This window comes from Platichthys flesus, chromosome 16 (genome assembly GCF_949316205.1).
Source record: "Platichthys flesus chromosome 16, fPlaFle2.1, whole genome shotgun sequence".
NCBI lineage: Eukaryota > Metazoa > Chordata > Actinopteri > Pleuronectiformes > Pleuronectidae > Platichthys > Platichthys flesus.
Window position 1 is genome coordinate 1,008,029 of NC_084960.1, and position 142,230 is coordinate 1,150,258.

The following is a 142,230-nucleotide window of genomic DNA, read 5'->3' on the forward strand; positions in this document are numbered from 1 at the left end:
CAAATGGAAAAGAGTGATGAGCAGCTCACATGTGGAGCAGACTGGGACCAGTTCAGCCAGTTCTCCTGCCCTCGCCCTCAGGGCACAAAACAAAACACCTTACTCCTGATAAACCTTCTCTGCATTGATATGTGTGTGTGTGTGTGTGTGTGTGTGTGTGTGTGTGTGTGTGTGTAACGGACAGTGAAGCTGGAGACTCTGGAGGACGTGTGTTGAGGTTCAGTCTTTCAACGACCTCACGCTGATCAGATGTGACACTGAAATTACTCCTAACAGAACCGCTGCCCAGGCAGAGAGCTGGTAACGACACCACGGCTCTGATCTCAGGTTCAGTATTTTCTTTGCTCCCCTTGTCGAGCCCATCTCCTGTTTCACATAACCACACACACACACACACACACACACACACACAGGGGTCCACAGGCTCTTCACATGTGTTGTGTAGACCAGACAGCACAGACGTCTGTAAACGATACAACACGTCTCAGGAGGAGATACAATACAAACGCCATCTTTTAATGACAACTGTGAAAAATAGTTTTAAGAAATAGAACTTTATCAGATGTAATAACACCGATTCAGTGTTTGTTATAAGAGTTCTTCTGAGGGACAGCCATTAGAAATATGTACAAGTAATATACAAATAAAAACATGTAAATTAACATGTAAAAATTATCTTCCTTCTGATTCTCCTGATCCAAACATGAGAGCATCATCATCATCATGAGAACATCAGCCTCAGCAGCTCAGGGAACTTCCTGAAATCAGTCTGAAGTGTCTGAACCACACAGAACCGATCCCGGGTTCAGCTCCAGACCAGATCTGTGGGTCTGAGGAACCGGGAACTGAAGAGCCTGAGCACCAAACCAGGTCAGTTTGTGAGAGAGTGATCAGATCTCAGGTGACAGTTGAGCTGATGGATCCCCCCCCCCCCCTCCTCACCACACCCACCTTCTCACAAACCCTGGAGCTCAGCATTCTCCTCATCTGGTTTTCATTTGTTTTTTAATGTTTTTCCATTCGGACTTTCTCTACGTCATTTCCATGTGTTGTTGTATTTGTATTCTACGTTAAGCTCCAAGCAGCTCACGTTAACACGCATTAGATTAGATCTCTGCCGCGTGGCGAGCACGCCCTCAGTAAGTCGTCAGCTTACATGAGATAATTAATAGTTTCCAAGAGTACAAGCCGCACCTTCAGGTATTTCCAATGGTTGTCAACGTACATGAACCCGTGACAGATTCCACGTTGGCGTATACTCCATTGTTTACGTTGAACAGGACAGACATAACATGGCCTCAGTTCACCTGTGTCGTCTGACGGGCGTCTCAGAGGACATGTGTCCCGGGAACACGCCTGCGAACACGCCAAGCTAACGATCTCACAGCTAATTGTTCACGGTTAAACCCATCAAGGCCTTTGATGCACCAATACTAACTTCACCCGAGAACTGAGGCCTCGACATCCAGCAACTTTTAAAACAAATTCACACAGATTTCTGAATTCAACCTGATACCAGAGGTGAGAATGAACATTTTCAGCCGTGTCAGCACTTTACAAAGAGAATATCACTCTGGGCCTCAGGTCTAATGATCACTTAGTTCTTAATGACGAACAGTGACACTACAGAGCTGAAGGTGGTGACGTGATGACACAGCGAAAGGTCTTCTTCTTCTTCCTCTTCTTCTTCTTCTTCTTCTTCTTCTTCTTCTTCTTCTTCTTCTTCTTCTTCTTCTTCTTCTTCTTCTTCTTCTTCTTCTTCTTTTTCTTCTTCCTGATTCAGTTGGTAGCTGTCATATGTTGAAGTCATGAAATCCTGTGAAAACTCCAATGGGACGATTTAATGTGATTATTGGTTAATGTGAGCCACATACTCTGTAAATAATAATAATAATTAAATTAATTCTCAAACCTGTTAACACCTTATTTATCAATCTATTCAATATGTGTAATTTGGTTGAATTGTGTTAATAATCCATGATCTGGTCACGTTAGCGTTTCTGACTCTGTTCAGTTTGAAGCTTGTGTAGCTGCCGTGTGCAACTCAAACATAAATCCCTAAGTCTTATGTCTACTCAGGGTTTACTAGAGGAGTTAACTGCTGTCATAATGTTGATTTATGTAATCCAACAACACAATGTGGTTTTCACTGTTCACATCAGGACACAGAGGATTCCTGAGCACCTCATGTAACAGGATCTCGGTCACAGTGACACATGTTGTAAACAGTAATATGTTCTACGCTGTCGTCTTGAGATGTGTCCCAGTGTTTCCTCTCCACTCTCCTGCTTCCTCTTTCCTCTTTATCTAAAAACATATCTGTCCTCGCCACCTGCAGCCGCGCTCAGACATCTCATGAACTGATCTGTGGAGTTCACTGTTCTTTATCATCATCATTTCAGGGGTCACCTCGGGGGTCTGACTCCCCGGAGCGTCCAGACGAGTGGGTCAAGAGGCCCCCAGTGAGAGGACACACTGAAGTACAGATGTTTACACACACACACACACACACACACACACACACACACACACACACGCACACACACACACGGAGGAAGCTGGGGAGCTAAAGGAAGCTATGGTGACAAACCATTTCCCCTGTTCAGCAATTACCAACCATTCAACTCTGCACTGAGGCTCATTACATCCAGGCCTGGAATGACATTTGGAAACGGTTGAAGGGGCCCGCTCAGCGCTGCACTTTGTTGTTATTATTATTGTCTGTGCCGAGAGCAGCCCATTAGCACACCCTCCTCACCACCTGCAGCTGCTCGGCACCGGCTCCACCAGCTCCGCCAGGGACCCATTTACTGACTTTACAGCACAGACCTGCTATTCACAGAAAAATAAAGTATTAACAAGTGTGTTTTATTAGAAAGAACTATTCCATAAAGAATCACTTTATCTATCTTTATCCAGATGTACAGTACTGAACATGTGGAGAAGGGTTCGGAGGATTTAAACACGTTAGTTCTGGTTGATGTATATATTTGATTGTTAGATTGTTAGTTATTCATATTTATTATTGTCATAATTTACTGACATTTGGCTTTTTCCAAACATCGAACAACAACATTTTTAAGAACTTTAAAATTGTAAGAAATAAATCATGCTTTTAGTTTTTCTTATATTTTCCTCTTGTTTTGAAGGTTTGAAGATTTACAGCTCATCCGAGTCTTGTTGTCTTTTCAAGTTGACGTCTTCGTGTTCTACGTCCTCGTCTTTCTCCAGACACGTTCCTGCTGTTTCCTCACACGGACTCATAATGACACTTTACCAGGAGGCTGCAGGAAAAGCTCCAGAAAATGTCCAGAGCAACTCACACGGACGTTTGTTCTCACATCGAGAACCTCCCTCTGGAAAACTTCAGCTCTCGTCTATGAACAGTTGTATTACAGTGAGTGAGAACATGCGTGTGCACCCTGGACCTGTGTCACTAGTATTTGCACGTGCACTGGAGCCTTCATGCACATCGAGGATTTGATTTGATCGACTGCAGGAGAAGTCTCAGCATCGAGCCTCAGGAGGGAGGTAGAGGCTCCAGGATCCACAGCCTCTCGTGTGGAAGAGTTTCCCTCCTGCTCTTTCCATCGCTGACACACTGAGCCAACAGCAACAACACACACACGACCACACACACAACCACACACAGACACACACACACACAACCACACAGAGCTGGTGTGAGAGAACGATATCACAGACAACGGAAAATCAACAAAACTTGTTTGTGAAGACAGGACCAGCCATTATGTCTCACTTACTGCAGGCGTGCATACACACACACACACACAAACACACACACACACACACACACACACACACACACACAAACCTTATTAATACTTTAAATTGAATTCCATTCAGATCTGTATAGTAAGAACAGACTAACTATAACTTTATATCTAAACTTGACTATGAGGAGTTCAGAGTTTATACTGGAAAGGGTCTAACAAATGTACACACACACACACACCCACACACACCCACACACAAACACACATCTGATCTCAACTAGTTCTGGTCTGCTGATGCTATATGTCCAGGAGGGTTTTTGCATGTGTGTGTGTGTGTGTGTGTGTGTGTGTGTGTGTATGTCTGTGTGTGGGTTTGTGTGTGTGTATGTGTGTATGTCTGTGTGTGTGTGTGTGTGTGTGTGTGTGTGTGCACAGTCTGGGTGGTCAGCTAACACAGACATTAATGAGCCCAGATGTGTAACGAGGCCCAGTAGCAATGAACCTGATGCTGATCCTGTGATTGGCTGCAGAACCACATGATGGTTTTCAATACGTCAAAGACCTTTAATATTAAATCTGCTACGTCACAACAACAGAGCTGTGAATGGATCAGAATCATCTCTCATGATGGAGGCAGATGGAGAAAGGAAATGTGTGTGTGTCTGTCTCTGCACACTCGGCTGCATTAAGGGATCAGAGAGAGAGAGCTGAGATTACCGGAGCGACTCAGAGGATCAAGGTGTTTGAACACGACCGTCAGACGCGTCCCAAGCACCAGCGGACCAGTTCATGCAGAACCCTGCAGCCCGCTGGCCCCGGCGTTCAAGGCCGGGTTGAGAGTGGGATGTTGTGATTTACCTGAGGAGTGGCAGCCCCTCAGGGTCGTGTTCCTGGCTGAGGGGAACATGGATACTGTTCCTGAGGAGAAGCAGGAGCTGAGCCTCCTGGGCTGCTTCTCCTGGAGGTGGAGCAGCCACACCAGAGCAGAAGGAGATGCCGGGGACAGACCCAGAGCAGAGGACAGATCCAGAGCAGAGGACAGATCCAGAGCAGAGGACAGACCCAGAGCAGAGGACAGATCCAGAGCAGAGGACAGACCCAGAGCAGAGGACTCTGGATCCCCATGGAGGAGCTCCTTCTCCTGGAGGTGGAGCAGCCACACCAGACCAGAAGGAGACGCCGGGGACAGACCCAGAGCAGAGGACTCTGGACCCCCATGGAGGAGCTGGACAACCTGGCTCAGGGACGGTGACATCTGAGACACTCTACTTGACCGTCAATATCAGCAACCTGATCTCAGATCAGCTATAAGACAATGAATGGATGAATTAATAAGGATTTTGTTTATCAACCATAATATTTTAACCATCCAAGGTAGATTTGTGAAGTTCTCTTCTCCACTCGTCTGAATGATATGACCTCACTACGAGAAGGTTCAATTCCAGTGGTCGCAGCAGGAAGTGGTTGGTAAAAGGATCATTTGCAAGGGATTATGGGATGTGTGGTTCCATCACCTTTACAATAATCCTTTCACGTTTTTTAATATGTATTTGCTTCTGAATCACATGATGTATGTGGTTCAGAAGCTCGACCTGTTTCAGCCTCGGCCCGGTTCTCTGGTGAGGAACTGGAGTCGTTCTGAAAGTGGGCGACCGCCAGCAGCCGGAGGGACCACGCTGCTGATCGTCGGAATCGAACGCACTCGACTCAGACGTCTCCACCTGCCGGAGCCTCGGAGCCAACCGGGCTCGGGTTTGAACCCCTGTGTCACAATCGCACACTTTACCAAACATCCGCCCCCGAGCGCCTCCGCTCCACAACATTGTGAAAATACACTTGATTACACAGGAAATACCCCCCCCCCCCCCCCCTAAATATAATCCCACAGAAGAGGAGGTGTTAAAAGTTGCTCAGAGGTGAGAGGGTTTCATAAGGTCTGTTTGTATTATGTTATTATGAGTGGGTCTATCCCCATGACAGCAGAGGCATGACCAGCTTTTTATCACAGAAACTATAATTATACACACACGTGGATCTGGAGTGTTTCCATGATGAGGAGGTGTGTCTCCTTATGTGCGCGACATGTTGTACACACCTGCAACACACACATGCTACACACCTCTTGCTTTCCAGCCGGGGTGCTCCACCTACAGCTTCACATCCCTGGAATCAGCACATGACTTGTTTGATTGTTTGATTTTATGTCTTAACAATTATCTGTAACGACCAGTTCACGTGCCACACTCCTTCCTCGAGAGTCGCACCGGAAAACGAGTTTCGTCTCAGCACACGAACATGTTATCATATTTAAAATCAAATTCCTCTCGTGGTAAATTGATATTTTACGCTGTTATTTAAGTTGGATTAAATCAATGAACAGATTAAAACCTGAGGTTCACTTTTAAAAGTCACTAAAACTCGTCAAACTGAGACTTCAGGAATCGAACGTCTTGGGTTGATGCTCGTTTCCACACAGAGTTAAAGTAAAGGCTCAGATTCACTCTCTCTCTCTCTCTCACAGGCTTAGTTATTTTCTTTGTCGTCACATTAGTTAAACACAATCTCACTTATTTCTACATTTGTTGACAGTTTTGTCCTTATTAGTTGTGTAACTTCAGTTTTTCTTTGTGTTACCGTGTGTAGGCTGCTATGGTCTACTGAAAGGACCAATCAAACATGGGGGGGGGGAAGTTTTGTCTGATATCCGTTTTGTTCCCCCCCCCAATGGTTAACGAATGGTCTGATCAGACAGAGTGTCTCCTCTGTGTCTCACTCTCAGGTCTCGTGTTGATGAGCTGATGTCCTGTTGTTTTTTGTTGACCTAGTTATCGAGTTAATTTGTTTTTCAGTTTTCTGTTAGTGTAAACAATACAAATCATTTCTTCTTCAGTTTTATTGGTTATGTTTAACTGAAGAAATGGAGCTGATGCTGGAACTGGAGTCGAGCGTTGGAAGTGAAACTCTGTGGACTTTGAGTTCAGGGATCTTACTGCCTGATTGAAATAACTATTATTTGTTTCCAGCAACATTATCTAAAAAGCGTAAACTACAGGAAAGAAGAACTTGTGTCTCACTTGCTCTGCGTCCACAGGTTCTGATCTGAAGCCTCCGAGTTGGACAGACTGATGAATGACGGCAATTATAGCTTTGCTCATTAATGTTGTTTTTGATTCAGTCCATCCACACGAGCTATCCATCATCTCCCCTGCTGCTGCGTGTGCACGTGTTTGTGCATGTGTGTGAAGGAGAAGAACGAGAAGGACGAGAGAGAGAGAGAGAATCAAACACTGGCTGTTGCTCTTGGCTCCACGTCAGTTAGTCGATGGGGGGGGGGCCCAGCTGCTGGTGCTGAGTCCTGAGGTTCTGCTGCTGGTTCCTCACGTGGGCCCGGTCGGACTCAAACCAGAGTTTCCATGAATCAGCCGGCAGGAGAAACTCTGGAGAACATCTGGAGCTTCTCTCTCAGACCCGCTCTCACAGTACTGTGTGTCTGGAGATCATCTGACATTCAGAGCTGTTCAGAAGAATTGATTCTTTTTTATTTTTAGGAGCTAACGGTGTCTGCTGATATTAATGTTCCAGGAATATGTTGCTTCCAAAACTCAGTGAATCAGCTTGAGAGACTTTCTACTGAATGAAGAGAACATGAAATCACTTCTTGTCAGTTTGTTATAAACAAATACAGATTTCTAACAAGAAATCAAACACACACATTTGTTTAGATCTTATAATAACACCGATCACAGGTGACACCACATCTTACAAAGCCTCGTCATGTAAACATCACATTGTTCGACTTGCTGCAGTAAAACTAACATCAAACCTGCTTAACGAAATAATGTGTATTCATGAATCTAATTACACCTATTGTGTGACCTTTCAATATTTCAACACACAAGCCTGAGGAATGAATCTGCTCCTCCACATGGACACGCCCACCACACCCCTCAGCAGAGTTCAGAGGAAACACACACACACACACACACACAAACACACACACACACACACACACACACACACACACACACACACACACACATATACCCACACTGAACTATGAATTGAATCATCCTTATAAAAACAAATGTGTGTTCATTCACAATTAAACACTCACGCATGTCCATGCACACGCCTACGGACATCAAAGCCGACCCGCCCAGCACCACCTGCCTGTGTTCTCAGACCAGCCTCAGAAAGAGGGCGTAAGAATCAAAGGAACATCAAAGACATAAAACAATGATCAGGAAAAAAACAATCCAGCAGAACAACCTCTGCTGCTGCAAACTGTCACACTGCAGCCGGCCTCCAGGGATCAGTGTGTGTGTGTGTGTGTGAGTGCACGTGGGGGGGCAGGTGACATCAGCACCGAGCTCAGTGATATGCGTCCTCGTTCCCTCTTCACCCGGCCGCCCTGCTGAGACGCTGGTCTACCGGTTCCACAATCCGTTGTTCATTTGCATATTACTGTCCTCATCAGAGAGCAGGCCGCCTGGTCCAGGCACTGGAAACACCGGTTCTGACGAATGCATTGGAAAGGGGACATTGGATTTGACGTATGACATTTGCATATGCATTGTACAGGTGGCAGCGGCTTAGAGCAGCACGCCCTGGGGGGGGGGGGGTAAATCTGCACGCCATCTCAGCTCCGCCCCCAAAGAGAAGACAACTGTCACTGAGGACGCTTCACACCTGGAGGTTCAGACTGTCCGTCTCTCTGGACAGAGATCATCAATAAACCTACTTCATTTTCCATCTATTGATTATAATGTGTTGAGGGAGGCAGGGGGAGCTGGAGTCGGGGGGGGAGCTGGGACCATGGACTGGTTGACAGCTCATCAGACCCAGAACTGGTCTTCAGGTCCGGGGAACCTTTCACACCTGATCTTCAGGGTCAAACTGTCTCCAGAGTTAATCTCCGATGTTGTAACGTTAGCTTGTCAATCAAATGAATATTGATTGACAGTGAGTATGACGACGTCCTTGTTGCTCCGATGTTCCGACAGGTCCTGACGTGTTCTCAGTCCACTGACGCAGGACATGTGGTTTACATGTTGCCTGAGCTGGAGTTCAGACGACTGAGGATCCGAGGCTGAATCACGTGGATCCACGTTTGCACGACAGTGACGACAAACACTCAAAGTGTCCTTGAGCCAAACACTGAGCACCGAGCAGCTCCGGGCACCAGAGGCTTTGATTCTGGCCCAGTTCCCAGAACCACATCAAAACAAATTTGCCCACAGACGTAATAACGATAATTATGAAGCATTTCATTGTTTTGAAGTGGATCAGAGAGAGAGAGATCCACCACAGGTGACTTACAGGAACCTTCTCAAAGTAATCCTCAGATTAGCCGACTCCTACGTACACAGAAGAATGAGAAACTAACATGTTCACACTTGTTTTCACGAAAGATCAATGATGTAGTTGAAGTATTTTGTGCAGTATTAGTATAAGTGATATATTTATACTCTCGATAAGCCGAGGATTACAGAGTGATATGCACTGAATTTAGAAAGTGTTTAAGATTTATGCTCAAACTATAATTAAACCTTCAGTTTTCACTTATTATCTTACAATGACTCAGCAGAAACAGAAATGTTGAAATATTCACAGGAAACATGCTGTGACACTTGAGCTCAGGTTCCCCCCCTCTTCACCATCTTCCAAATGTCTCTGTATCATAGCTGGAGCCTGTGGACTGGACGTTAACTGAAGAGACACTTACTGATGATCTTATTTCACCAACAAACACATGTTTTCAGTGGTGACAGGCTAACAGCCCTACGTAGCTCTGGAGTCGCTCTGGAGTCGCTCTGTCAGCTGTGTGAGGGGACAGTTGAGACCTGCTGCACTTTCCCTCTTTAAACTGTTTCTTAAAGACCCCGGGTTCAACTGGAGGATGAAGGAAAGATCTGAGAACACAGCTGGTCTTTCATCTCGTTTCTTTGAGAGCAGCCTGTTGGTTCACGTCGTGGTCAGAGGGATCTGGAGAGCTGCGTCCTGAGGAGCACGCCGTCTGGAGGCCTCCTCTGCCTCCTTCACGGCCAAAACAAGTCTTCAGGTCAGTGTGAATGCTGCTCTGGTTCAACATGCGCACCTTTAGATGTCCTGTTGAGTTGAAGCCAGAGACTTCAGACCCCCCACCCCCCCTGCAGCCTTCTTTTCCACCCGATGGAAGAACCCAGCTGTCGGCCATATTTGAAGCAGCCTTCAAAAAGTGGCAGCCTACTGGCTCCTCTGGGTCACAGCAGCCTCAGAAGAAAATTAAGACTATTCAGATGATTCACATTAAAAAACCTGATTGTTTGAATTTCACTGAACTGTAGAATGAGATCGTTTGAGAGCCACCAGCCTCTCTACACACATCAGCTCTGCAGGGGGAGCCTGTGGATTCTGTTATTATGATGATCACCATGTTCCTTCTAATGGGAACAGATTATGATTGTTTCTGTCCATGTGGCTGAGGAGAGAAGTGCAGGCTGGACACTGATTGGCTGAGTGGCTTCCTTCCCCGCCAAATAAAAGAGATGTTTACTGGTCTGGTTGTAAACCCAGTCCGACAGTGGAACCTTCTCCTGAAGACATCTCATTAAAACCCGTCCTGTCCTCTTGTTGGACCCGTTAAGAAGCGTCTCCTCTGTGGTCAAGTTGCAGTTTGTCCACGAGAAGCTTCAGTTCACCTCAAACCATCGAATCCACTTTGTTTCACACCTGAATGAGAGAGACATTAGAAGTTGAGGACGTTATTTGTGGGAGTTGAGTTTGAATGAGAGGCGGTGGACTAGTGGCAGAAACGTGGACTATGGGCAGAGAAGGTCTCTGGTTCGACTCCAAGGAGAGCAAACAAAAGATGACCCTGGATTGATCTGTCCAAAAATCCAAGAGTCTCCCTACCCTGTCTAGTGCCCCTGAGCAAGGCACCTTACTCCCCCAACATCTGCTCCCCATGGTCGCTCACTGCTCTGTGTGTCCTGCACCAGATGGGTCAAAAGCAGAGGTTAAACTTCCCTACCTGCAGGAGTGTGTCTGTGCATGTGTAATAAATGCATCTTAATCTTAATCTAATGAAAAAACTATTAACTTCAGATCAACTGATGATTTCACAGACGAACCCGAGAGAGACGACTTCAGACCTGAACTCGTTCTGGAACTTTCTTGTTTCTCTTTATCTCACACACACCCTCTCCCTGCCTTCTGTGTCTCGCACACACACACACATACAAACACACACACACACGCGAGGACACACACGTGGGAGGATTGACGCCGCGCTGTCTGCAGAGCGTTCAGGAGTATTGTTATTAACTGCGGTGTGAATAGAGGCAGCAGTACATCCCCTGCTCGGCTGCTGCTGCAGGGCTCGCCTTTGTTCTGAGCTCCATAATGGCACGGCATAATTACAGCCTTAGAGGAGAAAGCACACAGGCTTCTTCTACCTCACCTCACCTCGCAGGCCGAGGAGGGAGCACACACAGGCTCAGGCCTCTTTCATGTTCACACTCATATTTATATGTCATTGAAACCAGTTCTCATGCATTTGTTGTTCCGGAGTAAAATCTACAAATTCAGGAGGCTCCTGGCGACCGGGGGGGAAATCACTGGACTGCTCCATGAGGACAAAAACAACTTCTCCTCCTCCGGGTCCCTCCATCACCACAGGGTCCGAAGACGCATCACAGGATTCAAGAAGCTGCAAACTGATGGTGGTGGGATTTGGTGAAAAGGGGAAAATCTGAATCAGAAGAAAGTATTTATTGCCAAGTAGGTTTACACCTACAAGGAGTTTGCTCTGGTTATTGGTGCAGACATTGAACATAGAAACATAGAAACATAAAAACATAATAAACACAACACACATAAGAAAAGCAATAAAAGGAAACAATATATATTTACTTCTTATTTACTTATTTACTCCCCCTCATCACAGAGACTCCATGAGTTGTTGAAATGGGATCAAGTCCCTTTCTGCAGGGAGCTCATGTGTTCACATGCTGCTGGGACACAAAGACTGATGCTCTGTCTCTTCATCTGTCTCACTGGAGCTTCTCCTCACTTATGATCATCTGCCTCTGCTTTGTGTCCCGGTTAGTGTTGTGTTACTGGTGTCGTTTTGTGTTGTTTCCTGACGTTGTGGTTTTATATGTTGTCTATTTGTTAATAAAATAAATAAAAGTGTGTCTCCTCAAAGGTCTTCATGGTGTGACACCGGTTTGGAAACAGAGAAATCAATCCATCAAATTCTGTTCAAATCAAATCCATATTTACAAATCACAGTTTGGGGAAACGTCCTCTGATCTCGACCCTCGACTCGTGTGAGGTCAAACGACCCAACACAACTTTATTAAGGTCAAACTCTGGAAGTGATGATGTGAGTCCTCATGTGACTCTGATCTGTCCCATGCACAGAGGAATATAAATGAGAACCTCAGCAGCTCCTGACGACGTGAGGACGACCTGGTGTAGGCAGCAGCTGACGGAGGAGGGAGGACGGAGCTTTACTCTGAAAAGGACCGGAGGACAGAGGAAGACAGACACTGTTCACACGGTTCAGTGATTGTTGGGTTCACTGCTGGTTTGTGTGTTTCTGTGGGATTTGTCTGACTGTATTTTCCTCCATGTGTCGCTCACCCTCTCCTCTTCCTCCCTGAAGCTGTGGACTGCCCCCCCCCCCCCCATGCACACTGACTGCTTCACCTTCAGTCTGAGTGATGGGGGGGGGGGGTTGAATCTGAAGACTTAGTGTGATTGTGTCACTGACGAGCAGCACTGACACCGGGAGGAGGGTGAAGCTGTGGACGGAGGAATGTTGGCTGCAGATGAAAGTTGTGGTGGAGCCGGGTTGTGTAGTCACTCTCCACACAAAGACCTGCTGGTGGAACAAGCTGGATCCTGGAGGCAGGCGAGGAGGAACCAGGGAGAGACAAGCCACAACATCTCTCACGCTGTGTGTGTCTGTGTGTGTGTCTGTCTTCCTCTCGTTGTCTACACGCTCCAATCCTCATCAAACGTTGCGTCGTCCAGTTTGTGTAACTGAACGTTGATGTGATCATCGACATGAGGCGTCAGGGTCGGAGGAGTCCTTCAAGTTTATCTCATTTTAATGTTTAATAAAGAAATGTCTCGTCTTATCTTCATGTTCACTGGATTTAATATATTTAATGTGTGTGTGTGTGTGTGTGTGTGTGTGTGTGTATGAGTGTGTGTGTGCGTGTGTGTGTGTGAGTATGAGTGTGTGTGTGTGTGTGCGTGTGTGTGAGTGTGAGTGTGTGTGTGCTTGTGTGTGTGTGAGTGTGTTTGTGAGTGTGTGTGTGTGTCTTAGTGTGTGTGTGAGTGTTTCTGTGTGTGAGTGTGTGTGTGTGTGTGTGTGTATGAGTGTGTGTGTGTGTGTGTGTGTGTGTGTGAGTGAGTGTGTGTGTGTGTGAGTGTGTGTGTGTGACAGCAGAGTTGTGTCACAGAGCAGATCAGGGGAGGAGCCTCGGGCCTCAGGACTCGATCTCTAAACGCGTCTGTGGTTCAGGGGGAAAAGCGTCAGATCGGTTTCACCTTCCAAAACAAATACTCCAATAAAAGTTGGAGTCTGACGTTTAAAACCTTCATCAAAGAGAAATATCATCGTGAATATGTATAAAGTTTCCATGATCGTATTATTCTGTCACTGGAGCGTGAACTCATATTTTACTTTAACTGCCCCTAATTAGAATTTATGATACAACCATTAAATCAATGGTTTTACTGGGACTGAGCTGCGGAGCCCGTTTTTTAAATTAAGTGTTTTTTTATTCATTTCAATTATAACGTCATTATTATCATTATTATTATTATAATTATATTACATTCGACACACTGTCATTTATGATCTGCTCGTTGGCCTGTGACTGACAGATGAATAGACGTATGTGTGCGTACAGATCATTGTGTTAACACCACACACACACTTTAGTCCTTTAACGGTTTAAACCTGGAGCATCCTCAGATCATCAAAGGAGGAAAAACCTCTTTGCGTCTTTTTTAAGACTTTTAACTTCTTTATGAAACGTGACTCAAAACTTTCATTTTATTTTTCGAAGGAGTCACAAATCAAGAAAGTTGTGAATTTATAGTTTAATCTGAATTAATGAATATTAGTTATTTTTCTCCACTGAAAACTACAGTGGAGTGAAAGGGAAAATACTTACAGTATCCTACATGTACATGTTCATGAAGTAATAGCTTTAGATATTTTCCAGATGTGAAAAAACATCAGTTTAATTCCAGGATTCCTCGTTAGACTTTAATTCATGTTTTATTTTGTATTTGATTTTATGTAGTGACGCTTCGCTGCGTTGATTCAGAAATCTACGTCACTAATTTGAACTCGTCATGTGAATAAAATGATTGACACCGAAGCTGAGCGGGAAATGAAAACTATAATTAATTGGTTGTTAGAGTTTAATACGAGAGAAGAAACTTTGATTTCTATGATCAAATATCAAGTATGGTTTTCTGTCAAGAGGCTGGTTGCTCAGTGCGCGCGTGCGCGTGAAACTCACGATCCTAATCTAACCTCTCTGATTCGTTCTGAGCCGAAAGAGAAAAAGACAAGTTGTGTGTTTGTGAATCAGATTATTGTGTTTATTAAATCTGATTCGTATGAGACGCTCTCAGTTGATCAAGTCAATGTGGTGACGCGTTTGTTTTATTCTATCTTCGCATGTGGCCTCATTTTTAAAGACCACGATTTTTTTTTTTTATATATATAAACGAAGCAGCAGATTATTCGAGATTTTCCTTTTTATTTAATTGAATTATTATACATTTTATATGATGCTGCAAATGTTTGATCAAATGGCCCCAATAGGTCACTTCCTCTCAGACGATGCTAAATGATTTTAATTGAAACAGAACTAATAACTTATCTGATATTATTTAATTTCAGTTCCTTACTTTGAACAAACCACACGAGTTCATTGATTTGAATTAACTGCTCCTGGAATCTTTTATTTTATTCTAACAGATGTTCTTAGTGAGGAGTCGCCGGTCCGGGTCCGGGTCCGTCCCGCTCGGACCCTCCACGAGCCGCTCCGTCCTGTGCACGTTGTGATTTGTGTGACACGGTGCGTGGCTGCAGCCAATGAGCGCGTCGTGCGTGACAAGAGGAGGCAGAGGATGGCTGGAGCCGCCAGGGGAGGACCGCGCACAAAGAGCCGCCGCGCGGGGAGGGAGCTGCTCGGGACTCACTGGCTTTAAAGGATAATTCTGATTATTGTCACAAGTGTTGTTGTGTGTTTCTTCCCGCGCACACTGAAGTGTCAGCTGCTCGTGCGTCCTGCTCCGTGCGTCCTGCTCGTGCGTCCTGCTCCGTGCGTCTCCGTGTGCCTCCTTGGTTTTGGTACCGCGCGCCCTGGAGCGTCCGGCCGGGATGTAGCGGAGAACCGACCCGCAGAGAGCAGCTCCTCGCCGGCCTCCTCGTCCCGCACGGCCCGGGGCCCACGGACCTCCCGCCTCGACACGCGTCACGCTGCGTGGAGACAGGAAGTGTGTGAAAGTTTTGTAGAAACCTCCCGAGCCGTTGATGGTGGGTCTGCTGGTGATGCGCCCTGCCCGGAGCTCCTAGCTGGCGGCTTCTTACTTCCCAGTGCCCCGCGGCCTCATGATGACCATGAGCTCCATGTCGGACTCCCTGGTGCCGCCCGACCCGTCCAAGTCCGCCTTCCTGGAGTTCGGCGGCCACGGCTTCCCCGGCCACCAGCAGCACTCCCCCGGCTTGTCCCACAACCACTACCCGGTGCACGGGCTGCACGCCGTGGGCCCGGCGCAGCACGACGGGCCCTTCTCCGCCGGGGCGTCCTCGTACGGCCGCCCGCTGGGGTACCCGCCGTACCACAGCCCCGTGAGCTCGCACCACCCGGGGGCCTACCTGCCCTACCAGCACGGGGGGCACGGCGGCGCGCTGGGCCACAGCAGGCTGGAGGATGGAGGTGGGTGTTACACGGCACATTGTAAAAGAAAGAACATAAGAATAACATGGGACAGTGTTTTTCTATTGCACTAATAATGTCTTTAATAACGTCTCTAATATATATAATATAAAATATAATATATGATATTTAACGGGTGAATCTCAGCCTAATAATCATGTTCATCCTGTGGCTGATTGGAGCAGATCTGATATAAAAGAAAAGAAACCAGAGAAAACTTAATAATCACGATCGCTGTGTTTAATGTGTTTATTATTATTATTATTGTTAATATTATTGAACGTGAGATCCACTGAAGACAGAACGAGGCTCTGCTCTGAGACGCGGGGCTCGAACCTCCATGAGGCTCAGTCCGCACGAAGCAGAGAACCTTCTCCAGATGATCCCACTAGTCTGAGCTCATGAGATCCACCACACTAACTGGATCCACACACAGGTTCGCCTCAGTAACTCTGGGGTTGAGATGAAGATGAGTTTAAGGCCTGAACCAGAACCCGAGTCCCCACAAGAAGCAGCCGGCCCCGGGCTGTGGTGTCCCGCAGGCCCGGGAGCTGCGGCCTGTCCCACCCTGAGTCCTCCGTCACCCCAGCCGCCAGGCTCGGGCCTGGAACCCTTATAATAATCATAATTACAATAAATGTCACTGTCACTTTCCACTAAATGATTCTTCACTGCACTGAACTGAAATCTTCACTCAGACGTTAATGTCCCAGGTTCCTTTCACACATGTCCAGAATCAGGACATGTGTGAAATAGATTCTATTTTATAATTTAATTATAATATACAGAAAATATAGATTCAATTAAAAACACAATAAATTAAAGCTTTGAGAAATGTTCTATTAAAAAAACTTTAAACTCCCATTAAACATGAAAAAACAAAACGTTGTGAACATATGAATAAAATAATAAATATTACATTTATTGGATCCACTAATATATTTAATATAAGAACCAACATGGCTCAGATATTTAGAATATTTACTTTAGAGCCTCTGATTATTTGAACGCATGAGGCTGAAGAGGCGGTTTGACAATTATCATAATGTTAATTAATTACTCAGATCAAATCCTAAAGCTCCTATTAGCCTCCATTCATACTAATAGTTACAGAAATACTTGACTCCAGCCAAGTTTGACACATATTATTTGGAACTGACTTCATCCACATGTTTTAGTTTGTCCTCAATCTTTTTGGACTTTTCTAGAAACTTTTATGTCTTGACTTTGTCAGATTAACTAAATTTAACCAAACCATAGAAACCACAGGAAGAAAGTCACTGGTTTCCACAGAAATACATATTATTTAAATACAGCAGAATAAAGAATATATATATATAATTAAGTAATTTCATCCCAACGTCGTTCTTTGTACGACAGTAAATCAGTTTTGTTCACAATGTTAAAAAGATTTTTTAATGACAAACATTAATTTCAGCAACAAATCTGCAGTTTCATCTCATTTTCTCGACCTGTCTCCACGTGAGATATTAAATTAAATCACTATAAATAAAACAGATGAACGACTCCAGCTCAACAAACACGTTAAATCATTTTGTCCCAATCCTTTGAATCGGATTTACACTCATATTGTATTTACCTGATATAATAACTTTATATCATATCATGAACTGAGTCTTAATGAGCTCAGAAACATGGAAGAAGAAGAAAAAGGTATTTTTCATTATTATCACACAAACATCAGTGAAGTTTGTGGAATTCCAACCAACGACTCAGTCAAATTAAATCATAACTGTTCCAATGGAGCATTCACACACACTGTGGTTCTATTTTCTGAAGTGAAGGTTCTTCTCTCGTTTTCTCGTGTCCTTGTTTCTCGGGGCTCGGGCGTCCGAGAGCCGGGGCTCAGTTACACAACGTGATCGTCTTGTGGGGCCTCCGCTCGTCCACAGCTGTTCTCTGCCGGCTATGAGCTCATGTCATAACAACCATCAGTGTGGGCCAACATGCTCAGTTGGTTTCCTGAAAGTGGAAAAAGGAAGAAGCCGATGAGAAGCCGTGTCGTCTGAGTCGCAGGTTCGATTCCAGACTGCAGAGGACAAAGAGCTTCTACCTTCTGACCTGGGCCTTTGTCCCACGTCCTCGTTTACAACAAGTCGGATCATTGTACTTCTCTGTGTGAACATTCCAGCTCGTGTGTAAACAGCATGTCTCTCCCTGAGCTGGTGACAGCTTGGATTCATAAAACATCCACATCACAAATCATCATCTCACTGAACTTCATTATTTATCGTCCACACCTTTTGGACGACAGAGTTTCATGAGAGACCCAGTGTAAGAACTCTGACTGCAGCTCGTCTGTGAAGTCAAACGTGTGTCCCCAGAGGAGTCCCCCCCGGTTGACCTTGTGTTGTCTCTCGTCTCCAGAGCAGGACAAGCCCACGACGGTGATCGAGAACGGGGAGGTGCGGCTGAACGGGAAGGGAAAGAAGATCCGGAAGCCTCGGACCATCTACTCCAGCCTCCAGCTCCAGGCGCTCAACCAGCGCTTCCAGCAAACCCAGTACCTCGCCCTGCCCGAGCGGGCCGACCTGGCGGCCAAGCTGGGCCTGACGCAGACCCAGGTACCATGGTGGAGCACACACAGACCCACACAGACCCACACAGACACACACAGACACACACAATAAGACCTCGAGGAGCACGTCTGCACGGTCACTTCACGTTTCTGACTTCTAGAAGCAAAGAAAGAGGGAAATCAGATTAAAGCCGGAAGAACAGTAATTATCTAAATACCAGTGATTTTATGTGAAGATAAAAAAACACCTGATGATGACAAACGGAAATATTTCTAATGTTAACAAAGGTTTGGCAAATTTGTCTAATTGAGGGTGTGATTGTTTCACCTCACCCTATTTCCAGAGCATAGATGAGACGTACCAGGGAGTTTCCGGATCGATTCTTTAACTTCATCATTTCATCATCTGACATACAGATCTGAGTTTGGTTCTTTGGATTGAAAATACACAAAAAGTTAATTTGAGTTGGATTTAATCCAAAATCCAAATAATAATTCAAAAAATCATTTGGACTGAAAGTTTCCTCTGCCGATGAAAAGGGACCAAATGATAAGAATAAGAATGAAAGTCCCGACAGGCGCTGGTGCATTCCTGCTCACAGGTGTCACTCATTGGCCTCCATGTGTAATTAGCCACTGGCATCTTCACTGAAAACCTGTTATTAAATATCTTGTGAAATGTCATCGCGTGTTAGTCATCCGATAAATCGTTAAAGAGAAAAGAAAAGAAACAGATGACAAAAAAAACCATGAATGCAAATCTCAAATTCAAAAGAACAGGAGTGTTTGTAAGTGTTAGGTGTGTGTAAGTGTGTGTGTTGGTTGTGTGTAAGAGTGTGTGTGTGTGTGTGTGTGTGCGTGTGTGTGCGTGTGTGTGTGTCAGGAAAATAAAAGGCTAATGCGGCCATTTTGTCCCACGTAGTTGAGTGGACGTTTGAAATGTAACAAGAATCCAAACTTCTGTAATTCACCACAAATCATCAGATTGACTCTGATGATTCATATTAAACTCATATTAAACTTTTATCTTTTTACTTTACTTTGATCCTAAAATGATTTTTTCCTCTTCTGTTCCATTCCATGAACAACGAAACTGTTTAGAACCGTTTAAACCTTAATATACTACTAATAATACTTCTTATAATAATACTACTAATACTGCTGCTACTAATAATATTACTACTACTAATAATAATAATAATAATTGTGATTGTATCATTCTAAACAAAAATGTCTTTCTGTTTTAACCAGTTAGTTTGGGAAAATAAACTTTATTCTTTAAATAGCATTTAAATAACCGTTCACCTAATATCACAGTAACATTATTCTTTAGCTTGAGATTAATTTAGAATATAAACGGCTGCAGCTTTGATTTAAATCAGGTTAATTTAAAGTAGCTTTGTCTAGTTATTAAATAAATATAAACATAATTAAAGTTTCCTCTTTAACTGAAGTTTACTGTGACTTTCAGTCGCCTGAGTTTGACTCAATGTTTTAGCTTTTTTCAACAAATTGATAAAAATACAAAAACACTTTGTAAAAATGATGCATTTCTAGTTTTGTACAGTTTAATACGACAATAACCAAAAAGGTTCAGTTTCCTCTGACTCATTATGAACAGAAACAGAAACATTAGAAACTGGGACCAGATCATATTTGAAAAATCACCAACCAGGTGTGAGCAGGTGTCCCACTGAGGAAACTTTATATCAGAGTGTTTGGGAAAACCACAAGTGAAATATGACCCGTGTGTGTGAGTGTGTGTGAGTGTGTGAGTGTGTGAGTGTGTGTGTGTGTGTACATAGGCAGCTGATGTCATCACATGAACTGTCCTAATCCAGAATGAATTAACCGCAGCAGCTCTGTTGACACTGGGACTAAGAGATGATCCGTTCATTTGTCTTTGCTTTAGTTGTGGAAAGTGGTTTTGAATGTGGTCTCCAACGTGCACGCTCCTCACGTGCACGCTGCTCACGTGCACGCTCCTCACGTGCACGCTCCTCACGTGCACGCTGCTCACGTGCACGCTCCTCACGGGCCTTTTTTATTCTTCAGCTTTAGTATTCAGTTTATTCTGAGGAGGTTTCTGGGGGAAAGTTGATTCTGATCTGGACGACAGACAGTGGACACAGTCGAGTGTGGAAGGAAACTTTAAATTAAATGAATAATTCTAAATTCATTTGAAGAATACAGACTCAGTTTGTGGATCAAATATCGTCGGTGATTCTTTTAAAAACACTTTTCAGACTCGAGGCAAAACGTTGTCGTCCAGATGAGACGTTTTTCCGAGCAGCTGAGAAATGTCCTGGTTTGTCATCAGGACGTAACTCAGGCGTGAGCTGGATTAGTTGACGCACTTCACAGAAAACAAACTGGTTCCTGGTGAAAGCTTCCTGGTGAAAAGGGTTTCACTCAAACGACCTGAATCCCAACATGTAGCTTGTGTTTCCTGCGGAGCGTTGAACGTGCACTTCTCTTTCCATCGTGCACACATCACATTTTACTCCGAGGGTCTCATCACAATGAAAAGTTTCCAGATGTGAGCAGATGAACCACTTCCTGCTCCTGTGGCTGTTGACGCTCTGAATGAAGTCTCATATTTATTATTTATGAGATACTGGCATCTTCACTGAGAGCCTGTAAATAAACATCTCGTGAAATGTCATCGCCTGTTTGTCATTCGATAAATTGTTAAAGAGAAAAGAAAAGAAACAGATGACAACAAATCCATAAATGCAAATCTCAAATTCAAAAGAATAGGAGTGTCTGTGTGTAAGTGTGTGTTAGGTGTGTGTGTGTTTGTCTGTGTGTGTTTAACCTTAAATTATTGGTTTGTAACAAGTCAGATTTTTATTTTTCTAGACTTCATAAACTGAGTGGATCAAACAAAGCCTCGTTTGAGACGCTCAGGAACAAAATGTGAGAAACCTTCTGTTTATTGTGCGATTTTCAGAATACACTTGATCTAAACTACACAAACACAAGATGGCTGCTCTGTGTCTCCTGCTTCTGTTTGATGCTCGGGTTGAGCACGTCCTCAGAAATTAATGCGACGTACGCAAGATGCAATACCCTGATAAACATCGGGGGCAGTAGCGAGGCACGTAATCAGCGACAGAAACGATGAAGAGTTGTGAAGAGGAGCTGAGGCACCACTTCTACATCACACACACACACACACACACACACACACACACACACACACACACACACACACACGTTTGCACATATTTGTCTGGAATCAGCCAAATGTTGATCTCCTGAAGATTCGCCATCTTACACGTAAAGTACCGAAGAGTCGGCACGCAGCTGGCTGCTTAGAAACACGGTGAAACAACAAGTACACAGGGGGAGTACACACACACAGACACACACACACACACCATAAGATCGTTATCATATACCACATCTCGATCCTGCCTCGGCGCCATTAGGCCGCCGGCCAACCACCAAGCACTTTCCCTCAAAATCACCAGTGTTCCCAGACGCAGCTGAGAAATGGCACGTAGCACATTTTCCCTGAAACTCACACACACACACAGACACACAGACACACACACGCAAATACACACACACACACACACACAAAGATTTTACTGCTGAATTAACCTCACAGGACACCACTGACCAAATTTTTTAAAAATATAAAAACACTCACTGCGAATCATGGGAAATACATTCCCTCACATAGACACACACATAGACCCACACACACATAGACAAACACACACACACACACACACACACACACACGCACACGCTCACACACAAAGATTTTACTGCTGAATTAACCTCACAGGACATGACTGGCCACATTTTTTGTTTTTGTGTTTTAAAAATATGACAACACAAACTGCGAATCATGGGAGAATACGTTCCCTCACACACACACACAGACCCACACACTCTCACAGACCCACGCACACACTCACTGGCACCTGGCCTGTGTCTCAGCCCCCCCCTCCTCCCTGATGTCCCTCCTCTCTAGAAGCTGTCAGCTCCGTGTTGCTGCTGGAACTTGAAACCAATACTTCCAGCAGGATCCTGGAGCTGGAGCTGCATTAGCTTAACGTGCTGTTGACGGACACGCGGGCTCATCAGCTCCACTCGCTCACTGGGAGCTTCCACGTGTTGTACTGGTGCACTGGTTACTGCACTGGGCTCTGTGGCTCGGCGGCCGTCACTCTTATGACTCTAGAGCGGAGATTAAACAAATAATTCTGTCGAAGGGTTTTTCTCTTTCAACTCTTGACAGAATCTGAAGTGCCGTTCACGCTCTGACAGCTTTCAAGTGGCCTCATTAAAATGAATTGTTGGTGAAGCGGTCGTTTCACTTGAGGTGAGGAGCCGTGATGACGTCAGCAGATTCACTGGAACAATGAGATGTCACATTTCTCTCTGCTTGACTTCATCTCAGCCCGGGTGTGAACCTGGTGTCGTTTGGTGATGACTTGGTGAAAGGGAATTTTCTTTCCACATATTTAGGCTCAATTAAACCGGTGTGGACGTTTGTTTTTATAGAACAATATAATCTTCAATAAAACACTTCAATCGTTTCCATGAATCCACATAAACTCTCAGGGTAATAACTCCCAGGACGGAGGAGAAAACAACTTTAGCGCCAGAAGAGTATGCTGGTATTTTTCTGGCTCTTTTCTCTTTCTCTCTTCTCCGTCGTCCTCCAGAGCTTCTCTCTCTTTCCAGAGCAGTTATTACAGAGCTTCTCTCTCTCTTTCCAGAGCAGTTATTACAGAGCTTCTCTCTCTCTTTCCAGAGCAGTTATTACAGAGCTTCTCTCTCTCTTTCAGAGAAGTTAAAACCTGTTTGAGACAAAGCCTTGTTCGCTGACTCGTGTTATTACTCATGATTCATTTGTTCCTGCTCGGCCGACAGCTTTGCCCTTGAGGCAGATTTGTGTAATTTGATGCTCAATTTGCAAACACGCTGGAAACGGAGAACATGCCAATCACACCGACAACAACAGACCTGAGATCTGTGACCACAGAGAGAGACGCTGCTGCGCTCAGCTCCATCGTTTTATATCTGATTGACACTATTTCAGCTTCATAGGTTTATGTCTCTGTAAAAGGTTTAGACTGGTTGACCATCTCAACCAGTCTAAACCAATCTCAACCAGTCTCAAACCATCTCAACCAGTCTCAAACCATCTCAAACCATCTCAACCAGTCTAAAACCATCTCAACTAGTCTCAAACCATATCAACCAGTCTCAGCCAGTCTCAGCCAGTCTCAAACCATCTCAACTAGTCTCAAACCATATCAACCAGTCTCAGCCAGTCTCAGCCAGTCTCAAACCATCTCAACCAGTCTCAGCCAGTCTCAGCCAATCTCAAACCATCTCAACTAGTCTCAAACCATATCAACCAGTCTCAGCCAGTCTCAGCCAGTCTCAAACCATCTCAACCAGTCTCAGCCAGTCTCAGCCAATCTCAAACCATCTCAACTAGTCTCAAACCATCTCAGCCAGTCCCAAACCAGTCTCAAACCATCTCAACTAGTCTCAAACCATCTCAACCAATCTCAACCAGTCTAAAACCATCTCAACTAGTCTCAAACCATCTCAACCAGTCTCAGCCAGTCTCAGCCAGTCTCAAACCATCTCAACCAGTCTCAAACCAGTCTCAAACCAGTCTCAAACCAGTCTCAAACCATCTCAAACCATCTCAACCAGTCTAAACCAATCTCAAACCATCTCAACTAGTCTCAAACCATCTCAGCCAGTCCCAAACCAGTCTCAAACCATCTCAACCAATCTCAACCAGTCTAAAACCATCTCAACTAGTCTCAAACCATCTCAACCAGTCTCAGCCAGTCTCAAACCATCTCAGCCAGTCTCAGCCAGTCTCAAACCAGTCTCAAACCATCTCAAACCATCTCAAACCATCTCAACCAGTCTCAAACAGTCTCAAACCATCTCAACCCAACAATCTACATTTCTGATTTCTTGATGGTTTGATTTCAGCCTGAGAAATCCTGATTTCCTCATATAAAGTTCATGTATACATACATGTACTTTATATCACACAGCATGCATTGTGTTAACACCAAGCATACATTGTGTTAGCATGCATTGTGTGTTGGAGCGCTGCAGACGTGTGCGGTGTCAGAGGCCGTGACGTCTTCAGCTTTATGGTTTTTCTGTGTGTAACCGTGAGGTCGTTATGTTGTAACATTTTATGATCCACAGTTTGTCTACAGCTCATTATTACCTGATTGTGGGTTATGTGGCTGCTCTGGTTTCTCCTGCTCCTGCTCTACAATCCAGAGCAGCCTGTTCATGACTCTTCATCCACCTTCTCATCAGTTCTGTTTCCTCTCCTCGTCCCTCAGGTGAAGATATGGTTCCAGAACAAACGATCTAAATACAAGAAGATCATGAAGAACGGACCCTGCGGACCTGAGGGAGACCACCTCGCCCCCCCACAGCCGTCCTCCTCCTCGCCCTGCTCCCTGTGGGACAACAGCATGGTGGCCAAAGGTGCCCCGGTGCACTCCGGGGGATATATGAACAATTTTGGACTCTGGTACCCTGCACACCAGCAGGACTCCATGCCAAGGACTCAGATGATGTGACAGACAGGAAGCAGCAGGGGACACTTCCAGGACACGTGATGGATTAACCCCCGACTGGAGCGGACCAGCACACGGACATGGTTCAGAGTGTGAGCCGCTCTAGAGGCATCGATCCACGGGTCGGTACCAGATACTGTGTGTGAGGGGGAAATGGATCAATCAGATAATATTCAAACATATAAACAACCTTTAAAGTAATAAGACTTACGTAATAAGTTGTAAAATATATCATTAAATTAAAAAATTCATGAAATATTTGGTGGCTATAAATACCTCAGGGGCTGAAAATGTCCTTTTCAAACTAAAACAACCTGTGTCCACAGAGCTGTCCATGTTAACAGTGATTAGAGCACATGTCACATGACCACTCAGGTACACTGGGCGTGCACGTGACAGTTTAAACAGTAAAGACACGAGAATCTGAATCTGTCAAACACAGAGTTTCACTGAGCAGCTGTTTGAGGAGAATCAGGCTCAGAACCTGCTTCTCCAGGACGGAGGTCATGTGATGATGATCAGTGAAGGTTCTGACCGGGTTCCTGCTCCTCCAGAACCAAACACAGATTCATCTTCTCTGTTTCAGCGTCTCTGAATCTCCGGAGTTTGAACTTCAGGTGAATCTGTTTCAGAGTCGATGTGTTTTCAGGTGAAAACATGTTCGTGATGATGAAGCTCAGTTCGTCTCGACTTGAGCTGAAGAACTAAAAACACACAACTGACAAATTCCATTCAACTGAAGAACCTTGATTTATTGATTCCATCTGTAGCTGCAGATCTTTTAAACACTCAGCTGGTTTGTTTCTGCCTCCAGAGCCGCTCCTCACGTTCCAGGTTTCATTTCCTCGGTGTTTTCTCCGGGTTCCAGTCGATCGGAGGGTTTTGGGTTTTCAGGGTTTTCTTCTTCACTGAACTTCACGGATCAAAGAACTCTGCGGTTTGCAAACGCTAAAACCAGATCAAATTAAATAAGGAATACAATTCACTTCTCACCATTGTGTGTGTTCTATAAATCTGACGGGGGTTTGTGTGGTACAATTATGGTTCAGGCCTGTAAAGATTTATTATGAGAGAAATGATTTTTATGATGAACACTTTTATGATTCTTATAAAACCCTTTTTAAGTTGGTATGGTAAAAACGCACTGAACGAACACAGCTACTTTAATGTATTATTGAGTCTTAATTGAGTCAAATTATATATAAATATAAAATGTATTTTGTCATTATAATAAAAAAAAATCTAAAATAAGATCAAACCAAAAAGAATATTCCAGACTTGTATTTGAAATCATTCATGTGCTGATGTTGCGGTTTTCAGAATTTAAATAATTTACTAAATTAAAATTCCGTGTGCGTCCAGCGCCATTTCATGTTCTGTCCCTGATACTGGTCTCTGAGCTGGAGACAGAAGACACTGGTCTCTGAGCTGGGGACAGAAGACACTGGTCTCTGAGCTGGAGACAGAAGACACATGGACAGGGTTCTGATGGACTTTTAATGATGGATCTGTCAATTTTAAATGTTATATTGTTAATTCTGCTCGTTTCCTGTCAGACCTGCGACAGGAGACTAAACTGTTTTATAATATATTGACTCTTGTCCGGCTGTGCTTATTTGAAATAAACCCAGTTATTATTGCCACTCTCTTTGATTTGGTTTATTCAAGTTAAATAACAACGTAGCTTTTAATTAGTTTTCACATCTTCATCCTCAAACAGATGGAAACCAGTTCATTCTTCTCTAGAACAACATCTTCCCTCAGTGTGAACCCAAGTGGCCTCGAGCCGCTTTCTCCAGAGTCGTAAATCAGAGGACACGGGTCACATCTGTCACCCCCCCCCCCCCCCCAACATCTGGAAAAGCATAAAAGGGTCGTCAGAAATCGTCAATGATTTTATAAAATGGCCGCGTCAATTAAAGGTAATTCAGGACACAGCTTGTTAAATAAAGCTTTCACTCTGACGCCGTAATTATCTGTAATTGTCAGTCAAGGGAATCAGCCTCTGCCCCGGGCCCGAGGAGAAGGATTGGATTACATCAAACTGGATTAGTGGAGGATAATCCTGACACCAGATTAATCTGCTCCACGGGTATTACAACAATAATGAATAATACTGAATGCATTGCTCTTTTAAAGTGTCTTTTCTTTTGATTTAGTGAATTTATCCAAAGTTTGATTTGAGAAGTTTGTAAAGTTTGTTGTGAGAGCGAGAGGAAACACAACGAGGCTGCGGAGGTGAACCGGTGACTTTCATCAATTTATCGACACATGTTTCTATGAAGACAATCAGGTGAAGGAGGAACAAATACAACAAAGAAATAATACATATGTGCGTATACAAATTTACACCACACACCCCTCCCACTGAAAAGTTGACTTTAGTCCATTTCATCAGGAAGTCGATTCGATTTGAAGTCGGAGGAGTTCAGAGCTGAATGAGACGGATCTGGATTCAAACGTTCACCTGGTTCATAATTTTTACTTCTTCATTAAACGTTCTCTTAGAAACTCTGTTAATTATTTGTGTTTGCAGATTTTCTTTTCTTTAGTCGTTTCTCTTCTGCTGGAGATCAAACCCGGGAACGTTCCGACGACCCAGAATCCTTCACTCTGCAGCAGCAGCCTCGGGCAAAGTTCACACAAGTTTTATGGAATATTCTCTTCACAGACGTGTTGTGAGAAACTAATGAAGTGATGGGAGCCTGGGGGGGGGGGGGGGGTCAGGCAACACAAACACAAACCGTCTGCACAAAGGAGACGAGGAGGAAACAAGCAACAACGACCAAGACCAAGACGAGGTTCTCACACAAAGAAGCTGTGAACAGACTGAATTATTTGACAATAGTTGTGTTATTGTTTGATCAAATGAATCTGCTCCAAACTGTGAGATGAAGGTTTTTTAACGGCCTGGGAGTCGCTGAGTTAAACAGGCTGAACGCACCTTATTTGTTTCACCAGTACAGACCAGTATATGAAGTACAGAACAGGGGATGAGCCCAGTAACAATACAAACTATAGAATCACTTTCATCAAAGACATAAAGAGTTTTCATGAACTTTGTGATATTAACAACATCCAGCTGAATTATAAAAAGACTCATGATCTGTGTGTCTGTGTTTCTGTGAGTTGATCACTGCTCATGAAAACTCACCAAATACAAGAGTGTGTGGAAAAAAACCATAAAACCAGAGACTTGCTACTGGGCAGATGACATCATGTGACGTCCTGCAGAGAGAGGGGGGGAAGAGAGAGAAAGAGAGAGAGAGGGGGAGACAGAGAGAGAGAGAGAGAGACAGAGAGAGAGAGAGAGAGAGAGAGAGAGAGAGAAAGAGAGACATTAATTAGAACAAGCCATGAGCAGCAGGGGTCATGTTAGATTTGCTTGTTAAACTTGACTCCTGCAGCGTGGAAACACACGCAACTGAGGTACTGCAGAGTGTGTGTGTGTGTGTGTGTGTGTGTGTGTGTGTGGGAACAACACTGCCTACGTGAGGGGCATCACAGTCGGACCGATATCTATCTCGTTATTCCACGATCAGCTCCAACTTTCAAGACCTTCAGTTGAGACTCGATGAAACTCAAACAAACGTCAAACACAGAATTCAGAATTCAGATTCTGATCCGGTTCTCCTCGGTATCGGCCTCTGGGAGCAGCTCGGTGTGGCTCGTGGCTGCAGGCGGGGAAAAGGAAGGTAACGTCAGATCAGAATCTTTCATGACTCGGTCGTAAACTTCTCCTCGGCGCTCAGCAGCTGATGTCATCGTCTCGCCCACTAGGCCCGGCGGCGGCGTGGCCCCGCCCCCTGAGCTCAGCTTCACGCCTCCTGGTGATAGAAAGGAGCGTTTGGTTTGTGCACATGCTCAGGTGGAGGGGGGGTAAGCTGCAGCGTGGTTAGTGTTTGTTCCCCCTCTGCTGTCTGGTGAGATCCTGGTGATCATGAGCTACCGGCAGAAAGCCACTGAGTGCAGGTGAACGCCCGCCCCCCCCCCGTTGAGCCAGTCACTACAAGCCCCCCGATGGCGTCCGTCTCCCGGGGACGTTCACACACATTCCTCTGTGACACCTGGAAGCTGAGGGCTCAGCGCAGGAAGCTCAGAGCCTGAACACACAGTGGAGGTGTCCTCCTGGATCTGTGGGCCACGCCCTCACGCCCAGAACACCATGTGGGTTCGATCCCAGGAGACACGAGGAGGAATCTGCAACTGTGTCCTACGACCTAACAAGCTCACTGTGGTTGTGTTTCCACAGTTGTGTCTTTACAGTTGTGTGTCATTGTGCAGTTACACAGTAGAAGAAGATTCCATCTGTGGTCTTTATCCTTCAAGGGTCCAGAGCTGGAGCAGAACTCAGCCCACAGACCTCCAGTGGATCCCGGGATGAACGTTCCTCTGGAGTTCTCTGGAGGAGATGTTCAGATGAGGTCCTCCAGTCGGTCCCGTGGTCTCAGGTCCGCAGAGCGTCCTCAGAACAGAGCGGCTCCACCTGAACGCTACAGACATGTCTGTTGTTACTGAGAACGAGTCAGATGTTCGTGTGTGAAGAGAAACTCTGGAGAACGTGAAGAGTTCAGGTCTGTGTTCAGATGTACTGAGAGAAAGTACAGAAAACACACAACATTCAACAAAACACACAACGTTCAACAAAACACACAACATTCAACAAAACACACAACATGCAGTCAGTGTGAGCTAACATGAGCTAACATGCTAAGAACAAACCCTGAGCAGGTGACGTTTGAGTCTTCTTCTTCGTTGGTCTCTGGAGTGAATGAGGCCTTGTGGTGGAGAGCTCCCCCTTCTGGACTCTGCAGGCATCACTAGTCGATCAGGATCAAAGGCTGAACAGGTCGATCACAGATCACAGGAAACAGCTGAGAGGCTTTCAGCATTTTAACATTTTTATCAGGACATTTCATATATATGTTCAATATTTACATACTTTATTAAAAATGTCATTTATGTTTTTTAAAGATTGTTTATTCTATTGTTTTGTAGACTGTATACTATATTAAATATTGTTTTACTCTAATCTGGAGCAAGATGGCAAAATACTTTCTTTCAGTATAAATCAACTCTATTTAAAGTCTATATTTATAGATACATCTTATCTTATCTTATCTTGTCTTACATGATATGATCTTATCTTTTATCTCAACCCTCACCTTAAATCTAATGATTTATGTTGGCACGTCAGAATGTGACTGTTTAAACAGACTTAGGTTCCCACAACATGAGCAGTAACTACACACAGACAGACACACACACCCTCGTCTCTGTGTGAGCCACATGAAAGCAGCACAGCCTCAGTGTGTGTGTCTGCAGTGTGTTATTATATCCAGAGACTCCAGAGTGTCTGCTGCTCCGTCACCTCCCACAACCTCCCAGACACGCACATACACGTGTGCATGTGCGTGTCTGTAAGTTGTGTATCACATATAGACGAGTGTGTGACTCACTGGGACAGACAGGAAAGCTCCATCAACTCCTCTGTGTGTGTCTGTGTGTGTGTGTGGGTTCACAGGTAAATACACACGTAGACAAACACGTTAGTCGAATAAAGACATTTTATTTTTTGACTCAATTTCTGAAACATGAACTGAACTGCGTAGATTTGCAGTTGACTCTATAAATAAAACACCTGAGTACAACATATGAATAACACAAAATATAAAAACTTATTTTTAAACGTTTAAACAACTCGTCATCCCTTTGTCTCTTATTTCTGGTCCTTGAACAGGAATTAAAGATCTTTAAAGATTGGATTATTTGTCGTGAAGAATATTTGGAAACAGTCGCACAAACAGTCGCACAACTTTACTGAGAAGTTTTGTTAGTTCTGATATTTGAGTTTAGAGGTTGAACATGTTTAACAGAGAACGAACTTTAAAGAGTAACTAAAACAAAGAGACTTTAAACATGTGTCTCTTATCTGGAGAGAGGGTCTAGTGAGCTACGCTGCCAAGCTGCATTGTGGGAGTTGTAGGATACAGTGTGTTGAAACGCTTATCCTGACCTTCAACTGTAAATAATACAAAAAGAAAAACAAGCAAACATGTGAAATATGATATCTCATGATTATTGTTATTTTTGGAAACTGTTGGTTTTTATAATCCATGAGACTGAGCTGCTGAGAAGTGAATTGTGACATTTTCATTTTCAAATATCTGAGGATTTAAATCCTGAATAACAGATTAATAAATACATCACATCTTATAAACTTTCACCCAAAAGTTCTTAATAAAACTTCATTCAATCACACAAGTTGTTTTTTATCGCTGAGTCATCGTTTGTTGCCAAACAGCCGCCGACACGTGATGTCATCACACACACGTCGTCAGACACACACGCAGCAGACGATAATATATCTGTTATATAATAAAACTTTTATTAAACTATGTATGGAACCATTGTTCAGTTGTGTAGCTCAGTCCACGATGATGGAGATTGTTGGCTTTACTGTCAGAGATTCGACTCATCGCAGGTGTTTGACATAAATACTGTCATAATTCAAATATTAAATATACAAAATGAAAGGTGAGCGTGAGCCTCCCTGTCACTCATCGGATGTAACGTGTGGTGAGCGTCTCGGACGAGGAGCTGACCTGAGGCCAGCACTTCCTTCTCTATCTCTGTTCACTGCAGACGAGCCTGTTAAACAACATGCGTGTCAGGTTCTACAGTCGTGACCCGTGTGTGATGACGTCAGAACCCCCCCCCCCCCCCCGTTCAGCGTCCGGGGGTCAGTACACGGCTCCCATGCTCTGTGAGGCGGCCGGCGCCGTGGAAGACGTGTGGTGCGTTGGCGCCAGCAGACCCAAGTGGGCCCCCTGCTGCTGGTACCAGTTCTGATGTGAGAACTCCCCCATGTAGGTGGGCGAGGACTCCACAGCAGGCGGGTAGGGAGCCTGCCCCCTGCTGGTCGGCTCCAGCAGTGCATTACTCTTGATGCCGCTGTTTGTGTTGCTGCTGCTGTTTGTGTTGTTGTTGCTGTTGTTGTTTGTGTTGCTGGTGCTCTCCCACACAGCGGGGGAGGGGGGGGAGTTGCAGGCCATGGAGTCGCTGGCTTCTGGACTGTGTTCCAGAGCAATTTCCCCGAGTGGAAACTCTCCGTTCTTGTAGAGCTTCTTGAATTTGGAGCGACGGTTCTGGAACCAGATCTTCACCTGAACGAGAGAACATGAGATGTGACGATTAGAAGAAGGAAGGAAGTTCCTCTGCAGCTGCTCCCAGGTCAACGTTTCTGAGCTAAAAGACTAATGAATAGAATTGTATTCTTCATATCCTCCCTCTCAGGTTAATGTTTGCTAAGTTTCTCTTTCCAGGACTCGGCCCAGCGTCCAGGTGACGGTGGAGCAGCGGGCGGTGGCACGTACGATTTAACTCCGGCTGTCTCCTCACCTGAGCTCGGTCAGGACATTATGTGGAGTGTTTACCAGGAGGCTGGTGGGAGGAGCTCCAGAGAACAGCCCCTCTGGAGCATCTCAGGAGATTATCAGGAGTTTTCAAACCTCTGATCACTTTCATCTCCACGTGCAAACTACTGTTGCTTCCTTATCAAATCAATTATTAAAATGTTTCCTCCTGAAAACCTTCTCTCTGCGGTTCAAGCAGGCAGCTGGTGACATCGATATCTTCAACGTGCACGTGCCTCCGTCTAACAAGTGGAAGAAACAGTTTACTGGCAGCTCCTTTGACTGTAATATGATTCTAAAGCTGTGATTTGTATAAACAACGCTGAAGCCACGAGCGCGTCGAGCTGAGTGACATGACAATCACATGTTTCACCACACGCCGTCGCGCTCCTGCTTTTGTTTTCTTAAGCACAAAGTGGAGCAATCATTTACAAGAGCAGCGATAGAGCAACCGGTGCAGCGAGCTCCTTCTTTATCACTTGAGCCAAGATAATTCATGTTGCGGTAAATCATAGAGGCCGGAAGCGCAACACTGTGTAAACCAGAGCAACCGAGGCAGAGCGACTGGCAGAGCGACTGGCAGCGCCGCCTCAGCTCCTCTGGCAGACGAGTTCAACTGGATTTCTAGTTGACTGCGTTCCATCTGGGTTTTAATTAAAGTTTTTCTTGTTGAATACATTTTTTATTTTTGTATTTAAGTTTAATCTGTTGTTCAGATATTTGATTTGTACAGTTTATAATAATTATAAAGTGTGTACCTGTAAATTGAGAGACTTTATTGCTCATAATGTAGAATTATGTCAGCTTCACTTCATCTCTTAATGAGTTATTAAATACTTCAGCCTGTTCACACCTCTCGAGGCTTCTCATTGGTCGCTGGTGAAGCTCAAAAGGGCCGACTCAAGTCATTAATCATCGAGTCACACTTCAACAATAGTTTTTAAATTTCCTCTGACAGCTGAAACACAGCGAGTGTCAGCGGAGCCGACGCCCCCTGTCACTCGTCTGCACTTTAATCCATCAGCCACTTATTTAAAATGGCTTTCATCTTTTCTGATTGAACCAATTAAAGTGCCGGTTCAACTCCCCGTGGTTCGACTGGAGGCTCCGAAGCTGCCAAACTGAAAACTGACGATTCAATGAGTGAAATAACAAGCAGGTGCATTCTGTGATTACGTCTCAGATCCTTTGATCTCGCTTTCATCTTGTTGAACTTCAGATCCTATCGGCGGCTCGATCTCGACTGACACCTCAACTCCATCAGGCCTCGACTGACACTGAAAACCTCGACTCCACGTCTCACTTGCTAAACAGTTTGATCCTTTAATGGTGACGTGGAGGCTTCCTGTGATCTCCTCTGTCTCTGAACCCCGTGCTCCTCACCTGCGTCTGGGTCAGGCCCATCTGTGCCGCCAGCTCGGCCCGTTCGGGCAGCGCCAGGTACTGAGCCGTCTGGAACCTCCTCTGCAGGACGGCCAGCTGGTAGCTGGAGTAGATGGTCCGGGGCTTGCGAACCTTCTTGGGCTTCCCGTTGACCATCCGCACCTCCATGTCCGGCTCTTCTTTCACTGCGGGGGGGGGGGGGGGGGAAGAGGGAAAACCATGAAGACCTTGAGCCGGGTCTCCACTCGGCTCCTTGGGCAGAGAAGTTGTAGAACTAAAATAACCTCGGCCGCTACAACCCTGAAGTTTCAAAGAAATTCCGCCAGCGCTCTGAACTTATAATTTTGGTCTGAGTGTCTCCCGCAGCCGGGGGGGGGGGGGGGGGGGGACAGAGATTTATAGGAGCTTTTCAAGTCGCCTGGAGGCTTCTCGCAGACTTCCTGCCTCTGAGGCTCCTCAGACACTTCTGTTCAAACTACTTCACTCTAATTCATTTACATTTGATCAACACATATATATTTATATATAAAAATATGTATTAATATGTATTTAAACGTAGAGTTTTCAAACAAAAGTACGATTGTGAGGATTTTTGTCAGTTATATTATTTAATTGCTACTTTTGCTACTAAAATAATCCTGATTTATGTATTTGAAGCTAAACAATTAGATCTTCGTGCTGGGAGAAGTTTTAATATATAAATTCTAAATGATTTATTTAATAAAAAGCCAGACCTTGTGTTTATTGTGAGTCTGTTGTGTGTTTGTGGACGTGCGGTCTTTAACAGACTCAGGATCGTGACCTTTCTTTACTTTTTGCTTTGGCCCTTTCACATCAGTCTCATTATTTATTCTCTTTGGCACATGTTTCTTTTCTTGCTGAATAAAATGTGTTTCCATGTTAAAAGGAAGCGAGAGCCCCTGAGATGTTTGTGTGTTTGTTTGCGTGTGTGTTTGTCAGGGTGTGGCCACCTTGCGTGATAAGGAGCCGTCTTCGCTGGATGATTCAAAGGCCAAGGCTGACTGACGTGTCATGACACCTGATGTGCGTGGCTGAGGGCCAAAGTCCCCTGAGGCCATTTCCAGGAGTCAACTCCCAACTGGAATGTCAAAACCAGCACACCAGTCTGTCGAGTTTGTTTTCCCTCTGCGGTTTGCAGAGAGACACCTTCCAAGCCCGAGAAGGAGCCAAGAGGAAAAAGCCTCTGAACACAGAGCGGCGGCGCTCAAAGGAAAAGACAAAGAGCCAAGAAGTTGACCTCCATGTTCTTATGATACAATTATAGCATCAGTGTGTTGGGTTTATAATGACTTTGTGTAATATTCCTCTGAAGTTCATTAAAGGGACATGAAGTCTCATCAGGTTTTATGTTATTGTTCTATTTATATTATCTGTAGAGCTCATGGACAAAATGTGTTTAATGAATCAGTTCTTCATCCTGAAGACAATCAGGAGAAGTTCAGACAATGTGATTCTAAGTTAAAGTTTCTTTCACACTGAGCTTCCTTTTCATGAGAAAATAGAAATGAGACAATAACCATCACATTTAAAGTTGAATGTTTTCTCTTGTTTCCTCGAAGCAAAGTCATTAAACTTTATGGAAACTCGGCTGCAGCGAGTGAGAAGAAAACCAGAACGCTTCATTTACTGGTTCGTCCTCCGACCAGCTCAGCTTCTCCCTGAATCTCTGACCTTTCAGACCTGGACCCCACAGATCCACCAGATCCCACTGACTTATTACAGCTCAGGGATAAAGATAAAGATAAAGTTAGTTAAGTTAGTTAAAGTAAGTTTCTTATTACAGCCTCATATCCCAAACACTCAAATCCTCCTGAGCATTTAACCTTTTATAATACTGAAGCAGGTGGAAGTTAGGGTGAACGTTATTCCAGGTATAGTTGTGGTTATTATAACAGAAATCATATTTTTTAAAAGGTCTGTTTGTGTTTATCCTCTGATGATGGTGAGTCAGCTGTTCGTGTTTAAAGGAGAATCAGTGGAACATATTAAATAAGTTGTTTTTTAAACATCATGCCTGGATTATTGTTGGTTTTTATTCCTGTTGAAACATGAACCTCTGCTCAGCCCTGCCTCGTTCTCTGACCTCGCTTCACGCAGCAGATGATGGACTCTTCATATAAACATGATCCATACTCAGCATGTTGTTCCCATGTGGAGGTAGTGGACTCACCTGCGTCGTGCATGGCGGACTGCACCTCGCGGCTGAACGCACCGGGCTCCCGGTACGCTGCGTGCGGGTACGGGTACTCGGCTTTGCCCACCGGGTACGCGCCGCCGGCCGCCATCCCGCTCAGGCTGTAGTGGTGGTACGCGTACGGGCTCATGTGCTGGGCCGCGTACTGCTGCTGCTGCGCCGGGTAGAAGTCCTGCGAGCCGCCGCTGTAGAAGCCCATGTCCGTGGAGGAGGACTCCGGCAGGGTCGGGGACGCCTTGGTGGCCGAGATGGAGCCGCCGGCCGCGGGGAGGGACGGCTTCTTGTCCTCGAACACGGGGGACGCTTGTCCGTTCATGTCTGTCTTCTTCTCTCGGGACCTGGAGCCTCTCGCAGTCTGGAGCTGCTGTTCCCAAAGTCCCTTGACGCGGCAGCAGCAGGATGTCCACGGTGGCGGCGCCCAACCCAGCCAGAGCTCCTAATTACAGGGTGCGCCGAGCCGAGCCGAGCCGGGCAAGACTGAGGGGAGTGGATGTCTGCTTCTCATTGGTCCGCCCGCTCGCTCCTGCCTCTGCCCCGAGGCCAAGTCAGAGCTGACTGTCGCCTGTCTGGCTCCCTCCTCTCCCCACAGAAACCTCCATGTGAAGCCGCTCCTCGGGCTCGGAGCGCGGAGACCGACACTTGGCAAACCAGGAAACTCCTCCGTCTCACATGCACTTTGACAAAGAGCCTCAGGAAGCTCGAAAACATCCCAGAATATCCACAGGCTGCAGATTTGCCCCGGACGAGCCGTGCGTAAAGGTGATAAGAGTGTTTACGCAGCAGCTTCACCGCGCGGCCTCCCATTCTAATGCAGATGTGGAGGTGGGGAGATGACCTCACCCTTGTTGGCAGTTATTTACTGTTAATTAAGGTTTATTTAAAAAAAGGCTTTGGCTTCTTTACATGTGTTGACACTGGGAAGAGGAGCAGCCCCTTGGGAAACCCCGCAGGCAGGTCCAGGGGTATAAATCACAGCAGAAACACAAGTGATGAAACACGAGCAGCAACTTTCTCACTGCGAAGTAAAGTTTCTTTATCCCAGAAAAGAAAGAGAAACTCGTCTCATTTAAAGTTTTGAATAGTTCACCTCAGTTAAATGATATCTGGCCACCAGGTGTCACTGCAGAGCCTCTCTGGCGTGGCGACTTCTTCAAGGAACTTGTTTTTATTTCTTGATATCCTATATTTGTTATTTTTGCTTGTGTAATATTGTGAGCATTGCTATAAGAGAATCTGTGACCCAAGCATTTCATGACCTGACTGGGCCAGAGATGTTAGAACCCCCCCCCCCCCCCCCCCCCCCCCCCAGGTGCGATCAGGCAGTGGGGAACCAGCCTTTGTGTTTAAAAGAACAAAACACACACTGATGCTCAACACAACTGATGACATGTCCCTGACACACACACACACGAGATGTTCACCATCTTCTCAGTTTAAAAGAAAGCACAGTTCAAGCGTTGCAGCGAAACTCAAGAGCACATTTTGTCTTTTTTAATCAAAGTGTTACTTCAGTTAAAATGACTGTACAATGATTTTACATGAAGCCTCAGCCGAACACCGAGCCCTGCCTGGTTGGTAAGCAGGTCTGGAGTCAGAGGCAGCCGAGGAACAAGAGACATGAAATAAAGTTCTCATCATTTCAGAGGACCACGTTAACAAGCAGATGAAACCTCATCTGCAGGATCCTCCAATCAAACCCGTTACAGTTTTCATTTCATTATTTTTATTAGCGTTTGTCTTTCTCGGTCATATACGGTAAACCCTCGAGTCTTTTTCAAAATGTTGTTCCCAGATATGTACAGCTTGATTTTTTTTCTTCAGCGAAACTCGGCCTCTTCTGCATCTCACATCAAAGAGTTCCATCTGCAGTCACGGCTCCAGCGTCAAAAAGCACTTTGTGACTCAGAGCTCCCGCTGGCGAGGTTCACTGTTCAGTAACGCATTACAAAAGAAACGGAAAAGACGGACTATGATCAGGCCTGGGATGTTGGCAACTGGTATATACAAACAGGAAGTGGGAGGGCAGGTGTGTGGAGAGCCCAGTGTGTCGATCATCCCCTCACTGTGGTCCCAGAGCGGGGGGGTAGAAGAGAAAGTTCCCTGTAGGGTCCATAAATCCCAGAATGCCTTGTGGCTGAGTCCGACCAGTCAGAGGGGAGTCAGGTGAGAGAGAGGAGGTGAGGGCGGGGGGGAATCTGAATTTCAACATTCACTCTCAGGGTCGGACAGAAAAGGTCGGATCCGGAGAGGGACAGACGGACCCCCCCCCGCCCTGACATGGTCCTGAGAGATCGATCACAGATGTTCAGTTGGTTTCATTTCCCTGATCTGAGTGAATGAATTCATAAATCTCTTCTGTTCCAGAACCGAATGATGCTGTTTGACCAGGTGTGACATCAAAGTGTGTGTTTGTGTGTGTGTGTGTTAGAAAGAGAAGTAGAAAGCAGATTGTTTACTCACTTACAGCAAAGACTCCGAACCAGAACCAGTTACATGATATGTTATGACGAGTCATGATTGAGAGAAGCTAATCACTAAGAGGGCGTGGTCTCACGTGGTCGGGGATCTGAACTCTGCGCTGACCAGGTGTGATCGGATCCCTCAGGTCGGATGTTCACAAACGAATCAGAGCAAGCAGGGCTTCTTTTTTTGTTTACAATATATGTAAGTTTAAGTACGTTATAAGTTTTTCTTTATTGTTATTTTACAAGATTCCCTGATGGCCAGTGCAGAGAGAAACAGGGGGGGGGGGTGGTCCAGTTTTACATACAGTACAAACCAGTGGTGGGAGAAGGGGGCGCAGTGCCTGGGTTTGTCCAGAGGGGGGAGCACTTGGTGCCAGATCAACCCCAATCAGATTGGAAGGAAGTGACAGTGACAGGGAGGAGGGGGGCGAGCAGAGGACTGGGGGGGGGGGGCTTTAGGGGGGGGGGGTCGGGGACTGTGTGCCCCCCCGACACGTTGTTGATCGGTTGGTTGGTCTTCAGGTGGTCAGCTGGTTTACTTGCTTGCTGGATTGTTGAGTGTTTGTTCTCTCCTCGTTCTCTTCCCCCCCCCCCCCTCCCGGGTTGAAGTGAGCGATCCACAGACTCCTGATTGGTCCACGTCACTCCGGACACCTCGCTCTCTCTGGGGGGGGGGGGGGGGGGGGGGCAAAGGACAGTGAACACAGATCTTACAGGAACAAGTTCATTTTCTTTTACCAAACTTTAACAAATTGTTTAAAAGGATAAAACAGTTATTTAATATCAGTAGTATGAATTTAGTAGCAGCGTTGAGTCGTGATATATTTTGGGGTATATCACGACATTATATATATTTCATATATATATAATGAACACACAGACCTTATGTGAGCTTCTTGGCTTTGTTGTAGAGCGAGTCCACCACTTTGCTCATGTTGTGAATGGTCTCCAGCGCCGCCTCGTACGTCTTGTCCACAACTGGCTCGGCGAAGACGATCAGGACGCCCTCGCCTTGGTCCAAAATACCTGTCAGGTCCAATGGAGCGGGACGGAGGGAGAAACGTGTTTAGAGGACAATCAGTGATCCACCTTCATTCAGTTTACCTTAGAGGTGATAAAGCATTTTGGACTTTAACTTTCATCTGAACACCAGTTATCTGTCAAACAGTGAAATACAGAAAAGCTTACCGTGAAACTTCTCATCTAGAATCATCTGTGACAGTTTCCTCTCCACGTCTCCCTGTAAGTCAGACACATCCAGACGGTTTCTCACTGTGGAAACCTCGCAATTTAAAGTGTCTCATGAAAACGTAAATATGAAAGAAAACACAAACATACCTCTGATAGTTTGATGAGGGAGGAAATGTGTGCGATCTGTTAGAGACAAACACAAGGTTCAAACTGCTCCTCCCATCCTGGAGAAGTTCTGCACCTGAGTGACCCGACTTACCTGGACCCTGGAGAACGGTTCAATGACCCTGATGAGATTCTTCTCCAGCAGGTTGTCGTACAGCGTGGTGAGGTGGTTGCTGATGATGGGGTCATCACTCAGCTCAGGTTTGTACTCTGTAAGAGCCTGAGGGAAGGGGGGGGGGAGGGTCAGATGTTAATCACAGGTGAGGGGAGAGCACTTTCCTTCTCAGTTCTGTTACACTACAACATGCGGCATCGAACTCGAGACACAAACCTTTTCAAAGTCTGCGAGCGACCGGTTCTTGCTGGCTTGAGCCACACACTTCATAGAGTCCGTCTGTGGGAGGAGGAGCACAGAGGGTTAGAGGCTGCATGGAAGTGGCTCACTGGTCAAAAACCCACTAACTCCCATTAACACCTGGCTTTTATCTGACGTTCAGAACACTCAGACAATGAGGTTTGAATCCAACACTACATTCCAGTAGTTACAGGTGGTTATTGTCTCCGGTCAGCATTTTAGTGTCAACGGGGGAGAGATTGAGTTATATAAGAATTCAAGTGTCGGGGAACTACCTCTCTGCCAGAGTGCCGGAGAGCGAGCTTGCCGCTGATGAGGCCTTGGACGTCGTCTGGCCTGAAACAGAAAGAACAAACACCTCTGTGAGTTTTCCAGAAATGTTCCAGAGCAACAGACTCCAACACGTCGGGCATGTCTGAGAGCAGCTTCACAGAAAAATGCTGACTGGTTCCAACGCAGTCTGTCCTGCACTATCATCGGCTTCTGTGGGTAAAGAAATCCTCATATATCAGCACTTACAAGTTGAGCATGATTTTGCAGAGCAGCATGTATTTGATGGCTATGATGGCTCGGGGGCTGTCGATGGAGTCGTAGCCCTCAAAGGCCTCGTAGAAGTAGGAGTAAGCCGTCTTCCAGTCTTTCTCCTCCGCTGCGTGAATAATCCCTGAAAACACAAACAGAGTAAACATCCGGTTAACAGGATCTTCAGCATGGTCTGATTAGCTTATTAACTCTGCATGTAGCACAGGCTGTACCTGACTGCATGTCTAAAGCTGCTTGTAGTTTGGGTGGGCAGTAGATGGCGTTGGCGGTTGTCCTGGCGGAGGTGAGGGCGGCTCGGGCCTTGGGAAGGTTACTGAGGGCGTGGTACGTCTTACTCTCCTGCAGCTGAACCTCCACCAGCAAGGCCTTGTCGTCCATCTTCTTCAGCTCCTGCAGCAACTGGGTGCCTGGAGAGAGAGAGAGAGGTTTTCAGATGGTCCCATCAGACAAACTTCCTTAATTGTGAGAAGTGAACGTGATGTAGCGTGAAGCCTCACCGAGTGTTAGTGCTTCCTGGTAGCACTTAGTGTCGAAATACAGCGAAATGAGCCGACCCTGAGGACAGAAGAAAACAAACACAATGTCAGACCTGTGTTTACAACTTGCTTTGTTTATCCAGATTATATTTTGCTCTTCACTTTAAAGTTTCTACGAAGTTCAGTGTAGGAAACCTGAATGTCACACACACCGAAAGGAAACTGCTAACTCTCAAGGATCAATTATCAACTTGCTGAGAGTCAATAACTCGCGGCCACAAAATCCCAGTTAACTTGAAAAAGCTATTGAACAGATTTAACGGCTGGAATAAGACAAAGCCGGTGGGAACCTCAGCAGGAGGGATCACGGACTTTTGTTTTGAAGCTGCTGGAACCGGGAAAACAAACACTGCAGGTGAACCAGCTGGACAAGTCGACCCAAGTCTGGATGTGGCCTGTCAGCTCGGGTTGGGAAAGACCATCGAGATCAAGCATCTTAGTGAAGCCTCGTTAAGTCTCACCTCCAGCGCCTGTCGGAGGAAGGTCCTCTTCTCAGTCTTGGCCCACTCTATGCACTCCAGGCAGAGCTCCACCTCCTGACCTGTGGCGGCCTCCATGTCCAGGAAGAGGTCAAGCAGGGAGCGGACCAGCCGGGCTGCCTTGGCCTTGGAGATGGTGTTGAGGAAGGGGCGTACATACTTGAGCAGGCCCCCCAGTTCTGAGAGGAGGAAGAGGAAGAGGAAGAAGAGGGATGACTTACAAACAGCTTGTGGTCAATCTGCTTCTATGGCTGGTGAATGCAGAGTTTGTATGTTTATTAAAAAGAGTTTGCACAGATGAAAAAACTACTAATTTAAAAATGTTTTCAAAATCCATTGGTCTCTTTTGTAATTAATTACAGAATATTAGAGTCAGGATCTCAGTGATGGGGCTCATGTGAACACGGTGGTTGTGTGTGTGAACACGGTGGTAGTTGTGTGTGAACACGGTGATTGTGTGTGTGAACACGGTGATTGTGTGTGTGAACACGGTGATTGTGTGTGTGAACACGGTGATTGTGTGTGTGAACACGGTGATTGTGTGTGTGAACACGGTGATTGTGTGTGAACACGGTGGTTGTGTGTGAACGTGTGAACACGGTGGTTGTGTTTACCCGCAGCTTGTCCCGTCTTGGCCAGCAGGGCCCCCAGCTCCAGGATGCTCTGCTCTTTAACACGCACTGCTTCCTCATCACTCTCCTGGATGTCCCGTTTCACTGCACAGACACACACACAGTGATGTAATTAAACACACATAAACATGAATCACACAAACAGAGAGATAGCTGTGCCCCCCCCCCCCCCCCCTCCCCTCCTGTGTGTGGCCAGGACGTGAAGCTCGCTCGGGCTGGATGCTAACCAGCTGTGGAACCCCTGGACTGCCACACACAGTGACAGCTCCGTGTTGGAGCCTCAGCTGCGACACAGACAACCCGCCGCTCCACGGGTTGACGCGGGGAAGCAGCCGGGGACCGGAGGGAGCTCGCTCGGCCTCATGTTCACACCCAGGGCGAGATGCTACCGCGAAGCCGCTGTCAGCCGAGCCGCTGTTAAATGAATGAGCGTGGGAAGCTAGCGTTAGCTTCACCCGGGAGCTAGCCGGTGTGCTGCTAGCCGGCTAGCAGGCTGCTGCTGACTCACTGTGTAAAAGCAGGGAGACGGCCAGCACTGGGCTAGCTTAGCTTAGCTGCTAACGCGGCTAGTGGAGCTGGTGCTCTCGTCCCTCGGTGAACAACGCTTCTGAGCCGGATGTGAGCGCCGGTCCCCGGGTGTTGTATTTACCTATTGAGTGTAGGATGTCGATGGACGCGTCCCGGTCTGTCCCCAGAAGAGACTGGGCTCTCTGAAACTCAGCCACCGCCGCGGCTGCCATCTTTCCTCTGCCCCGCTGGGTTCCGGTCAGCAGCAGTGGCGCCTCCTACTGGTGATGCCGGCCTCCTGCACCACCTCCTCCTCCTCTTCTTCTTCTTCTTCTTCTTCTTCTTCTTCTTCTTCTCCTTCTTCTTCTTCTTCTTCCTCTCATTATGATGCAGGTTCAAACTCATTCGGGATAAAACCTTGATTTTGAATAAATAACCTGATGTTTTAACTCAGCACTTTATTACCAGATATTTAAAATTCAAGCCCTGTATCAACGGATGAAATATTGATAGTCAAAAATGCCCTGAAACTTTTCTATGGTTGATGCTCATTGAATAAAACTATTATTTTATAAATTAATTTTACTTCTGCAGCACTGTTGTTGGTGTTTCTTCTTTTTCTCTCACAGTGATGTCAACTTTGATACGTGATTTCTGCCTTAAAGTATTTGTAAGTCATTTTTTTTATAAACAAAAACTAAATAAAACCATCAAATATGGACATTTGCCAAAATTCTGTCCTAGACTCCAGTGTTTTTTAGAAACCTGAATATATCCTGCAGCACCTATTATAATAAAGGTATTTAATCAACACCTTTCATAAAATACAGCTCAAAGTGCTTTACAAAAACATCAAATACATGAAGTTGGATGGATGGATGCTTGTTAAACCACTGAGACCTCAGTAATATTCATCTTATACTTCGTGATAAATTGTTTCTGTAGATGTTTTTTTTTTATGTCTCTCTTATTGTGGAAAGACAAAGAATAAATGATCCACTGTTTCCTGCTGATTACAACTGTCCCATCGGTCTGTTCATTATCTTCATGCTGCCGCTTAAACCTTTAGAACCAACCCTCTTTCTGACTATCACCTCTTCCTCTGGTGCTTCTCATTTCACCCACTTTCTTTTGAATACTATACTACCTTTCTTCTGTCCCGTCTTTCCTGCCAACCCCCCCCCCCCCTTCAGTCCTGATTTGATTGCACTTTCGATCTCAGCCTTCCTATAATTAACTGCCACATCTACGTCTCTTTTCCTTATAGTTCATGTTGCATATTTATCAGCAAGTTTATCTCCTTCCACCCGGCTGTGGGCAGGAATCCATACTAACTTGATTTTAATCCCTGTTCTCTTTATTACTTATACAGTATCTCTAAATTATGTCTTGATTTGTGATGTTTTCAGGGGCACTGCTGGAATCTTGACAAATCACTACTTTACTTGTTTTTAATCATCACTTTGAAGTTTTGGTTGCACATGCAATAGTGAGTCAATGGAGGACTATCACCTCCCTATGGGTCCCAGCACAGTGGGTCATCTTGGGGAATGAGAGATCAGACAAAACGGTGAAGGCTTCACAGGTTGTTGGTGCAGCAGCATATAGGGCACAAGAAGGAAAAACTACTCCATATTAAATATTAAAATTAGATTTTATTTCACAAAATATACAGAGTGCAAAAAACTCAAAAATCATATCCCACGAGTCGAGTCACTCATGATCGTTGTGTCCGCTCGCTCTCACAGAACGATGGACAGGTAGTCACAGCCCTGAAAGTAGAGGAAACAAGGAACTTGTGAAGAGCGTCATTAAACAAAAGAGAGTATCAATTTCACCACAACTGAAAATGAACCTAAATGTGAAATGTGTCTCAGGAGAAGGTCAGCAGTTTAATGCATGTCTGAAAACAGTCCCCGTCATTCAAACGAAAAGAATAAAGTGTGATTTGTCACACAACAAAGTAAACAATAGAGCATCAACATGGAGCCACAGATGTTTTTACAGCGTCACACAATATGTATGGTCTCATCACACCGGCCTGTAGACAGCCTGGAAGTGAGTGAGCAGCGTACCTGGCAGCTGATCATCAGGTTTGGGGAGCTGTCTATGTTTGGAGCGACAAAGAAAACCGGGTTGTGGAGACAATCCTCCGTGTGCTCCGACACCCTGGACTCCAGCAGATGGCGCAGGACATCTGGAGTGATGTCTCGTGTCTGAAGACAAGAGGACCAACAGTGCAGCACTTTAGTTGAGGTCAATATTCACCAATGTAACTGAACCCTGGGACTTTTGTCAATGTACAACTTGTTCTGTCAGATTTTCCATAGTGAACATTGTTTCAGGAGGTAAACAGAGACGTGTTGATGGGAAATTGGGGAAGGAGCAGTTGTGTGTAAAAACCAAAAGGAGCTCATTTGAATAGGATAAGATTTGAACACACAAACCTTAGTGTTGATGTACAGTCCACAGGAGCAGGAGATGAAATGACTGTTGATATTTAAGTTGTTCCTTCAAGAAACAAGAAGCACTTAAAATTAGATTTAGTTTAGCAACAGCTTCATATGGTCAAACTTAATGCATTTATAATTTATATCAGTCTCCATTTACAAAGATCATTAATTAAAAAAAAAAGTTATTTGTAGTTATTCCACATAGATGTGAACATGACAAACTATTTGTGTCTGTAAATGTCTGTCAAGGAAGCAAGTCCTGGACTCACATGTGACAAATGGGACAAATAATGTTCTCTTCATCCATCCCCTCCACGACCGACGATATGAACTGCTCCTCAGACTGCAGGTTCCTCTCATACTCCTCAATTATAGACATTTCTGAAGCACAAGGAGAAACACACAACAAAAAGCTCTCACTCTGTTTCATTTCCTTTTGCATCTCATGTCAGCTGAATTTACCACCATGTCAGGGATGTCACGATACTAGGATATGTCCATGATTCTCAATATCAAACTCGTTACAACAAAAAACAATAAATCCCATTTAAGTCAACACAAACAGAACAGTGTCCTGTAGGACATCAGGCATCACTCTGACTGTAAGACACCAGCCGAGAGGAAAGGACCCAGTTACCTTGAGACATGAGCTCCTGTTGGATTTCTTCCAGCACGGCCAGCTCATCGTACTCAGTCATGACACTGAACATCTGTTTAAAAGAAAAGGAGAACCACATTCACGACATTATAAAAACTAAAATAGATTGAGTGGATTTTAACAAAGCAGCTCAGCTACAAACTACAGATCAGCTCAAGGTCCACCTTCTCTCAGAAAAGGTTTTCCAGAAGTTTCCAGAGGATTCAAGATAGAAATTGGTCTTAAATGGTCATAATTTAACAGTATTTATCGATGCAGGGTTCATTATGTGACGTGATGAAGTGACTCAAAATTAGCCACGTCCAACACCTTTGTTATTACGTGAATTCTTAATTGACTTGTAGCATCAAAACAATCTGTTTTTACTTATTTCGTTTGCAGGCTGATAGATTATCTACACACGGCTGTGATGAACAGATCAAGTAGAGCAACAGCGTTCCAGGGAAAGAACAGAGTTGAGTCCCATGTTGATGACCAATTTCATTTAATGAATCTCAGTGAAGTGAAAGTCACTGAAACTTTAAACCTGTCCCATGTCAGTGAGGGAGAAGTTAGTAACTTGATGGAAGTATTAACATCACTGAGGAACATGTGGAGGTATCAGAGTGAGAGAAGCTGGAGTTCAGTGAGAAGGGGACACGGAGAGAAACAGACCGACCTCTGTCAGCCCCTGCGGCCGCAGCTGGAAGGGCATTCCCCGGGCCTCTGACTGCAGGACGCTCCACTCCTCCTCCATCACCTCCTGGACGATGATGGAGGCTCCGGAGCCGCCGCCCTGTGGGCCCTCTCCCGCCTGACGGTACCTGTCCAGCAGCCGGGAGCGGCTGTTCTTCAGCCGGTCCACACAGCGCTGCCGGAGCCGGGAGAGAAGAGGGAGAGCTCGGGGTTACACACAGGACCAGTGCTAGCGTACAGCAGCTAACACAGCTAACATAGCTAGCTAACAGCAGCTAACACAGCTAGCTAACACTAGCTAACAGATCCGTGTCTTACCTTGCGGAACGTCTCCTTCCATGGCGGAGTGGTTCCTTTATAAAGCGACCTGTGTCTGTGCTGCGCGTCCATCTTCATACAATACCCACTGACGGACTGACACAGACACTGACCCGGTCCAACAACCAGGCTAAAGTTAGAACGGCTTCCACAACCAAAACATCCCAGCTTTTAACCCCACGACCCGGAACTTAATGGAGCTGCCGCGAACTGCATGATGGGATGTGTAGTTCACTGTTGCCAAGTTCAACCATAAATGTATACATATTTTTTGTATTATACTCATATTTTTATATTCATATTAACCCTTTTATTAATATTAAATTAACATTTATGGAATGAAGTTTGATTGATTTCAGTGAATAAAATCAAGATGTCTGCTCATGCTGCAACAGTTCTGAAAAACTTTCACCAATCTCCTCTTCCTCCTCTGTCTCCCATTTCCTCCTCTTCCTCATCTCCCTCCTCTACATTCTATTCCTCCTCTATACCTCATCATCCTCTTCTTCTCCATTCACCTCCTCTACCTCCACTCCCTCGTCTTCCTCCTCCCCCTCTTCTACGTCCTCTTCTTCATTCACCTACTTCCCCTCCTCTTCATCCTCTATCTCTTCTGTCTTCTCTTCCTCCTCCATCTACTCTTCGTCATCAACCTCCTCTGCCTCCTCTCCCACCTCCACTGTTTCAGCACCTCGGACAGTGACCTCTCTGATTGGTGGACTCGCTCGCGGACCAATGGTTTCCGAGCTGAGCATCAGCAGCATCCCGGCCTCAGCCAATCAGAGAGCTCCGTATCTCTCCTGCATCCAACCCGAATAACTGCAGATGCCCGCATCTCTCTCTCTCTCTCCCTCTCTCTCTCTCTCTCTCTCTCTCTCTCTCTCTCTCTCTCTCTCTCTCTCTCTCTCTCGTTGAGGGTTTAAGCTCACATCTATTTTGGGATTTCATAGTGGCCATCTTTCCTCTCTCGATAAAGACCCGTGTTGTGTTGTGTGGTCCATGTTGTGTGTGTGCGGGAGGTCCGTCAGCTGTCACCTCTCCAGCAGCGGGACGTCAGAGATGGTCGCTTCTCGATGGAAGACACGTTTCCACGTCCAGGGGTGAATCCACATCTGGTTTGCATCTGTATTCCAACCGAGGAGCGGATGAAGATTTGAGGAAAGGGGCAGCCGCCGGGACTCAGACCCGTGAGCCTGCAGCTCTTCAGGGTTCGCATCCCTGCAGGGACCGATCCGCCTTAACAACCCGGACCCTGCGGGCTGCAGGCGGTGCGGGAACCAGCGACCTGCGGTGCCGGTGGAGGAGCCTCTCGTCGTTTTCACCGCATTTGCGCGTGAGGGAGCGAGGCGCGATAGATGGATTTGAAACGAAGAGCAGATTGATCAGAAGGTAAAAACACAAACCATCTTTCTTTATCCTCCGGTTCTATAAAAGATCAAACCCTGAACCTGCCGGTTTGTGGAGGAGGCCTCAGGAAATACTCAAATACCAAATGTGAGGCGCTTCTTTCCACATTGAGATGAGAATGTATTAAAATGGATCAGGCACGATTCCAGTCATCGTTTGGTTTGTGTGGAATATGCACGGTGTGTGTTTGAGTGTGTTTGTGAAGCTGCCTTATGTTGGGGGTGGGGGGGCGTTTTCCAGGCTTCCATTTTGAAGCTAAGATGGATGCTCGTGCTCACTTGTTTCTCATGGAGCCTCTGTGGCCTCATCTTGTTTCTTATATAACACATCAGGCTGCTGGTTTAACACCGAGGCCTCAGCAGCGTCCGGTGCTTCATGAGTCCGGAGACACGTTCACATCCTGGTTTCACATCAGGACTCGAAGGGGGATTCGATCCCAGCACGAGAGGAATTCATGCAGAGGAATTCTCACTGACAGACAGAGGAAGCTGCAGATGCTGTGTTTCGAACCCTGTTTAATAATTCATATTTGGGTTTAATATCTCTGAGATGAAGTCAGATGATAAAACAATTGGCTCTTTAGTTCATTTAATTAATCGCAAGCAAATAATAATGAATTTAAATGTTTTTTTATTCCTGATGGATGGAAGCCAGAAGAGGTTTAAGAAAATCACTTCTTTATTTTAGATTTTTGAGGTCTTGATCTCACTGATGTGTCCTGAGATAATGTCTGTTACGATTTTATGATTTTTCAAAATGAAAATGGACTCGAACCTCATTCAATAGAAACTTGTGGCTTTTGGTTTCCACCACACGTCTTGGTCTTCCTCTGGGAAAGCTCTGAAAAAGGGTTTTCAGTAGAAGAGAGATAATATCACGTATATATAATATTTGGATCAGTAATAAACATCGAGTTTCATTCATTCTGATTCATCGGCTGAGGAAGACAATGAACTGTGATGGAAGCAACTCTGTGTGAAGCTTCATTCTTTTCTCCAGCTGCCTCTCCCAGTTCAAACACAGGTTGTGTTAATGGATGGTTGGAAGTAAAAGTAAAATGTTTTCTATTGACTGTTTTCATTTTGCACTGTTTGCTAAATTCGTGTAACAAGTGGAAAGTCCTGACGCCGCTTCCTGTTCTGTGCTCACAGGTCCAACTTCCTGCTGAAGTGACATTTTGAAGATCTTTGTCTAGACCAATCAGAGAGCTTCCCCCGCTGCCCCCCCACTCCACCGTGTCCGCCCCCTAACCCTCACCAGGCACCATGGGTACAGTGTTGTCGCTGTCTCCCAGCTACCGGAAGGCGGCGCTGTTTGAGGACGGCCCGGCCACGGTCGGCCACTACACCGCCGTCCAGAACAGCAAGAACGCCAAGGACGCCGCCGCCGCCGCCAAGTCCCTCAAACGGCCGTCCATCATCAGCGTGCTGCCATGGAAGAGAATCGTGGCTGTGTCTGCAAAGAGGAAGGGCTCCAAGAAGCTCCAGTCCGAGGGCGGGGACGGGGGGAAGGGAAGCTCTCCGGACGGACACGCCACCTCAGCCTGCGACATCCTGCAGCTGAAGAAGTCTCAGTCCTGCGCCAACCTGTCATCGTACACGTCGGGCCAGGACCCGTCAGGCACCAGCACCACTACCTCCTCACACCTGCCCACCTCCAAGACCCTGGCCAACGTGGCTGTCGCTGCTAAGAAGAACTCCCTCACAGGCTCGGGGATCCAGCCGGCCACTGCAGTGGGAACCCCAAAACGTGTCATCGTCCAGGTACCAGCTGTCGTAGAAAGATCCATAAATTGGGATAATTTCAAACATGTCTCTTTCTTACCTTCTCTCCATCTCTTGTATTCCCTGTTCTCCACCCAGGCCTCCACCAGTGAACTGATGCGCAGCCTGGGTGAGTTCCTGTGCCGTCGGTGTTACCGACTCAAGCGTCTCTCCCCCACGGATCCGGTGCTGTGGCTGCGCAGCGTGGACCGCTCCCTCCTGCTGCAGGGCTGGCAGGACCAGGGCTTCATCACTCCGGCCAACGTGGTCTTCCTCTACATGCTGTGCCGCGACGTGGTCTCCTCAGAGGTGGCCTCGGAGCGCGAGCTGCAGGCCTCGCTGCTCACCTGCCTCTACCTGTCCTACTCCTACATGGGCAACGAGATCTCCTACCCACTGAAGCCCTTCCTGGTGGAGGCGGAGAAGGAGGCCTTCTGGGACCGCTGCCTGGAGATCATCAACCGCATGAGTGGCAAGATGCTCCAGATCAACACCGACCCGCACTACTTCACCCAGGTGTTCGCCGACCTGAAGAACGAGAGCAAGAAAGAGGAGGAGAAGACCAAACTCCTCATAGGCATCGACCGATAGGAAGGAGGCGGGAGGGGGGGAAGAGAGGATGGATAGAGAGAGGGATGGAGAGGAGAGGTTGAGGACTAGTGTAGAGAATCGTAGCGACACCTTGGAGTAGTGTTGTTGTCTGGCGTCTCTACTGGTTTGTGATTCACTGGTTTGTTACTCAGAGCAAAGAGCTTCTGGGATAGTGAGCCACAGGAACAGGGTCTTGGTTCTGGTCCCGTCTTCAGACGATCACAAGCTTCACAGCACAGATTCGATCTCTAGGTTTTCACAATGTAACTGACACACATTTGATCCACATCAGGCTTCATGATAACACCTGAACAGATTGGAGAAGCAGATCTTCATCGTCTGACCTGAACCTGGTCTGCTGAGATGAGACATGAAGTCTGATTCCTGTTGAAGTCCTGATTTGGTTTGGAAACGCCAGACAACACAGACTTACAGAACTAAGGGTGAACATTATTATAAATATAAGGAATATTGATATTGTGTGATAGCGTCCAGGCATTTTTGATTGCGTATTGAAAAATATGCATGAGGTCACCTCATATCTTCTTGCACATGACCACCTGCTTATTGCCAACTCCATTTCCCCCCGTCCCTTATTGTCCTGCCCGAGCTTATTGCACTCACCAACACTGGCTGCGAGACTTTAGGAGCATTAACTAATTCACCATAACCAGCCAGTATCTACCAGAACAAAACCAGTCTGCAAACTGGTCAGCAGACTGGACTGTGAAATTTACATCCTGATTAGGTGTAATCGTGCTGAAGCAGATTAATTGATTCGTTTTAGATCAAGTTTAGAACTCAAAGGGGAACATGTGGGTTTATCTGTGGATTAGGAGCTCCCTTCTTTGATCTAATCCCTTCACAGATTAATAATCATTGACCGAGCTCTGCTGACAGCTGTTTACTTTTACAAAAACATTAAGGGGAAATGCAATAGTGACCCCTCTAGGGAAAACAAGGAATTACTTCGTTCCCTCCTTTCCCCTGCACTTTGTCCTGTATTGGTGCTGAGGGAGGAGGAAGGAGGAAGGAAGGAAGGAGGAAGGAGGAAGGAGGAAGGTAGGAAGGAGGAAGGAGGAAGGAGGAAGGAGGAAGGTAGGAAGGAAGGAATAAGGTGCTTCATACTGTATGAATGACTGAGTCATGGAGGACATGGATCATCGAATCCGTCTGAACCAATCGCCACAAACCTCAGAATGACAGGAAATGGGATTAGATCCCAGATGTGTGAGTTCGGGGCAGATGTGACTTTTCTTCCAAAACAATGCTTCAATCCCCCCTCCCCCCCAGCAATCTCTCCTCCCCCCTCGCCACTCATTTGTCTCCTCATCCACCTGGACTGAGACAACTGGTCTGGTCTGGTGCCGTCCAGTCCAGACTGTCCCATGTCCACAGACTCTGAGGTCCACTGACCCGACAGCTTAATCTTCAGTTGTTTGATATGCATGTGTGCTTCTATAGGTTTCCTAGCATGCTGCTTTGTGTTGGGCACACTGCACCACATGTTCCAGAAGAGACTGAGCCTTCACTGGGCTGAACTGCTGGGAGCCCGACTCTGAGATGTGACACCCGCTCAGCTGAGGTGCAAGGGGGGGGGGGGGGTTACATTGGTCCTTTATCAAAATCCTCCTAACTCTTGATTCCGGCCGGCGTCCGGATCTAAAAGGTTCGTTCAAAACTAAATCCTTTAAAAAAACAAGCATTTCCAATTCTGACAGTTTCCTTTTAAACATCTGGAGCACATCAGAAACCCACAGCCTCCTGAATCAAGGCATCAAACCCAACACCTCAAGTCTAAAGTTAAAAAACACGACATCTCAAACGAAAAGGCCTGGTCCTGCTCCTCATGCACCAACAACACAACCTCCATGTTTAGAATCTGTGGAATCCCCCTGAACAGAGATTGTTTAGTGGGATCCAGCTGCTCCAGATGTTTCCTGAGAGGAGATCCCCTGCTGTGATGATGTCACATCTCTCCGTCTTTAATGTGGGGGAAGCTCTGCCTTCTCACAAGTGTGTGTGGGGGGGGGGGGGGGGGGGAAAGCTCTTGTGCCATATCGTCCCAAAGACTCGTGATTTCAAAAACAAGAACAAAGGAAACACAAAGAAACAGGAGCCGGCTCTCAAAGTGGTGAAACCAGAGAGACTCTCCTGAGGAACCTTCTCCCAGTGTCCTCGTATCAGGTGTCGACCAGAAGAGAGAGACTTTGTGTAGAGTGACGTTTAACGTGTGACGTGGAGTCGGGGGGGCAGAAGCCGGAGCGCTCAGCGTTGTGTTCTCCAGTTTCTTATTTTTGGTCGGATGTGAATATGAAGAATCAAAGTATTGGTGATTTTGAAAAGACGTGTAAAGGCTGAATGACGCCTGTTTGCTGGTGTCTCCACACGGGAGCTGGTTCCACTGGTTTGAGTTCAGATCACATGTAGCCAAATATGCACATGAAGAAAGAATCCATGGCAAACGAGCGTGTTCACACATGTGTCCTCAGAGCGGTTTCTGACAGGTTGAACAGTCGACCAGTAGCATTCCACCCAGTCCTCCCAGTCCTCCCAGTCCCAACACAACTGTTCAATAACACTTCTGTTTATCTTGTGCTGTAAGAGCCAAACTGTTGGATTTTGGGGTGAGAACACAAACCTCCCTGCAGGTTGAGATGCATTTAAAGGTGCTGTGTGTAATTGTAAGTTCAGCATCCAGCTGCGTCCTCTGAAGGATTCAAACTCTGAATCGGGGCCGAGCTCCTTATTCTCTGTATTTAGGTTCGTTTCTTATCAGTTTCCACCAGGAGACGCTGTAGCTCCAGTCTGTCCTGAGGAAGTAGCACCGATCAGGACACAACTGGTCTTTAAACACTTTTAGCGCTGAGGCTCTTGGCGAGCGACCATCACCACGCTGCAGAGAAAATTCACATAAAGCAACTTTAAAGGAGGAAAAGACATCGAGGGAAGTTTGTGGGGATGGAACCTAAATTCATCGTCCAGGAAGGAGGATCGTTCCTGTTGACATCCAGATCTGTGACCTGTTGGTTCTTGTGGTGAATCTCAGCTCCTTTAGTCACTGCTCCTGTTTGACAGATTTCCCTTTTTAACAATGGCTCCTTGATTTCAGGCTGAGACAGAAACACAAGCTTCTCCTCTGTGGCCAGATGTTTGTCAGCCGTCAGTGGGAGAGTGGAGGAGCTGTAGATAGATATTGAACCTGATATTTGTTCAATGTGATGGTTGAACTGGTTCCTGATGACGTCTCCTCGGTTTGCATCCGGTTTAAAAACACCTGGTTCCTGCTGAAGGACCGAAGCTGCAGCCGAGTCCAGTTGATCCTGAATTATTCAGATCATGATTCACTAAGAACCTCGATTCCTCAAGTTCAACAAACATCAGGTCAGAGCTGTGATCGAGACTAGAACCTCTGATAGAGTCCAGGATCTTCTCCACTGGTGAACAGGGCCTTTTTTTTATTGTAACCACAAACCCCCACAAATTGATGAATGTTCCCTGAGCCCTGAAGGGAGCGAGCTGAAGGTGCAGGTCCAGATCTGATGACAACCTCCTGCAAACTGTGGAGATGTTATCCTCCTTCTAACGACAGCTGCAAGCACCCCCCCCCACACACACACACACACACATCCATTAAGAGTGTTATATATTGACTCTTCAGTGTCACGTGGACGACAGACGAGACGAGTTCTGGTGAATTTTCTCTGATGAGCGAGCGTCCCGACATGTGAACCTGCTCAGATCCTCCTCGAGGAGGCGGGCGGGGGTCTGGATTGACCACGCCCCCTCCTCCACATCCTCTCCCCCCCCGACCGACTCATTACGATGTGCCATATTTTATCTTGCAACGCGTACAAGACAAAAAAATGATCGTGTAACATATGACGTTTATGGTAATGATGACAAAGTTATTGCAGTTTTTTCTTCCTTTTCATTTGTGAATTGTGCAAACGAGAATCTTCATGGAACAAACGTCGAGGCCTCTGGTGACCTCTGGTGACCCTGGTGACCCCGAGCCCCGAGGCTGAGTCACCATGTGGATGTATGAATATGTATGTGAGACATAAGAATCATTTGATCAACTGTTACAGGTACTTTATATAAAAACCTTTACAAGCACGGTCGTCCTCGTTTTCTTTCCTCGTGGTTTTATACAGATTGAGAAGGTTGCTGGTTCGAGTCCCAGTTGGACCAGAGTCTCCGTGTGACAGGAGACAGACAATCAGGGCCGAACACTGTTGCTGACCGTGGTGCTGAATGTGCTCCTCTCTCAGCCACCAGGGGGAGCTGCTGCAGTTTAATCTCATGTTCAATGTTACAGCAGGATTTCATCAATGGTGCAGCCCCGCCCCCTCCCACATGAAGGGACCTGGTCTGTACAGGAGGGGGCGCTGTCCTCGACTCTGAACACACAAAACAATATAAACAAAATGTATATAATTTATTAATTTCCTACGTTTTAAAAAGATGAATAAAACCGTTTTTAGAATCATAAAATAGATATATCATCAGTGACATACAGACAAAATAAGAATAAACAAATGTTCAGTAACATAAATTGATCATACATGGGATGAAAAGATACGTTATTGATCATTACAGAAAAAAAAGGAGGAACAAAAACACAGAGAAGAAGATTTGTGTTTTTAATCTTCGATTATTTAGAACAAATCAGAACAAGACGTGTCTGAACAAAACCATGCTGTTGTAGTGTTGTGTTATTGTGATTTTTTATTTATATTAACCTTCATTTTTTTTTTAAATAACGTAAACAAAAGTGACTGGACGGTTGGACGGTGGGGGGGGGGGGGGGGGGGGTGCACCGGCTCATGGGACTGTGAGGTGTTCTGGTTGAATGTGTGTTAATGTTGGTTGGTGTGTATTTGTGGTGTTTGTCAGCTCAGGTTGGTTTTGAGTTGTGTTTGCTGATTTGACTCTTTAGGATCCAGCGTGCACGCACACGCACATGCACACACACACGCACACACACAGTCACCAGTGTGCGTGTCAGCCCCTCACGCACGCCACATGTATTCCCACCTCTGTACCATCCTCCACGTGAGGAGGAGTGATGCGACCCATCCTCACGCACGAGCCTTCCACCGTCGGCACGCTTCCGCCTCGCTCAGCCAATCAGAGCGAAGCGCTCTGCTGCCTATAAATCCCTTCTGCTGCCTGGCTCATCAGTTCCCTGTCCCCATCGCCCTGAGACCACCGACCCGAGCTACAGCCCTGATTCACTACAGCCGTGAAGATGACGACCCGGGTAAGATGCACATCTTTATACACTTTATAAACACACACACACACACACATATATGTGCGTCACGGGTTTAAACCCCCCAGCGACGAGCGGCTCGGATCAAACATCCAGGGCGCAAAATGTCGGTCGAGCCTCCGGTTCCATCTCCCGGTGTGAATGTCACCGTGAGTCCGGGACGATGCGGTGGGTCCTCGTGAAGCTGCAGCATCACACCTGTGCTTTCCGGGGGTTCGAATCCCATCAGGCTGCAGTCACCCGCCCGGGCCCCGCAGCCGCATCCAGCCGCCTCTCAGGAGCTGAACCCCGGCTCCTTGTCCTTGAGACGACGCGCTGCGTGAAAAGCGGCCGGCGACGAGCCTTCACGCGCCGTGCTCGGGAAATAACGGGTGGACGCTTCGGTGTGGAAGCACCAGAGGGGTTCGAACCCACGGCACCTGCCCTCGTCGAGGTGCAGCGGTCTCATTGAGTGACGTGTTCTGCTTCAGCTCCAACCCGAAGGCTTAGTGGCGTCGTGTAAGCGGGTTGCGCAGGAGAGCAGCCGCCTGGTGGATGAGTGCGTGTGTGTGCGTGTGAGCGACCTGTGCGCACCAGGGATGAGGGGGGGCCGGTGTCAGCCTCACTGCAGAGCTGCTTCCCGGAGATCCCTGGTCCCTGGTCCTGGTCCTGGTCCTAGTCCCTGGTGCTCCAGAGCCTGGGTTCAGTCAGGATTCACCTGATGGAGCCATTTCATTATTCTATTGGTCTCTGTGAGGTCTGCTAGCTAGAGACAGGAGATGGTACAGATGTGGATACAGATGTGGTTCACCTCAGGCGGTGATGCAGCACCAGTGGCCTCCGTGTGGCCCAGACAGAATGATCTGGATCCCACTAGTTAAAAAGCAAACGTGGCCCAAATATCCTAAAACCGAACACGTGGACCTGGACGGACCGTCTGTGGTGAAGTGGGCCTAAAGAGCACAAAGCTTATTCAGGTGGTTGACTTGCTGTATAGCTTTGTGCAGACTGCCCAGGTGCCATCAGTGCACATGGTGGGGTGTGTGTAGACCGAATCTGAGCCAGAACCATGTTGCGGTGTAGGTTTGTTGTGTTGAAGCATCTCAGACGCAGCAGGTTGAGTTGGAAATGGAACAAACATGCGACGGTTGCTGTTTCCATGCAGCTGCAGCATTTATCTGGAAACAGGGTGCATCTCCATCAGGCCCCGTCCTGTAGTGACCACAGGAGGAGGGGGGGGGGGGGGGTTCACCAGTTTGACAACTTGCATTCTGTGACTTTCTGCCCCGTCATGCTGCAGCACTTTCACGAGCCAGCACCGGAGGCTGAGGGAGGAAACCACCACCTGCTGGTTTCAGGACAAATCAAAACCTGGAACAAGGTGAAACCGACCAGAGTGATGAGTCCTGTTCACCTCTGTGAGAGTGGATCTTTGTGTGGTGTGGTCCTCCATCACCTCATCATGAGTCTGCACTTCAGAAGAAGTCAGATGTGGAGACGTGCACTAGAGGACACGTGTGATTAGCTGCTTTTATCCAAAGAGCCTCGTTTATAGATTTTTTCCTCTTGTATCAACGTAACATTAGAAGCATCACGTGCACTGTCACGTGCACTCTACCAGCGCTAATGGTGCTTTTCACTTTAGAGATCACAAACACAACGAGATGAATCTGGGCACTGACTGGTTTGTGCTGCAGAACCCAGTCAAACTGCTGCTGGGTCTGAACATGTGACCACTGGCTGAGGTGTTGATGTGGCTCCACGCCTGAAGGAGCTCGGCTCTCATAGGTCAGGTTCAACACGAGGAATTGGATTCACCTCTTTCGAGTGACTCATTAATTGAAACGTTTCCAAACGGCTGCACAGTCGTGATGGATCATTTCTAATAGTTCGATCCCCAGAAGCTGGACTGAGGAGAAGGAGCTTCTCACTCCATGAATATATTATAAAATGGCTTCAAAGCTCTGAACTGGAGTCACGTTGCCAGACAACCCGTTTCTGTTCTCTGAGAGGTTTCTAACAACGGGTCCTCCATGTCTCACCAACGAGTACAAAAGAAACAAATCTCGTTTCCCGGTGACGTCTGTGAGAATCTGGTGAAAAGGGTTTTCATCCTGAACACGTCTGAGGAATCACTGAGGCTGCGTCGTTATCTGGAAAAGATCCATCTAGAAAAATGGTTCTTTTAGATCATTATCAGGGTTAGCTTACTGAGGGTTGTGAGTTCGACTCCCTGGACAAGTCACCAGTGTTCAGATTTTTACAGATCTTTTGTGTGCGCAGGTGAGCGCCCTGTAGATTCAGCTGCTGACTGAATCCTGGGCTCTGCAGTTGTTTTACCCCCCCCCTGCAGGGTGTGTGTGGGCGGGTCCGAAGCAAATCAAGAGGTTAGAGCCGAGCGGTGGTCGGAGGCGGGGCTTACTGTTTATCAAAGAAGTTATAGCAGCAGCAAGCGAGGTTAAATAAACGCCAGAGGAATTATTTTGAAATGTTAGTACTCAACCAAACAGCTAAAGGGGGGGGGGGGGGGGGTCATAAATAGATCTACTCAACACTGTTAATTAACTGAAGAGCTGACGGTGCAATAAGAGCAGCCGAGCGTTTCTCATTGGTTCAGTCGACACGTCTCAGTGACCAATGGATGGAGACGTCTGTTTGTGACTTACAGAGCTGTGGAGATGAGTCAACTGTGTCCACTGGCATGTTGTCCACACACACACACACACACACACACACACACACACACACACAACCTTCACCCTCAGCTGACCATGTGCTGTTGCAGTAGCTTGTCAGAGAGAATCAGGACAAAGGAAAAAGAGACATATCCAGAAACTCAACATCAGTGTTGTGTAACCAGCCACGGTATTAATGTTATTAATCATCTGTTAACAGGAGGAGGAGGAGGAGGGAGGAGGAGGAGGGAGTGATGAGGAGGAGGAGGAGGAGGAGGAGGAGGAGGAGGAGGAGGAGGAGGCAGGGAACAGGGCGAGACGCCTTAGTTAAAGCTCTTTGGCTAATTGTCAAATCTTAATTGACATGTCAGTGGTTACAGTAATACCCAGAGGTTCCAGATGTTGGTTCTGATGGATATATCATAAGACAAGGTTGCTGTCTTCTCTCACTGATGCTGATTCGTCAGGCTCCGATCACATGACCCCAACCAGCTGATAAACGCTTGTATGGACAGAGATAGTTTTAGTTTTTAAAAAACGCTGTTCAGATATATTTAATAAATATATCTCACAGCCGACCTCCTTCATTTATTAGCTCCTGTGGGATTCAGATGATGTGAGCAGTTGATCAGTATCGATCAGCAGCTCTGAGGTCAAGTGTTCAAGTGACCTCAGGATTCAGGGAGGGATTTAAACACAGACATCAGTGCTGCTCCTCCTCCTCCTGGTAGCAGAGAGTGGGTTGAAGGTCAGGGAGGAGGAAGAGGAGGAGGAGGACAGAACCAAAGACCCTTTGTCTCAATGGTCCTCATGAAGCCAGGATTAGAACCTGAGGCAGACGTCACAAATATTCAGGAACAACTTGGTTTAGTCCAAATTACTCAAAACCTGAGCAGATGTACTGATCTGTGAGGGAACCGGCTCAATTAACTTAACTCTAGTCTGTGGGTCGTAACGGGATTCAAACCTGGAACCTTCTGCTGTGAAGGAATCCCTGCTTGAGTGAATTGATCCAGATTAAAGACAGTGTCGGTGTTTCATTTGAGGTGTTGCAGACAGAAGCTGAATCGTCCAACTCAATTTAACCTCTGACAGTTCACCAGCTCTGTGTCGCAGCTCACAATGGAAATCTGAGAGGGGGGGGGGGGGGGGGGAGAGAGAGAGAGAGAGAGAGAGAGAGAGAAAGCGAGAGAGAGAGAGAGAGAGAGAGAGAGAGAGGCTTCTCCTGTGATGGAAGAAGTGATGAGGTGATAAAAGATGGAAACTCTCATCTCTCTCTCCGTCCTAATGAAGTGGAGCCGGTGCTTCGCCGTTTGATTTCCCTGCAGTGCAGCCGTCGGTTCCTCAGCAGCTTCCCCCTGCTCCACTCTGTGTTTAATCAGACACGCACACATGCACACACACACACACACACACACACACACACACACACACACACACACACACACACACACACAGACACACACACCCTTGCAGCTCTATCTTCTTCCTGATCAATCCACTGCACCAGCGTTGACCCACAACCTGTTTTATGTGCGACATCAACACCAGCATCTCTGCCCCGCCTCCTTCTCTATTTGCTCCTCTTCCTCCCCTGCTTCCCTTCGACCCCCCCCCCCCCCCCCCCCAACACACACACACACACATAGTGTAGATTGCAGCACGATGGTGTAGCTGCAGGATTGCCAGGGTGCACCACCCGAATATCAGATGATTTTATTTCCAGTTTAAGCCTCAGTAATTCTCTTCTGTAATCCCTCAGCCCAATGTGGATGTCCACAGACGTCTGCCTCACACAGTGTCACTCCGACCCCCGTGTTCTTCTCTGGTATCTGACAGATTGTTGATGGAGGCTTCATCGCCCCCTACAGGCCCGACAGGCTTTTTTATAGATTTTTTAATTAGGGTAAAAACCTCCATTCAAAAAAATATCTGCAGCAGCGTCGACAAGATGCAGATGAAAACCTGATGTGTGTGTGTGTGGCTTCTGTACATGCAATCTGTGTGTGTGTGTGTGTGTGTGTGTGTGTCTGTTTGTGTTTGTGTGAGAGATAGTAATGGTTAATCCGAGGCTGTCTCAATGCGGGGCCTCCCTCTCTGAGCTCTGAGCTGTTGCTATTTTTAGAGAACCTCCCTCCCTCTCTGGTGGGGGCAGCCGACACACACACAAACACACACACACACACAAACACGTACACAAACAGAGAGGTACACACCTACGCAGTGTCTGTGAAGCAGCAGCGTTCACAGTGTCTGTTCTGTTATCAGCTCAGATAATGTGACCTGAATCGAAACCACAACAACTATAATGATTCAATGAATTATTAATAAGAATAAGGTCGTGGTTAATGTTCAGATTTGATTAATACATTTCTTAAAACCTCTCTGTTAAAGCTTTTAGTAAAGATTTGCATTTATTTATAATGTGGTCATTTATTTAATTTAGTTACTCTGCAGAAACTCTTCTCATCTCTTGTCATGTGTTTTTTAATCATACATGTATGCGGCAGATTTGAGCCAATTAATAAGTCTATAATAACAATAATAGAAGCTCCGCCCCTTTTCAGTGTCACTTAACTTCAGGCTGTCTCATCTAGTCCGCCCCGCTACACTCAAACCTGTCCCACGTGAAACAAAGGCAGGTAGGAACCAAGTTCCCTGGAGGGACAGGGGACAGGCAGCAGCAACTCAAATGTTGAAAATAAATATAAATCAAATACTAATTATACAATGTATGAGTAAGTGCTGCTGAGAGACTGAAGCTCGGTCACATCAGAGTGAATCTCACAGAGAGAAGGAGCCCGTGGAAAATTAAAAGCACGACGTCGCCAAGACTTTACTTAGTGTGATTTATGGAAATGAGAAAGTGAGTCGGCTCTTTTATGCCTCTTATTAATTTGATAATGTGCAGTGAGAGGCAATGTGTGTTAGGGTTGAATCCTAACACACTGCTTCTCACACACACACACACCCACACACACAAACACACACAGAGGGGCAGGGCAAATTTGATTTTCAGATTTTCTACGAGCACAAAAAACAGAAAGAGCTCAGACGAGTCTCCTGTGGGAAGATAAATGATTTTCATATAATGTGCTGAGATCAAATCTGAGCACTTTGCAGCCGCTGTTAGAAACTTGATTGATGTGCGACACCAGCAGTGATGACAACAGTGTGTGTGTTTGTGTGTGTGTTGAGTCAGAAGATGTAGTCCTCTCTGTTAGAGGCTGCAACCACTTGATAATATATTGATATCAGATAAATCAATAAATCTGATGTTATGGCTGGGTAAAATAAATACCACTTGATTGCTGCTCAGACACGTGACTGGCTCCAAACCCTGAGACACATCTGATGAATCCTGTAATGGGACGGGGATTATTTTGCTGCTGGAGGGCAGATCTATAAAGTAAGAATCAGCTCAGACTCTCTCGACCTCGACCTCTTAAAGTCGCTGAGTCGTGTTTCTAGTGACTGCTGTGTCGTCGTTGTGTAGTCGTTGTGACGCTTCAGTTTGTGAAACCAGAACTGAGCTGTGAGCTACTCCTCTGTGAGCGACCCCCCCCCCCCCCCCCCCCGTCAGTCCCTGGATCTCAAACCCTCAGATTCTGCTGCGGCTTCATTGCACATCGATTACAAACGTCTGCCTGGATTCAACGGGATGAATAATTTAAAGAGGGGCCTGGAGTAAGAGGTGGGGGGGGGGGGGGGGGCAGGGAGAGAGAGACTTGGTTGTGCTGCTTCTGTTTCTGCAGAGTCACCCACTGCTCATGTTATTCTTCTTCTTATGAGTCAATGGTTCCGTTACCTACTTTTATAGAATCTGTGTTTCAGTCCCAAACCTTCTCAATACACAAGGATTTATATATAAGTTATGCAGAAGATGATGATAAATAGAAAGTTGTTTATTTGTTTATTTCTTCTAGCCTGTGATGTTTCGACAGTTTGAGCTAATGCAACCGGCTCCGGTCCAGAGACACAAACCAGTAACCTGTACTGGTGCTAATAACGTCCCAGTGTTCTCCACCAAAAAAGTGTTACTGAATGAATAATCGGTGAAACCACGTACTGGCACATCCCAGTCAAAGTTCCCAGTATGATCATTTCCCCTTTTTATCTCTGAACAAGCATCTGAACCCATGTGTCTCCCCACAGTAAGACACTTGTCCCTCTGTCTGTCTCTCATGTGGGGACGATGATAAACGTGACACTGTGTGTTTGGCATGACGATCTGAACATGGCTCATCAATCCACCACCAGATTTGGGGAGAAACTTAAACTGGAAAAAATGTTTAAACATGAAAATTGAAATTGAAATTGGTTTTGAATCCAGTCAAAGTGCCCCCCCCCCAGCTCTGGCCCGCATGCACCATCCCAACCTGCAGCCTGAACGCACCCGTCTGCAGCCACCGCTCCTCTTCGCCCCCCCTCTGTCTCAATCCATGTCTTCTGTCCTCCCTCTCTGCTTGCCTGCGCTGGCGGCCACAAGGTCGTCATATTTTTCAAGGTATGTATGGATGCACTCTCGTTCTAGCTGCCACCTTCCTCATCATGTGGACTGTATTTGCTGCTGTAGTGTGGACGCTGCTTCCTGTCTCCGTGCTGCAGGACGGATCTCTGCCCGGAGACGTGTGCACATAGAATGTCTCGCACCATTGCAACCCAGCGTCTGAGCTGCAATGACAAAGTGGTGTTAGCTGCTTAGATATCGACTCGCCTGCTGCACTACAACCTGCACAGAACGCTTCACACTCCTGGTTCCACGAGGAGCCGGATGTTTGGATTCAGGTCGTTAGCCTCACGTGGCGTTCACTTAAGAACACATCGTCTCTGCTGCAGAGGGACAGAGACACTGAGACAGTTCAGAGACGCTGCTGCTCAGGTTTGAGTCGGAGAACTCGACTGAGACGTTTGTAAACGATGACGCTCACGACCTCTGGCTCTTATAGCCTTCTCTGATTCGTCAGGCTCCTGTCACATGACTCCAGAGCAGAAGGAAACAAGCAGCTGTCAGAGTAGAACACAACATGGAGAATCAACTTCACGTGTTTCTGACCCTGTTCAGTTCAATCCTGTTCTAACTTGTACAGTTGGACAGTTACACATTTCTTTATTTCTCCTTTTTCTGATCCGTCACTGTCTTCGTCCTTCGTGCTCGGTCAGAAAACAACATCAGCGTCAAATAAAATCAGTTTTCAATGGATGACGGGACCAGTTTGAAGTCACCACAAGTTAGAACCTCCTCAAACGTCCTCTGTGTGATTTATTTCACTTAGAGTTCTGACAGGTTCTTAGAAAATCCCCCAAACCGGTCGAGTGCAGTGAATTCTCTCTCTTCACCTGCAGCCGGTCACGTGTCCGTTTGTCTGTCTGCTCGTTAGCAGGATTAAAATCTTAGTGCGAGGCCGGAACACGGGTCAGGGGGCGGAGCTATGAATGTGTCTGTGAGGGATGTGAGGGATTCTTCTGACCAGACACGGCTCAGATATTTAAATATCTTTGCTTTTGGGTTTTTAATAAACCATGTTGACTCTCTATCTAGGTTACCCAGAGTCCTCTAGGGCGCCAGTTCACAAATAACCACACCTCCTTTATTTATTTTCTGCTGGAAGCAATTTCAACCGTCTCCATCTTGTGTTCTTCAAGAAGAAAATGATTTTCATTCCTCCAGCTCCTGACATTCATTCCAACAGAAAACTGTTTGATTATATCTGAGACCTTTGCAGGTGAATTTCCAGGACTCATAGAAACCCAGTGGATCGATGACTCACCTGTGAGACACCCGAACCTCAGACTCTAGTGTTTATGGAATATATTGATGTAAACCTTCTCAAATTCAATCTGAGACTCGGCCCTTTAACGTAAAGTCCCCTCAGTGTTTGTAGAAGCTTCACACAAATCAAACAGGAAACACATGTTGAGTGTGATGTAATTCATCATATATAAACTCCACGGGGGGGGGGGGGGGGTGAATGAGTTGAAACCATCTGAGCCACGGAGCCGTCACAACCTTCAGCCGACTGTGAATCCTGATGAGTGTGAGTGCTCAGTGTGGGGGGTGGTTGAATCTTTGCATCTTTGCTTCCCTGAGAAGCTGGTTGTGTGGAGGCTTCTTCCATCGAGGTGGAGCGTCAGAGGAAGAGAGGACTTCCTGTTGAATAATTCACGAGTCTGTCTGCCGGACGCACTTTACTGTGAAAAGGTCATTTAACCTGTTTGAGCTCAAAACAGAGGGAGAGCCTGAAAGATGAGACATCATACGCTCTGGTGCAGATTAGAAATCATGGCGTCCAGGTTTCTGCTCCTCTGTCAACATCCGGAATGTTTTCACTTCAGAAACAATCAACAAATAATGTAGAAATTGATTTAGGATGCATCATAATTTAATAACTCTGATGTTCAACTGATATTTCACTGAAAACAGTAAAATATTTTACTGAAAACAGTAAAATATCAGAACTTGTTATTTGACACAAACTCAGGATTCATATTTTGCAGTAAATTCAAACTAAAACACACGTAGAACTGGAATTGATAATTTTCATTGTCTCCTCTTCCTCCTCCTCCTCCTCCTCTTCTTCACAGACCATGCAAGCGGCGCGATGCCCGACGGACGAGCTGTCGCTGACTAACTGTGCCGTGGTGAGCGAGAAGGATCTGCAGTCGGGACAGTGAGTCAGCGTTTTTATCACCTTGTCATCTTTGGGTTTGTCACCACACACGTTGAATCAGCTGCTCTCTGTTCAAACACCCACGTTATCAAATCAAATCATCCTCTGCATCGATTTTATGATTCTGAAGAACTGAAAACATAAAGTCTCCTCGTTACAGACGTCTGGAGGCTGGTTTCCTAGTAACCATCGGCCGTTAACCAATCAGAAGAGAGCTGTAATGGCTCTGAACTGGTCTGTTTAACTGGGTCGTCTCTAATCACACTGGTGTGCAGAACTCACCACCAGAGACCAGTTAAAAAGGAATTCATTAAATAAACTCAAATCAGTTTTTCAATCGACGGAATAATTCTGTTTATTAATAAAAGAAGAAAGCAGAGGAGGAGAATAGATGAAATATATAAAAGGGTCAGATCAGAAAAGAACACATCATAATTTAAGATGAGTGAGTGTTGTCACATTACACAGAATCTCCTCCTCAGTGTCTCACCAACACAAAGAAGACATAATAAAAGACGTTGTGTCCTCTGTCCTCTGTCCTCTGTCCTCAGACACGTGACCGTGAAGACGACGCCCAACCACAAGTTTGCTTTTACAGTCAAGACCCATCACACTGTGGCACCTGGAAGCATCGCCTTCAGCCTGCCACAGGTACACACACACACACACACACACACACACACTGGCTCTCTATGCTCAGTCTCTACTAATGATCCTTTCCTTTCTCTCTCCAGAGGAAATGGGCCGGACTCTCCATCGGTCAGGAGGTGGAAGGTAAAGTCCTCTGAGGGTTCACTGCTCATGGGACCTGTCACATTCTGATCATCACTGTTTATTCATAAGATTTACTGCTTGAAAGTTATAGATTTTATATCAGTAAAATAACAGCAGCACAGTTATATGGGGCAGCCGGGGATAGATAGATAGATAGATAGATAGAAGGATGGATAGATAGATAGACGGATGGATGGGTATACAGGTATATAGATATATTGATGGATGGATAGATTGATACAGAGATAGATAGATGGTTAGAGAGATAGATAGGTGGATGGATGGATAGATAGATAGATAGAGAGAAAGATGGATAGATAGATAAATAGATAAATAGATAGATAGAGAGAGAGAGAGATAGATGGATGGATAGACAGAGAGATAGATGGATGGATGGATGGATGGATATATAGATAAATAGATAGATAGAGAGAGAGATGGATGGATGGATAGACAGAGGGATAGATAGATAAATAGATATATAAAGAGATAGATTGATGGGTGGATAGATAAACGGATAGATAGATAGACAGAGGGATAGATAGATAAATAGATATACAGAGAGATAGATGGATGGGTGGATAGATAAACAGATAGATAGATAAACAGATGGATAGATAGATAAACAGATAGATAGATAAAAAGATAGATACATAAACAGATGGATAGATAGATAAACAGATAGATAGATAAACAGATAGATAGATAGACAGAGGGATAGATAGATAAACAGATAAATAGATAAACAGATAGATAGATAAACAGATGGATGGATAGATAGATGATGGATGGATGGATAGATAGATAAACAGATAGATAGATAAACAGATGGATAGATAAACAGATGGATAGATAGATGATGGATGGATGGAGATATAGATAAACAGATAGATAGATAAACAGATGGATGGATGGATATATAGATAAACAGATAGATAGATAAAGAATAGATAGATAGATAGACAGTTTGAATCTCTCGTTCTGTTCTGTGTCGGTCACGTTGTGTAACCGACTCTTTTCTCCATCTTGGGTCCCGACAGTTTCCAACTACAACTTCGACAAGTCGAGGCAGTGCATCGGCTCCATGACCATCGAGATCGACTTCCTGCAGAAGAAGAGCACCGACTCCTCCCCCTACGACTCCGACAAGATGGCCGCCGAGTTCGTGCAGCAGTTCAACAACCAGGCGTTCTCCGTCACGCAGCAGGTTCACATCCCGTCGCTCACAGCAGGAGGAACACGACTGTCCGGCCTCCTCCTTGATCTCTAAAGTCCTCTCCTCTGTGTCTCAGCTCGTGTTCAGCTTCTGCGACAAGCTGTTCGGTTTGATGGTGAAGGACATCGAGGCGATGGACGCCAGCATCCTCAAAGGAGAGCCGGCCACTGGGAAGAAGCAGAAGGTACGAGGCCTCACCGGCACCACTCAGGTTTCTGCTGTGATGAAGCAGCTCCAGGTTGAACCTGTGGACTGACTCCGGTTCCTCAGGGTTTCACTGAGCAGGAACATGAACCCTCCATCACGAAGCTCTAATGAATAGAAACTGTTCCTCATCATAAATCACATTAAGATGGGAAACATTGGTAAATCATATTATACAGTGAACCACACACTGGTGATGTTTAATGTTCTCTAGTGATTCAACACGGTCACGTTAGAGGAACAATTCATATCTGTTCATCTTCGTGCTAAAGTGAAAACATGGAAATATCCCAGTGTCAAAATAATAATAATGAACTTTATTTATATATTAATAGAAGCATATTTCTTGGAGAAAGCACATCTATAAAAAATGTCTTTAAGAGAAATTTAAAAGAGGATGAGGAGTTTTGGTTGTTCCACAGAGAGGGGGCGCTCTAACAGAAAAGGCCTGGTAACCTCTGTTAAGTTATGATTATTATTAAAGATCTAATCTGACTCTGGTGCATTGATGGTGTTAATAACCTCAGCCTCATGTTGCTGAATGAAGTCTCAGTGTAAATGTTCCTCTGGCAGATCGACGTGGGCCTGATGGTGGGAAACAGTCAGGTGGTGTTTGAGAAGGCCGAGAGTTCCTCCCTCACACTCGTTGGTAGGTTTCCTCTTTCTCCTTATTCATCTGCAGGTAACTGTCCACAAGGTGGCAGTATAACAACATCACAGTTATATCTCAGTGAGAGAGAGGGAGAAACATGAATATATATATATATATATATATATATATATATATATATATATATATATATATATAAATTGTAACCTTCCATTATGATGACTTTGTATTTCCCACCTAACTTGTTCTCGTCCTCACAGGAAAGGCAAAGACCAAAGAGGCTCGACAGACGATCATCAACCCCGAGTGGAACTTTGAGAAGATGGGAATCGGAGGTCTGGACCGGGAGTTCTCCGACATCTTCCGCAGAGCCTTCGCCTCCCGAGTCTTCCCTCCGGACATCGTGGAGCAGATGGGTGAGAAACACACGTTATATGATTTTAACACGGTTTCTCTGTCCAGTTAGGAAATGATCTGTCTGAATATGTGAGTACATTTCATTGATTTAATGGATCAGATATTAATTTGGAAGAATTTAGCTTTCAGGTAGTTTGTGTAACATGTTTTCACAGGGTTACACAGAGACACACACACACACACACACACACACACACAGACACACACACACACACAGTATTTGTTGTATGATTCATTTTATTAAACCAGTTTTTATTTCTCTCTGGCTCTGAGCACAGAGCGATCATAAGATTCAATCATCTTTTCCTCTTTCCATCTCTTTGTGGTCGACTCACATTTCCTCCTTCGTTTCTCTCTCTCTCTCTCTCTCTCTCCCTCCCTCTCTCCCTTCCTCCTCTGCAGGGTGTAAGCACGTGAAGGGCATCATGCTGTTCGGCCCTCCAGGTTGTGGTAAGACACTGATGGCCCGGCAGATCGGCAAAATGCTGAACGCCCGCGAGCCGAAGGTCGTGAACGGGCCGGAGATCCTGAACAAGTACGTGGGCGAGTCCGAGGCCAACATCCGCAAACTGTTCGCGGAGGCAGAGGACGAGCAGAAGAGGGTGAGAGCCGCTCCCAGCACCTCTCTGTGTCTGTACGTCTAACAGAACCTGAAGTTAACAGTTCTGAACCCCCCCCCCCCCCTCCAGCTGGGAGCCAACAGCGGCCTCCACATCATCATCTTCGACGAGCTGGACGCCATCTGCAAGCAGAGAGGCACGGGCGCCAGCAGCACGGGCGTGCACGACACCGTGGTCAACCAGCTGCTGTCCAAGATCGACGGCGTGGAGCAGCTGAACAACATCCTGGTCATTGGTGCGTAGCTGCAGGTTCATCCTGTGCACACCAGAAGGTTCCCGGTTCAAATCCCACACAGATATCTGTGTAAAAATACAATTCATATATTGAGGAATATTTCCTGAGTCTGACCCATACCCCCCCCCCCCCCCCCGCGCCCCTCCTCTTTCCAGGTATGACCAACAGACCCGACCTGATCGATGACGCTCTGATGAGGCCCGGCAGGTTCGAGGTCAAGATGGAAATCAGTGAGTAAATAAAACTCTGTCTTGTTCTTCAGGCAGCAGATCTCTCTCCTGAGGTTCTTCCTCCCCCCTCCTCCTCCTCACTCTCTCCTCCTCATACCTCCTCCTCCTCATCACTCTCTCCTCCTCCTCACTCTCTCCTCCTCATACCTCCTCCTCCTCATCACTCTCTCCTCCTCCTCATACCTCCTCCTCCTCATCACTCTCTCCCTTCCTCTGACCTCCAGGTCTTCCCGATGAGAAGGGCCGGGTCCAGATCCTGACCATTCACACCAACAAGATGCGAGGCTTCAACCTTCTGGCCAATGACGTGGACATCAAGGAGCTGGCGGCCGAGACCAAGAACTACAGCGGAGCCGAGCTGGAGGGTCTGGTCAGGGCGGCTCAGTCCACGGCCATGAACCGGCACATCAAGGTCCCGCCTTCAATACACCTCACTCAGATGCTCACCACCAGATAATTCACTTAGTTTATTCTCATTTCTATTGACATCTACTAATAGATCCTGGTTCTTCATTAATCAGTTTACACTTATACTTTTATTTGTATATTCACTTCACTTATATTTTAGACCTAATTCTTTATTTATTCTTGCTACTATATATTGTTCTGTTCTGTAATCTCGGAGCGAGCTGGCACCAGAGTTTCCTTCAGGATTAATAAACTCATAACTGATCTTATCTTATCTAATAAAAAGTTAAAGTTATTTGTGGTATTGTTATGTTAACAAATGGACACATCTCTCTCTCTATCTATCTATTTATCTATCTATCCCTCTATCTATCTATCCCTCTATCTATCTATCCCTCTGTCTATCTATCTATCCCTCTATCTATCTATCCATCCCTCTATCTATCTATCCCTCTGTCTATCTATCTATCCCTCTGTCTATCTATCTATCCCTCTATCTATCTATCCCTCTATCTATCTATCCCTCTATCTATCTATCCCTCTGTCTATCTATCTATCCCTCTATCTATCTATCCATCCCTCTATCTATCTATCTATCTATCCCTCTGTCTATCTATCTATCCCTCTATCTATCTATCCATCCCTCTATCTATCAATCCCTCTGTCTATCTATCTATCCCTCTATCTATCTATCCATCCCTCTATCTATCTATCCCTCTGTCTATCTATCTATCCCTCTATCTATCTCTCCCCGGCTGCCACATATAACTGAGCTGCTGTTATTTTACTGTTATAAAACTGGACTCGCTCTGAAGCAGATTCTGTGATTGCTCCTCCTCAGGCCACATCCACGGTGGAGGTGGACATGGAGCGAGCGGAGAAGCTGAAGGTCACCAGAGCCGACTTCCTGGGATCCCTCAACAACGACATCAAACCAGTAAGAACCAGCTGATGTGCTCACTGCAGGATTCAGGCCCAGGCTCCCTGAACGCCTCCTCATGCTGTGGTTCTGTCTCCTCAGATGTTCGGCACCAACACGGAGGATTACTCCAGCTACATCATGAACGGGATCATCAAGTGGGGCGACCCGGTCTCTCACGTCCTGGGTGACGGGGAGCTGCTGGTGCAGCAGACCAAGAACAGTGACCGCACGCCACTGGTGGCTGTGTTAGTGGAGGGTGAGCATCCAGTAATCCAAGGCTTTTATTGTGAAAGGAGCAGGAGCAGAGGATTCACAGCTTCCTGTACAGTCCTGACCTCATGTAGCAGCTCTGCAGACACACAACCTGTGTGACGCAGGCGTTACACAAACACACACTCACAATCAACTGTTCCCCTCCTCTGCTCTCGACACTCAGGCCCCCCCCACAGTGGAAAGACGGCCCTGGCAGCGAAGATCGCGGAGGACTCCCAGTTCCCCTTCATCAAGATGTGCTCTCCAGACAAGATGATTGGCCACTCGGAGATCTCCAAGTGCCAGGCCATCAAGAAGGTAAGAGCTGGTTGTGTTGTAATCACACGTCCTCACATGTCCACACATGTCCTCACTGAAAACATGGACTTCATCTGTTTGATTCTGTCCCTCTGGTCTCCTCCATGTCCTCGTCCCTCCATCGCTCTGTCCCTCCTCCATGTCCTCATCCCTCTCTCGCTCTGTCCCTCTGTCCCTCCTCATCCCTCCCTCGCTCTGTCCCTCTGTCCCTCCTCATCCCTCCATCGCTCCGTCCCTCTGTCCCTCCTCACCCCTCCCTCCCTCCGTACCTCCGTCCCTCTGTCCCTCCTCCCTCTCCTCATCCCTCCATCGCTCCGTCCCTCTGTCCCTCCTCCCTGTCCTCATCCCTCCCTCGCTCCGTCCCTCTGTCTGTCTCAGATCTTTGAGGATGCGTATAAGTCCCAGCTCAGCTGTGTGGTGGTGGACGATATCGAGCGTCTTCTGGACTACGTGCCCATCGGTCCTCGATTCTCCAACTTGGTCCTCCAGGCTCTGCTGGTGCTGCTGAAGAAAGCTCCACCCAAGGTCAGAGTTCATCAGCGTCCTGTCTTCATGTTGTGTCTCTGTACGAATCCTGTGGAAGGACCTAAACCTGATTCACTCCTCTGAGCCGTGAAGCTGGATTTGAAAGCTTCTTTCCTTCTCACCTCATCCTTCCACATGTGTCGTGTTTTGTTCCTGCTGATCAACAAACACACAAAGTGTTCATAGAGGGAACTTCTCCCCTGCGTCCTTCATATCTCTGTCTCATTCAGAATTTCTCTTTTTAGATTAGATCAACAGAAGCCAGAAGAGTAGATGTTGTGTTTGCTGTATTTACCCACATTACATCTCTGAACCAACAATCAACCTGGTGACTTCCCCGTGTGCACAGGGTCGGAAACTGCTCATCATCGGCACCACCAGCAGGAAGGACGTGCTGCAGGAGATGGAGATGCTGGACGCCTTCAGCACCACGATCCACATCCCGAACATCTCCACCGGGGAGCAGCTGGTGGACGCTCTCGAGGTGAAGTGTGAACGCTCACGTGCACAAACTCTCAATGTGGCACAACACAAGCGCATTACAATGTTGGAAGGTAAAGATGCTCACAGTCGTGCACAAGGACAAGAAGAGATATTAAATTAAATATAGCCTTCCACCGTTCTCAAGAGAACACACATACACACACGTACACACACACAGACACGTACACACACACACGTACACACACGTACACACACACACACACACGTACACACAGCCTTGAAAACCTGTAATGAATGTAAATCTATATTCACCGAAGCTGCACAGACGATGTGAAGTGGCTGACAGATGATTCAGAAGCTGTTTTCTTCCTCCTCTTCACGTCGGGTCTTATTTTTAAACGTCTCTAACAGATCTGTGGTTTTCTTTCTGCAGCTGCTCGGGAGCTTCTCGGATAAAGAGCGAGCCAGCATCGCTCAGCAGCTCAAAGGGAAGCGCGTGTGGATCGGCATCAAGAAGCTCCTGGTGCTCATCGAGATGTCACTGCAGGTCCGTGGCCCTTTGCTCAGAGGTTCTTGAATAACCCTCAGAAAGCTGTCGAGGTCCTGAGTGGAATCATTTTACTGCTCCGGACTTTTGATTGATTGATTGATTGATTGATTGATTGATTGATTGATTGATTATTTATCTAAGCTTCAGAAAAAACCCATTGAGGAATAAGATCCTCATTTGCAATGGTGCAGAGGGTACAATGAACAGTTAATACATTGAGAAAATAAATAAGTAAATAAGAATGAAATAAATATGCATATATACATACAGCAACACAAGGGAAAAGGTCACAAACAATAACAATAAAATACTATAAAATACTATGGTTAAGCCTAACCCAACTAACAGTTCAACAATTTTCATGAATTAACAGTTTATCTTTATTCTCAGACGTTAAGATCAAACTGTATTTCTACTGTTGGGTCCGGTGTGATCATCGTTTCCCTGTTGGTGCTGAAACCGACTCGAGCAGCAGATCTCAGGTTTCTTCTCGTGTGATAATCAGGAGCTGCACATTCTGTACGACAGAACCCTGGAGATCTGAGCTCAGATGCATGTGCAGGAATCCAGTGTGTGTGTGTTTGTGTGTGTGTGTGTTTAACGTCTGAGAAGAGAAGTGCGACTGGTTGATGAAGCTGGTTTTGATCATGTGACTGGACGTCAGAGGAGAACGAGTGTAGACTCCAGACAGCTTCTGCTGGGAGAGTTCTGACGTGTCGACACCTTATCCACTCTTTTGTGGGTCTGTTTGTTTGTGCACTTGACAAACGGTTCGATCCCTCCCTCTCTTCTGCTTCTCTTCTAGATGGAACCGGATCACAGAGTGAACAAGTTCGTTACTCTGCTCCGAGACGAGGGGGCGTGAGTACAACCACTCAGATTCACCTTCACTTCCACTGCATCGCTTTAGAAAGACATTAACTCATCATTTTCCCTTTTATGTTTAATCCTGCCAGCTTCTTTTTTTAGACCTTCACATGTCAGTATATCGTAAATGGAACAAGGCTCAGTAATGACACAGAAGAAAACGTATTGATTTCCCCGGCTCTGCTCTTGTGTTTCCACAGAGTGGGTGTTTCCACTCTCAGTCTCTGAACTCTTCTCATTAAACTTCTGACCTTTATTTTACCATCACCAGGTTGAATGAAGGCGATCAAATCAGAATTTAACGTGTCCGATCCCCCCCCCGTGCACCGGTAAGCTCCACCACACAGCGCCGAGCCTCAGGCCCGACGGGTGAAGCTGCTCACACACTGTGCGACCTCAGACATGTGCTTCAGCCTCACACTGCTCCAGGAGATCCTCCGAGACGAGAAGACAAAGCTCATCTCATCACAGAAGAACTTTATTGTCTGATGAAGCTGACGAGGGAGAAACGTGCTGCCTTGACCATATGTGTCATTTTATAATAATAAACTTTATTCATTCAGAAGCTTTCATATCAGAGATGCAGCTTTACATAGAATATAAATCAGATGTAGTTCAAAATAAGCAGAGAAACATAAGACCATGTTAAAATTAGATTTCTGGAGCGTCGGCATCTCAACACTCAGGCCGACCAGGATTCGGCTTCTATAAAGTAAATGGATCTTTATCTCCGGTGCTGTGAGAACCATCCTCCAGCCATTCATTTACTTTCTCATTATTGGGTTTTGGCCATTTTGTGCCGACACAGTGAGAAGAGATGTGCTGAGTGTGTGGGAATCGACTCGTGACTCGGCCTCAGCTGCACGAGACCCGATGACATGTCTGACATCTCAGGAAGGTTGGAAGAATCTGATCCGTCTGTTCACTGCACCACAACTAACGCTCGACAAAACTGGAAATCTGTACGACTCTAAATTGTGAAGCACGACTCAGAAGATTGTTGAACTCGCACAGTGTGTGTGACGCTAGACGCACAAAGTGTGTAGCTTCTCAGTCAGTCAGTAGATTAGAAGTTTCCCTGCCCTGTAGGATTGTGATTGGAGTAACAGCTTCAAATAACCAGGGGTTTTGTGTCATTATTATAATTTAAAAGTCAAATTCATTTTTGTATTTTATTAATTTAAATATTTCACTACAAGTGATTCTTACATTTAAATTTGTGGTTTTGTATCTTCTATGATTTAAAGCCGCCTCTAAATTCACCATCATCACTTCATTTCATTTGTCACTGCCATGCCAGCACCTTCAGCTGTATAGTAATGATTCTTTGTATTAATGTTGTCTGTGTATTTGGTTTGGTTGCACAGTTTAGTTCTTATAGCCTGAATGTAGTTGCAGCACTGGCCCTTAGGTTTAAGAAGTCTCTTTCACCAGCTTCTGGTAAATTCACCCATTGCTCCAAACTGGTTCTCCTGCAGGAGACGACGTGTTCCTATATGAAGCTGGAACTTGAGCATCTGACCTGATCATTATAATTCTGTTATAGTGGAAAGATTTATCACGAAAATAACAGTTTACATTTCAATCGAATCACTGAGCTGATAAAATCAGACTAAAGCAAGTCAGATATTTATCCTCCGTCTAAAATCAATGAATTCTATTAACTCTGAGACTTAAACCTGGAGCAGAGCTGCGACTGGACAGAGACACAAGAGGGACAGAGACACAGAGCTGAGCTGCAGAGACGCCTGCACACACTGCTCCACACTTTGAGTTGAGTTGTTTCAATTAAAAACTCTGATAACAAGTGATAGGTTTGTCTCTGGTTGTCCGGCTCAGCTCTGTCCACGGGTCTCTGTCCTCTGAAAACAGGGAGAGTTAATTGTCTAACTAGCCTCAGCTGTGACCGTCACCAGCAGACACTGGGAGTTAGATCCTGCTCTTTACTGGTGTTGTTAGATGCACTGGAGTTTTTTCTTAATTGGTACGTCTGTCCACCCGATACTGAAACACATGTTGTCCTCTTTCTAGTGGACGCAGCTTCTACGAGTAGAAGAGTGAAACGAGCATCTCTCCATCAACAAGCCAAACCATGGGACACAACGAGGAAGAGGAGGAGGAGAAGAAGAGATCTTCCTACTGTCTATCCACCCGCTGATCCATCTGAATACACTCCGAGTCTATGAGAGACAGCAGTCCTCTTTATCTCAGCATGTTCCCACAGCCAGACTCACCTCCTCCTCCTCCCTCCTTCCTCCTCCTCCTCATCTTCATCATCCGACGCTGACAACATACACAGCAAACCACTGGAAGTCGTATACTGTTATAAACCTGTCATCTGTAAAGAAGTTGCAATAGATGATTGTAAAAAGTTCTGTTTTGTGCATCGGACATTAAGACAAGTTGTGTGTTTAGTTGTAGTGTTTGATGTATTTGTTGCATATCTCTTGTGTAGCTGATGTAGTTGTTGTTTCCTCACACACGAGAGCAGTATAAACACATCTCAATCCTGAAGTCAACAATGCGACTGTACCAGAGGCTTTTAGTGAAAGTGTAGTGGCTGTAAAAAGACGCCGTCCATGTGTAAATGTTTCCCTCTATAATTATACAGTATGTCCACGTTGTGTAAATAGTATATATAGACAAAAGGTATATCTTAAAAACGATATAAATGACGTCTCCAGTTTATTTGGTGCTTTATCAGTATATGATTCTTCTTCCCTGCTGCTCCACAGATGTTCGACAGTGATAGTGAAAGTGATTATTGGGTAGTGGGTCTGTCTGTGTGCGTTGTGTACAGTTCAGTCCGAGTGTAGCTGCGGAATCATCAGTGTTAAAAAAGACGACAAAACCAATAAAAAAACACTTTTAACTTCCACTCAACAAAAACCTTCAGTACTTATCTCATCTTACCTGTGGGAGGCGGAGCTTGTGTCCACTCGTGTGCATGTGTGAGGAACTAAATGCTGCATGTGTGTGTGTGTGTGTGTGTTTGTGCATCTGAATCCAGTTTTTTTGACGGTTGATGGTTAATTTGTATTTTTTCTCACGTCACGTGTTCAGTGCTTCTCGTCCACAGTTCTTGTTTCGTTGGTGTGTGTAAATATGTGTCAATATGCAGATGTATTATTGCAATAAAAATAACACAGATGCACAAGAACAGGTCTCCTCCTCCCTCTGGTCTGGTCTCATTCATTCCTCATGGATCCGTGTGCAGCCTGGTGCACTCTGGAAATCTCCTCCCTCTCTCAGCTGCGTCTGACCTCCACCGACTCCTGAGGGGGGTGGGGGGGTGGGGGGGGGGGTCTGACTGCTAAGTGCTGCACCATGTTCACCAGCTCCTCTCCGGCTGTGTGTGTCTGTGGTGCGGTGCTGGGCCAGTTGTGTGAAGTGGCTTTTTAGAGACATCACAGAAAGTAAGTGCAGCTGAGAGCCAGGCTAATAGAAGGGGGGGGGGGGGGGGGGGGGCATGAACTGTAAATAAAGATGGACGACACATCCCTCCTGCTTTTGGAGACTTTGCAGTATAGCAATGAAGGGACGGAGCCGGGGAATCGAACTCCCGCTGATACAAACACTCGACCAATCACCTAACAATCATCCACTGTTTGTAAAGCATCAAATAACTAATTGATTCCAAACTTACTGGAACAATCATCAGATTCTTAAATGTCAGAAACCATCTTTGAGAACATGAACCTTGACGTTCCATCCATGTCCCAGCTGCCGACGTGGAGGAGGCAGAGCTGCTGACTCAGGCTACACAGGCTGAGGCGTCTCTCTGTGTGAGCTGCCACGTCGTCCATCTTTGTTTCAGTGTGTTGTGCTGCTGTTGAACAGAATGAAGATGTGAATATATGAATCTCTGTGTATAAAGACCCATTGACTCAGTGAATCACAGGATCAACACACAGACACACACTCACACAACTTCGAGTCTCCATCAGACACTATCAGTGTTTGTTTGGACTGTGGGAGAAAACCACAGAGACACAACCTCCACATATAAGACGATGACATTCAGGTTGTGTTCCTGCAGCTGGTTCATGGAGCAGCGACTCTCAGCTGAGTCTCCCTGGTTCACCTGAGCTGCTCGGAGCTCCTCCACTGAAGAACCTGGATCCTGCTCTGTGTCTCTATGAACCTGGATCCTGCTCTGGGTCTCTATGAACCTGGATCCTGCTCTGTGTCTCTATGAACCTGGATCCTGCTCTGTGTCTCTATGAACCTGGATCCTGCTCTGGGTCTCTATGAACCTGGATCCTGCTCTGTGTCTCTATGAACCTGGATCCTGCTCTGTGTCTCTATGAACCTGGATCCTGCTCTGTGTCTCTATGAACCTGGATCCTGCTCTGGGTCTCTATGAACCTGGATCCTGCTCTGTGTCTCTATGAACCTGGATCCTGCTCTGGGTCTCTATGAACCTGGATCCTGCTCTGTGTCTCTATGAACCTGGATCCTGCTCTGTGTCTCTATGAACCTGGATCCTGCTCTGTGTCTCTATGAACCTGGATCCTGCTCTGTGTCTCTATGAACCTGGATCCTGCTCTGTGTCTCTATGAACCTGGATCCTGCTCTGTGTCTCTATGAACCTGGGTCCTGCTCTGTGTCTCTATGAACCTGGATCCTGCTCTGTGTCTCTATGAACCTGGATCCTGCTCTGGGTCTCTATGAACCTGAATCCTGCTCTGGGTCTCTATGAACCTGGATCCTGCTCTGTGTCTCTATGAACCTGGATCCTGCTCTGGGTCTCTATGAACCTGGATCCTGCTCTGTGTCTCTATGAACCTGGGTCCTGCTCTGTGTCTCTATGAACCTGGATCCTGCTCTGGGTCTCTATGAACCTGGGTCCTGCTCTGTGTCTCTATGAACCTGGATCCTGCTCTGTGTCTCTATGAACCTGGATCCTGCTCTGTGTCTCTATGAACCTGGATCCTGCTCTGTGTCTCTATGAACCTGGATCCTGCTCTGGGTCTCTATGAACCTGGATCCTGCTCTGTGTCTCTATGAACCTGGATCCTGCTCTGGGTCTCTATGAACCTGGATCCTGCTCTGTGTCTCTATGAACCTGGATCCTGCTCTGTGTCTCTATGAACCTGGATCCTGCTCTGGGTCTCTATGAACCTGGATCCTGGGAATATTCATATCTCTGATCTCAGATGTGAAAAGTTCCAGAGTGAATTCAGATCATTAAACATGTAGACGTCTGTGTGTTACTGTTTTAGAGTTTCTCTCTTTTTACTCTTCTTGACTTTTATGTGGATTTTCATCAGGACCCAGATTCTGATAAGAAAAGATATGTTTCTGAATGTAACTGAATGTTTCTAAATGTAACTGAATGTAACTGAATGTTTCTAAATGTAACTGAATTTAACTGAATGTTTCTGAATGTTTCTAAATGTAACTGAATGTTTATAAATGTTTCTGAATGTTACCATATGTTTCTGAAAGTAACTGAATGTTTCTGAATGTCACTGAATGTTTCTGAATGTTACTGAATGTTTCTGAATGTTACTGAATGTTTCTGAATGTTACTGAATGTTTCTGAATGTAACTGAATTTAACTGAATTTAACTGAATGCTTCTAAATGTTTTTGAATGTAACTGAATGTAACTGAATGTAACTGAATGTTTCTAAATATTTCTGAATGTAACTGAATGTAACTGAATGTTTCTAAATGTTTTTGAATGTAACTGAATGTAACTGAATGTAACTGAATGTTTTTGTTTCTGAATGTTTCTGATGAAAACAAACGGTCCCTTTAATGATCGGTGATTATGCAACCCCCCCTCGCCCCCCCCACCCCCTCTGGGCGGGACAGTACCGCCGGTGGCCGGTGGAGGACGCTGCAGAGCCTGGTGGTGAATCATCCAAGCAGCGGCTCCGCGGCTCCTGACCCGCATTCACCCGCACCGTACCGGCAGGGGAGGGAGCACCGAGCACCGGGAGCAGAACCAGCGAACTCTTCCCCGCGCCCCGTCTCCATGGCTCAGCGGACGGTCTCCGGCGGCGCCCCGGGCTCCGCTCACCTGACAGCGGACTGAGAGCAGGGCCGGCACCGGGAGGAGGAAGCCAGCGACGCCGCGGCAGAGACGGTAAAAACAACCGGACTCCATTCGAGTCCTGCGCATTTGTTCCGCTGGGTTTTCCCGTGCTGGTCCCGCGGCTGCACGGTGTCGGCTCGGTTCTGATAGGATCGTGTTTACGGTGTAAAACTGGGTCTTTCTCCGCGGGGGGGAGGGAGGGAGGGGGAGGGGGGGGGTCTGCTGGACGGGGACGGCGGTGCAAGGTGAGCGCTGTCCTCACGTCAACCCGGCGGCACCTATAGGTGACCGGGGGACGGGAGCCCCGCAGCTCGGCCCCCTGCACCGGGGGCTGCCCCCCGCTGGCCCCGCAGCCCGACCGGCAGCTCGGCCATGTGCTCCCCGTCGCCCCGCGGCTCCTGCACGGCTCCAAAGTGCACGAGCAAAGTTGGAGCTATAGGATGAGTGCAATCAGAGACCTGTGCCCAACATGGCTCCGTGCACGGGCCCGGGGGAGAGCGGACACCCCGCAGGAGACACCGGGCTTTGTGCACGGACCCAGCAGCAGCTCACGGGCTGCGTGTGCATGTACAGTATGTGTGGAACCTCCCAGTTTGAGACTTACTGCGCAGTCATTGTTCACATTCCTGTGCTGTGACATGTCCAAGTGGGTCGTTGTGTGCACCAGTGGGTCCTGCAGACTGGGACCGTGCGTGTGTTGCTGGGGCAGAACGTGGGTGCCCCCCCTATAGGCAGAGGCGTGGTGCAGGGTGTCATATTGTGAGTCAGTCTACTCATGTGTCAGTTGTGTGTGTGGAGAGGTTCAAGTTCAGGTGTGAGACGTGTGGTTCAAGAGGTCAGAGCAGGGGTCAGAGGTCAGGCTGAGATACAAGAAGTATAATCTGATCTATGAAGATGAAGTTCAGGACGCCACGCTTCGTCATGTGGAAGAGACGAGACACTTCCCACAGGACGCCACTGGTTTGGTCTTTTTGTCCTAAATCTCTAAACGTTGTCAAGAAATTGACATTGTCAATTGACAATTGACGTTGTGTGTGTGTGTGACGTGTTTCAGATCAACACAACCAGAGAGCTACGCACACAAAGTCAAACTCTCATGTAAACACAGCTGAGTGTAAAACTGGAGTCACTGTGAAATGAAAGGTTCAGGAGCTCAGCGCCTGAATTTAAAGTAGATTGAGATATCATGGGTTCCAGCTGTTGAGCATGGGGGGGGGGGGGTGCACACATCAGATCAGGGTGAGATATAAGAAGCAAAACACGACACGCTAACAGTAAAGGTTCCTCAGCCTTCAAGGCGTCGTGCTTCCACGTGAGCTGATGTTTCTCCTGGTGAAGAGACGTGAGGCCTCCTTCACGCTGCTGTCGATCAGCTGCAGAGGTCCAGAGGAAACATCTGAGTGAGGAGCATCTGAGTGAGGAACGTCTGAGTGAGGAACATCTGAGTGAGGAACATCTGAGTGAGGAACATCTGAGTGAGGAACATCTGAGTGAGGAACATCTGAGTGAGGAACATCTGAGTGAGGAACATCTGAGTGAGGAACATCTGAGTGAGGAACATCTGTGTGAGGAAACATCTGAGTGAGGAACATCTGAGTGAGGAACGTCTGAGTGAGGAACATCTGAGTGAGGAACGTCTGAGTGATGAACATCTGAGTGAGGAGCTGGAATCCCACCGACTCCATGAGAGCAGGAGACCTAGAGAGAGGTCTTTCCCCTAGTAACCCAGTTATCATCCCGCTCGCCAGGTCAGGAGCGTTTTATTAGTTTCCAGCTCCTTCCTGAAGGTTGAGTGTGTGTCTGTGGGAGTGGGGGGTTGTGTGTGTGTGTGTGGGCATTGTTCTTTTCAGACAGCGTTAGAAGCCAGGACACAACACGGAGATCCTATTAAAACAAACCTATTAATAAATCGTATGAAGCCGAGTAAACAGTGAATCTGAACTCACTCTCCCTCTTGAAGAAAACGCTCTGAAAATGACGCCGGGATGAATCCAAGTAGAAATATATATGTATGTACGTGTACATGTATACGTGTACATACATACAAAGCCATAATCTCAGCCAGCAGCCAGACGTGACCTCTTTTGACGTCTATATCCCTAACGCCACCCCTCCTCCCCCTCCCCTCCACTCCCATAGCTCGGTGCTGGGAGGCAGTGCCCTGGTTTTCCGAGGTAGGCTGAGGCTTAATGTATAGCGCGAGGGGAGGGGGTGAGGGGGAGAGACAGCCCAACCCCCCCCCCCTCTCTCTCCTTCCTCAGTCTGAGGGAAATGGGTTACATAACATACATAATAGGGCGTATGGCAGCGGCCCCTGAGGTCCCACGGCCGGCTGACGTCACATGGAACTAGACAGAGGGGGGGAGGGGCTTAGATTCACACATGTATGTGCATGCAGCTGGTTCTGAGGAAAATTAACCCCTTCAACATGCCGTCACAGGGGGACGTGTCGCCCACAACCGTCCAAACCCCCAGTAACTGAATGTACAGAGACGGGCGAGGGGATGGAACCAGTTAGAGTCCAGCAGCTTCCACGTCTAATAATGTTTATAACACATTTATATCATCTGAGTTGCACTTAACCGTTAAGCTGCTGATTATTTCACCATTGATTTTCTGACCAACAGTCCATTAACCTATAATTAGGTATTTTAGTACGAAGGTGTTTTAGGTACTTTGTTATAAATCACAAAAACTATTTATTGGAGATTAAAGGAAAGAGCAATTCAGTTTCCTGCAGATCCTAGAAAGCAACTTAATTGGTTAATTGATTAATCAACCCCACACCGTCTATCTGTCAACACTAATTGATTCTAATTTCGATCTCTGTCGTGACATCATTCAGGGAATCACTTCCTCTTAAGCAGTTGGTCTACAAATTAAAAGCACATTTTTGCTGCAATACTTCATATCGAGCTGAATTAGAGCTTTTATTTAGAAAAGTAGTGAACTTGGTTCTGCAGATTGTGACGGTTGTTCAACAGAAGAACTTCAGTTTAATTTAAAGAAGAACAGTCAATTCAGATACTGCACTTCCATGTAGTACACAGTGTACAATGTGTACATTGTACACTATGTACTCAAGGGTGTGGTGCATGGATTAACTGGGAGTTGTCTTAAGTAAAACTGTTTCCCACTCACTAGAATGAGTGATGATGATGATGATGCTGACCCTAACATTTGTACTGTGGGCCCCTTGATGTTTTGAGCACTGATGAAGATGACGTCCTTCCTCTTCCGCCATTTTCACTAGTTAGAAAACATGTCATCCCCCCCCCCCCCCCGCGCTACGTAGTCAAGATGGCGGTAAGCATCCATTTCTGTAAACACAACTTTGTGTCTGTTATGAGGACAACATGCAGATACTCACAGTTCACTGCATGTTGAAGTACTTCTTCATGTGTGAGTATGGAAGTACACGGTCCTGTAGTACTGTGGGTTAGGGACCAATCCACCACAGTGAGTGAAATCATATATGGGGGGGGGGGGGGGCTTTAAACTGACCTTTTCACATACAGACATTCTGACATGTGAGCGCAGTGTGATTTATAATGGTAAAGATTGGCTGCATACCATTTAGTTGTGCTGGTTTAGGTTCTTTACATTGTGCACGGTGGCTCAGTGGACCAGTGGGAGGACGTACAGGAGACATCAGAGGTCCTCACAGGACAGACATGATGTCAACATTCAGTCACATGTTTGATACTACTACTGAATATCTGCATTTACACTTCTATCTGGAGAGTTTTATTCATTTCATTTTCCTCCCACTCACTCCTCTTCTCTCTGTTCTGGAGGAAACGTGCACGACTGCACTGAAATTCTAATTTAAGGGAATTTGCTTTTTTGTCAGTTTCCAAATTTGCACAAGCTGCCTCTGAAATTAAAAAGAGGCGTTAATTAGCGGCTGCACCGATCTGCCCACATCACCGGCGGTGGAGTTCTCAAATTGAAAACGTGCGTGCTGATTGAAAGGCGAACTCGGCAAACCTGCTCTGGTTTGTCCGTGGGTTCGATGCTCATCCAATTAGCAGAATACTCACATCCAGCTGCAGAAGAAAACAGCTCCAATACATAATGTCAAACAAAATCTAAATGGCTCTCAAAATGTAAAGGACGCTGTAAATAGCATTTAAAGTTCTAGCACTTTAAATTAGATCTCTGTAATTGAGTTAGGATTAGATGCATTAGACTGAGACGCCGCTGGGGGGGGGGGGGTGAAGTGGTTAAACTCACACAGCTCCTCCCTGTGCCTCCCACACGCGATGCAGGTAAATGGTTCTCCGTCCATCTGTCTCCTCCCAGTTTGTCCCAGCATGGTAGACCATATCACCCAGTGTGTCCAGTCCCTTTGTCCTCTCTGTACTTCAGGTGTAACTCCTCTAACGGCTCCTCAGTCTTTAAGAAACACTCTGTCCTCTGAGGACAGCTGTGGACGGGAGGGACCTGCAGCCGGGGACTCAGAGGACAGACAGTAGATTCACTCTGCAGCTGTACAGACTCACACAGGAGTTTATCACAACAGTACAACAAGTTGTCAGTAGGAATATGCATAATTCATATTTTAACCAACAACAAGTATATTGACCGATTAACAGTAAAAACAGACGGGTCAAACAGAGATGAATTAATTCGGTAATAAATGGGAAACACTGATTTCTTCATGGTGTTTGGAATAAACCAGCATGAGAACTAATAACAACCTGGATGATCCATTGTTCTGCCTTTTGACTTTCTCAAAGGATCAAACAGGAATAAACTATAATGTGTAGTTTAAAACAGATTCTGTGTGTTAATGTTTTGCTCTCCTGACTCTACTGCTCCGGCTTATCTGTGACTCGTCATCCTAACAAAATGATACACTTTGGATTTTGGACTTTTGTTCGGACAAAAGAAGACATTTGAAGACATTGACCTAGTCTGTTGTAAACTGTAGAGACACAAAGACACAGAGGAGCCGGGGCTGTTAGAGAGAGAGAGAGAGAGAGTCGTCCCCACCTGGTGGATGAACACCGTGTACACAACGCCCGACTGACCACAACATCAATCATGCAGCAATATAAAACACAGCTCTTAAATGTTCTGACACACACACACACACACAGGGTATCACAGCAGAGCCTCAGGGTTCCTGCGTGGTACCAGCTTCTCGGGAATGTCCTGTTCCTTTCCTGTGTTTAAGCCTCGATTCAATTATTGTGGAACACGTGCGTCTCCCACGCAGAGAGAGAAACATGCATCGGTCCATCAAGGACAGTTCTCCTTCCATCAGGCAGGAAATAACTTGTAAATGTCTTAAACCAGGTTGAGACTCACCTCATCTCCTGACATGTCCCTTTAGGGCCGTGACATGCTGCTGTGATTGCTTTTCAGTCTCGGTATCAGGACGTGTTGAGTCTCATGTGGGATGTAGAGGAAGATGAACTGAAAACAGGAGGATGAAGAGTTGGACTCACACGTAGGAACGAGTTTATTTACGTTTCTTCATCTTTTTTAGTGCAAATGCAATTTGTTTGTGGATAAATCAAACACATGAAGGGATTCCAGTGTAGCCCCAGAAAAACAATAAGTGCTGAGCTCACATTCCTCCATGAAGCAGGAGCAAGTGGAGCAGTGTCTCCTCGAGAAGGAGCAGGAGGGTTCTCCTGCCCTAGAGGCGAGACTCGAGAAGACGCCCCAGCTCCTGTTTTACACTCGCTCTGGTTCAAGTGTTTTCTTTTCAGCCTCAGGAGGGTTTGTAGTTTTATTGATTCTAATTTGTTCCTCCACTGTTTCATAATGATGACTTTCACCCCCCCGAAGTAACAGTCAAGGTCTCTGAGGTGTTTGACGCTGTTATTTCAATCAGGATCTCTTTGTCTCTCTCCTCTTCAGTGTGGTATTAAAACATCCATAAAGTGTAGCTCTGCCTGTAGTTTGTGTGTTGTAGGTGTGTGTGAGTGATGACAGTTAACCTTCTCACCCTGACCCCCACCAGCCCTTCATCAGCCACACCACAGTATTCATCAATTCATCAAATCAAGATAGATTTTGTACTGAGCCTCAAGTTGCTGCATTTTCTCAATAAACCAATAACAACCAGTATTTAGTAGTTTGAGTAAAGTCTAGTTTAATAGACTAATACAAATGTATAACCATATTAATACAGGATGTGTTTAAATGAATCCGGAGGCTCTCAACAGAATAATGGCGTCCACTGTCCACCGTCATAATCCATTTGGAATCATGTGTCTGGCAAATCTAATATTCAATCTATTTTAGCTCTGTAGGGAAATAGCTGCCTCTTCAGCTGCTAAATGCTCGACTATGCTCCCCAGCTGTTTTGTGCTGGGGGGGGGGGGGGGCAGCGTTCACTGGGTGTATTGGAGCTCGTGGTCGATGAGAGTTGATGTGTGGAGGTCCACCTCCTTCCTGGGCCACATGGACCTTGAAGGCCAAACCCAAACGAGACGTTCTATTTCCATGAGCGGAGTCATCAACCCGTCCTGATTTGCTCTGTAACTGTCCTCAGATCAGCTCAAAGCTTGAAGACAGGGTCGTTTTCAGGCTCCTGCAGTGCAGTGATGTCACGAAGGGGAAGTGTTGCATCATGGGGTATCTCACATGTGACCCGTCCCACACACGGCTGATCACTGTTTGATTCTTCAAATGACCCTGATTGGCCCAGAGGGTGAGCGGCTCCATCTGAGAGTGATGCTGTGTCCGGCTCCTCCCCCCCCCCCCCCCCGCTGTGAAGTCTTTCTAACTTCCAGTAGCTTCCCTCAGGAGCCTGGTGTTGTGTTAGTGGATAAGAGGAAGACAAAAAAAACTGCTTCAGTGAGATGAGAGAAAGACTTCATAACAATCTCCCTCCCTCCAGGGAGGACTCACACACACATGTACTCTGTGCAGCACACACACATGTACCCTGTGCAACACACACACATGTACTCTGTGCAGCGTGCATAGCACACACACATGTACTCTGTCCTACGGAGAAAGGAACCAAGGCGTCAGGAGTGGCCACAACAGGAAGTGGTCCAGGGATACATTAAATGGACGGACTCCCTGCTCAGGATGAACTGCCCTGAGAGGTCGAGCCCTTTGCTGCTCCCCTCGGGGGGGCGGCTCACGCAGTGACTTTTAAAAGAATATCTTTCTGGCATCTTGCTGTCCTCACCATCTGAGCGAGATGAGGCAGGTGAGGTGGGGGGGGGGGGGGGGGGGCGCTGCCGAGGGAATCAAGATCATGAGAGACAGAAGGAGGCTGAAATAAAGGAGGCGCAGTAAAGGTCATGTTCCCCCCCCCCCCCGCCCCCTCCTGGAAGCCTCCAACGGAGAGGACCTGCACTGAGCTCCATCTAATGAATTTCATCAGCTGCACATTTCTTATTTTTTCTGATCAGACGACCTCGTGACTCTTCCTCTGCCGGTGGAGGAGATCAGTTATTGAGCAGCGAGCACATGGAGGTGATGGGACATGAAGTCTGAGGCTTCTCGGGTCACAGTTCAGAAAAGAAAGGAAATGTCACAGAGTCGAGGCCGAGCAGTCTGCGTCAAATCCACCAAGTCCACATCTATCCGATTTAATGCATCAAATTCATATGCAAAATTCATATCGAGGACTATAGGCAAATAAATGGTGACACCGTTATGTCTGTGATTTCTTTCGGCTATTGGATAACTCAGTCGGGCTCTTCTTACCACAGCAGACGTCTCGGAGCTGCTGATGTTTTAACATATCAACATATCACAACTTGTATTTAATATCATTCCATAAGAAGCCCCAAACCCTCAAACATTCAATTCATAGTGGATAATAGAGATAAGGAGATAACCGACCATCAAGTGGAATCTGATCTGATGAGTTTGTGATTATCTTTCTCATCTCAATCATTTCACAGTTTCTGACGTCACACAGTTTATTTTAATGTGTAAAGAATAGAAGACTTAATTGTGTGGGTCTGAGGTCAGAGAAGTGTGTTTTCTGCCTGATTATAAATGAGTAACCCGTGTGGGGGGGGTCCAGACTCTATCAGGTTGAACCCACACACAGTCAGAGAGTGAAGGTCGGCCTCGGGTCAACACCACGTTTGTTTAGTCCTGGTGGAGGATTTGTCAGCGGCTTCATCCACAGCCACCAGTTCACCGGCTGCTGGATTAACTGGTTTCTGGGGTTTTCATTAATTTCACTGGGTCCAAACTGGCAGCCGATATTCCACTGGAAGACGGAAACTCTACCTGAAATCAGAACCATGTGATTTGACTTGAGGCTCAAGTTGACCCACTTATAAACAGTCTGAACATTCAGACCCCCCCACCCCCCTTTCATTTAAACTAAATCAGCTTAACAAGTATATCAAGGACACACACACACACACACACACACACACACACACACACACACTGTCCTATATGTTGTGTGGACTCAGATTATTTACCAGTCAGTGTTTCATTGTGCTCGATGTTCAGAGTCACAGGAGAAAGGAGGAAAATACAGAAACTGTTTTTCCTCATTCTGTATCTTTCGGGTTTGTGTGTGTGTGTGTGTGTGGGGGGGGGGGGGGGGTGCTGGTTTCCCATGGTGGTCGTCAAACTGGTAACGAGGCAGAATCAATAAGGGGCCGACCGGCTCGGTGCCATTTGGACTTCAGTGAGACTCACCTCTGAACTCGATGGTGTTTAAATGAAATCCTCCGAGCGCCGAGGGAACAGTTTGATTTGATTTCACTTTACATTAACTTTAATATTTCTCGTGAAGATCGTGTGAAACAGTTTGAACCAAACAGACGACCTGTAAAGCTAACGTCTGCTAAAGCTAACGTCTGCTAAAGCTAACGTCTGCTAAAGCTAACGTCTGTGACAGCCATGATTATATGAACTCTTCCCTCAGCGTTGAAACACATCACGTGAAACCTGATTTTTCTAATGTTTACAAATCCTCTTAATTTCTCAGCGTCTGAAGCCGATAAAACACGGATTTAAAAGTATTTCAACAAATCACAAAATATCAGTATCATGTTGTCAAATAAAACATGACAAAATATTTTCATTGATGAAAAGAGTGAAATGTCATATTTTCACACAGGATGTTTTCCTCTGTTTCCTCTCAGAGTTCCTTGTTCCCTTGAAGACGCGGCGCCATCCGATGGTGGTCGTGTGGGTGAAGGAGGCGGGACTCTGTCGTCACAGAGCACAGATGGTTTTCAATCACAGCTCCTGGTTTTCACTCAGCTCCTCTCGTGACTTTCTGAATCTTATTCGAATGTGAAATTGTTTTGAGACGACGGCAATTTACATAATTATGAATAAGTGCTGGAACCATGCTAAATTATGCTAATTGCTAAAATCCGCAGAGGTGCCATGTACAGTGACTCACAAGTTGTGTCGATGAAGCAGAGGTTGAGGAGAGAAACGCACACAAACACACACACAAACACACACTAATTGAAAGTCTCAGCAGCTTCGGTTTATTTCCCTCCTGCACGTCTGTGACCCGGTCGCTGGGAGACTGTGGATTCCAGAGAGCGGAGGTGAAATCAGCTGTTTCTTAGTGAGTGAGATGATTGTGTTGAGCCTGCAGGGCGCCGCCGCACAACCACAAGGTGAGAGAGAGAGAGAGAGAGAGAGAGTCTCCACGGACGAGCAGCTCCAGGCTCCTGCCACAGGAAGTTCTCCTCGTCGAGGCTTTAATTAGAAAAGGCCGACGAGCATTGACATGAGCTTATTAGACCCGTTCCCATGTTTTGACACATTTCTCTGTACACGGTGTATCGGAGCAGAAGGAACCGGCTCAAAACATCATGTTCTTGTCGTGTGTGGTGAATTCTGATTTGTGTCAAACGCCTCAAACAAGAGGCTGAAGTCAGATCAGTCAGTTGGAGGGAAACAAAACCCCCAAAAGATTGATATTAAGAATGTGTCTAATCAGGCTCAAGCATAAATACTGTGCATTACTTCTTATGTAGCTGAGTGTATTTGTGTTATTCATGTGAAACACACAACAAATCCTTTATTGACCTGTGAAGCGTGATTTGGCAACAATGACCCTTTAAAACAAAAAGTGTAACGTCACTGGCTACACACCAAGTTCTGTTCTGTGAATACTTCAACCTGTGGTCTGTGGACATGAGCAGCAGCTTGTCTCCCTAACACAACACAACACAACACGACACGACACGACACGACACGACACGACACAACTACAACCTGTTGGCACCCCACACGCAGACAGAGAGCTGTCATCAGGCTCCAACACAACATGGAGGTACTGGGGCAGGTTTGGGTTCTGAGGTCACACACTGCTGGTCTCTGCCATGAGGACCTGCTGTACGGGACCAGTTTCCCAGTTTAACATGAACCTCACCATCACCTCACCAGTCGAGTCACACTTAACTCTGGTTGGTCCACAGTTAGCAAGTAGCTTCATCCAACTCAAGTCTTAGACTGTAGTTCTGGAGAATGGATCCTGACGACAAATGTCACATGATTATTTATTAACAGATTGTTGCTCCTGAATGAAGTTTTGGTTTTATACTCTTCCTTATGGGCATAATTGAAATGGTTGTAGTCCTCACCATGTGCAGTAGTTTACTGTCCCTCTGACACATTATGAATTGAATGTTTAATCTAGTAAATAATCGGCTCATTCATTTGATCTCTGCAGCAGAAGGACTCTCACGTTCCCCAGGTCTTGAATTAGCAGTGCAGTGGAAGTGTGTGAGTGTGTGTTGACTGTAAAGTGCTGCCCCCCCCCTGCTGTGAGAGAAATGCACGGACAATAGATAATGCTGGTATGGCGTTATTCCCCCCCGCTGGGTGAGAGAGGAGAGAGCCGTGGGACTGTGAGATCTGTGCTGTTGACGCCCTGACGTGATGCAACGTGACAGGACGTATTGTGACATGAGGGAGGACGTGATTGGATTTGAAATAACTTCATGTCTCACGCAGTCCAAATTATCTCACTCTCGAGTCCCCCCCGATGCAGAGACACATGTTCAGGTCTCGAGGACGGGTTCACATCGTCCTCAGCTCCTCACGTGCAACGTCTGAGAAGCTGCAGCTGCACCACACGGCCTGGTGCTTCTGTCTGGAGGACAAACGTTTAACAAGCAGGGTTTAATTTATTTAAAGGGGACATATTAATTCCATTTCACCACAGTTGAAATGGCTCCTTGGGGTCTTAATGAAATGTCTGTACTATTTTTTGGTCAAAATACCACAAGGATCATTTAAAACAGCCCTCCTCAGATTGACCTTTTTTGAGTGCCCTGCCCCCCTCACCCCCGGTGAGCCTGGCTGCGAGAGCCCCAGCTCCCCAGCGCAGCCCCGCAGTGGGAGCAGTGGGAGCAGTGGGAGCTTGAGCTGGCGCAGTGGGAGCTTGAGCTGGCGCAGCAGCAGCATCCTTCCACACTGTTTAGAGGTGTCCTGGGGGTCCCTTGTTTATGGGGCGGTAGACATGCCAGATACCAAATTAACGTAAATGTCAGTAAAGTGCATAACCTTCACTTGTACAAAGATACATGGGAAAATATCAAAAGTAAAAAAGATCAAATCAAACTGGTAAAGCTTTTCTGCAGCAAGAAGAAGAAATTGAAATTAAACGATTCAAACATCTGCAGACGTTTAAATAAAGGTTTTGATAAACAGAATATTCCTGATCTACTGAATCAAACCTGTTTTTTATTTTCAAATTTTCTATAAATTTAGGATCAGATAATTAACGGTAAACACTGGATTCCATTTCTCGATCAACTGATTGGATCCATTTCCCAAAGACATCGAGTGAAACCACAAAGTTGTGTTACATGTTGTGATCATATCGCAGCAGTTGTGTCATCACACGTTCCAGTTTGACTCAAACAGTTTGCCTGAGTGTGAAGTTTGTGTTGTGGAGTTTTTTGTGGGATCTTAAAAACTCCCCGTAACCCTCAGTTCACGGTGAGTTCACTCATCTCAATGTGTTTGTGGGCCAGTGGGCGTTGAACCCTCTCAGCCGTGGAACATGTGCTGCAGGATCCAAACTCCCCCCTCGGCCTAAATTATGGAGTCTTCTAAATGTTGCATAAATGATTTTGGTCGCTGGTCGTCCATGAACACACGCGAGTACACGACCGAGCCAAAGGCAGAAACGATGCATTAACCTACATAACAGCTGCGGAGAGTTGTCGTGAGCCATTTAGTTTGAATCCACTTTTCATCTACACTGTTTGTTTCACTTCAGTAATGAGACACTTACAAAAATCTGCATTCATTTGGCTCTAAGCCACAAACGCTGTTAAAGGTTATGGAATATGATTTACCGCTGTTAAAAATAAACCCCGGCTCCCTAATGGCTGCGCTAATTACCTGGACACTGAAGGGTTTGTCTGTCCCCGGGCAAAGCGCTACCCCCCCCCCCACACCCCCCCACGGCCTCGTGCACTGTCCAATTACTCACCCAGCATGTTGAGCATCCTGCCAGTCAGACGGGCTCTGCAGCCAGTTCACCCGTCGTCCAGCAGAGTGTGGAGCCGGCTGAGCCTGGTGATGGACTCAGAGACGTCTTCCTCAGAGACGTCTTCCTCGGAGACGTCTTCCTCTGAGACGTCTTCCTCAGAGACGTCTTCCTCAGAGACATCTTCCTCGGAGACGTCTTCCTCCACGCTGGTCCACGAGCACTCGGCCCTATTGTCCCCGTGATGCAGACGCTTCCTGTCCAGCCCAACCCTTCCTCTGCCTGCCTCCTCCCGTCTGGCTCGGCTGTACATGCATGAGGCTCATCCTGAATCTAGAAGCAGAGGTCTGAGGTGGTTCACTGTGGACGTGTCTCACAGCTCACGTCTCCTCAACCTGGAGTCAGTGGTTTTACCTGCGTTTTATTTAAATGCTGGTAAAGGCTCCTGTCCAATCGCTTGTAGAGGAGTTCACAATTCGATTTTTTAAATTTTCGGATCTTTAAGGTTTGAGCTTAAATCACTGCACGTTGAAATAGGAGGTTGACTAGTGGCAGAATAATTGGACTCTGGGCAAAAACTCTGAACAGAAGCTTCTTCCAGAGGGTTTCAGTCGAGTCACACAAGCTGCTTTACACAACCGGAGCATCGCTGCTGAGTCCATGGCAGCGGTGGAAGATCTGACGACAGAATAATGTGAACAAAGTGTTTGATTTATTTTCAGTCTTGTTCATATTCGAGATCAGAGGCGGTGATAAAAGCCTCCGGGCCCGAGGGGGACATCTTCCTTCTGGAGGCAGCGTTTCCGACGTGATGTGATTTGTGTTCAGCTCCAGCTGTGAATCAGGATCTAGAGCGTTCACACAAAGAGGCAGAGCGGCTTTGGTCTCCGGCTTCAGATGTGGGAGTCGTACAACTGGTCATATGGAGGAAAACGTGGGCCATGAGCCTTAAAGAGAAGGAGACCAATTATACATATATAGAGTTTCTCTCATTTGTGTAATTGGACGAGTTTTGGACCGAAGAGATTCTGATCTGGAGAAAGTTAAAGTCTGAAAAGTGCGTTTCCACCAACTCTGTGGAACGACCTGTTTTTATATACGTTTAAAGATTGTGTATTCACAGTGTTTAATACTGGGCTGAGGTGGAATGAATGAATGAGAGGAGTGTTACTGTGACTCAATCTGCAACCTGTGTGTGTGTGTGTGTGTGTGTGTGTCTGTGTGCGTGTGTGTGTGTGCACCACCATGTCCAAAACGTCACTGACCAAATCAAAACACTGTAGATATAATGCTTCTTTCCTGCCCCTCCCCCCCCCCCCATTCATTCAAACATGTTTGTGTGTTTTCCCGGAGTACATTGAGGGGGGGGAGGGGAACATGTGTATATCTCTGTGTGCCAATTTATTTTGTGGACACAAGTTTGTTTTGTGTGTGAGTTCCATTTGTTGTCTGTGCTCATCAGACTCATCATGTCCCTCTCCGTCCTGACGGGACAGGATCGGGACATGATGAGTCTGATGAGCAGGACCAACACTGCTTCCATCTCCAGAACCATATTCAGAAGCAGCTCATCTCCAGAACCATATTCAGAAGCAGCTCATCTCCAGAACCATATTCAGAAGCAGCTCATCTCCAGAACCATATTCAGGAGCATGAAGCCTGAATGGAGCAGCAGCGTCTCGGAGCAGCTCAGTCCTCTGCTGTGGTCCCGGGCCTCGTTTACCAAAGGGTCGAGTTCTGCGGGGCAGGTTTGAATAATCTGGTGTGAGGTCCATATAACACGGGCGGGCCTTGAGACAAGGAAACCCTTGTTCCCCTCGGAGCGTCCCCCAAAACCCAGCAGCACCACCCCCCCCTCTGTCCCCCGTCTACTGTACCATGCTGCAGGATTGAGTTGAACGTCCACCCTCCAGCTGGCAGCTGACCGGGGGATGAACCCAGCGTCAGGTCGGGGTCGAGGGTGACGGTGGTTACTGTGGGACGACCCACTTCCAGTCCTCCAAGGTCCTGGTTCTTACGATGTCGGGGGTCTCGTCTTGTTTGGTTGTGAGGTCCTGAACCGACCGAGGGATCACAGCCAATCACGACCCGGTATCAGCTGTGTAGCAGGTTCTGTTTACTGGGTTCTAGTCTCATCGATTGGTTCTGTGCATTAGACTGAGCTGCTGTGGGCTTCATGGAGCTGAACCGTCACTAGAAGAAGTTTGTTCCTTTCTTTGGTTCTGCAGGGAAACAACCAGATGAGATGAAGAAACACCAGCAGTTCATGTTTCAAACCAGTCAGAGGAAAAGCCACTTCCCAGTGAACCCACTCTAAATTACCTGGAGAACAAATTACCAGTTCAGTTGATAGAAAACTGTTCTGCTCTCCTGGACTCAGGAACAGTGTCTTACACTTGTTTACTTACACTCTATAGTAAAAGTACCTTCAGGGTGTACTTCTGTATTCACATTGAATATTTTAATCCACAACGTTTCAAGATTTATTAAAATAATACTTAATACTTGTGAAATGAAACAAGGTCCAATGCCCCATTAGCACGGCAGCTGAGGGTTTCCTCTTCATCTCTTTCTTTCTCAGCTCCACTCGAACACACAAACAGCAACAACACATTTGACATTCAATGTAAAAACACACGTTCAGGACTCACACCTCAGCAAAATGAACACAATCCTTGGAACTGAATCCCCTGATGAAGGCCTGGTGGCTGCTGTGCACCGGGCCGTGAGTAACTGAAAGTGACTGTACATGACCATAGTGTTACTTCCCCCCCCCCCCCCCCTTCCCCCCCAGGAGTCTGGTTCTACGTTTTAGTTTGTATCGCATTCACCCGATTGGTTCTTATCAGGCGCACGTTGTGTCTTTACTGTTGTTGGTCCGTTGTTGGTCTGTTGTGTAGTTGTGTTGTCGCCACACGTGTTAAAAGCAGCTCCTCCACAGAGAGAGTAGTGATGAACCAGGAGCTTCAGATCAGCTCCTCAGGTCCATGGAGCTGAGGAGCCTGGTCCTGCACATGATGCTTGGTTAAAGACACAGCTGCTACACTACTGAGTCTTTAAATGTTTGCTTTTGTATTTGACGTTTTTTTAAAAGCCTGAAGCAAGAAATGCAGCAAACTCTTTAAAAGCTCCGCCCACTAAAGCCACAACTGATAGGTGTGCTGGGCCTGGTAACGTTGAGATATGATTGGAGGATTCAGTAACGACTCAGGTTTCTACGTCTATCTGAAACACTCCAGACCATCGATTGAGTCTCCATTTGAAACAAGTCTCTCACGACTCGTTGAAGCAGCTCCATCGTGTTCTGCTGGGGAGACGTGTCTCGTTGTTCTGTGATCGACACCCGACGTGTTGCACAGTGTGTTCAACACTTTGAGAACAGACTGCAGAGGAGCTGAGACTCGTGAAGAGGCTCATTGGTCTCTGGGAGGGAGAGAAACGCTTCACTGCATTGATCTGTTATTGAGAAGGATCTGTCAGAGACTCGGGAGGCATCTCTCGGGTGGGCGGCGGAATACATAACGTCAAATACATTCGTGAAACATGTTGAGGATTCCATATGTCCACATATTCAAAACCTGCAGGTGACGAGTGTCCAACAGCTGCTGAACAGGAAGGAGCACGTTCAGCTGATGACTGTTTCCTGTGACTTCCAGAGAATCATTCACTGAATCTGTAATGAGCTCACGGGTTTAAAATGATACTATGACGTCTGGAATATCATCTTATCTTATATTGTTTTATAAATTCATATGTATATTACAGATCTGATGTTTTATAATAACAGATCTGAAGCCTCGGTGATGAAGCTCATCTGTTTGGTTTAGATCGTGTGATGAAGGCAGATACTTGCTGCGCCTCAGTGGAGCTCCAACAACACATCTCTTTACATATTCAACCTTTTGGATTTAGGTTTTTATATGTAGTTATTTTAATAAAAAATGTGTCAAGATACAGATCTGAAAGTGAACACATGAGTATTGACTCCAGTGGGACATGCAGAGAACATTCAGTGTCAGTTTCACAGGATTTCAGCCTCAGTGACATTAATGATAACTCCAGTCACTGTGTAAGTACTAGTACTTAAGATTTTCCATTTATTCCTTCCACATACTTCAATCCAGTAAATCAGAAGTAATGTCAGTATTTTGTACATTTATCTGACAGCTTTAGTTTCTTTTAGAATAAGGATTTTAAACGATATAATATTGTAAAAGACATGTATCCACATGTTCTCTGTAACGTGCCCTCAGTGGTTTACATTCACTGTTCACTGTAAAACGTGTTAATGTGTATATGTGCTCATGTGTGCATGTGACAAACTAACCAAACACAGCCCTATAATGTCCCTGTTCTGTAACCTCACTCTCTGTGGATCTGTGTCACGGTCCAGGGTCAATATTTGCGTGGAGAGGTGAGTGAGTGCAGACAGGCTGCCGATCCTGTATGTTCCTCAGTGCACAGCACACAGCCTCCTATAGCACCGCCCACCCAGCACGGCCTCAGGGGACGGTTACACAAGCAGGCCAGGCGAGGACACATGGACGCATAGACACGTACATTACCAGGACAGCCAATCACGCGCAGACACAGGCGCAGTCACGACGTATAGGAAAATGCATCGGGGAATGCACATGCAAGGGTATCAGGGCAACAACAACACACACACACACAGAAGGGATTATTCACACGCACACAGCAGCCACACACACGCGCACGGTAATTGTGTATGCTGTGCATGAGGACAAGCCTGCTGTATGTGAGGAATTCTCCATCGCACACACACATCAGCCCACTTGTCAGACTCACAGCGCAGTATAGGTGACCTTGGATGGGGTGAGCTTTGCCAGCAGTTGAACCAAGACAGAGGGGGGGGGGGCAGGGGGGGAGGGGGGGGGCAGCAGCATGAACAGATTGGAAGTGGTGCAGGTGCAGGAGGGACAAAGAATGAGGATGGTGACAGATTAGCAGGCAGAAGCTTGGAAGGAATGAAGAACATGAGGGAGAGGACGGGGAGGAAGAGCAGCGGGTGGAGGTGTGAGGAGTTGTGAGGAGATCTGATCAGAGTGAGGAGGTGTGAGGAGGTGTGAGGAGTTGTGAGGAGATCTGAACAGAGTGAGGAGGTGTGAGGAGGTGTGAGGAGGTGTGAGGAGTTGTGAGGAGATCTGAACAGTGTGAGGAGTGAACTCTGCTCAAAAGGGAGGAGAGAGTCCTGCTCTGCTTCTCAGCCTCTCAGAGACAGAACATCTCCCCCGTTTGTGCAGCATGCGCTCGCTTCCATACATCATCCTACACACAAACAGACACACACACACACACACACACACACACACACAGACACACATCCTGCACAGTGCCAGGGAGGAGGTGGTTAAAGAGTGATGAAGGAGGAACACTGGGCTGGAGGGGAGATGGAACACAGAGAGATGAGGAGAGAAGTTATCCAAAGAAAAAAACGTGTAGCGGGAAAACAAAAGGAAAGATAAAAGCTAATTATTTATGAACGCCATTCAAGGCATTGTGGGTAATGTTTCCTCTTGTTCATTTTTCATTCCATCCATCCATGACGCTGTGCAGCACGCACACATTCATCAATCTCCATTTTGTGTTTGTTGTTTTGGACCCAGATGGAGGGAACTCGTTTTTAGATGAATCAATTTGTGTTGAGCTGGATCTTATGAAGACGAATGCCTGTTGGCGGCGTGCTCCAGAGCGGCGGGCTCCAGAGCGGCAGGCTCCAGAGCGGCGTGCTCCAGAGCGGCGTGGAGCCTCCTCAGCGTGTGTAGTATCCTTCTGATCAAGGCTGGCTGAGCAATAAACGCTTTGAATTCCACTCCAGCTGCTTCTCACCGGAGCAGGAGCTGGAAATGAGAATCTGTTCATTCACCTCATGGACGGGTTTGAAACTTCAGAGCAGTGGCCTCGGAAACTGTCCTTTTGTTATTACTCCTCTTTTTATGATTATTCACGACTCACTTCACCGGCTGTGCTGCACACGGAGACAAATAAAGACAAATCATCTCCTCAGGAAGTGAAACCAGCCGAATGAGAAGATGAATATTAACACACTCAGGATGTGCACTGCTATGGTTCTACATATGATTTATGATGTAATAGCTGTGGATCACCTGGAGTCCACACTCCAGCTGCAACATGTTCTATCTCCAACTCATCAGCTGCTCAGTGAGGCACAGTTCATCAGTTTACGTTATCTATATGACTGCAGGTGTTAACTAAGACAACAGACACCAGAACTGACACATGGTTTAAACCTGAGTTCTTCTGTGTCTCTCGCCCTCACCCGGGGACAACGTCTCCCTGTGTGTCTCCACAGTAAAGAGTCCTGAGGACCCATCACTCAGCTCACTCTCACTCGTTCTCCTGACGCCCTGCAGGTGTTCCTGTCCCTGCTCTCTGACGGCAGCTTGTGTCAAACCTGTTCTGGTGAAAGAACCACAGGCAGCTTGAACCCTCTCTCTCCTTCAGGTCCCGAGCTCACAGACGACAACATGTCCCAGTTATGAATTCACTGCAGGAGAAAAATTGGCCATATTCGGCTGAAACTGTCTATTTATTAGAAATGTGTTAAAGTGCATTTGAACACAGGTCACTTCCAGGTTCATTCTCAACGCTCATTGGCCTCTTGGCTTCTTTCATCTCCAGTGAGTGAAGTTGTGTCACTCAGACAAACTGGAAGAGCATCATTCTGTGTAAGGACACAACGAGCTGCAGGTGTGGAGATCCTCTCTGACGCTGCAGCTCCTTTAATCCAGAGCTCAGGTTTCATTTCATTATTTTGAATAAAACATTAACACCAGTTATCTCTGCGTTGTTCCATTATGAGAGACAGTTCCACACAAGTGGCTTCGATTTCACTGTAGAGGTGGATGATGTTACTACAAGAGACGAGTCGGCTGCTGTGGAATCAGTGAAGCGTGGAAAACACACACACACACACACAGACACACACACACCAAAAGCAGATGAAATAAAATTAGAATTCCAATTAAGCTGCGTGTACTCGTGTCCCAAAGCAAACAGCACACACTCCTGGAACATCACAACATGTTTTAATACTTTCACAGATATCCAGACTTTTTTTGAGGAGGGGGGGGGGTTTCTAATTAAAGAAGCCGGATGATTTCCATGTTGTTAGCTCTTTGGTTCTGTAATATTAAATCAGGTCCGTGTGGGGGCATCTGTGTGTGTTAATCAAGTTGTAAAAATTTCATTAAAGCTCCTGTTTTGTACCAGAGAGATTCTTCATGTGCATGACATTACTGTGAAATGGAAATTATAACGAGTGAGGCTGAACCCCCCCCCCCCCCCCCCCACTGGACTGATAGTCAGACTGTGTTTTGGGTCCACTCTGTCCTGCAGCTCGTCTTTCTGTCCTCAGTGTTAATCATCTCAGCCCCTCCAGTCACTGATCATGTGTCCTAACCTACATACCAGCTTCCCTCTCTGTATTGACTCAACCTGCGTGTGTTATGGTGCGTATACATCCTGGAGAGTCACATGGGTCCTGAACGCCCCCCCCGCAGGCTGCACGGCGGGAGACCGGCTCCACACTTAACAGGCCGGACGTGGACCGAATATTAATTCATATATAACAGATATCTTCACGTGAGACTCCGGCTACATTCTGATGTGATTCCTCATTTTACAGGATTATGAAGATTTGTCTTTGTTCTTTTTAATTTATCTTTATAGTGTTAGACTGCGTGGACACACACTTTGTCTTGTTGGACATGGGAACTGTCGCAGATTGTTTTAATATCGTCTCGTCTCCTCCTCATGTTGTACGATAGTAAAATACAGAGTTTAACTGCATTTGACATATTCAAGATGTTTCACTTACTGAGGCAAAATGAGCAATTTGAACATAACTTTATTGAGCTTGTGTTATGAGGTCGTCCCTCATAAAATGTTAAATATCAAAACTTTATTGCTCTGTGGTTTTCAACTTCTTGCATATTTAACAAGGACATATCAGCTTTCTGCAGAAAGTCACATGACCCCAAGTCAGCTTTCTGCAGAAAGTCAAATGACCCAAAGTATCACATGAATTCACATCTTAAATGTAGTTCATTGGTTATTTCTTTGTTTCTCACATGTCACCTTGGAAGACCGACAGTCTCCAGCTTCTGATTTTAAGGCTCTTGGCTCTTGATTCATCAAACCCCCCCCCCCCCACTGAGAGCAGCACTCAACCCAAACACAGCTGGGACACCACCAGCCGATAGCAGCCGTCTACCTCCCTCAGTCTATAGAACCCAGTGCATCGCTGAACAGGTTTCTCCAGGTGTTAGGTTTCCTGTCCCCTTGCCTCACAGCTTCACGTGCACAGCCGCACTCCACAGTGCCACACGCTGATGGAAAGATGTATGAACACAAACCTACAGCTCAGATACAAACATGTTCACGTTCGGTTCCACTCACAGATTGTTCTCCGTCTTTGTTCCAGCTGGTTTGTGAAGTAGATCTTTGTGAGAAGAACATCTGACGGGTTCAGGGTTTATATCCTCCTCACTGTTGGGAAAGTCAGAAGGTCTTACACACACAAAAACACACAAGTTTGGCTGAACACCAGCAGTCGTCCCTGCAGACTGTGTGTAGGCGGGTGGGGGGGTGGTGGGTGTTTTCCAGCCTCCAAATCCATCCTCTACCAAAAAATCCTAGAGGAGATAAAACACAACAACCTTCGATAAGAATGCAGCATGACCTCATCGCTACCTGCTGCCAAATTGTGAGTCTGCCAAGTGGCTGCTCACCACACAAACACACACACAGACACACACGTGCACACTGATCAGCTGCCAGCTCGTTGTGCCAGCCTCTTACAGGAGAAGACAAGTCAGCAGCTTCAGGGACAATAGAAGCAACACGCTGAAAGTTTATTGATAATCTTTGTTTCCAGTTTAAGGTCAGGGTCAGAAAACGACAGGCGGCCGAGTCACTTGCCAAGGTGATACTAAATATATATCTGTGTGTGTGTGTGTGTGTGTGTGCGTTGTATATATATATATATATATATATTTAATATTTGATAAGTAAAGTTTTCTCTCCAGTTTTCATATCTTTATATCTGCAGTCATTCTTCTATATGTCTTCAATTATTTTATTTTCCAAAGACTTAAATCCCTGAAAACTACAAAACCACAAAACCAATCTGAAACATTTGAATCACTAAATCAGATTAGAAATTATTCAATTCCCCCCCCCCCCCCCCCTTCTTACTTTTCATCTCATGTCTCCTCCTCAGCCAAGTGGTCTCTAATTTGGACAGCGGCCGGTCTTTTTAATTTTTTTTTTACTTCACAGCCAATTTGGCAGCCGGCAGCGGTGATAACAGGCTGCACTGTAAATCTGTCACAGCTCCCGGTGGGGGGGGCTCGGGGGGGGTCACAGAATGATGCTTATTGTTAGAAATGACTCTCTGCTCTCATCCCACTCGCTCTCCTTCCCTCTTCCTTCATCACATTAATCTGGAGATCTCTTTCATTAGTCGCTTCCTGCTGTTGGTTCATCCGAGTCTCCGGTGTTTGTCTCGGAGATGTGTGTGTTTGGAGGAAGAGGACGGTTGTGTGTTTGGAGGAAGAGGACTGTTGTGTGTTTGGAGGAAGAGGACTGTTGTGTGTTTGATGTTGTTTGTCAGAGAATAGAATTAAAGACAGCAGACAACAGATGGGAAAATGTCCTGATATCAATATAGAGATTTCTAGTTATATCAAACAAAAAGGATATTTCCAGGAACACATACATGTATGTATATATGTACATGTTTGTATATAAATACACATACACTATGTATTGTTTAGTGGAGCTACTAATTATCTCCAGTTTATGCAACTAACTAAGTATTAACACCCCCCCCCCCCAAATGTGTGGGTGTACAGTTTTGATGCATCTCATTTTATTTGAATATGCGAGTTGTGTGTGTTTGTGTGTGAGTGTGTAGGAGTTTGTGTGTGAGCCCGTTTTACATAGAGCCTCAAGTCACTCAGATGGAGGCTACACATTTCAAAAGGTTTTAGGTCTTGAATCAAGTGGTGGACTGAGTTGGCTCATGGTGCCTGCCCCTGTGTGTGTGTGTGTTTGTGTGTGTGTGTGTGTGTGTGTGTTTGTGTCTGTGCGCGCCCCATGAACCTACCTTTCCCTCATGAGGAAGATAGTCACACAAAGAGAATTATGTGCGTCTGTCAGAAACCCAACCCAAGTACAGCTTGCACAGATGGAGACATATTAACACAGAATGTGTGTGTGTGTGTGTCCTTGTGTACATTGTGTGCATTCGAATGCGGGCTGCCAACAATAGATTTTCCTCCCAGTAGCTGCTTTGCATACTGAACAAGTATTGTAGCTTTTGTTATTGCAAGAAGAACGTCCCTCATTTGTTTTCTGTTCTGTCGTCCCTGCAGAGCCTGTGTGAGTTGTGTAGGGTCACAACACAAACACACACTGGTGCTTTGTTTGCCTCTTTACATTTGTCACTTTCTGCTGCAGCATGTGTAGTATTTTCATTTTGCATCGCTAAACTCCGAGGAAGAAAAAGCTTCTTTTAGTTTGCATGTGTAAATTCTCGGTCACTTCCGATTTGCAGCCGCAGGATTTTACTGCTCAGCTGGGAAATCCGCTCTGGAAGCGTTTGATGAAATTACACCAGTTAAAGAACAAAATCCAGATCCCTCGTGATTCAGAATCAGGCAGAAGCTGGAGTCCTACTTGGTGCTGGTAGAAGTTCTCCTGTAACAAGAAGAACAATCCAGATCAGCTTAGACTTGATCGTCTGGGCTTGTTTCTGTGGAAGTCGTTTGTGTTCCAGGCTAAGGAGAGTGAGATCTCTTCAGTGGCAGCTCCGTTCTGCTGTGGCTTTAATATCAAACAGTGACAGTTCTGATCTTCACTGGGAGGTTCTGTCCCCTTCACGGTGGAACCAAGCTGCCCAGATGCTCTTCTGCTGGGCTACACCTCATTGCTCCTCTTCAGGTCCTCAGCCTGAGGACTTCCTGGTCCGGTGGGAAATCGTCTCCGGGTCATTTTCTCATAAACTCACTGTAGTTCTTATATTGTTGGAGAACTGCTCCAGTTATTAGCTCTATGTGATTGGACTCCCTTCCCCCTGGTGTCCGATGACAGTACTGCTCTGGATGCTCTGCTGGGGTGGTGCTCTGACCTGATGTTGTCTCTCTTGTTTCAGGTGGAGCCCCTGAAGGAACCAACCTGTTCATGTCACGAGGCCGAGCCGAGCATCGACTTCCTCAGATGGACACGGGAAAACCACCAGCATTCTACTTCTTCAAGAGACACAAGATAGAAAAACCCAGTGAAGATTGAAGCAGCACAGTTTGACCTCCGGCCGTCCTCTCCTCTCGCTCTGAGCCAATCAGAGAACACCTCTTCAGCGTTCTACCTCCCAGCAAAACAGAAAAAAGGAAAAACTAAATCAGCAACTTATTATTTGCTCTCAGTTTCCTCTTTTTTCTTTATTATTTTGTTCTGTTCGTGCAACATTTCTCCATTTACCTCAGGGATCTTCTCCCACTGCCTACCTCCTCCACGAGCCAGTGACTGGGACACGCCTGTGACCTTTGACCTCTGCGCTGCCCTGATAACCTGTATTGCCTCTCAAGCTCTCCCCACTGAGGCCGCGACAACCAGCAATGACCTTTGACCTCTCGCCACCTGCCGGCTCAGATCCGCTCACTGCATGAATTGTACTGATCCACAGTCGTAGCCTGGACCTTGGGCTAGTTCCTTCTGGAAGGAAAGGTGGTGTTGCCACAGAGGCAGCTAAACACTCACAGTATCCTCACCTTCTGTAGAATAAACCTGGCAACAATATACCTCAGCACACACAACTTCTACAAACTCACTCAGTCAAGGAAACCGAAGGGAACCCTTCAGCGACAGCACTCACTGTCCTGGTGCTCGACCCAGCTGGTAACACGTGCTCAGCAGCCTGGTGCTTCAACCTGCCCAGTAGGCACCTCACTCCAGCATCTTCCATTTGCCTTAGAGGCAGGAGTATAGCAGCAGTAGCGCCGGCGGCCTCCAGAGGAGCAGGGAGAGACTTCAGAACATCAACTGGCAGGAAACTTCACTCCGAGCGCTTCTCAGGCAGCAAAGTCACTTCAGACACGAGCCTCATGGCATAAGCCGTAGCATCCGGGGCCTTCAGACATCACTCAGAAGTTCCTCCTCTGCCTTGAGCTTCCTCTTCAGCCGGCGGAGCCTCCAGAGAAGAGGAGCTTCCCTCGGAGCAGGAGAAGTTCTCATTAGCTTCTCTTGCTGGTGAAGGGAAACCGCAGAGACTGAAGAACTTCCTGGCAGACTCCACTGTAGACCTTGGAGAAAGTGAGAAGAGTAAACACTGAGAAGATCCATACCAGCGAGGAGGAAGAAGAGGGGGAAGCATTACGAGTACAGAGAAGAATGCAGCGGTGAGTTGTGTTTTCTTTTGTTGGTCATCATCACGTGTCCTCCTCCTCTTTCTTCTCCTTGTTGACAGGATGTGAATTAGATCTCAGTCATATCGCTCACATGAGGAGGGTCCAGGTGATTTGTTCCCTGCTCACGTCAATTGCCATTTTATACTAACAACAAAGGAAAAGTACTTTTTATGTTTCCCTATTTCTATATCTTTGTGTCTAACTGACATTTAACTGGCATTTCTGCCTTATTAAATGATACAGAGCAGAGACAGTCGGGTGTGACGAGAGATGGAAGCAGCTCTGAGCTGTAAAGGTCATTAACTGAATCTGAGCTTCAGATAGAAAAGTGAGGGATCAGTAAAATATAAAGTTTGACGAAGCCTCGACTGATCAACAGGAAACGACTCCACTGAAAAGTCATTTCACAAATTTACGGCCACCTGCCGTGAAGATTTTATTTATAGAACATCCCTTAAATGTATTTTAACATTTCTCTAATAGGTTTTTTTCTTTACTGCCTCATTTGAATATACGGCTCAATAAAGTCAACAGGAAAAGGTCCCGTCAATCAAAGAGGGTGACCTCTGACCTGGAGTCTGCAGGTGTCTCACTGACCACAAACTGAGACACTTTGACCTTCAGTCAGAACATCAGGCAGGAACAGACAGAAGAACCACAGACTTCTGAGTGATCCGGGTTCCGTTACCTGTGGAACCTTCCCTCTCTGTCACGAGACCGTTGTTCGATCCCCGCACAAAGATACCGCTCCCGCTGCAGAACGAGCAGCACTTTGGTGTCGTGGTCACACAATGTTCTCTTTCTGTGAGGATGGAGAGAGCAGGGAGGAGGGGAGCAGGTAAAGAACGATGGTGGGATCACAGAGTGAGAGATGGAGGGGGGGGGGGCACAGAGTGAGAGATGGAGCGAGCTGTGTGTGGGGGGGGGGGGGCAGCAGAGGACGAGCCTCACCTCAGACACCCTCTGTCCTCTGCATCCCCCCCCACAGTCCTCCAGCCTGAGTCACATGTATGTTCCCGCCTCAGCGTCATCGCACACTGGCCCCGCCCCCTGGTTCGTGTTGCCACGGCGATATACAGCCTGCCTCCCCCACCTCAGATTCGTCGTAATGTAAAGAGCGTCGGCCAATCAGATCGCTGCCTTGGGTGTGATGCTCTGTGTGTGTGTGTGTGTGTGGACCAGTCATTTAAAAATAGTTTGTTGAAAGTGTTCACATGTATAGATGTGTGGGTGTGTGTGTGTGTGTGTCTGTGGGTGTGGGTGTGTGTGTATGTGTGTCTGTCTGTGTGTGGACCAGTCATTTAAAAATAGTTTGTTGGAAGTGTTCACATGTATTGATGCATAGTTGTGTGTGTGTGTGTGTCTGTGTGTGTGTTTGCATGCGTGTGTCTTTGTGTGTGTGTGTGTGTGTAAGTGTGACATTACTCATGCTATAGGGCAGAGTTAAATCTGGTTGAACACAGTCACACTGACTTGTTTTCCTTATGGGAACAAAATGTCCCCGTCACGTTCCAGCTGTTTCCAGAACAGTTGGTTCTGAGTCTCTTCTGGAGTTTCTTCTTCCAGACTTTGTGTTCCTCACATTATGAAGGTAGCAGGAGGTTCTCTCTCTGGTGGTGACCTTCTCTTTTAAACGTTGCTGTGACCGAGCCTTGGGGCAGTGGCACTAAAGACTCAAACTCCCTCAGTGTTTCGAGCGGCTGGTGAACAGGGTGGCAAGAAGTTAATCTGTGCTTTAGCTCTTTCTTCATGGCAGCACACGTCTACCAGGCAGTGACCCGGCGTGTCGGCCGGTCACATGCACATACCAGCCACAGCCTTCATGCCTCGATAGCAGCAACACAGAATTCATATTTATCCTTTAGAACTTTGCAGAGTTTTAAAAAAACCTCAAAGAGTGAAGCTACTGGGAAACGCTGATGATCTTTCCAACTGGTTTGTGTATCCAGCCTCAACTCACTGGTGCATCTCCACAGTTCACTGTAGTTTGTCATGTACACTAAGTTCATGATGAATCTGACTCCATGAGGCACGAGGAGCAGTTTGAAACAGGTGTCAGGTTTTCCCCTCGGTGTCGTTCATGTGTCGAGCAGAACAACTGTTTCAAACACGCACCATCTCACTTTGTGTTAAAATACAGTGGGTCAGTGAGTGGAAGCTGTGTGTGTGTGTGTGTGTGTGTGTGTGTGTGTGTGTGTGTGTGTGTGTGTGTGTGTGTGTGTGTGTGTGTGTGTGTGTGTGTGTGTGTGTGTGTGTGTGTGTGTGTGTGTGTGTGTGTGTGTGTGTGTGTGTGTGTGTGTGTGTGTGTGTGTGTGTGTGTGTGTGTGTGTGGGCGGGTTGTGTTCACTGTATAACTTGACCAGTGGACCTTCGCAAACAGGAGCTGGGTTTGTCAACATCTGTCTCTTCATTCAAGTGTACTTGTAGTGTGTAGTTTGCAAAATGCAAAAATCAAGTGTGTTGCTGAAGTGTGTTCAACGTTCTGGCACCGACACGATTTAGAAGAGTTTATATTTGATTATGGAATTATAGAACCATAACACTTCTTATTGTGTTTAATTAATGACAGTGGAGATTCAGCCATGAAAAGTTTATTGCACCAATACTCCAAAGTACCCGGTGTACTTTTTAAACTTAGGTTTTCTGTGGATTTGGTTTAATCCGGTTGTTCCCGTCACTTCTCGTGATCCCACACTTTTAGTTGGAACTTTATTGTTGATGGTATCGAGCCTGTGAAAAGTACCTGCCTCTCTTCTGGAGCTTTGACTCCAGTTCGATTTCCCGGGAGTTTCCTGACACTGATCAGTGCTGAGTCTAAGTGGATCGGTTCTGATCGGCTCTGCTTCCTCTTTCCTCCTGTTCAGCTCCGTCAGGCTGCCGGGGGATCAATCCACAAATTCTCAGTTGATTGTTCTGCAGTTCTGCGTCCGGGTGAGAAAAGGTTTCCTCGGTTTCTGACTCTCCATCGTCTCAAAGGTCGGACCTGTCACAGCAGATCGTTATTGGTCAAATTCATATTTTAACTACAGTCCAACTCTCTGTGGTGGATTCCTCCTTCGTTTGTGACAAGAACAAACATAACTCAATATACAATATAACAAAGTTTCTGAAACCATTTAATAATCGTATGAACATCTTAATTTGCTCATTTTGCATAAATGTATAAAACATAAATAAACAAATCGGTGTCAATAACCACGTAGAGCACAGGTTGAGGCACAGAGGGAGGAAGTCTCATGTGTCAGCTCATATCATCCATTGTGTTGCACCTTAAGGAAGCTCATTATTAATTCATAGCTCTGAGATTTAAAAGAACAATCTCACTTCAAGGCAAAGGAAAAAACAACGGGGACAAAATGTGATGCAGAGAAGAAACCGAGGTTCGGATAATAAAATGTAAATGATGAGAGGAAGCAACACTTTCAGATGGAGCTTGGACACAGAACACCCCCCCCCCCGCGCCTTTATGGAAATTGCTTTTCTCTGTGTTCCCCGGGAGAGTAACTGCATCGCTGTTTATGAAAACACCGACTGGAGCCGATCAATAGTGTTGATGCAGCTACACAACTACACAACTACACAACCACGAGTCCTCATCAGCTTCTCTTTTAACCCTGGATCAGATATCAGCCAATAATGAAGTATTTCATCAGTCACATGACACAAAGAGAGAAGCAGGCAGGTGTCGAGCCTGGACTCTGAGGTGTGTAACGCCTTTGTGTTGTGTTGTGTTCTTTGTAAACACACTCAGTTCATATAAGAAGAGGCTTGAGCAGATTGTTCCCCAGGTCACAGATGTTCAGAGGATGATCAGCACCTGTCAATCAACCAGGCCAGCTCACATTCTGTTCTCTTGTGTGTTCACCTGTGTTCTCCTCCTGCTCCCTCCCTCACCTGCCTCCACTCCCTCTCTCTGTCACTTCCTGGTTACGACTCTGCCTCTCGTCCCCTCGGTGTCTCTGACGTCCCCTCCGTCCCTCTCGGGTTTCCAAACAAGCCTTGTCCAACTCGTCCTCCTTCCTATGGCCTGTTCCTCGGCTCGCCTGCAGGAGCATTGATTGACAGTTGGAGGGACATAAAGTCCTTGGCAGCCTTCGTTTCTGTATGTCAGCATGATCCGGGCCATGCAGTCAGCTGTCCTCATATAGAGGCTCCGCTTTACAGTAAATACATCAGCTGCAGTCTGCAACCAGGCACTTCTCCTGCCCCCCCCCCCCCCCCCCCCCTTCACACACAGCCTGAGGTCCACCTGCAGAAGTGTTGAACCTGTAGATGGGAAGTGGGACTGCAGAGACGCATTGACAGAGCAGCTCAGAGGTCATGAGGTCATTTGCTCTACGTGGTGATTTGCTGCCACGAGGCTGAAGAGTCTCTTCTGAGTATTTACCAGAGCAGCTCAGTTGATTTCTTATTGTTAAATGAAAGAAGCAAAACTGATTTAGTAATTTCTCAGATCTCGAGCTCTCACCAGAAGACGAGCTGCTTCTTATATAACTGGAGGTTTTTTTTTGCGCTTTCTGTAAACGACCAATATTACTGTGAAAATCTGAAGCCGTGCTCGGCAGAGTCGGCCGCTCTGGGAAACGAGAGTTGGCCGTCGCTCAAGATGCTGCTCCAGCTTTTGAGATGTTGTGTTAATCCTGTTTCAGAGGAATCGGACGTGACAGTGAAGTGGCAGCTGCTTTCTCTGTGAAGCCTCTGAATCTTTGTTCTGTAGAAAGACGACCACTTATCCCCCCCCCCCTCCCCCACATGATCATTTTCTATGACATTTCACATTTTTCACACGTCCATGTGTGAAAAATGAGGAGTCGTTTCTCGTGGGTTTGATTTCCTCTGCAGAGACTCGGGGACTCTGAGACTCAGAGACTCAGAGACTCAGAGACTCAGAGACTCTGAGACTCTGAGACCCTGAGACTCAGAGACTCAGAGACTCAGAGACTCAGAGACTCAGAGACTCTGAGACTCTGAGACTCTGAGACTCTGAGACTCTGAGACCCTGAGACTCAGAGACTCAGAGACTCAGAGACTCAGAGACTCAGAGACTCAGAGACTCAGAGACTCGGGGACTCAGGGACTTAGAGACTCGGAGACTCGGAGACTCGGGGACTCAGGGACTTAGAGACTCTGAGACTCGGAGACTCGGAGACTCAGAGACGTTCCTGCTTCTCTCCGCTCGTTCTACAGGAGGAACCCGGTCGTTATCCTGAGAAGCAGATTTAGATCGATGGTCTGTGCTGATATGGTTCACGTCTCACTGCCCCCCCGCCCTCGCCTGCTCCCGAGGAGACGCCCCCTTTCTATGCAGCTGTTCAGGGTTGATTGGTAGTCAATCTTCTGGCTGCTGATTCCTGCAGTGTCACATGTCCCCCCCCCCCCCCCCCCACACACACATACTGTGTCCTTATATCTGACATACGAGTCTACTGCTGCTCTCAATCACAGCATAAATAGACATGTGAAGACATAAGAGGGACGCTACTGAGACTCAGAGACACAATAAAACATGCTGCATGCTGTGCTAAACACACCCACACAAAACAACACACACAAAGTCACAGACAGCAGAGATAGAGTAAACATGCTACATGCTGTGCTACACACACCCACAAAAACACACACACACTCACAGACAGCAGAGAATGGACACATCTATTTGTTCCCATCTCCAGAAATTGATCGAGAGAGAGTGAGAAGTGCTGCAGTGCATGATGGGAGTTCCCTCAGCAGTGGAGGCTGATAGCAGCACGACTGAGGGACCAGTCTGGGATCACTGGGATGCAGCTCTGAGCTTTATTAATGTTTTAATGAACCATTAGGACGCTGAATAAGAAAACCTGCGTGGTTTGAAAACGAGCCACTAAAACCTGAGAGTTTTCAGAACCTTTAGAAAAAGTAATTCCTGCCGTCTGTTTTTCTAAATTATGACAAACTACTGCAAGAAACTTTAAATCTGACGAAGCTCTGTGATCTTTCATAATTAACTCGGTTTTATTGCATTTTCTCTTTAGTCTTAGAACAAAGTCTTTTCATATCTCACGTACAGATCTCCTGGGGAATGATTCCTCTTCAGCATCCTGCAGCTTGTTTGTCTCCATCAGCCTGAATGGCAGCTTGTTTCCAATTATGCTGCGTTTTAATCCACAATAACAATTCAGAGAGAAAGATGAATCTCATTTGAAGCCCAGGAGGAGACGAGGGACTCAGCCTCACCCACGGACCCGAGTGGCTCCAGGTCCTGTAGGATTTATCAATCACAGTTTACCAGCTCCCGTCTGAAGTGCTGCTCAGAATTGATTTCATTTAATTGATTTGTTTTTTTAATATACTGGGGGGGGGGGGGGGTGTGCAGATAGACTGGGAGTCAGGTCCACAGATTATGATGAAGCAGTCGGGGGTTCAAAATGAACTTGACTGATAAATTGGGAAACTGAAGCTCACAGAGCAGCAGTGACAGAAACACACTGATAGAGATGAATATTGACATTTGTTAAAACGACTCATTTAAGATGAGGAACAGGGAGAACATCTGGTTCTGTTGACGGCTGGATGTGCAAATGAGATCTGAACACGAGTGGGAAGGATCCAGAACATCTGGAGTCTGAATCAGAGCTGCTCTCTCACTTCTGTCTGTGCTTCAGGAACTTTCTCCTGTTTCTCTCTCTGTGATTAAATCTTTTTCAAACTTTTGCTGAACGTTCCGGTGTCGGTTATTAAATTCACGTAAATATTCCCTGAACGGTTCACGTGGCGTCTCGCTGCAGCTTCACCTTCGTTTCACTTGGACCTGTGATGTTTGCTCTGCGCTCGCACACGTGACTGTGACTCAGGTGTGAAGTTATAGTTTAGTAAAGCGCTGAGTCATTGAAGTGGAAGTTCTGATTCAGTCCAGGAGCCAGAGCCTGATTCAGATTGTGGTTCCCAACCTGAGGTCAAAGTAGCTCAGGTTGGGAAAGTAGTCCATGTTGGGTTAATGAAGTTTAAAGTACTTATCATGTACTTGTAGTGGAGTAGAGCTTTAAAGCGGTACACAACAGAAAATATTCAGTAATAAGTAGGGTTGCAAAATTCCGGGAATATTCAAAGCTGGAAACTTTCCATGGGAATATACGGGAATTAACGGGAATAACTGAAAATTGTGTGGGTAATTTATACTAACTGTATTAACCTTGTCATATACAGACATAAATATAAACATTTTGTTTGTCATAGGCTGATTTGAGCCCTGAGGAAACTTTAGACACTTGACTACATGCTTCTGCATCTTTGTGTCATTCTTAACATAGGTACGTGGCATTGTTCTGTAGAATAATTTGTGTATTTTTTGTTTCAAAATTCCCCAAATTTCCGATCTTAATATTCCTATGGAAAGTGTCCGGAAATTTACCGGACATTTTCCGCCCCTTTGCAACCCTAGTAATAAGTAAGTTCAAATACCTTTAAATCTGTACTTCAAGTACAGTACTTGAGTAAATATACTTCTTTCTCCTTGATATCTATTTCCTGTTGCTAGTTGTGTCCCTCCACAGAGACACAGGACACATTCTAGTCCTGAAGCGTCCACGTGTCCACGGTGATCAGTGTTTCCCTCATAGCAGTGGAAATGACGACGTCCTGCAGTGGAGCTGTTAATTTACGCCCCCCCCCCCCCCCGCTCACAGGGAGAGAGACCTTCACAGCCGTTCTGCTGACCTCATGCTGAGTCGCCCTCCACAGTCCAGTGCTGCTGGACGTCCAGCTCTCACGTCTCTGCAGATTTGAATCCTTCGGCAGATTGAAGGTGAACGTGGTCGAAGCCGAATCTGATCTGAGACTCGAGCTCTGACTCGGACTCTGAAGCTGGAGGGAAACACTCTTATTGGGAGAGGCCAGTATAATCGGTTTGAGATCATGTGCAGCAGCAGAACAGGAGTGTGTAGCGGCCTTTTGTGTAGAGTTGTGTGTCCCGGAACATCGTGCTTCTCATGTTCTCCGATTAGAGCGTCAGCACCGTCTGCGAGAGGCGAGTGAGAGCGGCGCTGCTCATTTAGAGTCGGGATCTGGAAGTGACCGTGAAAAGGAAAGCTCTCAGAATCCATTCCTGTGCTTTTATTGTGAAGTATTAGCAGGAACAGAAGATGCACGGCTTCAAACTGTAGAGTCGTGGTGTCGAGTAAAGAGTTTTAATTTGAGGAACCAGAATCCTCACGAAGAGACGTCCTGAATCTTTGCTCTGAGACTTTACAACCTGATATTAATCCTTATTAATCTTAAAGGGACAATGCCACATTATTTAACGTGCAAATTTAAATCAGTTTGAGTCTCATTTTGTTGTGGAAGAATTCACCTGTAGCTGCGGCTGAAGAGAGATGATTTCTACCTATAGATGGGGGGGGAGAGAGAGAAATAAAATGAAGGAGAAAAGGACGATGTCGGGCGGGAGGTTCGCTGCAGGTTTATTTTTTTTTCTCATTCCAATACCCAGTGCATTCCCAGAATGACTTAAAGTGATAACATCAGATATATATGAGATTGGATTGGCGAGGAGCTGAGAGAGGGGAATTACAGGTCATATATAAGGAAAGGATTAGAAGAGGAAGAGGAGGTCAGGGGGAGGAAGGCCGGGCTGGAGGTTATTAAGTCCGTCCAATAACAGAGCAGTCGCAGCGTCTCCTCCACCGGCGCTGTGTCCTCAGGGTCACGCAGCAGTTTGTCCTCAGCAGGAAGACGCTTCACAGACGATGTGAGGAGGCAGGAGCACGACAGCATGAAGAAGGATTCAGAGCAGCAGGTGTGAGGAGGTTGTGACTGATTCAGGATCTGAGCTCCAGTAGCTGCTCCGCTCTGTCTCTGATTCATTATCAGAGTGAAGACCTCCCACATTCTTACTGTGCATGAAATCAAAACATCAAACAGATTTCATTTGGATTTTTAACTCATTTTAGATTTGATATTTTAGATTTTGTGTGTGTATATAAACCAGTTCACTCTCTGCAGCATCTGCAGCAAACACAAGATTTTTAATAAAATACATTTTAGAAAAACAACTTGAAATGAAACATAAAATATTAGAAAACACTTCACAAAACATTTCACAAAACACGACAACTTGAACACAACAACATGTCATCGCTGTTGGAGTTTGGAGCAGAAACAGGAAGTGACATTGAACTGTTTGTTCCCAGAGACTCAGCTTCTTTCTTCACCAGTGAAAAGGGTTGTTTGTCCATTTCTCTCATCAGGGCCACAACATACAAACATGTTTACATCTCTCCACTCGCACAAAATACAACCTTCATTTCATCTGACAACAGCTCCACAGTGTCACCGGTCTGATGCTAGAGCAGCTCAACATGGAGCCGAAGAAAAACCAGGTTCAAATGAAGAAACTACATTAAAACGATGCAGTTGAATTAATTGGAATCATAACTCGTTAGCAGCTCTCCTCAGTTCCTGCTTGTTTCCAGCAGACGGCTCAATCCGAGTGAGAGGAGGGGGGAGGGGGGGTGCAGTCGCTCTGCATATAAACAGGGAGGAGAGGCGAAGGGAAGGTCAGCCATGGCCCACATTCTTGGCTGCCCTCACCCTGACTGGGGGGGGGGGGCTCTGATCTCACAAGGTCACTCTTTGCTTTTATGTTCGTCTCACAGTGCACGTGAGCTCGTTAACACCGTGGAACAAAATGGAAATGAATCATTCTCATTTTCCAATTTTAGCTTGAAAGAAAAGGGCTTTTGTTTTCCTCTTTTTATGATCAGTGAGTCAAGATGCAGAATTTGAAGTGTTTGAAAACGATCACTTGTGATCTGAGGGTTTTCTGAACCAACATTGACAAACACTTCAATTCCTCTGGAGCAGAAGGAGACTTGAAATAAAAACATTTGATCGTTTAAACCTTTTACTTTCATTGTAAATCATTTGCTTTGTGAATAATTAAAATCCAAAATGTCTTGGTCAGCAAGAAGTTCAAATGCAGAATCCACCACTTCTCTCCTGGTGTAAATGAAACTTTGATTTATGGAACAGTACATTGAATAGACCAAATGATGAATAGAAACAGGACTGGACCGACCATGTGTATGACCGTCTGCAGCTCTGGACCAAGGACACTAGAAAGTCCCACTTAAGTGAATCGAGGACGTAAATCGTGTGAGTTTCAGCTTCAATCTGAGATACTCTTATATTCTGTTAATCTGTGGATCAGCTGATGGGCGGAGCCAACTGCATCCGGACGGCTTAGATCAGCATCAGGATCAGGGTCCAGGTCCTGGATCCACCTGCGTGTGTTTCCTCACTCTGAGACGTGTTGGCTTAAAAAGCAACTTAACACCAACTCTCACATGTGAAGTCACTTTGTGGCGTCTTCTGCTGATCCTGGTTCAGCTTCGTGTCATCACAGGGAAGTCTTTCTCCCTCTTTCTCAGATAAAATCCAGTAATTCAATAAACTGTGTTCAGGTCAGTTGAGCCGGTGCAGCAGTCAGCCGTCTGCAGTGGAGTCAGTGACCGGCTGACCTGAGGTTTCCCTCTAATGCACATGATACTGTCATGTGACTTGATGATGAGCAGCTGGTGTCTCATTGGACGTCTCTAAACTAACCTGGATCCTCTGTTTACATTCTACTGGAGCGTTATCAGCAGCAGCAGAACAGCCAATCAGACGACAGCGTGCAGCGCCCATGCAGCGCCGTGATGTCCGTCGCACACTTTGTTTTTATTAATACACAAACCTTTCTACCTCAGTCAAACCTGAAATACTTTAAAAACGATGTACATAGAGATATTAGAATTGATGCAATCACACACACAGTTGGACACACACACACAGACACACACACAAACATGGAAACCAGAGGGATTTGTGTGTGTGTGTGCGTGCGCTACCTCATTAGTGAAAACACACTTGTGTGCAGACACCCACAGACACAATGTCACACAACTGCACTCCTATATGAGAAATGTGTGCACCCACACATTTACACACAGACACACACACACACACTTTCTCCCCCACCAGTCGGTAATTACAGTCTCTGGCAGAGAAACAGCAGCCATACATAGTCAATGAGAGCGGGGAACACAATGAACACACAGAGCAGATGATTACTGTAAATAAAAGAAACGTGGAGCGGAGGACGAGGGGACGCCTCGGGCTCCGAGAGAACGAGGGCAGAAAGAAAGAGGAGAGAGAGAGAGAGAGAAAGAGAGAGAGAGACGGAGGAAGAGAGGAGCTGAATCCAGGAGGGAGGACGTGGATCTGGAACTTTCCACTTCTGTGTCAGTTTGAAATATGAATGTGAAGAAAACTGTTTCAACACATGCAGGGCTTTGGCAGAAGGAGGAACTTGGGGGGGGGGGGGGATAAAAAGAGTTGACGGCTGCAGTAATTCCACGATGACCTTCAAACACTTTACTGTGACCTTCTCTGTCTGGACCGTGTGGGTTTTACACTGCGTCTCTTCATGCTTAGAACCTGACGTCATGTAAATACTGTACGTCTGGAATCCTCTTCCTCCTCCTGGAGATCTAACCTGTACGTCTGGATCCTCTTCCTCCTCCTGGAGATCTAACCTGTACGTCTGGAATCCTCTTCCTCCTCCTGGAGATCCAACCTGTACGTCTGGGATCCTCTTCCTCCTCCTGGAGATCTCACCTGTACGTCTGGAATCCTCTTCCTCCTCCTGGAGATCTCACCTGTACGTCTGGATCCTCTTCCTCCTCCTGGAGATCTAACCTGTACGTCTGGATCCTCTTCCTCCTCCTGGAGATCTAACCTGTACGTCTGGGATCCTCTTCCTCCTCCTGGAGATCTAACCTGTACGTCTGGGATCCTCTTTCTCCTCCTGGAGATCAAACCTGTACGTCTGGAATCCTCTTCCTCCTCCTGGAGATCCAACCTGTACGTCTGGGATCCTCTTCCTCCTCCTGGAGATCCAACCTGTACGTCTGGGATCCTCTTCCTCCTCCTGGAGATCCAACCTGTACGTCTGGGATCCTCTTCCTCCTCCTGGAGATCCAACCTGTACGTCTGGGATCCTCTTCCTCCTCCTGGAGATCCAACCTGTACGTCTGGGATCCTCTTCCTCCTCCTGGAGATCCAACCTGTACGTCTGGGATCCTCTTCCTCCTCCTGGAGATCCAACCTGTACGTCTGGGATCCTCTTCCTCCTCCTGGAGATCCAACCTGTACGTCTGGGATCCTCTTCCTCCTCCTGGAGATCCAACCTGTACGTCTGGGATCCTCTTCCTCCTCCTGGAGATCCAACCTGTACGTCTGGGATCCTCTTCCTCCTCCTGGAGATCCAACCTGTACGTCTGGGATCCTCTTCCTCCTCCTGGTGGAGATCTAACTCCAGCTGGTAAACATCCATAAACCATCAGCCAGCGTGAGGCACTGGAGAATAAAACGTGATTCAGTCTGTGGAGGACTCTGGGAAACGTTCTCAGATCAAAGGTCACAAGTTGGAACTCACTACAAATGACTTTCTATTTCTCATTCGATCAAATATAAGTACATGAGTAGGTTTTAAATATTACTTTAGAATCAAAGTGTAATGTGAGCAGTGATCAGATCCCAAACTGTGGGACACGTCTGCTGTGACTCTGGTGAAAGGTCCAGACCTGGCTCCAGTGGAACCTGGACTTAGGAGTGATTGTGTCAACATGGATCCTGAGGACAGTTTTAGATTTGGAATGGTTCCCAAATCAGAGTGTCTCTAAACCAGGTTGTGAAAACAAGTGGAGTCAAACTGGAACGCTTATTGATGATCTGATCTGAGATCAGAGGTTTCAGTGTCACTAAGTCGTGTGTGAGGATGAATTCTGCTCACGACTCTTCTCAGAACATCCTAATTGTTCTCCTTGACTCACTAAGTCCTGCCCCCCCCCCCCCCCCCCCTGTAAGATCCACAGATCTCCTGCAGTGATGGATCTGCTGCTACGTTACATAGCTCAGCCGAACTCACATCAGCTAATATTGACTGTATACAGCCCTCCAGTCCTATCTGCCATATTTAACATGCACCCCCTGAAATGAAAGGTGTCTTAAAGTCAGCTGCTTCACTGTCTAACCACCTCAGGTTGTCTGAGCCTCACTTCTCTCCGTCTTCATTTTGAAATGCTTCGGAAGATGGTAGTTTGAATGTCGGACATTCAGAGATCAGGTGATATGAATTAAAGCTTGAGGTGTGAAATACTTTGATGTGGATCTGAGTGAAATGTGAAGATTCAGGATTTAACATCATTATCTTTATAAGTGTTGGATGTTGGAAAAGAAACAAGAACATGTTCACGCTGTGTTTTAGATTCAATGAGACCAACACTGTGTCCCTCGTCCTTTTGTGTGTCCTCCTGGTTTCTCTCTTCATTAATGGGGCTTATGGTGAAATTGTAAGAGTGAGAGAAAGTAGAGAGGGAGAGAGAGAGGGAGGGAGAGAAAGTAGAGAGAGAGAGGGAGGGAGAGGGAGGCAATTTGGAGGAGAACAGAGCTGGAGGAGCCGGGTTGAAACTGTCTAATCAGCTTGGACGTGGTCCAAACCTCCGACTCCGAGACAGACTACTGTGTGTGAGTGTGTGTGTGCGCGTGTGTGTGCGTGCGTGAGTGTGTGTGGTGGTTAAATAGACAGTGAGTAAGTGGCTCTTGTGTGTGTTGTAATAGTTTTATATAATCTCTTGCATGTCCTGTTTCCACACAGACTGGTACAGTACGTCCTAGTGTATGTACTGATCTGTCTGTAGTTAACAGACAGTACATTGATCTGTGTTGTCACTGACCCATTGGCCCATATGATGTTTACACCAACTGTGTGTGTGTGTGTGTGCGTGTGCATGTGTGTGTGCGTGTGCATGTGTGTGTGCGTTTGTGTGCGTTTCTCAGCTCCTCCTTTACCCCCCCTCAATTTTATTTTTATTCTTTATTTTTTCTTTCTTCAGCAAATTAAATGTTATTGTTTATTTCAGTTTGCAAACATTTATGTTCCAAATTTGAAAAGGTAGAAAACCGAATCGAGTACACACTCACACACTTGATAAACTGAGGTATTGGTATTTAACCACTGAACTCCACAGAGTCGTGTGCAGTGCTCTGTGGAGTTCAGTTATTGTTTTAATGCAAATATCTCACAAAAGTCATCATATATCCTGGATTTATAGATATTATGTACATTATTACACCCCCCCCCCCCCCCTGTTTTCTTTACCTTGTGTACATGTGCGGCCTCAGTGTAAACGAGCTGTGATTGGTTGAGTGTGTCACGAGGGTTTGAGTCGTGTGTGATCTCTGACGCTCTGATGCCATCTAGCGTCCCGACTGGGGAAGTGCAGCCGGGCTCGGTTCCATCCGGGTCACTCTCATGCTGCAGCAGCGTCACAACATAAACACGGGAGATGTTTAACATTTAATATTTAAGTTATTGATCAAAAAAATGTGGGCTCTCTTTTTCTCTGTTTAAAATCAATATGCAGAACTTGGTATTTTCTTCACTATTAATAAGTCAACAGATTATTTGTTCATTCTTTTCTGATAAATAATTTAGAGTTTATAAAATTCCATAAATGACGATGTCTTAAAATATCTTATCTCGTTCAAACAGTTAAACTCAGATTAAGTTTTCACTTCATCGACATTAAAAAGCAACAAATCCTCTAACATGAGAAGATGTTTTATGAGTTTTGCCTTAAAATTAAATGAGACGTTTGTTTAATAGATTAAACAATTAAATGTATATATGTAAAATAATCTGCAGATTCAATGATGATGAGGATAATAATCAGACGCTGCTCTAAAATGAATGTGTTGTGTGTTTTTGTAGAGCTGAAGTGAATCATGTGTTCAAACTGTGACTGTTGACATGGCTCCTGTAAATCTGCATGATTGACAGGACTAATGCATGTGTTCAAAATGTAATGGAATATGTTAATGGTTGAATGTTAATGACTCTGTGTGTGTGTGTGTGTCTGTGTGTGTGTGTGTGTGTGTGTCTGTGTGTGTCTCTTCTCTCTCCCCTCCAGCTTTGTATTGCTTCCTCCGACGTCCCGCCCACCATGCTCCTCCTAGATTCTCACGTGTCTACTGAAGGCGCCGGCGGCGAATGCTGAGCAGGCTGGCGAGGCCGGGGTCCGCCTCCTTGTCCTGTGATTGGCCGCTGGACGGTACTGAGGCAGAATGGAGCCAATGTCCAACAAGCAGGATAGCAACTCGTCAGAGGGGGACGAGAAAGGGTGAGACGGGGGGGTTTGTTTGTGGGCTGAATGGAATGTGATGGATTGTCCTGCCTCTCTCTCTCTCTCTCTTTGTGTGTCTGTGTGTGTGTGTGTGTGTGTGTTCATCAAAGCACAGGCGAGCGGTGCTTTGACAGCAGTGACAGATGAGAGAGCAGCCGCGGGCCGTGATGGACAGATTGATGGATGAAAGATGCAGAGCAGCTCCAGCACCTTTTTGTTTTCAAAGCACATTTCACCAGGAGAAGCTTTAATGAGGAGGAAGAGCAGAGAAGGAGAAGACGAGTGCTACTGCTGGATAAGCTTTATATAAATAAATCAATGGATGGGGGGGGGGATGTGTGATGATGGAGGGATGGGGCGGGGGGGGGGGGTGAAAGAGGGGGAGGAAGCAGTGTATTTTTTGGGAGAGGTAAAAGGGAGTTAGAACATTCTGTCACGCTGCCGTCTGTGCTGCTCTGTCTCAGTGGCACGTGGAGTCACACACACACACACACACACACACACACAGACACACACACACACACACACATACACACTGTCTGAGTTGTGAGACGATGCTTAGCAAAGTTAAATCCCCATAGTGGTGAACATTAAACAAATAAATACACAATAATCACTTCAATACATTTTGTTAAAAATGTCACGACAAATTTTTCAGAAACGAGAATAAAATGATTCAAACTCAACTCGTGACATTTATCTGTTTTCATAAAAACCTGGAAGTGCAGAAGTTTATTGTAAAAACCAGAGACTGAAACCAAAAGATGGACGATGATATGAAATGACAGAAGTTAAATATGAACGTGGTGTAGATGAGAAGTTGTGTGGTATTATAAACCTCATGTTGTTGTTGTTGTTGTTGTTAGAGCTTATGTTGCAATAAACGCTGATTTCCAGGAGATGGTGTTAAAGAATCCAGAGAGTGGTTGTTGCTGTTGTTGCTTTGACACGTGAGTTCATAAGTCAACACACCTCAGGTTGTTAAGGGAGTTGTTGTGAGTGCAGCTGCACAGGCCACAATTCAGTTGTGTTGAAAAAAGCCACAACTCTTCAGAGAGAAAGAACAAATATCAATTATTTTGAACTTAAAACTTTTGCTGTCATCAGAAGCAGTCGTGCACCGTCATGCTCCGTCGTGCACCGTCATGCTAACAGCAGAGAGAGCTGTATTGATTTCAACGACCTTCAGATTCACCATCGTGCTGCTGTCGTGTGCGATGTTACACAACACAACACAAGCAGCATCTACCTGGGGAGATAATTGATCTTTGGCAGAAGCCTCTTTACTCTGAGGTTGTGAGGTTGTTTGTGAGAGGAGGGGTGTGTATTTTATTTAGGTTGTACGTAAGTGTGTGTGTGTGTGTGTGTGTCAGTGTGTGTGTGTGTGTGTGTGTGTGTGGATTAGTGCAGTGGACAGAGCTGGATTAGGAGCAGCGAGGGCAGATGGAGCCACAGAAAGCAGAGGACAGCTCAGGACGCCTCAATATGTGACATCAACAGGGGATTGTTGCTTTGTGTTTGTGCGCATGTGCGTGTGTTGTTTCTCACACAGTGTGTCATTGACCATGCACGTGTTCTTGTGAGCGCTGCCTCATGCCCTGACCCCTCCCCTTTGTGATTTCTGAGTCACAGAGCATTGCGTTGCACTCACAGAGATGCTGCAAAGCTTTGTGTAGCCTGGAGAAGGTGACGGAAATAGAATCTGCCGTGTGTGTGTCTGTCTGTGTGTGTGCCTTTGTGTCTATGTCTGTGTGTGTGTCTGTCTGTGTGTCTGTTGTGTTTCTGTCTGTGTGTGTGTGTCTGAGTTTCTGTCCGTGTGTGTTCAGCCTTGATTTCTTATTCTAAAAACATAAATCACATTTTCCATCACAAAAACAAACACAGATATTTGTGTTGGTATATTTATCTATTTTTGTCGAATAACGATTTTGAAACTAAAACAAACCACGAAAGAAAAACTCTGACATCCCGACACAGGAAGTTGCAGCTTCATCAGTCCGCCCCCCCCCCCCCCCCCCCCCCCCGTCAGCTGAAGTCTTTGGAGTTTAAGTTATGAAACAAAAGTCATCTCTATTGATTTCATTCCAAATCTCTATTGAAGTCCAGTTAAGCTTAATGAGCTAAAACACGACAGATGACAATCATAACGTTGGACTGCAGCAGTGCATTGTGGGCGTTGTAGTCTTCAGATCTAGTAAAACAACTAAAGTCTGAGCTGAAGTGGACTAATGGGTTTTTCCCTCCTCGGCTGGTTGGTGGAGTTCTGCCTCTCGTTGAGTCCTCGTCCTCAGACGACCTCTCGGTGCTCGTACAGTGAGTTTATCAGCTGCAGCAGCAGACTCAGGATCAGCTGCTTGTTCCTTCATGAGCTCTGAGCCGTGTGTCGGAGAGACGCTGAGGTCAGCAGCGAACTCAGTGTGAGAGTCAAACAGTGTTGAAGGGTTCAAGGTATTTAATAAAATTGGAATTATGTGCTTTGAGGTGAGGATTCTAACGTGTGTTGATCTCTGCGACTGGTGCAGATTCAGTTTGAATAATTTGTGGAAAGAAAGTTTTTTATTCACTTGACATTTCTCAAGTTTTCATCCGTGACATTTTAGAAGTTTATGTCCTCAAGGATCCCGATGTACAGTGACCACAAAGTGACTCAGGTAGAGTGGCAACGGAACAGAGAGTCCAGCTGAAGACAAAGTTTAACATCTGACCGCTGAAATAGTCCTGAGAAAATCCACAGGAAATATTATTTATCAGAAGGATTTAGGATTAGTCTTATTTTCATTATATGATATTTTGTTAAACTTGCACCAGAGACGAGCGGATGAGACGATGGGAATCGAACAGAAACAGGATTAGAAATTACTCAAGTCCGCTAAGGACCTGATTTCCTGAACTCTAACGTGTAGAGAACGAGTTCCTGCTTTGTTTCCAGCAGCTCCTCTGAATGTGTGTCTGCACTGAAGCTAATAGATTCATATTTTACATCATTTCCGCGGTGAATCCTCCAGAGGATCCGGCTCTTTCCTCAGAATCAGCTCATTAACCAGAGACTTTACGGTCGAGCTGGCAGGAGAACATCCGGAGCTTTCCTCTCGGACCTTCAGCCCCTCTGGAGAATGTTCTGGAGATTACCCAGAGTTCATTGCAGGTCTGAGAACAGCTCAACTGATTTTAAAAACTCTGGTGGATGTACAGTATATCTCCCCAGCTCTATTCCATCAGTACAACAGGAGTCATCCTCTGAGCTCCTCTGCTTCTGATCTATTTTTAGCTGCTGTCAGTGAAACTCTATATTTCCTGCTCAGGTATTCCCCCCCCCGCTGTGGGAGGCTGTTAAACTACCACTGTGGCTTAACGCTTATGAAGAGGAAAGGATTATGAATGGTTTATGATTGAGAACAGTATTTCTGTTAGAAATCGGAGCAGAGACAGATCCCAGACCAGTCTAATTCAATCGATGAGCTGGAATCTGTGTGTCCTCACAGGACTCGCCTCAGCTGCTGTTATGTAACCGAGTCAGCGGTAGAGCTTAAGTGAGTTTAGATGCAGAGCGGCAGTGGTGGTTTGTTTGTTTGTTGTTTGTTTGTTTGTTTGTTTGTTGTTTAGTTGTTTAGTTTTCTCCTGTGGGACAAAACGAAATGAGCGAAATAGAAGAGAGGTGGAAGTGGAGCAGGACGAGTGACAGGAAGTAGAATATGAAAGAATCAGAAGGGATGACAGGTGACAGAGGAGAGGAAGATGAAGTGAACGTGGAGAGAGAGAGAGTGTGTTAGAACGAGGCAGACGAGAGCATGATGAGTTGTGTTGTGATGACGGAGAGCAGAGACTACACACAGACACACAGACAGGGAGGGAGGGGGGGGGGGGCTGGACCTGAGCAACCGAGGGAGGGAGAGAAAGAGGGAGGGAGGAGGAGGATAAACAGAGTGGCTGTTCCTCCCAGCAGCCAGTGTGAGAGCCGCTGTTCCCTGTGACAGCTGATAGACTTCACTCCCTCTGCTAGCCGGGGATCTGAGGAGCGACAGGAAACCAAAGCTCCTCCGCTGGAGAAGAGGAACTGTTGTTGCTCTGCTCCACTTGGAGGTGGGACCCTTTGAGGTGGGACCCTTTGAGGTGGGACCCTTGGAGGTGGGACACTTGGAGGTGGGACACTTTGAGGTGGGACACGTGCACTGTGCACGCTGCTGCCGGCTGACGCCTCTCTGCTTCTGGACTTTCCTGCACAGGCAGCATCATGCATATCTTACAGCCGTACTGCATCAACAGGTTGGTGTGTGAGTGTGCGTGCGTGTGAGTGTGTGTCTGTTCACATGCATCGACTGGGGGGGGGGGGGGGGGGGGCACCACATGCTCCTATCAGCTCTCTCGGTCTCTGTTTCCACGTCCTCCCCGTTTATCACACAAGTTGATTACAGCTCAGAACAGTTGTTCACAAATTGGATTTTCAGAGATTATCCAATTATAGCACTTTCATCTAATAACATGTCAGGACTTATTTGATAAAACCAATAATCCAGTTATTCACATGATTCTTTGTATGAAGCCAATTTGTTGTTTCTTTTCTCTGCTAAAGTCGTTAAGAGGGAAACTCCCTGAAAACAGCACAATGTGTTTCTGAATGTGACTCGTGCAGCCCGACAATCAGCTGATGTAAATGTGGCATCTGTTTGTTTAGTGTGTGTGTGTGTGTGTGGGGGGGGGGTCTTAATGTATGGAAGTGATTCTATAAACACAGCATCTTCCACCTGATGGTGTTTCAGCTGATGCTCTGAGGAGCTGCTCCCTGATGATAACTCATCTGCTTGTTAGAGCCCGGGTTAGGGTTATTGAGGTTTTGATATTTTACAGTTTATAAACTTTATTAATAGAAAGTAAACACAAATACAACCAAAGATAACACAACATTTTCATTTCAGCACGTTTCATCAAATGGTGAGGTCATCGTGCACGTTGCTGCTCGTTCACGGTCGTAAACTTTGAACTTGAATATTTGATGAAATCCTCGGAGCTTTTACTTTGAAGAAACGTTCTGAGGCTGAGACTCACAGAAAGTCTCTGAGAGGCTGATGGAGGACGATCCCTCTGTCCAACCCAGAGTCTGATCCTAGGTCTGTTGGTCTGTTCACCAGAGAGCAGCTCGTTAGGCTCCTGGTGCTTAACGAGCTTCCTGCCACTGATAGAGTCTGACAGAGATAATTAGGACTGCTCTGTGTGAAGTCAAGGAGCCGCTGCTGCTCTGTGTTCGACTTCACGAGGATGAAGGGAACTGCAGAGGGAGGACATGTTTGTAGTGACTGATGCTGATGCAGATCAGATCAGAGGCTGTCGATGTGTTTTCAGCTTGTTCTGGTGTCGACTGGATATTCTGCACTGAGCAGTTTCCAACGTCTCTCAACAAAGAATCATTTCATTTTGATGTGTTTGCATTAATGATATAAACCACCCCCCCCCCCCCCCCCCCACCTCCTGTAACATTCATCTGTTCCCTGATGTGTTGATGCAGAAAGTCGAAAAATCTACGTCGACACAAGAACCTTAAATATCATTTATTGAAGATTTGGTTTGTTTCTAGCTGCAGACATGTGAGAGGAGGTTTGTGTTGTGTGTCTGTTGTCGTAGAGCGACACGTTCTGTTCTCCAGCCAGAGGAGACGGCTTCCCCACCGCGCTACTGTCTGACCACACTGCAATAAAACTAATACGGTTGCTGAAGCGTGAAGAGCTGCAAGAACCCAGAGACATGGGAGGAGTTCCACCCCCCTTTTATTTTGTTGGAAGAGGAAAGTAGATTTGACAGCCAGCGAGACAGAGGGGAGGGGGGGGGGTGTTACCTAATACTGCTGAGGGAAGTTTAGAGAGGAAAGTGAGAGGAAGAGGAGAGGAATAGAAGAGGAGAGGAAGAGGAGAGGAATAGAAGGGGAGAGGAAGAGAAGGGGAGAGGAAGAGGAGAGGAAGAGGAAGAGGGTAGCAGAGGAGAGGGAGAGGGGAGAGGGGAGAGCAGAGGAAGAGGAGAGGAAGAGGATAGGAGAGGAGTGGAAACAAAGGGAAGGGAAGTGAAAGGCGAGGATGCAACGAAAGGAAAGGAGGAAGAAGCAAAGGAGAGGAGACAAGACAGAAAATTTGAGAGATGGGAGGAAATAGGACATGATAGAAAAAAGTAGGAGAGATGAGGGAGGAAGAGGAGAGGAAGAGGAGGTATTGAAGACAAGAGAGGAAGAGGAAGATTAGATGAGAGGAAATAGGATACGAGGAAAGAGAAGAAGAGGAGAGGAGAGGAAGAAAGGGAACAGATGAGAGGAGATGAGATGAGAATGGAAGAGGAGGTGGAGAGAGAGGAGAGGACAGACAGACATGGAGGAGACATTTAATCCAAATCTGCTGCCAGTCCTCAGAGAGTGAGAAAAGAGGAAGGATAGAGAATTAAATGGAGGGATGGAGGTGTGTGTGAGACAAGGGATGGAATTATATATAATCTGGAGTGTGTATGTGTGTGTGTACTTGTGAGTTAGTGTGGATATGTGATTTAAAATTGAATTTCGCAAAATGTCAAAGCAGAATTCATGATGAAGAGATGATGTGAAGAAGAGATCTGGAGTCAGGACGTGTCCCCTCCTGAAAGATCCACTGTCTCTGGGTCCATTCATGTCTCTATGTGTCCATTCATATCTCTATGAGCGTTAAATCAATTACTAAAATCACATGAATATGTGACATGGGTTTATTTTGATAAGGAAGGTTCCTGATTGAGGGGCCTTCATAATAAGAGCTGCTTGAATTCTCTAAATGAGAAGGAAAGGAACTTCAATGCTTCCTAACTTGTCTCCTTTAGCAGAGGAAACACCGAAGCATCCTTAACGGACAGAGAAGAGAAAATACCGCCACACAATTCATTTCATTTCAATATCATCACTGGAACTTCAAACTAATATAAATATCATCCTCAAAAAATATATATTTTCAATTTCCTAATTCAAGATTAAGTCTTCCTGTGAGTAATTGATGGTAAAATGTTTCTTCTGTAGAGACTGAAACCTTATTAGTTTTTATCCTGTTATTCATAATTCAGTTTTCTAGTGAACTGCAGCACATTCAAGACCTTTATTAATGAAATGTGCTGAACTGGATTAAACCGGAAGATTTGGACAATTATCTAACTTTAATCCAATCATAAACCCAGTTCATATTTTGAAAAATTTCAATGCATCTGCGGGAAATGTGATTTTTATGTTTTGAATTTTCTTGTTTGTTGAACTACTCGACTTGTTAATCTAAAAAATCCCTTTCTTCTTCTCCCTCCCTCCTCTTCCTCCCCCGCGGCCCCTCAGGTGGCCAGATGTGCCGAAGAGAAAGAGGAAGAACAGCCAGTGTTCGATGAAGAGCATGTCTGGTAAGGACTCGTCTTCTCTCCCTGTGTGTCCGTCTCCTCCGAACAATCCAGTGAACTCAGCCTCAGACAGGTTCCTGTGAAGAGGGTCTGTTCCCCCCCCCAGGCTCCCACTGCCTCCTGGGACTCATTACTGTGATAAGCTCCTCCTCAACATCTCATATCTCCCCTCGGAGCTTTGTTGGACACAGATGAGTTCCCCCAGGTGACCGCGGCTCAGAGCTCTGAACTTCTACATTTGTTACCAAACGGGAAAGTTCACTCAGGACGTGGAGTTTTCATAGAATACAAACGAATAGAAAAGAACTGGATCGTCCACTAGAGTAGTTAATTGTTTAACCAATTAACCAGCTGACATAATTAACAACTCTGACGGATTCTACAATGTTCATTAAACCATTAAAATCGATCTTTTGATTTTATAAAATACAGAAACACACTCTACTGAGTCATAACTCAATGATCATGTTATTATCAGGGGATCCGCTCGTGTGTGTGTGTCTGTGTGTGATGGTGCATTCACTTGCTGTCAGATATTAACAAAAACTTCTGTATTCAATATTATTGGGTATTGAATGGGGGGGGGGGGGGGGGGTCCTTGTGCATCGACACCACAGCTGAGAGACTAAAGTTTAAAGTGAATACCAGCTTCCAGTATCAAATGAACTCTTCACTTCTCCAGAGAAATGAATTAATAAGCAGATGTGGAGTCTGATATATAATGTATTTATATAATATATGTGTATAAATACCTCATAAGCTGCGTGTGCAGTCGTTTATGTTCCATCCTGTATCACAGTCTCCTGGGGCCAATGCACAGGAGCTTCTTTGAGGATGCTGTCTTAACATTCTGCTCCTCTCCTCATCCTCCTTCCTCTTCCTCTCCTCCTCCTCCTCCTCTTCTCCTCCTCCTCCTCCTCCTCCTCCCCTGTAGCTCTCAGCGTCTCTGCTCCAGGCTACATCCCCAGCTACCTGGAGAAGGACGAGCCGTGTGTGGTGTGCGGGGACAAGGCGACGGGTTACCACTACCGCTGCATCACCTGCGAGGGCTGCAAGGTACAGACGAGCAACAGACACCTCTACTCTTCTTCATCTATAAGAACATATGAACAGAGAGAATGAGAGAATACACACAGCTCAATATTAATCAAATTCAGAATCAACTATAATACTACTATACGCATTAAGAGTGTGAGGATGCAATGAAAGATGTGTGACAAGTTATTAATGCACTCAATACAAAACAAATATGCAAAGGAGAATTTGAACATGAGATTAATTATGAATCTAGAAGCCGATAAATTAAAAATAAACTTTATATTTTATTGCTGCATGTTCTGTACAGGAAGTGTTGAAGATTAGAAGGAGACTGAACTTCTGATGTGATTTAAAGATCATATATATAACTGGTCCTGGAGCAGCAGCAGTGTAATCTGGCCCTGAAGCCTGGACTCACAGAACAGAACCTGTGCAGTTCTGAGATCAGCAGCCGGAGCTGTGACTGGATCAGATCCGTCCACTGACTGGGTTGAGTCAGAGACTCACTGAAGCCTCTTTGTGTTTAACTTCATTCTCCTGCTGGAGTTAACCAATCAGAGGCCTCTGTGTTCAGCATAATGAAGTTATGATGAACATGTATTTAATCAGGTATTCTCTCTAAAGCTAAACTCCAGTTTAAATAAAGGAGCAGCACGTTACAGACGGTCTGTTGTCCTCGGCTTCAATGGAAGTTAAACAGCAACTTGAATGGAGATCAGTGGAAGAAGCTGTAGATCACAATCTGCACCAGTGAGAGAATGGTTCACGTCTCCTGTCTCTGAACTGGGAGCAGCCAGGCATGATGATGATATGAACACGATTAATAATATATAACTAGATACAGAACACATCGAAGCACAAGCAGTTTATATCTGAGTGCAAGCGGCGGCTTCTGAGTGAAAGAGTTGAAGTCCTGCTCTCAAAGTGACAGATCACAGAGATGGGAATCAAACCTGTAACAGAAAGAACAGGTTCTAACTGGCCCGTGTTCTCCTGGAGGGACAAACCAGTTAGCTCTGGGAACTCTGGAAAGCTCATTCTACTGGTGGCTCTGTTGTTATGAATTCAGACGGAGACGTTTCCTTCTTCAACAGAGAAGTCTGCTGCTCCATCAGTCTCATGTCAAATCTATTTCAGAGACCTTCAGTCAGGACAGAGCTTCATTACTTAACCGCTCTGGTTAAACAGGATCCTGCCATGAAATCACCAGCCTGCCATGTGATCTGCCCCCCCCCCCCCCCACACACACACACACACACACACACACACACACTCCACCCCCTCCCACTTGTTTTGCAGCTGAATAAGACAAGAACATTTAATTGGTGGATTTAATTTTGAGGTTATGGTAAATTTAAATTTCACCTCCGTCACTGAATGGGCTCTTCTCTCCCTTCCCTCCCTCTCTCCCTCCCTCCCTCCCTCCCTCTCTCCAGGGTTTCTTCCGCAGAACCATCCAGAAGAACCTCCACCCAGCCTACTCCTGTAAATATGAAGGCTGCTGCATTATTGACAAGATCACCCGCAACCAGTGTCAGCTGTGCCGCTTCAAGAAGTGCATCTCTGTGGGCATGGCCATGGACTGTGAGTTAACGAGCCTTCATGTGTTCACACCACTTACACTCCATTCACACAGAGAACCATGAGGTTCAGGTGAAGCCTGGTGGTAAACCCCGCCTCCTCCAGGTTAACGGACGGGACAGGAGCCAGACAACAAGAACACGTTAAGATGGTTACTGTCATTTTAGGAAGTTTTGGTAAATGAGCAAAATGTGTCACACCGGGGTTGTACATGTGTTTTGCTTTTGTTAGCTGATATTAATAAGTTATATTAATATTATGCATGTATCGAGTACACACTAAATCAAAGCTTCATCCGCTCAACCACGTTTTTCTTTGAAGAGCCTTCGATGTCTGTGATACTTTGGAAATGATGACACTCACAAACTCCTGCTGATTGGTTCATTATTGTCCCGACGTAGCCTTCTCTGATTCGTCAGGCTCCTGTCACATGACCAGTGCAGAACACAAAATGGAGGATCCATCACAGGTGGTTCTGACCCTGACGTCTTTGCTAACAGCTGCTGTTACTGAGGCCACCAGATATCATTTGAGTAATCTGGGACAGTCCCCGTGTCCACTGGGAAACGATGTCTTCCTGTGTCCGTCTGAAAACACAACCTTCAGACTGGATGAGTTGTTAACTTTGTCGTTGTGTTGACATTAGCAGAACGAGGACACATCATCGCAGCTGCTAACGTGGAACAGAGGTTTTATTTATATTTCTATGTTAAAAAAAAAAACTCTCAGCACCCGTGATTGTTTATAAAGAATAATTTGTTGTAAAATGTGAGCAGCTTCTGTAGCAGATGTTCTGAGGCCGAGTGGTTAGCTGGTAGAGACAAAGCACTGACTGTCAGTGAGCACAGGCAGGACGGGACACATTCGTCTGTGGTCCGTCTGTTCACGGGTTCCTCCTCTGCCTCGAGGACTCGAGCGAGATGAAGAGCAGAGCACACGCTCACATTCCAACTTCATCTCATTACACATGGATATTAATTTAGACGGACGTCTGCTCGGGTGGATAAAGGAAACGGTTTCTTCTCCTCTGGACGTTTTGATGAAAACACAAATACACAACATCTGGACTCACTTCCAGCATTTTGATTCATTGTGTTGCTTGACTTTGAGTTAGTGAAGCTGTGGCGCTTCTTTAAATTTCACTAATGTGTTGCAGTGGAATCCTGATAATGAATAAACAGATAAATTAACAACACACACTCAAACTGTCTCATGACTTCAGAGGACTTACACTGATTTCCTTTTTCAAGTCCCGGTTGGTTTTTTAAAACGTACTCCGATCTCCATCATGCAGAGACAATGCAGAATACAACGTGCACTAACAACACGTGCAACATCAAGTCGACATCTCTTCGGAGAAGTGTTCATCTGGTGTTGAATGTTCAGCAAGCAGCCTCGTGCACAGCTTCTATAAAGCAGCTCCCAGGTGAAGCTCTGTTTTATCCTTCTGGCTCTCAGGGTTCATCCGACAGCTTCCTGCAGCCGCCGCTCAATATCACACTTCATATGTTCTGAAGGTCGTCCGGCTTCGGTTCTGAGATGTTTTAAATCCAGTGACTTTTCTCTCAGATCCGTCTGTTCTTCAGTTTTCACACCGGAGACGAGAAGTCACATGTTCCGACCACGATTCTGCCGCCGCACGTTTCTGAAATGTGAGGTTGACGGGAAGTGATCGATGTTAAATGTTCGTGGAGCAGAGAGATGACACTGTGGTTAAAAGCTCTCTCTGAATAAGTCATCCAGTCACAGAGCGTCAATGACTGGTAGCTCCGTCCGTTCAGGTTCGTCTCTCGAGCCGTTAAGAGTCATTATGAATTATTAAGATTCATTATTAAATATTAAGAGTCATTATAAAGAAAAAAAAACTGTTTCTCAGACAAATCCTGGCTCCTCCCCCTCTGTGGTGGTAACACAACCGTGAAGATGTGTCATTACGAGGGATTTAGAAAGAGATGAGGAGTTTCTAACAGAAAAGTTACGACCTGAACAAACTCACATATCAGAGCGGCCTTTAGAGTCAGCACTTAAATCTTAAAATCAACTTTTAGATTCACTGGAAGCCAGCGAAGAGAAGCTTGAATCCGAGTCACATGATCCTTTGACAGGATGTAACTTATATGTGCTCGGGCAGGTGAAGAGAAAATTACAATAACTCAAACGAGAGGAAACAAAAGCATCAATGACGCGAAACTTTCTGATCTGTGAAAGTTTCCTGAGTTTGAATGTGAGAAGAAAGCAGATTAAACAGCTGATTTAATAAGTGAGTGTTTCCCCCCCCCCCCCCCTGCCAGTGGTGCTGGACGACTCGAAGCGCGTGGCCAAGCGGCGTCTGATCGAGGAGAACCGGGAGAAGCGGAAGCGGGAGGAGATGGTGCGGACGCTGCAGGTGAGGCCGGAGCCCGACACGGCCGAGTGGGAGCTCATCAAGCTGGCCACCGACGCCCACCGGCACACCAACGCCCAGGGGTCCAGCTGGAAGCAGAAGCGCAAGTTCCTGGTGAGTTTCAAACCCTTAGACGACAAACTCACTCAGACGTCCTCACATCCGGCTCCTCTGGAGGAGGTCAGGAGATTACCCAGAGTTCAGTGCAGGTCTGAAAAGTGAGCTCCACCCTCTCCACTGCCCTGTGAGAAGTCCGGCTTCCAGCTCGGCCATGAAAACATTACAACACATTAAAGTAATTCATTATGTCATATTTTCATTCCCAGGCGTCTGGATCTCGTTGGATCTGTCGTTCTGATTTAGATTCATTACTTTCAGTCTCTCGTCTTTTTTTCTTCTTCATGTTGCTCGTTATTCCGAAGTCTTCGTCCCTGAAGAAGCTGGGAGTTGTTTCCACTTCAGAAATCAAGCTATCGCATGAAAGAGAGAGAGTTCTTTTCATTTTCCAGTGAACACAGTTTTGACAGCGCTCGTTTTCATCAGCAGTCGCTCTCTGTGGCGCCGCACGTGCACGTGTCAGCGACCACGTGCACGTGTCAGCGACCACGTGCACGCACACGTGTCGGCGGTAACCTTGAGGCCGAGGTCACATGACAGTTACCAGGCAACTGTTTTCATGAAGGCAAATAGAAAAAGTCATATACCGATTTTTTTTCTGAAAAATTGCTGCGGTGAGTCCGAGGTGAACAAAGAGGAGAGCGAGTGCCGCCAGATGTTCCAGTGTCTTCACTGCGTCATACTGGGACTGGTTCTGTCCACTGTGGGGGGGGGGTGGCTGGGGGGGGCATCCAATCAAACATTTAAAGACTTTCAAATCAAATTTAAATGACCTCACTGTAAATTAAAAACACAGATGATCCACCACTGTTCCTGTAAGACACCATAGACTTTTATAACTGCAACAGGAACTGTTTAACTCTTGTCCAGTTGTGTTTTAAACATTTTGTATTTTGTCTTTTATCATATTCATCATTTCTCCCTGTTGTTAACCCCTTACTGCCTGAATTAATTTCCAATTATAGGAAAAAAAACATTATTTGTGTTTTTGGCTGTCATACAGATGCTAAATTAAATGGAGATTGTTAATTTCAATATAGAATGTACAGTAGATATAAAACTAAGGTATGAGGCAAATTAGCGACATTAGGCATAATGGGGCATAACCTTAATTTAACACATTTTCCAGTCTCTTGTATGTAGATTGATGCTGTACAGCTTAATACCTAAAAATAACTTTGCTGCACTGTCCCAAAGGGCTAGTATGTATTTTCCACTGCGACCACTAGAAGGCGGCAGATTGCTTCCAATACCTTCCTTGGTATGTGTAGTATTTGCACCATCAGGCACAATCGTAACCTGGGCAGCATTAAGACCGGAATGGGGTTCGAGGCAAATTAGCGACATCCGTCCACAAGGGGTTAATCAAAGAGACCTAACCCTCTTCACGTCAGCTCGTCTCAGCCTCGAGCTGTCTCCCGTCTTTTGTAGCTTTTCAAATCCCCGTTCCATCAAAGCAGGACAGGGATCAGCGGCTCCGAGTGGAAACCTCTCAGATAATCAGATAACTTCTGACCTCAGGCCTGTCGCGGCTGAATGCGTCTCACTTCCTGTCCCCGTCTGTGTGTCCCATTCTGACTGAGGACATCGATGTTATCAGCTTCACAACAACAACAACAAAGACACACATTCATTGTGATGCTCAACTCATATGTCAGGTTCTGCGTCACGCCTCATCTAATCATTTAGGAATTCCTCGTGTGTCCACTTCCTGTCCCAGACGAGTACGTGAGTCTATAAATAGAATAACTAGATATTTCCATTTCTACACATCTATATTTATATTCTCTAAAGTCTGGGGTCAATATGTCTTTCAAATTTCAGGGGTGTTTATACAAATATCTACACAAGGTCTCATTGGAACAACCTGTGAAATGTACAGACTGTACTGTACCGAGGCGGGTGGGACATGTCAGTGGTCGATGGTTCAATTCCCGGTGTGTTTGTGTCTCTCCAGTCGGACGACATCGGGCAGGGTCCCATGGTTCCCACGTCCGACGGGGACAAGGTCGACCTGGAGGCTTTCGGCGAGTTCACCAAGATCATGACCCCGGCCATCACACGCGTCGTGGACTTCGCCAAGAAACTGCCCATGTTCTCAGAGGTGGGTCCAGTGTGTGTGTGTGTGTCTGTGTGTCTGTGTGTCTGTCTGTGTGTGTCTGTGTGTGTCGTATTTCCTGAAACGTTCGTGTCATCAGCTTCACACTTGTGTTTTAAGAAGCTGAAGAAAGTGCAGAGTCGAGTTCAGACCCACAGCAGTGGGGGTGTGGCTTAACAACGTGACGTCCTCGACAGCTTCAGATAGTTTTTTTTAATAAAGTAATTTCTCTTCAAAGTAAAAGCACAGTGTTTGTTTGGTTGTTTTATATCGAGCTGAGTTACAGAGCTTTTATTTTAATAAGTTGCTTCAGTTTATTTGAGGATGTAGTAGAACTCTGCTCTCTCTCTCCCTCTATCGCCCCCCCCCCCCCCCCTGTGGACGATATGATGACTCACTCCTCTCTGGTGTCGCTCTCTCTCACTCTAACGATCTCAGAGCGAGTGGAGCTGCAGACTCCATGTATTTTGTAGAGGTTATGTAAAGTGGAGCTCGGGACTTGTTGTGAATAGAAAACTTGTTTTTTTGTCTCAGAGACGTGATTGAAAGAAAAACTGTGATTTTTACTTTTTATTATAGATTTCAAAGGTAGATTGTTCCTCCATGTATCTGTATCCATAAGTTTTCATCCAGCCTTCATAAGCACTGAGGAGACAGTTGCCATGTTTGTGGTCTTCAGACTCTCCTGTTGTCTCACGTGTTGTCCCGTGTGTCCCCAGCTGCCGTGTGAAGACCAGATCATCCTGCTGAAGGGCTGCTGCATGGAGATCATGTCTCTGCGCGCCGCCGTGCGCTACGACCCGGAGAGCGAGACGCTGACGCTGAACGGAGAGATGGCGGTGAAACGAGAGCAGCTGAAGAACGGAGGATTGGGCGTGGTGTCGGACGCCATCTTTGATTTGGGCAAGAGCTTGGCTCAGTTTAACCTGGACGACACGGAGGTGGCGCTGATGCAGGCCGTGCTGCTCATGAGCTCAGGTGAGGAACAAGTCATGTGATCATCATGTGACTTCCTGTGTTATGAGTTTCTCTCCTCACGTGTTTACAGCTGAATTTTCTTCTCTGTTGAATAAAAGATGCCGCAGAAATCTAAGTAAAATATTCACCAACTTGCAAATGAATAATACAACGACTGAAGTCTCGGCTGCTCCTGAACTTCAATTCACTTTTTACCTTTCCACATAATTTGGCCTTGTAGAGAATTTACGAACTTTAAATCACAGGATCTGCTCACGTCTGGGAACGAGCAGTCGTGTCTATTGGAGTTGTAGAATTTAATTCATCCTCCTCTTCAGGGTGAGTGGAAATCGATTGATAACCTTCACTTGACCCAGCTTAACAACCTGTGCCTGAAATATTGGATGAACCAATAGACAGACAATATTTTGAACTGATTTTGGGGTTCAGGTGGAATTGCGTCTGTAAAAGAAAAAGCAGAATACATTTCAGAATTCTCCACCACTGGTCAGCACCAAGCGAGTGGCCTGTGGATCAGAAAACACATTTCTTGTAGATTAGTCTTGTGGATTATCGGTCTTTGAATGGCCACAGATTCAGCCGGGTCCAAAGTCTCCTCTGGTTAATCCGGTCCTGGTCAAACAACAACGTGCACGACTCTGCAGCTGTACTCAGATCTCTGCTGTGCTCATCAGGAGACCAGAATAAAAGCCCGATGGAAATGTTGCATTGAAATTAACATGAACTTCTTGCTGTGGTGTGTGTGGTGCAGACCGGTCGGGCCTCACCAGCCTGGAGAAGATCGAGCAGTGCCAGGAGGCCTACCTGCTGGCGTTCGAACACTACATCAACTACCGCAAGCACAACATTCCCCACTTCTGGCCCAAGCTGCTGATGAAGGTGACGGACCTGCGCATGATCGGGGCGTGCCACGCCAGCCGCTTCCTCCACATGAAGGTGGAGTGTCCCAGCGAACTCTTTCCGCCGCTCTTCCTGGAGGTCTTCGAGGACCAGGAAGTGTGACCCCCCCCCCCCCCCCAAGGAGCACCCGGGACAGAGGAGACACGAGGGGGGCTTTGGCGTCAGAGGACAAATGTGGGAAAGACAAGTGGAGGATTTAAAAAAAAAACTTGCTTCTTGTTTTTTGTTTGTCCCTTTTTTTAATCAAACACCAACAAGCCCCCCCCCCACACCCCCCCACCGCCCGCCACCAGCAAACACATCGACATCACCCGAGAGACACACACTGACAATCTGGTCATGCTGAGAGGTACACACACACACAGACACACACAGTTTAATTCCAAACACGGTGCCATGAACGTACAGTTTATCTTTATGCAAACACAATCCCATCAATTAACTCCTCGTGCACCTGAATGCCCCCCCCCCCGCCTCTCACCTCAGAACAGCATTGTTCTTTTTTATCTCTGGGACCTGACTCTCCTCAAACAGCCCCCCCCCCCCCCCCCCTTAACTGCGATGGCAACCGACCTCAATCCGTGCATGTGCACCCCCCCCCAGTCTGCCGAGGCTCCGTGTCTGTCCACCTACCTCCCTCACGTACTGACCTCTCTCTCTCTCCGTCTGTCTCTACTACACACACAGACACACACACAAGCAGGACTCACACGCGCCTACACTTTACCTCATACCTCGTACATTGTGTTTCCTCGTTTGTCGCGTGGGCGGCGGTTTGTCTAATGAGAAACAAGCTCACGTTCGGATTTACTTCTCTGCCGGAGTCAGAAGTGACACTTTTCGGTAACGTAATATTTACACACACGTTATCACGCAACTATAATAGTTGTGTGTTATTATGTCTTGTTTATATAAGACTTTCTGGCCGTGTGAATAATATGTTAGAGGGAAATAAGATGAGAAAGATACGATTTCTGTGAACATATCGAGGAGAGTGTGATTATTTTAAGGATTTTTATTCTTAAGCCATAAATAACTTTGATAAAATATCAATTCATAAACCTCTGGTGCTGTGAAATCATGAAAAGGGTCATAATGCACATAAGACTTTAAAACATTTGATTTATAGGAAAAACTGTATAATTTTTTATAGAATCCATAACACATTGCAAATGACCCCTTTTCAAAACGTAGCATAGCATGCTAACGAGCAAGTGAAAGTCCAATCAGTATTTTATATATATCAACGACTGATGTATAACTACTTGCATGTATTACAGTGATGATACATAGACACAAACAAAATCAATAAACACAACTCACTCTATATGTTCACAGGACTTTAATCTATAAAACTAATTATGACTTTCAAAGTAAACTGTGTCGTCACCGTGTACAGGTCACTGTTATGCTTTTATTTTGGTGACTAAACAAAGCAGAGGAGTGAATCCGTCACATTCACTAAACTTCATTAACTGAAACTAATCGTGAAATCACGGAGCTTCATAACCAGAAAACGTGGAAAAACTGTTCTCACACATGAATATCAATATACATACACACATATATTTATAGAATATATATATATCTAGAATACCTCTCCAACACATACCTCTTGTTTTCATTACCTCACACACACGTAGTACACACACACCCATTCAGTTTTTTATTGTATATTACCTCAGTTGTTGTTGCTCGTCTCCTCCTGAACAACCACGGGATCGTAACGCACTTCCTGCCTTCGATGTGCGTGTGCGTGCGTCTTCTCAGTGAAGCCCCGCCCTGTTAACCACACCCAAGCCCCGCCTCCTCGCCCCCCTGCTGTCACGTGATAGGTCCCGGTGCTGGGCGGTGGCAGTCCCGCCCCTCACAGATTCTACCTCACCTCTCAGCTCTCATCTCAGTGCAGCAGCTCCTCACACACATGTATATTTTCCATATGTGTATAAACAAATATATATCTCGTGTGAGGTGGGCTGCAGTACCCACAGTGACCAGCAGGTCTCAGAAACAGGCCGTGGATCAGTTTCTCTCCTCTTCATCTTCGTCACAAGGGACCAAGCGTCACTTTGGATTCCTCCTCACTTCGGTACCTGAGTCGACAGAGCAGCAGTGACTGGGGGGGGGGGGGGCTAGAGGAAACTTTGAGCACTATGGCTGAAGCTGAGACTCCAGTGGAAGACATTTTGGGTCAAGCCAATGGATTATGTATGTGGGGGGGGGGACTGGGAGGGTAAATGAACACGTCAGCAGTATTTTGACTGTGATGTAGTTGACTCGGCCCCGGGGGGGTTGGGGGGGTGGAGGCGGTGAGCGAGTGACTGTGGTGGTGACGTGACTCAGCCAAGCCGACAGAGAACCACCACACAAATCAACGGACCCTTTCCTGGCACTTACGGATCCTCGTGGCTCCGCCCCTCGCCGCCGCCGGCCCAATGGACACGAAGCCATTTAAAAGACTTTCTGAGCGACTCCCCCCCCCCCCCCCCCCCCCCCCGGACTCTCACATCCTCAGACCAGCTCCACCAACCAGATCCCAACTCGCCATCACCCACTTGAAATAACTATCAGGTTTTTTTCTGTTGCACTAAAACCACAATGTCTGTATCCCTCAGTGACCCTGACCCCTGACCCCCCCCCACCCACCCTCTCCTCCTTCTGCCTGTTTTAAGCAGTCTTAATAATATTCTTTCAATATGTAACACACACACACACACACACAGACACACACAGTCCGCTATCCTCATCTCTTGATTACCGTGGACTGGGACGTGGCCTTCAGGTGCGCCACTCTCAGGTGTTACTCATCTTTGTTGCAGGGTATTCAAATAGAACTGTGAGTGCTGATTATACAGGGATATACACACACCACACACACAGACACACACACAGCACGGAGCAGTAGAGTCTCCACTGACTCCAGGTCTGCTGTGTTCGTACTCTGCTCACTATCACTGTGAATGAAGCCATGTTGCAACCGGGTCATGGCTCAGTAATCCCGACACGTCGAAGTGCCTCACAGAGGTTAGTAATGCAAATATACAGTTTATAGATAACAGATAGAATACACATGTATGTGTGTGTATATATTTAATATATATATATGAAACAGATATATACATATATATATATATATATATATATATATATGAAGGTGACTGCTGTTTCCAGCTTCCAGCTCAAACGGGACTCGGTCGTGCAGCAGAAGGAGAACGAGCTCCGTTTACCCGTCTGTACTGACGTCTGTAAAACAAACCTCATGAGGTGTTTTCAGCTGTTTGCCTTGTGGTGATCACCGGCTACCCATCACCATTTAACCCCCCCCCACCCCTGCTTACCTCCAGTTCACCTCAAGAAGAAGCTTAAAGTGTTGAGACGTGGCTCGGTTCCACGTGGAGCTGCACGAGGTGACGTCTGGATTTGAGCTGGAAGCACAGCCTCTCTCCATCTGTCTCTCTCTCTCTCTCTCTCTCTCTCTCTCTCTCAGCCAAATGATCAACGGAGAAATCCTCCCGCTGTCCTTTAAAAAAAAAAAAACGACCACACCAGCACCACAGAGCACACTGCCTTCAGCTATGATTAGTTGCACCAGCATAGCAGAGAGACAGACCAGTAGTCCGAGACCATCCTCCTCACCAAAAAGCCATTTTAACTGGACATCATGATGCTATGTTCAGACAGCAGGCAAACCACTCACATCTTCTCCATTCACACCAACTGACACTATCAGGTTTAAACGTGAGCAGATCTAAATGTTTGGTTCGTGCAGGATCTTGATTTGTTGTGATTGCTGCAACAACTCGAGGTTCTGCACCCGACTTCAGACGTGAGTCCTCGTTCTCACGTCCAGAGAAGGAGTTCTGAATCTCTCTCTCTCATTTCCTGCAATATGAAACAACCGGCCTGGGGGGTGCAGGACGCAGCTCTGCAGGCAGAAGAGCCACAGGGACTTTTTGGAATGTTGCGTTCTGCATCACGACCCCGTCACTTTCCACACTTCCTCTGAGAAGTGCAAAAAACAAAGCGATCAAGTCTCCGTCTTCTCCGCACAGCGACCACAGAATTGTGTTTCCTCTTCTCTCTGTTTAAAGTTAACGTTACGTTTACACTGAACTCAAATGTGAACTTCACACTAAGCTCTGCCGCTGCAACATGGCACAAAGAACTCTGAGGAAGTTCCGCTCTCATGCAACTCGTCTAATAAACTAGGAGAACTACTTTTCTTACTGATCCAGGGACGCATCTCTTCTCCCCGTCCTTCAGCCTCATTCCGTCCCCCCCCCGCTCCCATTCCACTCTCCTGACATCCTCCTCCATCGACTCACTCTGACCTCTTAGTAATATGTACCCTTAACCCCTTCCCCTACAAACACACACACACACACACACACAAGCAAACACACGCACACACACCTAACTGATGCTAACACTCTTGGTGGAGAAAGACGACAATCCCTGCAGCAATATGTCCACATGTGGAATGTAAAATACTGACATTGTACAATTGATGACACTCATGTTGTTTTTGATGTTGTTGTTGTTGCTTTCGTTGTGCACCAAGTGTTCGTTGTTCTGCTTATTCTGGGATGGATGAGTTTGCGGGTGGAGTTAAAAACTCCGATTGTGTGACAGGCCGCGACTGACGAGTCCTTTTTATAGAAAAGACAAAAAGACGCGGTTTGAAAAAAGACTGAAAAGCCAGAGACGAAGTAAAAAAAGCTGTTTTCTTTTCAATGATTATTCTTTGATGTCATTATTAAGTTGCATCTGATTTTCTTGGTAAGTGAATGTCTATCTGTGTTGATGCTTTACTGTGAGATAATGGCTGTTCATGCACTTTCAGACCATCGTCGGTGCAGTGGTAGCTTGTGCTCAAACGTCACCGAGGTCCGGGTTCGGCTCTCCTTCAGTTCAGCTCATTGGTTCACAAAGAACGATGATATCAGGCCCATTGGTCACATCCCAGTTTATCTGGTGAGGCTCCAGCTCAGCGGTGTGTGTGTTTTAAATACACATGACAAGGATCAGAAGCTCTCGTAGATTTAAGCTGTTAAAGCTGTGAAAGACGAAGTATGAATAATAATTCTTACAATGGAAAAGCAACTTAAATGTTTCTGTATTTCATCTTTTGGTCGATACTTAAGAGGGAAATGTTGTTTTTCCACAAGAACACGACCAGTCACTCCAGTTAATTCCACCCTGACGAGTTGTAAACCAGTTGGATAAACATGGATGAGTGAACTGAACGGGAATCGAACCTGGTACCTGCTTCCACACTTGCTTGGGCTGTATCACTTTCTACGCTGAGCATTTGCTCGTCTCAATGATCTGGGTCAATCAAAAAAGAAAAGACAAAAAAAAACAACACCCACTTCCTGATCTGAGACCAGGGCTCATCTGCGATATATAAATCTGCCATATATTAATATCAGTGTTGTGACAGAATATTGCTTGTGATGACAGAAACGCCTTCAAACATACGAGGAGGAGCGACCTCAAGTAACACGATGAAAAGATCAGAAAATCAAAACCAAAAAAATAAGAGATTCATACAACTTTTCATACCTCATCACTGCTTTGTGCCAGAGTAAGGGAGGGGGGGTGGTCAGTCTCAAGCACAGAGCTCCACCAGTGGTCGGCCCAACATGGACGCAGCACTTTGCTCCATGTTGGAACAGAAGCTGGAGGAGTTTTCGTGGGAGCTCTTCAGTTCGTTGCTCCTGACCAAAGTCTCCACTTCCCTGAAATGAAGGTCCCGCCCACACGTGCACGAGCGTCTCAGCAGCGAATCCCTCAGCTTCAGTGAAACGTTCACTTCCTGTGACGCGGCCAATCACATCCTGGCTCCGGCTTCAGTGAAACTCGCTCCTCCTT

General features: G+C 46.2%; 7 protein-coding genes across 10 annotated transcripts; 4 read left to right on the forward strand and 3 right to left on the reverse strand.

Moving 5' to 3' along the window:
* The first annotated feature begins 14,966 nt into the window (after positions 1–14,966).
* On the forward strand, positions 14,967–26,426 carry LOC133970390 (homeobox protein Dlx4a-like). 2 transcript variants are annotated; one of them, XM_062407189.1, is made up of 3 exons: positions 14,967–15,708; positions 18,040–18,279; positions 24,584–26,426. In XM_062407189.1, exons 1-3 carry the CDS (start codon positions 15,367–15,369, stop codon positions 24,824–24,826), a joined length of 825 nt encoding a protein of 274 aa, XP_062263173.1. In that variant the 5' UTR covers positions 14,967–15,366; the 3' UTR covers positions 24,827–26,426. The 2 variants fall into 2 exon arrangements, with proteins under 2 accessions (XP_062263173.1, XP_062263172.1); XM_062407188.1 differs by having other exon boundaries at positions 14,967–15,694; positions 18,083–18,279; positions 24,584–26,414.
* Positions 26,427–30,376: 3,950 nt separating this feature from the next.
* On the reverse strand, positions 30,377–36,469 carry LOC133970365 (homeobox protein Dlx3b-like). The gene is made up of 3 exons (XM_062407155.1): positions 35,813–36,469; positions 33,622–33,806; positions 30,377–31,989 (listed from the first exon to the last, which is right to left on the reverse strand). The coding sequence occupies exons 1-3, from the start codon at positions 36,150–36,152 to the stop codon at positions 31,567–31,569; spliced, it is 948 nt and encodes a 315-aa protein (XP_062263139.1). The 5' UTR covers positions 36,153–36,469; the 3' UTR covers positions 30,377–31,566.
* An 836-nt stretch (positions 36,470–37,305) lies between these two features.
* Positions 37,306–43,017, reverse strand: LOC133971290 (26S proteasome non-ATPase regulatory subunit 11). Its single transcript, XM_062408582.1, has 13 exons — positions 42,852–43,017; positions 42,185–42,286; positions 41,553–41,749; positions 41,053–41,110; positions 40,768–40,962; positions 40,532–40,676; positions 40,288–40,348; positions 39,989–40,051; positions 39,752–39,877; positions 39,640–39,675; positions 39,490–39,541; positions 39,184–39,327; positions 37,306–38,965 (listed from the first exon to the last, which is right to left on the reverse strand). The coding sequence occupies exons 1-12, from the start codon at positions 42,940–42,942 to the stop codon at positions 39,185–39,187; spliced, it is 1,269 nt and encodes a 422-aa protein (XP_062264566.1). The 5' UTR covers positions 42,943–43,017; the 3' UTR covers positions 37,306–38,965; position 39,184.
* Positions 43,018–44,344: 1,327 nt separating this feature from the next.
* On the reverse strand, positions 44,345–46,999 carry rpain (RPA interacting protein). The gene is made up of 7 exons (XM_062409076.1): positions 46,814–46,999; positions 46,479–46,670; positions 45,800–45,872; positions 45,432–45,543; positions 45,157–45,220; positions 44,785–44,925; positions 44,345–44,481 (listed from the first exon to the last, which is right to left on the reverse strand). The coding sequence occupies exons 1-7, from the start codon at positions 46,889–46,891 to the stop codon at positions 44,452–44,454; spliced, it is 690 nt and encodes a 229-aa protein (XP_062265060.1). The 5' UTR covers positions 46,892–46,999; the 3' UTR covers positions 44,345–44,451.
* Positions 47,000–47,750: 751 nt separating this feature from the next.
* LOC133971417 (cyclin-dependent kinase 5 activator 1-like) lies at positions 47,751–53,000 on the forward strand. The gene is made up of 3 exons (XM_062408754.1): positions 47,751–48,202; positions 49,372–49,983; positions 50,083–53,000. The coding sequence occupies exons 2-3, from the start codon at positions 49,486–49,488 to the stop codon at positions 50,572–50,574; spliced, it is 990 nt and encodes a 329-aa protein (XP_062264738.1). The 5' UTR covers positions 47,751–48,202; positions 49,372–49,485; the 3' UTR covers positions 50,575–53,000.
* A 2,543-nt stretch (positions 53,001–55,543) lies between these two features.
* Positions 55,544–76,939, forward strand: LOC133971416 (vesicle-fusing ATPase). 2 transcript variants are annotated; one of them, XM_062408752.1, is made up of 21 exons: positions 55,544–55,840; positions 65,092–65,177; positions 65,729–65,828; positions 65,912–65,951; positions 66,992–67,158; positions 67,244–67,351; positions 67,945–68,020; positions 68,242–68,397; positions 68,801–69,000; positions 69,088–69,253; positions 69,409–69,483; positions 69,708–69,895; positions 70,733–70,828; positions 70,913–71,069; positions 71,250–71,383; positions 71,762–71,908; positions 72,258–72,392; positions 72,786–72,899; positions 73,708–73,763; positions 74,041–74,098; positions 75,801–76,939. In XM_062408752.1, the coding sequence occupies exons 1-20, from the start codon at positions 55,829–55,831 to the stop codon at positions 74,069–74,071; spliced, it is 2,244 nt and encodes a 747-aa protein (XP_062264736.1). In that variant the 5' UTR covers positions 55,544–55,828; the 3' UTR covers positions 74,072–74,098; positions 75,801–76,939. The 2 variants fall into 2 exon arrangements, with proteins under 2 accessions (XP_062264736.1, XP_062264737.1); XM_062408753.1 differs by lacking the exon at positions 74,041–74,098 and having other exon boundaries at positions 55,546–55,840; positions 75,801–76,938.
* A 26,395-nt stretch (positions 76,940–103,334) lies between these two features.
* Positions 103,335–136,889, forward strand: LOC133970573 (thyroid hormone receptor alpha). 2 transcript variants are annotated; one of them, XM_062407470.1, is made up of 9 exons: positions 103,335–104,672; positions 119,669–119,878; positions 127,203–127,264; positions 128,196–128,317; positions 129,736–129,883; positions 132,172–132,377; positions 134,338–134,484; positions 135,198–135,456; positions 136,208–136,889. In XM_062407470.1, the coding sequence occupies exons 2-9, from the start codon at positions 119,823–119,825 to the stop codon at positions 136,456–136,458; spliced, it is 1,251 nt and encodes a 416-aa protein (XP_062263454.1). In that variant the 5' UTR covers positions 103,335–104,672; positions 119,669–119,822; the 3' UTR covers positions 136,459–136,889. The 2 variants fall into 2 exon arrangements, with proteins under 2 accessions (XP_062263454.1, XP_062263455.1); XM_062407471.1 differs by lacking the exons at positions 103,335–104,672; positions 119,669–119,878 and adding an exon at positions 123,815–124,144.
* Positions 136,890–142,230: the final 5,341 nt, after the last annotated feature.

What these genes read in the sequence shown, in the direction of transcription:
- LOC133970390 (XM_062407189.1), top strand. Translation starts at nt 15,367, where the DNA reads ATGATGACCATGAGCTCCATGTCGGACTCCCTGGTGCCGCCCGACCCG. An exon ending in ATGGAGGTGGGTGTTACACG is followed by an intron (nt 15,709 to 18,039) that starts GCACATTGTAAA and finishes GTGTGTCCCCAG; the next exon opens with AGGAGTCCCCCCCGGTTGAC. An exon ending in TGGGCCTGACGCAGACCCAG is followed by an intron (nt 18,280 to 24,583) that starts GTACCATGGTGG and finishes CTCGTCCCTCAG; the next exon opens with GTGAAGATATGGTTCCAGAA.
- rpain (XM_062409076.1), bottom strand. Translation starts at nt 46,891, where the DNA reads ATGAAGATGGACGCGCAGCACAGACACAGGTCGCTTTATAAAGGAACC. An exon ending in GGCCGCAGGGGCTGACAGAG is followed by an intron (nt 45,873 to 46,478) that starts GTCGGTCTGTTT and finishes TCTTTTAAACAG; the next exon opens with ATGTTCAGTGTCATGACTGA. An exon ending in ACCTGATGATCAGCTGCCAG is followed by an intron (nt 44,482 to 44,784) that starts GTACGCTGCTCA and finishes CTCTACTTTCAG; the next exon opens with GGCTGTGACTACCTGTCCAT.
- LOC133970365 (XM_062407155.1), bottom strand. Translation starts at nt 36,152, where the DNA reads ATGAACGGACAAGCGTCCCCCGTGTTCGAGGACAAGAAGCCGTCCCTC. An exon ending in GTCCGCCATGCACGACGCAG is followed by an intron (nt 33,807 to 35,812) that starts GTGAGTCCACTA and finishes CCCCCCCCGCAG; the next exon opens with TGAAAGAAGAGCCGGACATG. An exon ending in TGGGCCTGACCCAGACGCAG is followed by an intron (nt 31,990 to 33,621) that starts GTGAGGAGCACG and finishes TCTCTCGTTCAG; the next exon opens with GTGAAGATCTGGTTCCAGAA.
- LOC133971417 (XM_062408754.1), top strand. Translation starts at nt 49,486, where the DNA reads ATGGGTACAGTGTTGTCGCTGTCTCCCAGCTACCGGAAGGCGGCGCTG. An exon ending in CAAAACGTGTCATCGTCCAG is followed by an intron (nt 49,984 to 50,082) that starts GTACCAGCTGTC and finishes TTCTCCACCCAG; the next exon opens with GCCTCCACCAGTGAACTGAT.
- LOC133971416 (XM_062408752.1), top strand. An exon ending in CAGAGGACGAGCAGAAGAGG is followed by an intron (nt 69,001 to 69,087) that starts GTGAGAGCCGCT and finishes CCCCCCCTCCAG; the next exon opens with CTGGGAGCCAACAGCGGCCT. An exon ending in CTGCTCCGAGACGAGGGGGC is followed by an intron (nt 73,764 to 74,040) that starts GTGAGTACAACC and finishes TACCATCACCAG; the next exon opens with GTTGAATGAAGGCGATCAAA.
- LOC133970573 (XM_062407470.1), top strand. Translation starts at nt 119,823, where the DNA reads ATGGAGCCAATGTCCAACAAGCAGGATAGCAACTCGTCAGAGGGGGAC. An exon ending in TGTGGGCATGGCCATGGACT is followed by an intron (nt 129,884 to 132,171) that starts GTGAGTTAACGA and finishes CCCCCCTGCCAG; the next exon opens with TGGTGCTGGACGACTCGAAG. An exon ending in AGCAGAAGCGCAAGTTCCTG is followed by an intron (nt 132,378 to 134,337) that starts GTGAGTTTCAAA and finishes GTGTCTCTCCAG; the next exon opens with TCGGACGACATCGGGCAGGG.
- LOC133971290 (XM_062408582.1), bottom strand. Translation starts at nt 42,942, where the DNA reads ATGGCAGCCGCGGCGGTGGCTGAGTTTCAGAGAGCCCAGTCTCTTCTG. An exon ending in CAAGACGGGACAAGCTGCGG is followed by an intron (nt 41,750 to 42,184) that starts GTAAACACAACC and finishes TCCTCCTCTCAG; the next exon opens with AACTGGGGGGCCTGCTCAAG. An exon ending in TCCTCCGACAGGCGCTGGAG is followed by an intron (nt 41,111 to 41,552) that starts GTGAGACTTAAC and finishes TTCTGTCCTCAG; the next exon opens with GGTCGGCTCATTTCGCTGTA.